Source organism: Cnephaeus nilssonii, assembly GCF_951640355.1.
Source record: "Cnephaeus nilssonii genome assembly, chromosome: 21".
Lineage (NCBI taxonomy): Eukaryota > Metazoa > Chordata > Mammalia > Chiroptera > Vespertilionidae > Cnephaeus > Cnephaeus nilssonii.
In genome coordinates this window covers 24,697,513-24,839,642 of record NC_137092.1, presented here as the reverse complement: position 1 = coordinate 24,839,642, position 142,130 = coordinate 24,697,513, and the positions used below count along the sequence as shown (strand labels likewise).

General features: G+C 40.9%; 3 protein-coding genes across 9 annotated transcripts; 1 reads left to right on the top strand and 2 right to left on the bottom strand.

Annotated features, from left to right (window-relative positions):
- Positions 1-20,714: 20,714 nt before the first annotated feature.
- On the top strand, positions 20,715-40,196 carry SHCBP1L (SHC binding and spindle associated 1 like). Its single transcript, XM_079761797.1, has 10 exons — positions 20,715-21,330; positions 22,991-23,140; positions 25,852-26,066; positions 27,028-27,114; positions 27,416-27,634; positions 30,865-30,970; positions 33,255-33,408; positions 34,525-34,775; positions 35,592-35,714; positions 36,972-40,196. The coding sequence occupies exons 1-10, from the start codon at positions 20,890-20,892 to the stop codon at positions 37,218-37,220; spliced, it is 1,995 nt and encodes a 664-aa protein (XP_079617923.1). The 5' UTR covers positions 20,715-20,889; the 3' UTR covers positions 37,221-40,196.
- Positions 40,197-42,338: 2,142 nt separating this feature from the next.
- On the bottom strand, positions 42,339-86,317 carry DHX9 (DExH-box helicase 9). 3 transcript variants are annotated; one of them, XM_079761795.1, is made up of 28 exons: positions 86,178-86,317; positions 83,330-83,462; positions 82,540-82,680; positions 73,652-73,766; positions 72,620-72,729; positions 71,847-71,995; positions 69,577-69,623; positions 67,738-67,874; positions 67,288-67,377; positions 67,036-67,197; positions 66,817-66,894; positions 66,039-66,230; positions 61,471-61,612; positions 60,961-61,043; positions 59,575-59,731; positions 57,333-57,433; positions 55,893-56,106; positions 55,372-55,466; positions 55,082-55,155; positions 53,846-53,998; positions 50,168-50,328; positions 49,201-49,312; positions 48,452-48,613; positions 48,217-48,344; positions 46,116-46,345; positions 45,583-45,698; positions 45,018-45,218; positions 42,339-42,905 (listed from the first exon to the last, which is right to left on the bottom strand). In XM_079761795.1, exons 2-28 carry the CDS (start codon positions 83,438-83,440, stop codon positions 42,527-42,529), a joined length of 3,840 nt encoding a protein of 1,279 aa, XP_079617921.1. In that variant the 5' UTR covers positions 83,441-83,462; positions 86,178-86,317; the 3' UTR covers positions 42,339-42,526. The 3 variants fall into 3 exon arrangements, with proteins under 3 accessions (XP_079617921.1, XP_079617922.1, XP_079617920.1); XM_079761794.1 differs by having other exon boundaries at positions 42,340-42,905; positions 72,620-72,732; XM_079761796.1 differs by lacking the exons at positions 71,847-71,995; positions 72,620-72,729; positions 73,652-73,766; ... (1 more) ...; positions 83,330-83,462; positions 86,178-86,317 and adding an exon at positions 70,479-70,608.
- Positions 86,318-89,532: 3,215 nt separating this feature from the next.
- NPL (N-acetylneuraminate pyruvate lyase) lies at positions 89,533-119,750 on the bottom strand. Of its 5 annotated transcripts, none has more exons than XM_079761435.1 (12): positions 119,632-119,750; positions 114,479-114,553; positions 105,781-105,854; positions 103,624-103,711; positions 101,603-101,660; positions 101,204-101,279; positions 99,348-99,440; positions 98,450-98,598; positions 98,280-98,326; positions 95,972-96,056; positions 92,895-92,934; positions 89,533-90,145 (listed from the first exon to the last, which is right to left on the bottom strand). In XM_079761435.1, exons 2-12 carry the CDS (start codon positions 114,544-114,546, stop codon positions 89,961-89,963), a joined length of 963 nt encoding a protein of 320 aa, XP_079617561.1. In that variant the 5' UTR covers positions 114,547-114,553; positions 119,632-119,750; the 3' UTR covers positions 89,533-89,960. The 5 variants fall into 5 exon arrangements, with proteins under 5 accessions (XP_079617561.1, XP_079617559.1, XP_079617560.1 ...); XM_079761433.1 differs by lacking the exon at positions 119,632-119,750 and adding an exon at positions 119,354-119,488; XM_079761434.1 differs by lacking the exon at positions 119,632-119,750 and adding an exon at positions 119,354-119,417 and having other exon boundaries at positions 114,479-114,550.
- Between the last annotated feature and the right edge of the window lie 22,380 nt (positions 119,751-142,130).

Sequence of the window (142,130 nt, the reverse complement as noted above, 5' to 3'; positions counted from 1 at the left end):
CCCTGTTGGCGGGGCGTGCAGGAGGCAGCAGATCGATGATTTTCTCTCATCAGTGATGTTTCTATGGCTCTCTCCCCCTCCCTTCCTCTCTGAAATGAATAAAAAATATTTTTAAAAGAAAAAGAAAAAATAACACTTTAAATTACTGTTATGGACTGAATGTTTGGTGCCCCTCCCCATAAATATCCCTATGTGTTGAAACCCTGAATCCCAATGTGACAGTACTGGGAGATTGGACTTTTGGGAGATAATTAGGGTTAGATGAGGTCATGATGGTGGGGCCCTGGTCTGATGGGATTAGTGCCCTTATGAGATACCAGAGAGCAAGCATATGCTCGCTCGCTCGCTCTCTCTCCCTCCCTCCCTCCCTCCCTCCCTCCCTCCCTCTCTCTCTCTCTCTCTCTTCCTTCCTCTCCCTCTCTCTCAGCCATGTGAGGACACAGCAAGAAGCTGGTTGTCTGCAAGGACAGGAAGAGCTCTTACCAAATTGGCAAACACCAGATCTTGGACTCCGGAACATAGAGAAAATAAATTTCTGTTGTTTAAAGCACCCAGTCTATGACATCGGTGCAGGCAGCCTGAGCTGTTAAACTACCTTCACTTTGTGTCAGTTGCCACAGAGTAGATACAAAGTGAGCCTGCTGTATCTCAGAAATGATGACTCTGTGTGTACTGAAGATGGGTCTGCTTTTTTTTTTTTTTTCTTAATTGGCTGTGGAACTCCCAAATAGGAACACATTATAACTTAATATGCCCAAGTTTGTCACAATCTAATATTCACTGTCCTCTAAAATATACCAATAAAAGGAACTCTTTCGTTACTCAGCAAAGCTCATGTAGTCACAAGATGCCAAAATCTTGTCTGCTTGTAGCTCTAAGGTATGTTCCAGCTTTTATGATGTTAGATATTTAAAATTTAATTTCAGAATGAATTTTCTTCGCTTAACATATGTAATATCCTAACATTTTCATGGAAGATATAAGAACTAAGATTTACAGTATTTTCCCCTCATTTGTGTATAGGACCATGCCTCATTGTGTGCATAGGATTGTTTTAAGGAACAGGAGAGCTTTGCATTATTCTGAAACACTGGGGTATTTCTTACTCTGGAACTTCCGTCTTAAGACAGCTCATTATTAAAATATCATGTAAATGTCAGGTGAGTGTGTGAAAGAACCATTGTCATCAGCTGCCCTCCTGATCAGTCTTACCCCCTTATCTGAGATGTATAATTACACAGACGCTGGATCTACGGAACAGCCAGGGAGAGTCCCTCAGCACACGCAGAGTCAGGGCGATGGTCAGTGACCCCCGGAGAATGAATTCACACGTGCACCTGTTTTCATTCCCACCAGAGGTGTCTTTTATAGTCCTGCTCAAGGGTTTTGGTTTTGGTTTTGTTTTAAATATTGGTACCAATGAGAGATGGAAGGGAAGTTGTAAAGATAAATTAGATCTTAATATTAACTAATTTCTAATGAATAAATGCAGTTTATCTTAGGAATCGAAAGTTTTCAATAAATTTGAAAGGACCTTCGGGAAACTGAATTTTCTTCTCCATTGACTGGTTTTAAGGTATCTTATATTTAACATGGGACCACCAAACATAATTGACTCAGTTGGAAAGAATGCATCTTGGAATGGAGCCCAAGGAAACTAAGACAATAAGCACCAGATACCTTGTATCTCTGACCCAAGCCCTAGATGGCAGCCCTAAAGTTCATTTCCACCCTGAGGCAGAGCCAGGAATCCATTCCAGTGACCTATGTGCTGAGCATTTCTCACGTCCACCACGCAGACTAACCCTTCAGTCTCTATTAGTTATTAAGTGATCCTCTTATGTAGGACACAATGCTAGGCACCGGGAGGGTAAGTGCAGGCAAAAGTTTCAAAACAGAGCTCAAGGTTTGATTCTAAGTTTGTTTATAATCAGTCAAGAGGAAAGAGTACATAAGTGTAAAAATTATTCAAGCACATTTACAAAATAACACAAATTTTTAAAGGTTATGCGGCTCAAATACATAAGTGCATAAGAATTAATATGCAAAGAGTCTCCTTCCCCCCAAAAAAGGTGAATAAATGAACCACAGATTAGAATTTTAAACGCCGAAAGGGCTATAGGCTGGCCTAAGAAGAGAAGGTACTAGAAGTTAAAATCCGGACTGATGAAACGTTTCAGACCATATTGAAATTCATATTTGCTTGAGTGTACATGAGTAGTTGGCTTTTTTAATCTATCCAAGAAACACCCATTGTGTATCTACTATGTTCCAAGTGAATTCATTCATTCATTCAACACATTTTTTACTGCCTGTTGTGTGTCAGAAGCTAGAACTATAGCAGTGAATAGGCAAGGCAGAACACACTTTCAAAGTGAACACACTTGAAATCCAAGGGGAGGTGTAATATTGTGATTTATAAGATATATATATATATATATATATATACACACACACATACACACATCAGTCATATATATTTGGTCTTCATCCGCAGTCCCTGGCTCACAGCTCCTAAAACCTTTGGAATTTCCTAAGTGTTGACAGCAATAAAGGTGTCTTTTATTATGTGAATGAGGTGGCTGGAAAGCACCTAGCATGCATGCGGACTGGTGGACAGTGGAACCAACCATGTGATTAGCGGGTTGGAACATTCAGTCCCTCCATCCCCACCCCTGGAGGGGGGAGAGGCTCTGGAGAGGAAGTGCAGTCACCAGTGGTCAGCAACGCAATGATCACACCTCTGCAGTGAAGCCTCTGAAAGGACAGGGTTAGAAGAGCTGCTGGGCTGCAGGACACGTGGAGGTGCTGGGAGTGTGGTGTGCTTGGGGAGGGCATGGAAGTGCGAGCTACTCCAGCACATGAATAAAACCTGAGGAGGGGGCGTGGGAACCTCTGATTTATAGCCAGTTGGTCAGAAGTACAGGAAACAACTGGTGCTTCTGACTGGTGTCTGAAGTTCCAGAAGGGGCTGTGGGAACTTCCAATATGTAACAGGTTGGTCAGACGGGTAACAGACTGGCCTTGCCACTAACATCTGAAGTAGGAGGCAGTCCTTGAGGACTGAGCCTTCAACCTGTGGAATTTGATGCTGCTTCTGGGTACACAGTGTCAGAATTGAGTTGAATTCTTGATGTCCAAAAATGGTTTGTTAGTGTGAGGAACCCCTATTATGTTGGAAATTGTGTCTCAAAACACCCAAAAGAGGAGGGCAAAACTTAAAAAAATAATAATTATAATAAAGTAAGATGGCATATGACATAAGAAATACAAATGTGGCCGAAACCAGTTTAGCTCAATGGATAGAGCGTCGGTCTGCGGACTGAAAGGTCCCAGGTTCGATTCCGGTCAAGGGCATGTACATTGGCTGCGGGCACATCCCTAGTAGGGGGTGTGCAGGAGGCAGCTGGTCGATGATTCTCTCTCATTGATGTTTCTAGCTCTCTATCCCTCTCCCTTCCTCTCTGTAAAAAATCAATAAAATATATTTAAAAAAAAAGAAATACAAATGTGATTGGAAGTTATTGATGGGAATATTAAAAAGTAACAAAGTTATGTAAGCCTGGAAGTAATATGATCGTATTTGCGAATTTTAAAACATCTTTCTCTTATTGCAGATGAAAAATGAATGGCAAAGGAGCAATGGAAGAGGGTCACTTAGGAAGCTGGTGCCTATCGTCCCATCAAGAGACAGATAATAATGGAGAAGAGGGTGGAGAAACATGGCAAACTGAAGACATATTTGGAGGCGGACAAGTACCTTCTAGGTATTTCTTAACAAGATGAGGAAGACTAAGAAAAATACTTCCTGATTCTGGATTGAGTGACTGGGTTAATGGTGATGTCATTTCCTGAGAGAGGAAACACTGGAAGCTGAACATTGTTGGGGGGTAAAGTTTGAAGATGCTGAGTTCAATTTCCAACAAGTTCGGTTTGGGTTATATAGCACTCGTTAAATGAAAAATAAAGCATGGTGTCTGACCCAAGGGTTCACAGTATAGGAGAAAAATAATGAGCTTGTTATCAAAATTCAGCATAATAAAAGGCTAAATAGAGATATACAGAATGTTTAACTAGTCGGGATAGGTGAAGTTATAATGTGGTGGTGAATAAACACCAAACAAAGCGACTTAGCCAACAAAAGTTTACATTGTGCTTATACACTAAGTGGCCAGATTATTATGATCTCTGAACGCATAATAATCTGGCCACTCAGTGTGTGTGTGTGTGTGTGTGTGTGTGTGTGTGTGTGTATTAGAGACCCGATGCATGAATTTGCGCTTGGGTGGGATCCGGCCAGCCTAGACAAGGGGAGGGGACATGGGCGGTTGGCCGGCCTGCCTGCTGGTCGAACTCCTGGTCGAGGGGACAATTTGCACATTAGCCTTTTATTATATAGGATATACACTGAGTGGCCAGATTACTATGCGTTCAGAGATCATAATAATCTGGCCACTCAGTGTATGAAGTCTGATGCAGGTTCAAGGACTTTCCAGAGCATCTACCTCCATGTGGTATGCCCAGGCCATTGCTATCTTGTGGTGTTGCCATCTCCATGACTGCCAACAGCAGAAGAAAGAGTTGGATGGTCATGCACCAACTCCTAAGTGTTTTGGATCAGAACTGGCACATCTCACTTGCACTCGAAGTCACAGGGCCTTACCTCATTAGAAGGGAGTTGGGAAATGTGGGCATCCAAAGGCTATTCAGTGAGGAGCAAGAGTTTCTGCCACAGACATGAAATGAGAGCGATTAATGACATGGGAGAGTCAGGAACTCGTTCAGAGGGAGGCCACATCTATGCTGGATCTGAAGGAAGTCTAGGAGTTGACCTTGAGATGAATCCAGAGGAAGGATTCTGCAGCCTGAGGGAGCATCATGTGCTAGGACACAAACATGAAGGAGCTCGAGATGCCGGAGGTGTCTGGGAAACCGCAAGAAGAAACTTGTAATTAAAATAGAGGGTTTCAGGGAAGTAGAAGAAAACAGGGTAAGTTATAAAAATTGGGGAAGGCATGAATATTCTAAGGAGGTTGTATTCTGACCTGTAGGCCACTGGTGTTTAGACAAATAAGTTTATCAGCTTGGTGAGGAAAAACGACTAGAAAGAGAAGAGACTGAAGGTAGGAAAAACATCTAGGAGACGGTCATATAGTCCACGAGAGAGGTGAAGAGGCTCAACCTTGGAAGATGCAAAAGAGATGTATCCACTGAGATAAAGTGGGCGGGGCTTGGAAAGTGACCTGGGATAGTGAGGGAGGAGGAGCTGTGGAGAATGAATTTGAGGTTTTTAACCTGCTCTGTTCAATAGACAGTGAAACCATGAACAGATGTAGGGAAAACAGTCATCGGAACACACGTAAGAGTAAAACTAACTGTTTCTACATGTAGAAATTCAAGACTCTAGAATCATCCTTTGTCAGAGTTTGTTCGCCAACAACTAATCTATACACATTTATAATAATCTATAATAATAAAAGTGTAATATGCTAATTAGACTGGACGTCCTTCCGGACAACCTTCCAGACGAAGCTGAGGCTTCGAGGGAAGCCCGGGTCCTGGGTGCCTGCTGGCAGCCGGTGCCAGAGGGAAGCCGGTGCCGGCAGCCAGTGGAAGGAAGGCCTACTCTTGCACGAATTTCGTGCATTGGGCCTCTAATGTTGTAATAATATTTTCCTTTTAAAAAAGTCCTAGTCTATGGAAACACGGAAGGAGTAGATTTTGTTTTTAGCTAAAACCACCCCCTTTCTTTGGGTCTTAGTCCAGTTTCTACTGCCTCCGGGATCCGATGTGCCTGGAGCATGGAAGCATCTGGAACAGCACACTTCCTCACTCAAGCCAAAACAAGTTCACTCATCTGTTGCTTATCTCATATCCGCCCTCTAGATCTCATGGGAGGATATAGCCCTTACTTCTAAAATAATGTGCAGAAAACAAAAATAGTGTGGAAAGCAGTTTTTGAACATGATCTCCGTAATTGCTTTTCAAAATAACTTACACAAAGTTAATGTAAGTTAATGTTTGTGTTTTAAATATTGCTTGGTTTTGATAAAGTTTGTTATGATTTTTTTTTTTTTTGTATTCTTGTGGGCATTCGTTTAACTTAGGGGGAATCATTTTTTTGTAATAAGAAAAGAAAGTCTTAGATTCTGTTGTTTCCTCTACTGACTGACTTAATAACTTGTGGTAAGCCACTTGACCTTTTGACAATTAAGCCCTTGACTGTGAAACAGGATAATACTGTAATATTTAACTCTCCTATGAGAGTATGATTGTGATTTATTCAATTAAAGGCTTTGAAACACTGTTGTGCCCTTGGGTGAAATTTATTTATAAATACTAAGTATGAATAATTACTGCTATTTGTTTTTAATATAATCATTTATTTAGTCCTTATATTTAGTGGTTCTCCATTTTATGTTAGGTGCCAAAGATAAAAAAGATAAATAATATATGGCTCCTACCTTCAAGGAATTCTTCATTTTACTAGGTAAGACAAATAATAAGATCCAAGTTAACACAAAGAAGTACAATTTCATGAATGGTCAAGTGAAACACTAAAGTAAAAAAAAAAAGTGAAACAGAAAAAAACACACACAAACAATAGAAAAGTTATCTGAGATAGCTGTTCCAAAAAATTTCAATAATCTTGATTGACTCTTTTTTCAACGAATAATAAGTTATAATCATTTTTAAAGCTTCCCTCTTGATAGCAAGGTGTTTGAAGCAAGTCATATTTTTCAGCTTAGTATCTTATTTACCCCAAAGAATTGGTTAAGAGAGTTGGCCTGGATGTGAACCACCGGATTTAATTACTGATGTGTGACCTTGAGCAAGCTTCTAAGCCCCTTAATGCCTCAGTTTCCTCATCTGTAAAATGGGAGTAATAATAGCAACATTTTATAGAGTAGCTGAGAACCAAACAAGCTATGCATGCAAAGTACTTAAAAGTGATTGGCACTCATTAAACATTAAGTGCTAGCTATTATTATATTATCATTATTATTCATTAGCCACACCTCTTAGCACAGTTTTGTATGCAGTAGATACATACTCTTTGAATTAAATTAGCAGACACTTAGGCATAGTCCAGAATCAGATAAAAAGATCTATTCAACTGTCACTGTTGTTGACAAAGACAAGTATAAAATGGGTAAAGATTTCATCTCATGCCTGGCCAGCATGGCTCAGAGGTTGAGCATCGACCTATGAACCAGGAGGTCATGGTTCAAGTCCCTGTCAGAGCACATGCCTGGGTTGCAGGCTCATTCCCCAGTGTGGGGCGTGCAGGAGGCAGTCTATCATGATTCTCTCTCATCATTTATGTTTCTATCACTCTCTCCCTTTCCTTTCCTCTTTGAAATACAAAAGAATGTATATATATATATATATATATATATATATATATATATATATATATATAAAGATTTCATCTCATAAAGAAATAAGGAATACGTGAATAATTGCTAAGAGATAAAAACTAAGTGCGGGCCATGAAAAAGTTTTGCAGAACAAGAGAAAGGAAACAGTATCTTTAACGTGTCATGGGAGCAGAGACAACCACTTAATGCCTAGCATGTAATACATTCTCCATAAATATTTGTTGACTGATAATCCAATTGGGTGGGGGTGTGGGAGTGGGTAAAACCTAATTCTGAAAAATCAACTAGAGCACTATTCAGAGGGAAATTTCTATTTTTTTACCTCTTCCATAAAACGCAAGACGACATATCCTTTATGAAACAGAATCAGAAAACCATAATGAGGAAAGGATGGGACATCGGTAGACCAAACACCAGTGATGAAACACTTAAATTACCACTTGCAATGACAGTGAAGGAAACGTCTACTAAAAGCAGGGTCTTAGCAGATGTCATATCTGCTGCAATACATCTTAGGTGGGAGGGAGGGGGGGTGTACAGGAGTTAAATCTGTCAGACGGTGAGGCTGCTTCTAAGTGCTAATTGATATTGTCTCAACTGTGGCCATGAGTATGTGCGGGGATGAATTCTAAGGCTGTAAGATCAGGAGGCAGGAACATAACTTTAGGTTGGGCTGGATTTATCAATTGGCATGGATCCATGAGAGACTGTGTATTCAGTGAGCTAATCCAAGCAGCTGAGAATAGCTTTAACAGTGTTTCTATTCTGAGTTAAGTGGAGATAACAGAAATTCTTTAGTATTAGATGAAACAGTGATTCTCAACCCCGTTAGACAAAAACGCCCCCCTTTTATGATAATTTTTGGTACTATACCCTTTATTCTCAAATTAAATTCATAGTCAGTATAACCGACAGATGCATATTTTAATCAACATAATGCCCTAACTGTCACATAAAGCAATAAAAGGGAAGTACTATTATTTCAGCGTGCGAATGCTTAGGCACAGCCCTGCTGGAAGACACAGCGAAGTAACCACGTCTGGAGCCAGATGTGGAAGTCCCTGGTCTTGCGCAAGCATTCTGTTAACGGTGCTGAATGATATGCAGAATGAATTTCTTACTATGCGTGATGGTCAGCAATGTGGAGAAAAGCTTCCCTCCAGAACCTGTGCCCACGGATCTCTCCAGGCCCACATTTCGTGCCACTCTCCCCTGGTCCTGATGCGTCAGTCACACGGGCCTTCTGTGGGTCCTTTCATAACTGCCAGACCCTTGCCTTGTGGGGCCTTTGCTCGTGCAATGCCCTGCCAGCGCTGTTCCTCCTACCAGGTCCCCCATAGATGGCTTCTTCCGTGTTTTGGGTCTCCAGTTAAAAGTCTCCAACTCAGAGGGGACTTCTGCGGCCATCCTATTGAATTAGCTCCCCACTGTTATTTTCTCCTCGCTATCCCATTTCCTTCAAAACACAAGTCACAATGCTTAACACAATATTTTAAAAAGATGGTGAAGGTCTGTCTCTACTACTAGAATATAAGGTCCCTGGGGACAGGGGCTTTTTCAGTCTTTGTTGTACCCCCACATCCTGTAAACTCCACCCCGTATTGTTAGTCAAGTCTTGACAGTTGTGAATTAAAACCCCTATCATGTCCTCAGTTTTGTCAAAGTGAATAATTTATAATTACTTGGAAAATACTCATGAGCCTTGACAGATGCCGAAAGAGTTCTGTGCATATTGTAGCAGTGGAGGTGAACTTCCGTAATAAATTCCTGTCTGACCCCATCTATCTTGTTACTCTGCTTCCCTAGTGGAGGATGTTTGGCGGTGGCTGCCGGACCGCCATTAAATCGTTGTTTAAAATTCCATCTAACTTTTTAGCTTGGCCACACAGCACTGATCAAAGGTTGTCTTGAGGAAATGAAGCAATCCCTTTTTCTTGGCTTGGAATCCACCTGAACAGCCACCAAGAGTCTTTGTTTGGCTGAGTGAGTCCAACATTATGAATGAATAGCCCCTTTACCAGCAAACAATAGCCTAGAGCTGGGCACTAACTGGTTGAGAGGTGTTCATCTCCTAGCGGGTAATTATTTCCAGAAATCTAGCAACTGCTAGAATGATTCCATTCCCACTGTGTCCTAGAAACTTAACCAACTTAAAAAAATGTTTTTGAAAACATGCTGTAGTTTTCTGCTGAAAACTTTTCCATTTCAAAAGTCATGGTTTCATATTGAAATTGTGACGTTATAAATTTTTTTTCTTGACATTATTATGGAATCTATAGATTAGAATCTAAGAGACTGATTTCATGCATAGGTTTAATTCACTTTCAACTCTTCCAACACGAGGAGCTGATACCGTACCCTGATCAAACGTGCAGTTTGCCATGAAAACCTTTACCCCTGCACCTGAGGAGTTATGAAGATCCTAAACAGAGTCACAGCCGTGACCTGCAAATGTTTACTGCAGGAAGTTAAACATCAGACCTGCAGCGGGGGTTAATCAACAGTCGATTTCTAATAGTTCGCTGACAAAGGCAGCCTTATTCCACGTGTTCCTGAGAGCCCCGGGAGTTAGTTCCTGTGACCTCACAGGGAAAACAACAAGCGTGCTTTGCCTCCATGGCCTGAGAAGCCAGGGGGTCCTTCCAAACCAAAAGTCAACTTCAGAATGAGAAAAACAGCCTTTCAACTGATTGTCCTCCAAATTGTACTGTTGCAGGTAAAGTAAACGGGGGCTCCTCCCCACGCCTCCTTGTGAATTGGAACACTTCATGCTGAGTCAGCTGTGCTTGGTAACACACCACCACGCTGCCGTCTAGCTCCATTGTTTGCGGGAATTTACTTTCCGGCTAGAAAGAACTTCCAAAGAGTGTTCATTCTCTCTCCGTCTCTCTTAGGCCCTTGACCTTTGTCCACAGTGCTCCAGCCCTGTATGGTGGGACTTAGGTTGAGTTTTGAATGCTAACAAGGCATGATTAGATTTATCTAAAAAAAAAAAAAAAATACCATTTGAAGATACTATCCATGTCTTACTGTGTCTTGGATTCATCCCAGTCCACTTTTACACAAGATTTCTAAACAAACTGATCTAATGTTCAAGACGTCCTGAGACCTCGGATTTTAAAAAGAAAAAAAGAAAAAAAGACAACAAAAAACCCAGAAGCTCCTTCATTTCTTGCTACTGTTTGGGTATCAGCCTCTTCACTCCTTTGCTGTCTGAATCTGTCAACTTTCAGATTACTCAGCTGGCCTTCCGTGTCTCTTCTGGCGACACCTTAGCCTTTAACACTGAGGTGTGCGGTTCCCTATGTTATATCACATGACATTAGGCATGCAGCCTTCAAGAAGGGGTTTCCTGATTGGTAACATCTCACGATGACATTTCCATCTGCATTTATCTAATTACACATTTTGATTTAAAATTTTTAAACATAAAAATTGCTTCTGTGAGAACTAAGTTGAATGCTTTGGAAACACTTAATAAGACCGAAGAACTTCAAATTGCTTAGGTGTCAAATTAGACGTGGGTTAAGCACTAAGTATGACAGGCACAAAAAGCTCTGATCAAACATCTCAAGCATAGCAGAGTGGCCAGCTTGCCACAGAGTTAATGCTATGGGTATCAGCTAGGTCAGTTAGGTGGAGGGCCTTAAAAGAGAGTCCACTTTAATGTTGACTTAAGCCATTTTTATGATATTCCCTATTTTTAAAATATGTCATAGGTGATAGATCCTCCCTTCCCCCAACTGATGGCTGGAGTATGATGTAAACTCCACCAGCAGCACGGACATTCCTGAGCACCTAACAAGGCACCTTATATGGACTGTACATTGAACCACCAATCAGCACCTGCCAAATACCCTAAGGCCCCGATTCCTAAGTCCCTAGGTCCCTAATCATGTGCCTTACATGAAACCACCAATCAGCGTGTGCTGAGTGCCCTAAGCCCCGTCCCTTCTTTTTCCTCCCCTCAAAAGGCGCCTTCACCCCCAGAACGTGTGCTCTTTCTCCTTTGGAAGGTAGCCCGGCAGGGGTCTTCTCCTCCAATAAAGCCTGTGTCCTGGTCTCCTGGTCTCCGGCCCTCTGTTTCATCTTTCAATAGGTGTGATGAACTGTGTCAGAGAAATGCAATTGAACACATGAAGAGAGACTGATGAATGACTTAGCGCCGGCTTCTGGCTGAGCGGAGCTGGGGGCAGCTCCTGTGTTGAGCGTCAGGTCAGTGCGTGTCATAATGACCGGTCATTCTGCTGTTCTCTTGATTTGCATATTAGGGTTTTATTATATAGGATATTTCTTATTACAATTCACAGGACAGCTCACAGAATTCATGGGAGGACTGGAGAAAACAGGCTTGAGGCTACACTTCCAGGAACGAAACTGAAAACCTTGGTGCAAAACTGGTCTGATGAGGAACCTACTGCTGGGGCCCTGCTCTCCCCACCTGGGAGGACACACCATGGCCCTCTGCCAGGGACTGACTTCACAGTGTTCCCACTGGGTGAGAACTCAACCTTAGGACCAGAGTCGTCCTCTCTGCCCTTGTCTTCAATTGTTTTGTAGCAGGGTGTCCCCACCCACCCCAATCATTCTACCCTAAACCATTCCATTCTTTTTCTAGCCCATGAGCTACCTTCTGATTGTAAGTTCTTTAGAAAGATACTTGTTAAAAAATATATATATATATATTTTATTGATTTTACAGAGAGGAAGGGAGAGGGACAAAATCAGAAACATTGACCAGCTGCCTCCTGTATGCCCCCTACTGGGGATCGAGCTTGCAACCTTAACCAGAATTGAACCTGGGCCCCTTCAGTCCACCGGCCAACGCTCTATCCACTGAGCCAAACTGGTTAGGGCAGAAAGAGACTAACTCTTCAAGGCTATGAGATAAAATGCATTGCATTTGTAAGTCTATTGGAACCTGCTTTGAACTGGCCTTGCCTGGAGTTTTCTAATCCCCCATTACTACATTCATCCTCCAGCTACCTAAAGATGGCTTTTATTATCTAAACAGGCAAAAGCCAGCTAAAAGTATTCAGTAATTCAAGTTTTTCAGCATTTATGAGGTACAGACATGACTTGCATGCCTCTATCCTTACTCCCTCTCCGAGATCAAAGAGCCGGGCATGGAGAAAGGGTGTTTAAGTCAGGCAGTTACATATCTAAAATGTAGCTCATTTCCCTGTCCCTTAGTGTTTGGTATGTTCCCTCCAGCGACAGATTCACAGAAAAAAAGAGGGTGAGTGACTCTCCCTGGAACAGTGCTTGTCCACACAGCTCCCTTGGGGCCTGAGTCCGCGGGCCAGCCAGATCTGGCAGATGGCCCAGGTGGCCCAGGGCTCCAGCTCCTCCGGCCAGAGTGATGCCTGCAGTGGGTGTGTCCTCCAAACCTGCAGCTAATAAGTTGCCATGAAATGTGTGTTCACCAGCAAAACATACTCTGGCTTAGATTTTTAATTCATTTGCAAAGAATCCAAGGTAAGTATTCCAAAAGAAATAGGATTTGGAATTCTCCTAGTGAGAGGGAACAAAGGTGTTACTGTTAGAACGCTGGTGTGACTCTGCGTATAAGTCCGTGCTCCGTAAATTTGGCTTCCGGGACTCAAAACCACAATAGGAAACTCACTTGTTCTACTGAATACTTGCCTCTTTGCTTCACTAATATATACAATATAAACGACCCGTCACTGATTATGTTTTTAAAAGCACAGGGGTTTATTGGCCCATATAATTGAAGAGCCCAGAAGTGGTCCGAGGCTTCAGGCATAGTTGCTTCAGGCATCAGGGCTCTGCCTCTCTCTCTTTCTGTCCTTATGTGTGCTGGCTTTGTACCTATGCTGGCTTCCTTTGTGGTACCAAGAAGGCTCCTAGCAGAAGGGCTACTTGTTGGAAAATCATCTGGTGATTTCACTATAGGTTTAGTGACTTGTTTTACTTGCCTTGAGAATCTAGCAAAGGCAGAGTCTTTGACAACAGGTTCTTCACCGAACTTCCGGTGCTGGACAATGCGTAAGGGTGAGGTCACCATCGGGGACATGGATGTCCTCAGTGTCCAAGCCCATGGGCTCCCTTCAAGGTACACAGCTCTGCTGGTCACACGACAGTGGAGCGCCCAAGCCTTTGCTTATTTGGCGGCCCTGCCACTCAGGGCTAAGCCTTCCTGCATTACCATATGGCCATTTTTGTCAGGGTCCTTCATTATTGGTTATTTTTAAGGGATTTGAAGTGTGAAGCAATGGATATGGTAAAATATTCAGACCTATTTCTACAGACAAAGAGGAACCCTAAACAATAATGTGAAGACTCTGAAATCAATAAAAAATATTTTAAAATTTTTCTAATGTATCAGTCTCTATTTATTATTATATTTAAAAAATGCGGGGTCATTCTAGTTCTAGTGTAATTGTTAAGTGAATGACCTGATTTGTATGACTGCCTGAAATAGCTCTAATGACATTTCCTCTGGGGTATATATAGCCTGTGTTTTTTAGCGTGTGATTGCCTATAGCAGTGGTTTTCAACCTTCCTAATGCCACGACCCTTTAATTCAGTTCCTCATGTTGTGGTGACCCCCAACCATAAAATTATTTTCGTTGCTACTTCATAACTGTAATTTTGCTACTGTTATGAATCGTAATGTAAATATTGGTGTTTTCCAACGGTCTTAGGCGACCCTGAGAGCCGCTGCTGTAGAGCCTAAGACCATCGGAAAACACAGATATTTACATTACGATTCATAACTGTAATTTTGCTACTGTTAATGAATCGTAATGTAAATATCTGTGTTTTCCGATGCTCTTAGCAGTGGCTCTCAACCTGTGGGTCGCAAGCCACAGGTTGAGAACCGCTAGCAGGGTCGCCTAAGACCGTTGGAAAACACAGATATTTACATTACGATTCATTAACAGTAGCAAAATTACAGTTATGAAGTAGCAACGAAAATAGTTTTATGGTTGGGGGTCACCACAACATGAGGAACTGTATTAAAGGGTCGCGGCATTAGAAAGGTTGAGAACCACTGGCCTATAGTGTGTGGACTGTATGGGTAGGTGCGTTGGGGGGTAGCAATACTTACATCAGACAAAATAGACTTAAAAAAAGGCTATTGTAAAAGACAAAGAAGTATATTACATCATGATAAAGTGATTCATTCAACAAGAGACTATAACCCTTGTAAACATTTATGTACCCAACTGAGGAGCACCTAAATATATAAAGCAAATACCGATGGACATAAAGGGAGAGATAGACAGTAATGCAGACATAGGAGGGGACTTCAACACCCCATTGACACCAGTGGATTGACCTTCTGGACAGAAAATCAACAAGGAAACACAGCCATAAATGACACATTAGACCAGATGGATTTAATTTATATTTTCAGAGCATTTCACCCCAAGCAGCAGAATATGCATTCTTTTCAAGTACACAGAGAATATTTTCCAGGATAGACCACACATTAGGCCACAAAACAAGTCTCAATAAATGTAAGAAGACTGAAATCATATCAAGCATTGTCTCTGACCACAATGGTGTGAAACTAGAAATCAATTATAAGGGGGGGGGAAAAAAAAAACCCTTGAAAAACACACAAACACATGGAGGCCTCATAATATGTTACTAAACAATGAATGGGTTAACAATGAGATGAAGAAATCAAAAGAGAACTGAGACAAATAAAAATGAACACACAACAACCCAAAATCTATGAGATACAGCAAAAGCTGTTCTAAGAGGGAAATTCATACCATTACAGGCCTACCTCAAGAAACAAGAAAAGGCCCTACCCAGTTTGGCTTAGTGGATAGAGCGTTGGCCTGCGGACTGAAAGGTCCCAGGTTCGATTCCGGTCAAAGGCATGTACCTTGGTTTCAGGCACATCCCCAGTAGGAGGTGTGCAGGAGGCAGCTGATTGATGTTTCTAACTCTCTATTCCTCTCTGTAAAAAATCAATAAAATATATTAAAAACAAAAGAAACAAGAAAAGTCTCAAGTAAACAATCTGATTGTACACCTAAAGGAACTAGGGGGAAAAAAAACAATGAACAAAGCCCAAAGTGGAGAAAAAATGAAATAATAAAGATCAGGGTGGAAATAAACAAAGTCTAAGAAAATACAAACGATCAATGAAACCAAGAGCTGGTTCTTTGAAAAGCAAAACAATATTGATAAACCTTTAACACAACTCATCAAGGAAAAAGAGAGAGGACCCAAATTAGTAAAATCAGAAGTGAAAGAGGAGAAGTAACAACTGACACCACAGAAATACAAAGGATTATAAGAAAGTAATACAAACCATTATACGCCAACAAATTAGACAATCTGGATGAAATGGATAAATTCCTAGAAACATACAATCTTCCAAGACTAAATCAAGAAGACACAGAAAATCTGAACAGATACCATTTAGAATAAACAAAACTGATGCAGAAAACAAAAACAAAAATAAAACTCCCGACAAACAGATACCTGGACTGGATGGCTTCATAGGTGAACTTTACCAAACATTCAATGAACCAACACTTATTCTCAAACTATTCCAAAAATTCAAGATGAGGGAATACTCCCAAGCTCATTTTATGAGGCCAGCATTATTTTAATTCCAAAACCAGATAAAGACACCACAAAGAAAATAGGCCACTATCTCTGATGAACATAAATGCAAAAATCCTCAACAAAATACTAGCAAACTGAATTCAGCAATACATTAAAAATACACCATGATCAAGTGGGATTTATTACTGGGATTCAAGGTTGGTACAATATCCGCAAATCAATTAATATGACACACCACATAAACAAAACAAAGAATAAAAATCATACAATCATATCAGTAGGCACAGAAAAAGCATTTGATAAAATCCAGTTCCTTGTTATGATAAAAACTCTCAGCTAAGAGGGAATAGAGGAAACATACCTCAACATCATAAAGGCCATATAATGGCAAACATCATGTGAAGTACAGCATAGAAAATATGGTCAATAATATTGTAATAACTGTGGATGGTGCCAGGTGGGTACTGGAAATATCAAGGGGATCACTTTGTAAAGCATATCATTGTCTAACGACTATGATGTACTCCTGGAACTAAAACAAGATAATATTGAATGTAAACTATAACTGAAAAATGGAATTAAAAAAAATTTAAATAGCCCTAACTGGTTTGGCTCAGTGGATAGAGCATCGGCCTGTGGACTCAAGGGTTCCAGGTTCGATTCCGGTCAAGGGCATGTACCTTGGTTGTGGGCACATTCCCAGTAGGGAGTGTGCAGGAGGCAGCTGATTGATGTTTCTCTCTCATCAATGTTTCTGGCTCTCTGTCCTTCTCCCTTCCTCCCTATAAAAAAAATCAATAAAATGTATTAAAAATAAATAAATAAATAAATAAATAAATAAATAAATATGTTTGCTGTACTATTAGATGTACTCTTCCACATGTAGGCTAATTAGCTATTGTCATCTTAGTGTCCTTTCCTGCCGAGATTGAAGTGTATGACTTCTGATAGTTATTAAGGTATGTGTGTGGGCCATTAGCTTTTTACCACCAAAGCTCTAGTCATTGGTTTTAGGCTGTGCCTTGTCCAGACCCTGTATTGCCTCTTGTTTGTAGAATCTGTGTGCCCTGAAACATGTCTAGTGAGTCATGTAAAATGAAATTAAAACCCCATGTCTACCTCAAAAACTGCTAAAAACAAAAACAAAACACAAAACAAGTACCAAGGAGTTAGTCCACACGGTCCAAGTTTGAGGATTTAGCAGAACATCATTTTGAGGTTAAAGAGGTGTAAGACCTTAGAGAAATGTGTCTGAACTTGTCCTTTAGCGAACGCTGTCTGCTTCTGAGTCAGAGGCTGGGGCTGGCAGGACTACAGGAATGCTTCAGGCTCCACCCAGCCCTTTGGGGATGGGGGCCCTTAAACAGCCCAAAAGCTCTCCAGTGCCCTCTTCTGGTAAAACGAGGGGGTACATGCTTCCAAGAGAGCTGGTTCCCCATGCACCCACCATTCATAGTATTTGTTTCAAAGTTAACATCAAAATGTTAAGGAAGAGGGAAAGATTAGTGTCCTAAGAAAGAAAAACTAAAGTATTAGGGAGTAAGTTGCTGATTTGAGTGTCTATTAATATTTATTTGTTCAACTGAGAAAAACCAAAAGGGAAAACAAACACAACTTCTTGGGATGACACCTCTACCAATAAAAATAAAATATAACAATAAAACAATATAACAATAATATATTATAACAATAAAAACCGAATCTCCACCATGCAAAACTTCTAGTATCCCCAAATCCCCAGATGCACTCATTTAATGTTTTTTGACCAATGTGAGCCTTATTTAAATGCTTATCATGTAGGGAAATACGAAAAAAATGTTAGTAGTATTAAGGACTACTCTGTATTTACCTGTGTTCCTTATATCTGAACTGCCCTTTGGGAATGACTGATTGATGGGAAAAACTTTCCTTCCCTTGCAGCTGTCAAAGACTAAGATTTTCCTCTTCACCTCCTTTAGTTCTTTACTCAAATGTCACCTACCCTCCAAAACTCTTCCATCCCTACTCACCCCTTCCCATATATTTTTTTAAATTCATGTGTTGAATTCTTTTTTTTTAAATATATATTTTATTGATTTTTCACAGAGAGGAAGGGAGAGGGACAGAGAGCCAGAAACATCGATGAGAAAGAAACATCGACCAGCTGCCTCCTGCACAACCCCCACTGGGGATGTGCCCGCAACCAAGGTACATGCCCTTGACCGGAATCGAACCTGGGACCCTTCAATCCACAGGCCGATGCTCTATCCACTGAGCCAAACCGGTTTTGGCCCTTCCCATATTTTTTATCATTTTCCTTAGCACCTATCACCATCTAATGTGCTATAAATTTTACTTTTTCAAATTGAGGTGTAATTCATATACCATAAAATTCACCCATTTACAGCATACGATTCAATGGTTTTTAGTTTATTCTCAGAATCGTACAACCATCACTACAGTCAATTGTAGTACATTCTCATCACCCCAGACAGACCTCCTGGGCCCATTAGTAGTCAGTCCACATTTCCCCTCCAATCATTTTCCTAGGCAATCACTAATCTACTTCCTGTCTCTTTAGATTTGACAGTTTTGGACATTTCATGTTAGGTGGGCTTCTGTGACTGATTTCATTCATTTAGCATGTTTTCAAGTTTCTTCCATGTTGTAGCATGTATCAGTACATTTTTAATGGCCATTTAATATTCCATTGTATGAATATACCACATTTCCTTTTCCTTTTTATCAGCTGATGGGCATTTGGATTCTTTCCACTTCTTGGCTATTATAAATAATGCTGCTATAAACATTCAGATGTAAGTTTTTGTGTCTCTTGGGAATTTCACTTTTTAAAAACACATTTACCTGGTATTGTCTGTCTCCCAACCAGAATGCAATCTCAGAGCTTTTTGTGTATTTTGCTACATCCCCAGCCCCTAACACCAGGTCAGCACAAAGCAGGTGCTCAATACATTTTCTGTACTTTGGAAACCTGAATCTTTTGCTGCATGGAATCCCTCAGTTCCTCTTAATTCTGGTCCCAACTTTTCACCTAAAGTCAGATTAGTCATCACCAGGACTAATGGTGATGAGAATAAAATAACAGGAGGAAAGAGAGGTGAATCTCCAGCTCTCTGCTTAAGCATCACTTCTTTTGGAAAGAATGGGACTCTCCCCCCGCTCCCATGTGGATTAAATATATATATGTGTGTGTGTATATATATATATATATATATATATATATATATATATATATAAACATTTTTTATCATGGTCTTTACTAAACACAATAATCTATTGACCATCTGCACCCTTCACTAGGATTATGAAGACAGGAATTTTGTCTTTTATTTTTATAACTTTGGTATCTATGGATTGCCCAGCACATAGCAGATTCCTAACAATTGTTTGCTTTGGGAGGCAGGGGATGGGAGGGGAGTTGTTTTTGAACTTTTGACTAGGACAAGTGGTAGCTATTATTCTGAACCTAAAAATAAAAACCCCACCACGATTTATTTAAAAAAGAAACATTTTGAAGAAATGCTGGAGTAATAGATTTTACTTTTGGTGAGTGAAATATATAGTGAGGTATCACTTTAAACAAAACCCAGAACTCCCGACAAGAGGAAAAACCTTTAGAGTCAAAACATGATGAATGTTGTAATTATTCCCTGAACTCGAGTAACACAATAGTAATGCTAATATTTTCCTAAAAATAAACTCCAAGTTTAACACAGTGTCCTTCCACATGAGCGGGGAGGAAGGCAGGTGTTTTCCCAAGGCTGTGGGAACTGTGAGCCCCAGGGCAACGCTTCCCAGCTAGACAGTAAACAAAAGTTATTCCAATTGGCTCAATGTGAGAATAAAATAACAGAAATCAGTGGTCTCTGTTCTTCTCCAAAATATATTATCGTGAGCAGACTCTTATTGTGAAAGTGTTCATGGTTTGCACACATTAAATTACTCTTTAGCTGGAAATTTGCCTCCGGTTTAACAGTTACATAATATAATCTTTGTGTGTGTGTGAGAGAGAATTTTGAGCAGCACAACAGACACATGAAAATAGACTAACCTATCCTTCTTGGCAGAAAGTGGCTGCCTTGCTTAAAATGTAAAGAAAAATTTATTTTGGGAACCGTGTGAAGAGTTTTGGGGAAACTCTAGGTCGCTGGATTTATCACTAGGGTTTCCTCTAGTAATAACTAGAGGTCTCCATGCACTATGGCCTCCGAGTGTAAACAACTTTTCTTTCAGGTGTGTGGAGTTTCAGGTGGCGCACACATTTGTTAGGTCATGATGACCGGGAGGGTGACTCACAATCACCCAGAAAAGGTAAGAAGACCCTAAGAAATCCTACCTTGGGGTGAGAATTCTGTCACTGGGTGATTCCAAGGAGAGAGGGGTGGGGGCACCGCTCAGAACCGCGCTCTAGAACGCCGCAGGCCTCAGCCCCGCCCCCGCCACAACGCCCCGCCCATAGTCCCGCCCTCCAGCTCTTATAGAACTGTTCCCTCACGCCCCGCCCCTTCACAAAGCCCCGCCCATAACCCGCCCTTCGACACCTATAGGACGGCCCCACACGCCCCGCCTATAGTCCCGCCCTCCAGCTCTTATTGAACGGTTCCCTCACGCCCCGCCCCTTCACAAAGCCCCGCCCATAACCCGCCCTTCGACACCTATAGGACGGCCCCACACGCCCCGCCCCTTATCCCCGCCCTTCCCCCAAAGCCCCGCCCTCCGACACCTATAGAGCGGTCCCCTCACACCCCGCCCCGCCCCCAGGCACTGCCCCTCCACGCCCCTCCCCACAACATCCCTCTCCACTCCAGCACCCCATCCTCAACTCGCGTCGCCGGGACCCCCTCGAGCCCCCGCGCTCGTTGCGGGCTCGGAGGGCGCAGCTCGCCCATTGGCCAGCGCGGCGCAGGCGGGAAAGGTGGCCAACGGCTCCAGCTGGCCCTCGGGTGCAGGTATGGCGTCGGAGTCCAGGACTTCGGTGCCTGAGGACTCGGACCAAACCGTGAACCCCGGCGGGCGCGGCGAGGAGGTTGTCACCGCGCTCAGCCGGGACTTGGCGGCGGCGGAGACCCTGAAGAGCAGCGCGTCCCCGGTGCGATCGGTGGTGGCCTCCTCTCGCCCAGTGAAGGGGAAAGCGGGCCGGGAGGCGGCCCGGCGGCGGCTGCAGCTGCTGCCCGTGTCTCAGGCCGAGGACCCGGGAGAGGTGGCCGCGGAGGAGGAGGAAGAGCCCCTTCCGTCCGTGCCCGAGGAGGAGGAGGAGGAGGCGGCTGCGGCGGCGGAGGAGGAGAGGGCGGAGGCGCAGCCCTTGCCGCCAGTCTGCGTGTCCCCCATGCGGGGCATGTGGCGGGAGGAGAAGGTGGCGCTCTTTTGCGACGAGGTGCTGCGGGGTTGTAAGGTGAGGAAGAGGAGAAAACGGGCCAGAACCCAGCGCAGGACCCTTGGAGGCGGGTTAGCAAGGGAAGTGGGGTCCAGCTCCCAGGGTGGTGGGGTCCAGAGGGCACAAAGAAAACTTGCATTTCAAAAAAGTCAAATTTACTCAGCATTTATAGGGTTTATACCTTATTAGGTGTGCCCGGGCCCTAACCTAAAGGAGTAACTATTAGATTTACGGCAAACTGAAAATTCATCAGTTAAGGAGACAGCTCTGGTAGTGTTTTTTCTTTCTTTTTTCCTAGAGCTTCTAAAAAATGAAGATAAGACTTTATCAATGTCCAGGTATACATCTTGGTTTATTCATTTAATCATTTGTGCACAAACATAAGGATAAGATTCCATTTGGTAGCCTTGAAATTTACACTACACTACAATACTAAAAATGTTTACAGCCTAAGAATGGTTCCCACATGTCGGTTGAGGGTGTGGAAAGATGTTTTGTATAGAATATACACATATGGTACCTGAGAATACTGAATAGAGCAAATATTGTATGTTTCTGCTTGTTAAGCAGAAGAACTTATGTACCAAGATATTTATTGCAGTGATATTTATAAAAATTAAAAATTAGAAACTGCCTTGGCCAGTATGGCTCGGTTGGTTGAGTGTTGTCCCATCGAGGTCGCCAATTCCATTCCCTGTCAGGGCACATGCCTGGGTGTCTGGCTCAATCCCCAGTAGAGGGTGTGCAGGAAGCAGCAGATCCATCTCTCCCTCTCCTTTCCTCTCTAAAATTATATATATAATTTTAAATTATATAAAATTACATATATATAAACTAATTTCCAACTAGGGGGTCAGTAAAGAACTTGTAGCTTCATATGTAATGGAAAACTATGCACATGTAAAAAGTATCTTTTCAAGAACTATAGATATGCTTATGCTATAATGTTAAGTAAAATAAGTCAGGAGAGAAAACGCTGATTCATCTGTATGACGAATATATGCATAGAAAAAAGACTGAAAGGAAATACATTAAATTATCAACAATGGTTATATTCTGGCTGCCAAGATTAGGGGTGATATTTTCTGTATTTTTCAAATTTCTCTGTATCTTGATATTTTATAATTTGAAAAAAATTTTATTTTTAAAAACACTTATAAAACTAGTACAGTATTAATGATCAACTTTAATATTGAGTATTGGAGAAGGGTTATGTTTCTTAAAGGCATTGAAAAACATTAAAAAAAAACCAAAACATTTATATAAATTATTGTCATTAATTAAACATGGTCAAATGACTGAGTTTCATTTTAGCTTAAATTATCATCCTTGAAATAGCTGAATTTAATTTAAAAAATCAAATGGGAAAATATTTATTGAATGTTTAATATACTCATTTGCTATACAGAATTGAGTGCTATTTTAAATTTTTACGAACTGAATATATTTTATATAATTGTCATTACATCATTAAAATTCAGAAAAAAATAACTTTTTACATATAATTATTGTGTTTATATTTTCCATTAAATGTAGATTCAGTTAAAATCTATTATTTCCCAGGTTTTTCATTATTTAAGAGTATATTGATTCTGTTTAAAATAGAAATCAGTAAAAATATATATAAATCTTACATATATATAATTTTACTTAAATATGTACTTTTTTCTTTTGCTAGGCAGAAGATGCTGATGAGGCTATGAGTAACTACCTATCAGAAAAATTAAAGTTGAAAGACAAATGGCTTGGAGTCTGGAAGACTAACCCTGAGTTATTCTTTCTGAAATATGAAGAAGCTTCTATCCCTTTTGTTGGTATACTAGTTGAGGTAAATAATTTTGACCTGATCTTTGTTCTTTTGAGTGAAAATATGATCTTATTAACTTGGAGCTTTGAAATATAAACAGAATTTGGCAAAAATTTACTTATATTTTAAATTTCTAAGCAAATTAGTGTTAAAAGAAGAAGGAATGTTAGCACCATTTACTTATAAACAGTTATCATTAAATATAATCTAATTTACAATACTAGACAGTATTTAGCCTAGTTTTAACTGCTCAAATAATGTAAAAATAATAAATAACCTATTTCTTAAAAATTAGTAATTTAGCCTTTAACAAATTTGGGGCTTTTTCCATCATTTCCCTTCTTCATTTATCTCAATAATGATATTTAGTTAGATTAGGAAAGAAAAAAAATTGGTCAGAAAACTACCATTATAATTTGAAATTTTTTCTTATGAAAAGTACCTTTTAATATAATACATCAACTTTCAAGCCTTCATCTGATAATATTTTGCTTTTCTATGCCTATAGGTTAAATATTGTGGCATATTTGATGTCATATATTTGATTCCCTTAAAGGTCAATTATCCCTGTATGGAAATTAACATTTACAATCACAAATGGTACTCCTGCCTCAGATTAGATATTTCAAATCTGTAGTTTTAATCATGAGAAAAACTGTGTTTGCAACTCACAGCATTGCATACTACCTGAAAACAATGCTGTTCCATGGAAAAGTAAGTTACTGGTTTTTTACAGATAAAGAACACGATCTTTTCAAACAGAGACTACCCTGGCCAAGTTGTGTCAAGGCAGACTAACCGCACCACCAGAGTGCTGTGAGGAACTTTCCCTCCCCGCCCCCCCTCCGCAATGTCAGTGTAGACCACATGGGAAACCTGGACTGCCACCTTGCCAGGAAGGAGAGACTCCGGTCATCCCTGCCAAGGCGGTGTCAGAAAAGGTCTAGTGGAGAATCAGGACTTTCACCCCCCTACTCCCAGTGCTGTCAGGGGAGGCATCGGGGGAGCAGTGATGAGGTGCTCCTCTCTTTCCCAGCCAGAGTGCTGGTACCAGTGGAGGCCTAATGGGGAACCTGAACTCCCACCTCTGAACAGCAGTAACAAAGAACACCCCTTCCCCACCCCAACTGAAGAATCTGGACTTCCATCCCCACTAGGCAGTACCAAAGTGGCAACCCCCTTTTTGTGCCAGGTTTGATGTCAGAAGAGGACTGATGAAAGATTTAAATAAGATCAAGAATCTAATAGCATAGTACTCAAAACGTCCAGGTTTCAATAGAAAATCATTTGTCATCACTTCTAAGAACCAGGGAGATCTTTACTGGAATAAACAATAAGCACGTTCGTGATGATTGCAGATGTTAGAATTTTCTGAAAAGGATTTTAAAGCAGCCATCAAAGTATGCGTCAGTGAGCAATTCTGAATGCACATGAAACAAATGAAATAACCATCTCAGCAAAGAAACAAAGTCTCTGCAAATAAATGAAAGTCACCCTGACTGCTTTTCGAATACAGGCAGTAAGGCATATTCCTTCAGGCATGAAAACTAGAAGATTTTTCTATGAATCAGATCAAAAGAAAAGACCTAAAGATATGGATTTATGGAGTTCCCATGGAAAGAGTCTGGGTAGAACGAAAGAGTAGAAAAAAAGATATTTTCAATTATGTGAGATCTCAAAAGTTATGTCCAATGTACCCCTCAGGAAGTTAATGGATGTTCAGTCAAGGAAATAAATGAAGAAACATGAAGACATCCGATCCAAAATACAGAGAGGCCAACCTGAGAGAGAAGCAAAGGGAATTCCCAGGATGATAGCGAAGAGAGAACAGCTATGTAAGTAGCAGGCCTGAGAGCCAGTTCAGATTGGAACTGGTAGAAGAACTCTGGAAAGGAGTGCTTCAAGAAAATGAAACTGCTATTTCATTTCAAACATAACCTGTTATTTTGAACATATTGAAAGGAGATGTATACAACTCAGGGAATTTGGGGTTAAATTAATGAAAGGCTCACAGAAAACAGCAAAAAACAAAAACAAAACCTACTATTGACTCCTAAGAAACCAAGTTTGTTCAGGAAAGGAAAATGAATCAGCTTACACTGTATGGATCACCTGTGAATGGCATTTTGAATACTAAGCTTTAACAACATTGGTAGCTGGAGGACCAGGAGAGTGTGGGTATATGTGATGGGGATGGGGGAAAATGAAAGAGACTACTAAGCCCAGTCAGCATGGCTCAGTGGTTAAGTGTCGACCTATGAACCAGGAGGTTACGGTTCGATTTCTGGTCAGGGCACATGCTTGGGTTGCAGACTTGATGCCCAGGGGGTGTGCAGGAGGCAGCAGATCAATGATTCTCTCTCATCATTGATGTTTCTTTCTCTCCCTCTTCCTGCTCTGAAATCAATAAAAATATATATTTTTTTAAAAAAGACGATTAAATTGTTATCTTTTATAGTCAGGGGTCAATATATAATGCCAAAAACTGAAACAAAACAAACTGTGAGTGGCAATATAAGGATATTATTTTTTTAAAAAAAGAGGTAAATGTCAAAATAATCAGCTAAAAAATTACAAGTGTTTGTCTCTGAGGAATAAGAATTAGAGGGTGGTGGGAGATTATAAAGAAATTATATTTTTTATAACCTAGTACAGCCATTTGATTTTAAAATATATGATGTATAATACTGATTTAAGAAATCAAAACTAAAATTTTAAAATATTTATTTTAGGCAACTTGTACACCACGCCAGAGCTCCTCATCTTGTTTCAGAGTGACTGTTTCTGTTGCTGAGCCTTTTTCTTCTAATATTGCAAATATTCCAAGGAATTTGGTTAATGAGGTTTTAGAAGAACTAGAGCATAGTGTGCCTCTCTTGGAAGTATACCCTGTTGAAGGACAAGATTCCGATATACATGACATTGCTTTGGCCTTGGAAGTTGTAAGGTATTAGAGCATTTTACTTCTTAAAGTTAAAATTATCATAGCCAACATTTTAGTTTAATATGTAAATTTTGTTCATACAAGCACTTTATGAATATTTATTGATTGAATTTTACTCACTTAATTCAATTTATTTTTAATGAACATATTTTATGTTGTGTACATCTCCTTTCTTAGTTAAAATATTCTCTTTTGAAGTATATGCGGGCAATAAACATTTGCTATTTTCAACTTTGCATTTTACAAAAATTGAATTAAAGAATTCTAGCAATAAGTTATAAGTTCTGTTCATATTTAAACATCTTAAATATATCAGATTTCATTTTTTCACATTTAAGGGCATTACAAATACTCGATGTCATTCACATTATGATTGCTTCTTACAATCTGGTACAATTTGAGAGAAGCCATCCATAAACTTACTATAGATGAGGGCATGTTTCTGTTTTTCTCATGCTTTCCTGCTTTCAATATACAAATTTGATATCTTAAGTATTACTTTTTTGGTGAATAAAATAATAACCCAAATCTATGAAATCTGAAACCTGAAATTTATAATTCCACTTCAAGGAACATTATCTTATCTGTAGTAACCTAAAATAGAATCCAGATAATCAAATTTTTAAAGTTTACCTTTAATAGTAGTTCATTGAAAGGTCCTTTAAAAGTATTTTTCTGCTCTGGCAGTGTGGCTCATTTGGTTGGAGCATCCTCCTGTATACCCAAGGGTGTCTGGTTCAATTCCCTATCAGGGCACATACCTAATACACCAATTGATCTCTCTCTCTCTCTCGCCCCCTTCCTCTCTCTAAAATCAATAAAAAGCATGTCCTTGAGTGAGGAAAAAAAAATTTTTTTTCTTAACAGTTAAAATTCATGTAAAGAATTTTTATATCAGAATGCCTTTTTAATTCTAAATGTGGTACTCACTGTTTTTGATCACTTTCATCTTAATTTATCTTAGGTTTTTTTATGATTTTCTTTGGAGAGACTGGGATGATGAAGAACGTTGTGACAATTATACTGCTTTGATTGAAGAAAGAATTAATTTGTAAGTATACTTAAAAACTTGTTCAGGCCCTAGCTGGCTTGACTCAGTGAATAGAACATCGGCCTGTGGACTGAAGGGTCCAGGGTTTGATTCCAGTCAAGGGCATATGCCTGGGTTGTGGGCTTGATCCCCAGAAGGGGGCAAGCAGGAGGCAGCTGATCAATGATTCTCATCATTGATGTTTCTGTCTCTCCCTCTCCCTTTCTCTCTGAAATCAATAAAAATATTAAAAACAAACCCACACAAACTTGCTCAGCACATTATATAAGATAAGCATTGAAATTATATTGATACTTTTCAGGTGGTGTGATATACAAGATGGAACAATACCTGGTCCTATCGCACAACGTTTCAAAAAAACTTTGGAGAAATATAAAAATAAGCGTGTCGAGCTCATCGAGTATCAGAACAATATTAAAGAGGATCCCTCTGCAGCAGAGGCTGTTGAATGCTGGAAAAAATACTACGAGATAGTAATGCTCTGTGAATTATTGAAAATGTGGGAAGATTTACGCCTCCGGTAATACTTTGCTCTATTTTATTTTATTCTATTTTATTATGTTTTTATTTATTTCAGAGAGAGGAAGGGAGAGGGAAAGAGAGAACCATCAATGATGACATAGAATCACTCTGTCATCCTATATACTCCCTACTGGGGAGCGAGCCCGAAACCTGAGCATGTGCCCTGACCAGTAATCAAACCCGATCTCCTGGTTCATGCGTCGATGCTCAACCACTGAGCCACACTGGCCAGGCAGTTTGCTGTATTTTAAATGGAAACAATTTGGCTGCCTCATAATTTCTGCTTTTATAACCAACGTATGTTGATAAGTTGTTTTTGATGATAAATAAAAAAAATGTAGATTTAATCAGCATCATTCTCCTCTAGAATACTTCCAAATGTGTTTAAATATTTTTACATTGTTATGCAGCAAAATATATTTCTATCTTTTCTTTGTTTTTAAAAGAGGGGAAACAGGGATTCTTGCTCATAGTCCCCAAATTAATAGAAAATCTTGGAGTCAAAGAACTTATATTTCATACAAAATTGTTAAACCACTTTTTGTGTGTTCTACCTTTATTCATTCTTTGCCTTAGGAATTCTGAGCCACATTTTACTTATCCAACTGTGAACTGTGAGCCTAAATCTTTCCTTTTGTATTTTCTCTCAAATTTGACCTGTTTTATAATCACTAAGAATCCCATTCCAGTGCTTATTTTTGATGTTTCCTTGTTATTGGGATTCCTGTGTAACAAAACTTTGGGGATCCTTTGTGTGATTCCTGTGTAACAAAACCTTGGGGTTACTTTGGGAAATCAATATGGATATGATTTTTGAAATCCACTGATCTAGAAATGCAGCTTTAACAAAAGTTGAATTTGAATACAAGTTATCATCACTAGACTTGAGATTCCAAGGGCATAGGGCAACACAGAGTTCTCTCATCTGAAAATTATAATCACAGAGAATCTAATTCTCTGAGTGATGGAGTGAGTTAATCAAACTCTTCCATAGATAACAATTATAAAATCTGGACAAAATTTATTAAAAGTATTCAACTATTTTAAGGCACTATGAAATGACCAAAAGCAGGCAGCAAGCAGAAAAGTTTATCCTTGAAATGTATTTATCCTTGGAATGGGTAAAAAATTGAAATTTGTGGCTTTTGGTCTGAGGGTAATCACTAATTCTCATAGCTCTGGCAGCAAAAAATGCAGTGTGTTTGAAAGTGACAGGACAGAGTTGAGGGCTAGCAGAGCACCTGGAAACTCAGGTGGGGTATCCAGAAAATAAGAGGTACAAAAGGGGATCCACAAATTGAGCATAAACTCTGCCATTTCAAATTCTTGGTTGACCTCTAAACTATGCTAGCATTGGTGAGACAGAGAAATGCTAAAAAAGGAACCTGGAAATTGAGAAAACTAAGCAGAGATGCCAGCTGCTGCGTACCTCAAAGGAGAAAGTTTGCATTCTGGGACCAGGCAAGTTAAAACTGCCTCACGTAGAATACAAGACTAACAATCCTCAGAAAAACAACACAATCCAGAGTTACTTAAATATATTATCCCAAATCTCTAGTTCAACCAAAATTAATAGACATGCAATGAAACCAGAATATTAGCTCATACTCGGGAGAAAAAAGACAGTTAATAGAAACTGATTTTTAGGGGGCCCAGATGTTGGATTTATCAAAGACTTCAAAACAGTTATTATAAATATGTTAGAAGAATTAAAGGGAAACATGATTATAGAATGAGAGGAAAATATGGTGTTAATAAGTACATGGAAAATCTCAACAAGAGGGAAACAGTGTTAAGAGAACCAAGGATCTCCAGATTCAGCTCGGACATGTTACCAATGCTCACAACAAGAAAAAGGATTTTACACAAGTTAACTCACAGTGAACCATAGGCCTACATGGAAAACAAGACTATAAGACTTTTAGAATAAAACAGGCAGAAACCTAGGTGACCTTGGGTTTGGCAATATGTTTTTAGATACAACACTGAGTATGACAGGAATGTTCTATATCTTGATTATTGTGATTGAGTTAAATGTGTGTATACACCTATGAAACCTCATGAAATGATTCATTTAAAATGAGTGTCTGTTGTGTAATTATTCCCTAATAAATTCAATTAAAAATCACTGATATATCCATTTGTTGTTAAAACTAGGATTGTATTACATATGTCCTGAGTATAGGATGCTTTACTCTTTGAGCAACTAGTAATCGGGTATATGGTGCAAAAATGTATGAGTAGTTCTCTTTCTCAATATCTAAACCACTTAAGTAGGTATAAAAATGTTGACTGGGTTTGATTTTGAAATGTTAAATGAAACTTTTGCTTTAAAGGATATTGCTAATATGTTGGAATTCAAATTTTAGTAACTTGCATGGCAAATTCTTAGAACCAGTTTCCTGAAAATTTAAGCTTCACAAAAATATTTGATAGGCAATAAACCTGAAAAATACTGGTACTAAAGCTGCATCCCATTTAGCATCAAGCAACAAAGTGCTACAGAAAACCCAAACATTTACACCTAATGAGATTAATGGCAAATCGACATCTGTTGGAAAAGGAGGGTCCCTTCGGCTGACAGGAATGATAAAAGTTACATTCAAATTTTTTTTCTTTCTCTTGATGACACATAAATGAAATTAAGAGATAGAACACAGGAACTGTAAAGAAAAGGAGAAAGGAAAAAGAACAAAAGTAATTAGAAGTGCTGAGTAGCAAATAATATAAAAACTAAGAGAAAAGCTAGAATTATTCTTCTGAGAGGCAAGAGCCAACTATTTCTATGGAGACCCTATCCTCTGAAATAAAACAAGCTGTTAATTGAACATAGTATCTGAAATTAAACACATCCTACAGCATTCTTATGCCTCAGTATCACAGGCATAACCCACCTCTGCTCTGTGCAGTGGGTTATGATAGCACAATCAGGAAGTGTTTATTTGTATTGAGAAATTGAGGGGAGTGAGCTATTAACTGTAGTGGGTTGCATGCAGATTTCAGATACAAACCATTAAAATGAAAAGATTTGAGTTCAAGGGTTTAAACACTCAGTTATCTAATGAATATTTTAATCATTATTCTCAAGTTGCTCATTGCTCTCAAGGAGCTTAAAATTACTGAAACCTTTTTCTCCAAGATGCTTAGTGCCAAGTTTTTATTTTCTAAGCAAGTGTAGGTTGAATCTTTTTTCATTGTTAATTTAATCATAAATGTTTTTAACTCTAGAGTCCATGGACCTTTTTTTCCAAGAATTCTGAGGCGTAGGAAAGGAAAAAGAGATTTTGGAAAGACTATAACACATATTGTAGCAAAAGTGATGACTACTGACATGGTAAGAAATACACTTCATTCTTACTTGTTCATTTAAGTTTAGCTGTGTATAATCAGAAAAGCAGCACTTTGAAGGTAGGGTTCTTGCCTGACTCAGGAATGCTGTATTTCCCCCATTACATCCAGCTTAGTGAGTGGCATATAGTAAGTACTAAATGAAACAATGTCAACAATTATTTGCCGAGTACTAACCTTTGTTGTCAGGCACTATGCTAGTAGTATAGAAAGGATGGGAAACAAATATGAGAAAGCCTGCATGTGAGGAAGATACAACATTGAACCAGACCCACACATCACACATTGTATAAGTTTGAATGTGGTGGAGATATGAACAAGTAGGCAATTACAACAAATAATGATACATGCTATGATACAGGATGCATATAGGATGAGCACATAAGCCTGAATTAGCAAGTCTGGCAATGCTGGCTGGGAGAAATAACTCAGTTGAAACCTAAATAAAGGAAGACTATAAATTTAAGCAGCCCAAGAGGGGAAAATGTTGTAAGTCTAAAAGTAAATATTTCCATCTCAACCTCAGTAGCATTTCATAGCTCTCTCCTGGAAACATTCTTGTTTGTTGTCTTGTTACTATACTTCCCTGGTTCTCCTTTCTAGATGCTTCCCTCTCCTCCTGTCTGTCCTTTAAATGCCTGGTACTTTTGCTGCATGATATTATCCCTAAGTGATTTAGCTTATCTCTATCTGATCAGTTATATATACTGATAACTGGAAATGTGTCCACTGCCCATTGCTCATCACCACTCTATCTCAAAAGTACTTCAACTCAACTAGCCACAATTAAATACATGACCGTCTTCATTGACTTTATATTCTAGAGTTCCCTGTTCCAGTACCTACCCAGTTGCTAGTTATAATTTTCTGAGTTATCCTATCCCTCTTCACCTCCATGTATCTATCCACTTTGGTGTATACAACATTCTTTCACAGAGTTGCTGCACATCCTCAACCCTCAACGTAAACATCATGTCCAGCCTTTCGCAGCCTTCCAGAGTACATTGAACAGCTGTGTACTATCACAGCACCCTGCCCTTCCCCTTACTGGCACTTTCCCTTATCACTACTGTTGAATACTTTTTGTTGGTATCTATTGAATGTCTGTCTCTTACTAGAATATGAGCTTCTTGAGAGCAAAGGGTATATATTTACCACACATCCCCCACCTCACATCATGCTTGGCATATGGTGCCCAACTGTTTTGGTTAAATAAATGAGTGCATGTCTGACAGAGTACAGTGTGTATGAGAAACAGAGAAGTGATTAAGTAAAAATGAGGCCATCACCCTGGCCAGTGTCCTCAGTGGTCAGAGCATAGGCCTGCACCCTGAAGGATTATGAAATCTATTCCCAGTTAAGGGCATGTACCTGGGTTGCAGACTCAATCCCAGGCCCTGGTCTGGACATGTGTGGGAGGCAACCAGTCAATGTGACTCTCTCACATTGATGTTTCTTTCTCTTTCTCTCTAGCCCCTGCCTCCCTTTCACTCTTTCTAAAATCAAATGGAAAAAAATATTGCAGATTAACCAAAAATTTCGATTTTAAATTTAAAAAAAATGAGGCCATTATGGTGAGTCCTAACCTACTCCTATAAGATATATGAATGATATTGCCATTTCTATTGGAAAAATAGGTATTTTCTGAGTATATTTCCAGCTTCCAAATTTTAAATGTCCTCACTCTAAAAGGTGCTAATAATGAAGCCCTCTACCCTTTCCTACCCCAAGTAAAAATTCCTAGTACTTTTTTTAGTCCTGTGATTTAATATGTAATATTTTGTGGATTTATCAAAATTATAGGGTCAGTTCGAGTTAGAAAACAAATTATATTGGAAAGGTATCTGGTATCATAAAGATCTGGATCTAAAGCTTAGATTTTACTGCTCACTAACTCTACCAGTATGTCCTTGGGCAAACCATTTAAACTGAGTTTCCACTTCCTGAACCTTTTAAAGCGACAATAGTTCACTTCAAAGAACTATTGTGAAGTTTAGGAGGTAACAGGTAAAATTCAAAATATGACTTCTAACACACACTATTTAGTATCTGTAAAATTAGTGGTCATAAAGAAAATCTAATTTTATCACTCCTTTAAATGATGGACTAATACTTTGAGCATTTAACAAACATAATAAATAATAATTCAAGTACTTCCTATACAAGAAAAGTCTTGGGAAAAGCACATTACCAGTAAGTTAACTGATTAAAATGACCTCTCTCAATTTAACCTGTTGTTGAAGGTGTGCTGCTTTATTTCTTCTTTTCAGGTAAAGGACTTATCTTCAGACACATTTCTGCAACAGCATGATGATTTGGATTTGGCTTTGGATAGTTGTTATAGTGGAGATACAGTAGTTATTTTCCCAGGAGAATATCAAGCTGTCAATCTTGCTTTATTGACTGATGACATCATTATAAAGGGTTAGCAGGGCATCCTTTGCATTTTTATAGCAATGTGTACTAGGCAAATTGTATATTGCAAGCATGGTTAATGAAATTATTAGGAATTAGAACACGGATTTCACAAAAATCCCTTATGTGCCTTTTTACAACTAAGATTTTTCTCACCTGTCATGTGTATATTGCCTGTACAGGTGACCTTGTCTGGACATACTGTACCAGAGCAAATCAATGAGATTGCTTTTTCCCCATGCTAATGAAAACCTATTGACAGTATTTTCTATTAGGACCATCTATATTTTTATTAAACTTTCATCTCTCCTCTGCACTTCATATCACTTTTGTGGGAAAGCCCAAATGTAAGGCTATATTAAAGCATATTCAGCATTTTCTTTAAAAGGTTAATTCACATGCAAACTTATTAAAATAGTAGAAAAGCAGAGCATACTAACTTTTCCTTAAGGGTCTGAATAAGTAACTTCATTCTGCCCTTTTATATTGAAGCATGCATATTCCCACTGTCTGGCCAAAAAAAAAGAACAGGTGACTTAAAAGTTGCCTACCTACATAAAATTTTCACTAGATTTTGATGACTGTAATGAGTAGTATTTTGCTGAAAACTACTACTGGATAATAAAGATCATATTTGTAATTTTAAAAATTTGTAGCCTTCTTAAAGATCCAACCCTTATTTTTGGATTGATGTTTAAATTTAAATTGCTTTGACTACTCCAGAGCAAAATTATGGATATGGTTAATCTTATAACCTAATTCAAGAGTCTCTGCCAGTCCTTTTTAATATAATTTATTATAGTTTTAAAAATAGGTTATGGTAAGATACTTTTTGAGGCTTAAACATTTTGTATGTAGAGGATTACTGTTATATAATTTAGTAGTGGAATGAGTATGTTAAAGAAATATCATAGGTATAGATTGATTTTAAACCCAGAATCTAGCATCAAAATGACAAAAGATTACATTATAGGTAAGTATCTAATTTTAATAACTGAATAATCACATATATCATTTATTACAAATATGTGAAAATCTTGGTAATAGCAAGTATTATTGAGTTACAAAGGGCTTTTGACTTTGGGACTACTAATTTAATAATGTCTCTTTGTTCCAATGATTCAGGAGTTGGAAAGAGAGAGGAAATTATGATTACTTCTGAACCTTCTCATGACAGTTTTGTGGTATCCAAAGCTGCTAATGTGAAACTAATGCACCTATCTTTGATACAACAAGGGACAGTGGATGGCATTGTGGTGGTGGAGTCTGGTCACATGACTCTGGAGAACTGTGTATTAAAATGTGAAGGAACAGGAGTGTGTGTTCTTACAGGGGCTTCTTTGACAATTAAGGACAGTGAAATAATCGGTGCCCAGGTATTTCATTTTAAAACTGTTGCTTTCTATGACTATAGATATAACTTTGAATGAGCTTATTATGCAAAGAAAGGGTAACAGTTACTTCATCTTTGAATTATTAAGCTTAGAAGCTGATGAAAATAAACAAAATGAGGACCAATACAAGAGTGTCATAGTATACTTAAGAAAAGTGAACTGCCTAGTCCAAAGTAATGAATTATTACTTTGTGTTGTGTGATTTTTTTAAAATGTAGGAATCAGTGGCTACAAAATAGATTATGAATCAGTTATCTGATAGTTTATTTAAAAAATAATAGTACTCATAAGCTATTAGACATTGCTGTAAGGTATGTGGTTAGTTGTAACTGCTTGAGTCTTCAAGTAACAATCACAAAGATCATTAAATGACTAGAAAACTTAATGAGAAACAAGATTAAAGGAAGCAGAAATCTAAGAGGACTTTTCCATTAAAATGAGTCAATAGACTTTAGCAGCATTATGAGGGATTTAGTAGAGTATATTTAAGTAAATTTTTACAATGGAAAAGAATTGCTTAAAGAAACTTTTGACTCCGTCTAGAGACTTCATTTGAGTGGGAGAGAACCGTAATAGACTACGACTTCAATTCTTTCTAGGCCTAAGATTTTCTTAGCATAGATAGCAGTTTTTTCCATTTTAATAACATATACACAATAAATTGTTGCTTGCACTATTGTGTATTTTCATGTAATTGTGTGTTTAAATTGCTAATATGGGATTACAATTTTGAAATCTAAAGGAAATTTTGGAGAGAAATGTGTTTTACTGACTGTTGTATTTGCTTTGCATTGACAGGGTGCTGGTGTTGAACTGTATCCTGGCAGCACAGCCATTCTGGAAAGGAATGAAATTCATCACTGTAATAACTTCAGAACCAATGACAGTTCAAAAAGCATCTTAGGTGGTGTTAATATGAAGGTATTCTTATATTCCTTAATATAGAATTGTTATGAGAATGATAATTAGAAAGATACATTATTTTTAGGCTTAAGATTTAGTCTAAATATTATTGATTTGGAAAAGAATATATAGTTAATTAAGATATGGCTTAAATGATGGCTGATAGGAAACAATTTTAGTCTTATGATTTAATAATTTTAACTTCAATTTTAGCAAGTAACTTCAAATATGATAAAGTATGTAAGTTTGCTCTTATAAAAATGTTTTAAATCCTTCAGTGAGCGGATGCATAATACATTTAGGAAAGTAAAGCAGCCCTAGCCGGTTTGGCTCAGTGGATAGAGCGTCGGCTTGCGGACTGAAGGGTCCCAGGTTCGATTCCAGCCAAGGGCACATGCCTAGGTTGCAGGCTTGATCCCCAATAGGGGGCGTGCAGGAGGCAGCCGATCAATGATTCTCATCATTGATGTTTCTATCTCTCTATCCCTCTCCCTTCCTCTCTGAAGTCAATAAATATATATTTTTTTTTAAAAAAGGAAAGTAAAGCAAGAGAATAATAAATAATATTAAGAAATATTTTTGCCGAAACCGGTTTGGCTCAGTGGATAGAGCATCGGCCTGCGGACTGAAGGGTCCCAGGTTCGATTCCAGTCAAGGGCATGTACCTTGTTTGCGGGCACATCCCCAGTAGGGGGTGTGCAAGAGGCAGCTGATCGATGTTTCTCTCTCATCAATGTTTCTAGCTCTCTATCCCTCTCTCTTCCTCTCTGTAAAAAATCAATAAAATATATTAAAAAAATATTTTATCTTTCAAACTTTGTAAAATAAAACATTAATGGCAATAATTTATAAGTGAAATACCTTCCCATTCCTATAAATTCTACCTTTCTAGAGCCCTCTCTAGACTTGTGTAGCTAATGAAGTTTTTCCATAGAAATCTAGTTAACGTATCAATTGAAATTTTCATGTTTATCATTTTTTAAATCATTTATTTTCATATCTATCTTATTAAAAGCTTGTAACCCCATCTAGAATCATTTATCTTTACCAATAACTGATAAAAAATAAGTTAAAAACCTCATTTAATATTTCCTCATTAAACATTTTTGTAGTTAATATTACATTAACCCAGTGAGGAAAATAAATTGTTCAAAACTGAGATTCTGTTGTCTAAAGGAAATGTGTACACCCAAGAATAAATTCTAGAGTTTATGACACGTTCATTATTCATATTTATAGAAATTGAAAAACTAGTTTCTTTGAATACTTTCACAGGTTCTTCCTGCACCCAAATTGAAGATGACTAATAATCATATTTACAACAACAATGGCTATGGAGTAAGCATTCTTCCACCAACTGAACAGTTTTTTATTGTAGCAGAAACTTGCAACAAAGGGGCTGCTTCAGGAGACAAAAAAGATGAAAATAGGCTCTCCAAAGTAATGCAAAATCTGAATCTGGAAATGAATGATAATAAAATGGAAGCAAACTTAAAGGGGGATATCAGAATAGCCACAAGTTAAAGCACTGGGTTTATGTTCAAGTTTTATATTTCAGAGAGTTTAATAAATCTCATCTCCCACAGAAATGGTAATTCCAATTAAATTCAACTTATTTAATTAAAAACATTTAAACATGTTAATGTTTTCATTGAATGACTCATTGTAAGATTTTTTTTTTTTAGTCTGGCTGTAGTGGTTCAGGGGTTGAGCATTGACCTATGAACCAGGAGGTTATAGTTCAATTCCCAGTCAGGGCATATGCCAGGGTTGCGGGCAATCCCCAGTATGGGCAGAAGGCAGCCAATTGATGATTCTCTCTCATCACTGATGTTTCTATCTTGCTCCCTCCCTCTTTGAAGTAAATTTAAAAAATATATTTAAGAAAAAGGTATATGGTACCACCATCACTGCTAATTCCAAAAGCAAATGTAGTTTTAAATGTTGCTTTTAATACTTTGTCCAGTAAGAAGCATTGTGTTCTATGTGGAGAATATGTTAATTTTACAGTTAATTCCTGATTCATTCCCAGTTATGTTAGTAACTGGAATAAAATAAGATAGCCCCACTGAATCAGGAATAGGTTCAACTGCAGGAAACTAATTCAAAATGAGAGGTAAACACTATAATGATGTATTTCTCCCTCACATTCAGTAAGTCCAGAGGGATTAGTACAGGGTTAGGAGATACTCCATTTGGCTACTTAGCATAGGGCAGTAGGTATTTAAAGTTTCTTCTATTTTGTTTTACCATCATATGGTGTTTCCATTCAAAAGCACATGGTCCAACATAGCAATGGTTGCCCAAGCCATTATGCCAAAATTCCAGCTAAGCAGAAGGGATAGTGCCTAATAAAGCTGCATACATAGTTCCAACTGCATTCTTCTCTGGATAGAATCTAATATGGCTATACCTAACTGCAAATGAAGGTAGGAAATCTTTGTGTTCTCCAAAAAGGGGGGGGGGGGGTCATTTCTAAGAAGTCTTTTCTACAAAGCAAAACATACTGACTTTAGGATATAAAAGGAAATAAGCACTCAGGCTCAAATACTTAAATGTTTCCTTCCTCAATTTGCTTTTCACTTTGTGTTATCTGTAACCTCCTAGCAAGTGACCCTGAGTTGCCACAGAGACTCTCTTGAGGCCGCGTTGAATAAGGCAGTTGTTGTTCAGTGTTTCGTTGAATAGTCTTTTTTTAAAAAACAAAGTCCTGTTAGCTGGGTGCCATGTAATTCCAGGGATTGCCCATGGAGTTCCTAAACAATCTTTCAATAATGAATATGCTGAGAGTGGGGATCTTCCTTTCCAGGCCTCTTCCTCCACCTCCGTTTTTGGCTTTAGGAAGAGTAGGTCATAGAAAAAAAAAAAAAAACAGGATCTTTTGAGCAAGAGCAGAAAGCAATAGCCTTGTGTGAGCAAACTTGTCACTCATTGGTCATCTGCCTCCTTCCAGTTTCTGCCAACTAATCTTTTCCCAGTCCCACTTTGGAAGTTTTTCCTCTTCTCACATTCCTAAGGCATGCAAAAGCCTAAGATTTTCTAAATTTGATCTTTCATAAATATTTTCTCTCCTTCCTTGACCTTCCCACTACTACTTTTTCCCTCCATTGTAACAAATTACCACAAATTTAGACAGTCAAGCAACACTCATTAACAGTTCCTTAGATTGAGGTCTGACATGGGTCCCGCTGGGCTAAAATCAGTGTTTTGGGGCCGTGTGCCTTTCTGGATGCTCTAAAGGAGAGTGTTTTCTTGCTCATTTGGGGGTTGGTAGAACTCACTTCCCTGCAGTTTTAGGATTGAAATGTTCCCGACAGTTGTCAGCCAAGGGCTGTTCCCAGCCTCCAGTGGGCAACTGCATCCCTTGGATCATGGCCTCCTCCATCTTCAAAGCAGCAACAATGGACTGCATCCCTTTCATGTTTTGAACTTCACCTGCCTCTTCAGTCTCATCTCCCCACCCACTCCTATCTCCCTCTTCCACTTTTAAGAACTTACATGAACCTGGATAATCCAGGATAATTTTCCCAAACTCAAGTTCCTTAATTTTAATCACATCTGTAACATCCCTTGTGAAACCTAAGATGTGGACATCTTGGGTGGTGGTGGTATTATTCTGCCTACCACCTACTTTCACCAATTTTCCAGGTTAAGGTAAGAAAAATCCTAATTCTACTCCTCAAATGGGATTTAAGAAGTTTCCTCCACCAGGACCAGATATCCAATGCATATCTTTTGTACATTTAAAAGAAGTTCTAATTTAGTACCTCAAGGGGAGATGGTTCCGTATTTCTGCTGTCCTTCTCATGTGTGCACACATCTGGCTTTCCCACTATAAATTTCTTAGAATACAGGTACTGGGTCTTAGTAACCATTACTTCCTATGTTGTACTGTGCATTGCCAACTAGTAACTGTCAAATAGTTTTAACAGAATGCACTAATGGGTCTCTGCCTATGCAAAAGACTGAAATGAGATTTATGATCCAGGACTTGAAAGGACATTTCATTACAGTTGCTGGGGATGGAAATGCTAGGATTCTAGAGATGAAGATGACAGATCGAGATTAGGAGTGGCCTTGGTGTGGATGGAATGGTAGTACCTTTTGTAGGGGACGGGGCAGTGGAATGGAGATCTCCTTCATTGCCTTGCCAGCAGCAGCGAGGGCACAGCCTCATTTGAAGTGAAGAATGGAAGCCAAAATGCTAGAACCTCTTTTCAGTTTATGAAATAGAAGCAGTTATTGGTCCTCAGCAGCACAAGGTACAAGAGATGCTATGATTAGCGGAGCAAGTTGAGACACACAAGTCGGGAATTGCATGTATATTATCTTATAAATTTAATGGTTATAACCAGAAAGCAAAAAATTTGTGAACAGAGGTCTTTTTCTGAAGTATTAAAGTGGAAAATGAAAAACCTATTTTAAACTTTCAGTGATTTAACCAAATCAGGCACTACAGGTTCCAAGACTATGAACTACCTTAAATTTTAATTAAAAAATTTTGTTCCATGCCTTTGTGGAGTGTCCATAGCTTCCATCATTTTCTCAGGGGTGCCTCGTAGCTCACAAAAGCTTAAGACATGTTTTCACAACATGTACAAAGGGCAGGAGCTTTCATTGATAAGGCCTTAAGTGCAGTGTGGCTGGTGGGTGGAACGGAGTGTAGAGTAGGAGTAGGGGTAAAGTGTTTAGCCCTGACCCTGAAGGAACCCGTGATGTAAGGCAGGAACAGGAGGGGTGATAATAGATTTGTACGGGATGTTTACTCCAGCTGAGTGTGGAGAATGCACTGCAGACAGGACTGCAGGCAGCAAAGATCAGTTAAGAGGGTGTTGCATCATTGTACACCCAAATTAATATCCAGAATAGAATAGTCTGTTGCTTTATAAAAGCGCGGATGAAAGGTGTTTTGGAAGTAAAAGTGATTTCCGGCAATTATGTAGTTGAAACTTGTGATAAAAAAAAAAAAAAAAAAGTTGCCCTAATCAGTTTGGCTCAGTGGATAGAGCGTCGGCCTGCAGACTGAAGGGTCCCAGGTTCGATTCCGGTCAAGGACATGTACCTTGGTTGCGGGCACATCCCCAGTAGGGGGTGTGCAGGAGATAGCTGATCGATGTTTCTCTCTCACCAATGTTTCTAACTCTCTATCCCTCTCTCCCTTCCTCTCTGTAAAAAAAAAAAATATATATATATATATATTTTTTTTTAGAAAAACCACAAAACAGTAACAGTTGAACAGGGAACAGAACAGAAGGGCATAGAGTGAGTTAGAGAGTGTTCTTCAGTTTGGAAGTACAGCTGACCCTGAACAACACAGGTTTGAACTGCAATGGTCTACATATACACAATTTTGCAATAGTCAGCCATCTGTATCTCCAGGTTTCACATTAACAAATTCAACCCAACCACTATCGAAAACAGTATTTCTAGGGATGCAGACAGCTGACTGAATGCATTCTATGCCATTTTGTTTAAGGGACTTGGGCATCTTCAGATTTTGGTATCTGCAGGGGCAGGAAGTCATAGAACCAATTCCCTGTGGATACTGAGGGACAACTGAAGTTTTTGGAATCAAAAGTTGTGAATTTCAGACTGCGTGATGGGTTGGTGCCCCTGACTCCTGTGCTGTTCAAGGGTCAGCTATATGGACTTTTTTTCTTTTAATTTCAGTGGAATTTCTAAGCAGAAATGTATAATCAGTAAGCAGCTGCTTATACCACTACTATAGATAGTAGTAGTCTGCTCAGAAAGGAAATCTGAGTTGGAGATTCAGATTTGAATCTACAAACAGATTGGAGCCATTGGCTTATCAACAGTAACTACTGAAGGTTGTGGTGGATTCTGAAAAGAACATGAAAGCAAAATAACTGGCCCAACATCACCCACATGTCAGAAAGCAGCATAGTTCTGTTTAATCCAAAGCATTTGTAATCTCTACTGTACTCTATTTCTCAAATGAGGAATATGTAAAAATCTTTGGAACTGTCAAGTGTTACAAATGTATAAACATCTCTAATAAAATAAACTAGCTTAAAAATATCCTTTGAACTACATATATGTTAATATAGACAGAGTTAACTGTCTGGTATATAAACTTCATGCATTGGTGAAACTTATCTTTATTCTTTGCCTAAATATAAACTTTATTCAAAGAGTTTTGTGCATTTTAAATTCTAATTAAAATTATTTCTTAATTTTTACACTGGAAACTAACTTAGAAAAGATAATGCTGACCTTTGGCCTTAGATTTTTTAAAAAATGAAACTTGGGAAAAAGCCAAAATGCTCAGGCATAGGTAAGTAGTCTTACTCAGATGCAGAGGTCTATGTGAATAGTGTACTGGCCAGTATTTGTTGCAAGAGAAACAACTCCACTCCAAGGCTAATTATTCTACTACAAATGATAATATCACTTGATGTACTTTTGAAACAGTACAGTTTGTCCTCTAATGTTTTAAACTAACAGATATAACTGGCATTGTAAAGTTATTCTGTGTAAGATCAATAATTACATTGCCTGTATTTGGTGTAATATTTTATTTTCTATTGTATTAAACTAAAGCCAAGAAAATATCAAGTTAATTTTAAGGCAAATCTTTACTCCTTAAAGAAAAAAATACAAACCGGTACTTTTATAATAGATTGTTATATTTTACATAATATAAACAAAATCACTAATGTGTCTATATGCTTGGTTTCCTTAAACTACAATGAACCACAGAATAGGTGAAAAATGGGTTTACTTATTAACAGCAAATAAACAACTTGGGAAAATAGGTAGCATGCATTTTTTGTTTACTGTCTATGCATAGGCCCCAACATAACCAAGCTTTAATAGCCACCACCCCCTCTTCTTTGCCCGAAGTAGCCACCCCCATAACCCCCTCTGCCCCCTCCTCTTTGGAATCCCCCAGATCCTCGGAAGCCCCCTCCACCACCATAGTCTCCTCCTGCACCGCCTCTAAAGCCCCCTCGGGAACCTCCTCTATAGCCTCCCCCTCCACCGTAGCCTCCCCCTCCACCATAGCCTCCCCCTCCACCATAGCCTCCCCGATAGGAGTTGGAGCCACCACCATAGCCACTGCCATAGCCTCCACCTCTGTAGCCTCCGGTGCCATAGCCTCCACCGCCATAACTAGAGCCTCCCCTTCTATAGCCACTTCCATTGTCATATCGGGCCATCTTGGGAGGACGTGGACCATCTCCATACCTACGAAAAGCACAAAGTCACCACTTTAGCAAAGGATCCTTAATACTTCTCAACTAGTCACAAAATATAAACATTAGGCATATTTGAAAATGTAACACATGAAGGGAATAAAACAAACTGCACAAGTACAAACTGAAATGAAATACATATGCTACTCCAAAACTGATACAGGAGGAGGCATCAACTGTAACCATCTGTTTTTCTAAAGCTCTTTCTAGTTCATTCTCAAAGATCTTCCATTTTGGCAGTGTAGCCTTACAACTTCAAAGACAGTTCATTTTCACTCAGTTCAACTATATAGGATTCTAATGAAGCAATAATATGTTAGGAAGAGGTTCCTGGAGTTGGGAATAAATTATTTGATCTTTATCAACCAAATATTTTCCTGCATTAACTCTGAAATATGTTTTTGAAAATGTCTGGGTAATCTGTTTACGCCTAAATGTTTCATGTGGCAAACAAAGAAAACAAGGGGTAATGGAAAATTGCAGAAATCCTGTCTCGCCAACAACACCCCAAACAGCTATTTCTCTCATGCAGCTTTGAGACTAGCACTACCAATTCAGCAGTGGGCCAAGTCAGGATGTGGCCAGGATCTGCCGTCATGCCCTAGCTGCACTGCGATCTCCCCGTTTCAATCCATCACCAATTCCTATTGATTTTTTTGCACAGCTGTCTAATCTATTCTCCCATTTCAACCCTATTATAATTCAGGGCTCCATCATATCAATACATCCTAAACTCGGTCTTACATTTATCACCTCCTTTCTAGTTTCTGGACATTTGTCCTTCACAGAGCAGATTATCTGTGAAGCACCCTTGATCACCACCCCTTCCTGCCAAAAGTAATCATTCCTCTTCTATACATCGATAACTGCATTTGTATCTGCATATGACACTTTCCCAGATTTATTTTTGAAGAGTCTCCTCAATAATTCTTCTATACATGTGACCTGCTGGGAGGACCAAAGTATAAATGACCCTTGAAGAATGTGGGGGTAAGGGGTATTGACCCCCAACACAGTCAAAGCACATGTAACTTTAAAATCCCCCCTTCAAACTTCAGTTGTCCCTCAGTATGAGTGGGGGATTTGTTTCAGAACCAACCCCCCTCCACAAAAAGAGATACCCAAATCTGCAGATGCTCAAGTCCCTTATATAAAACGGCACAGAACAATGAATACAGTTAGCCATTTGCATCTGCGGATTCTCAACTGTAGAGAGGAAATACTGTTTTCGATTGTGGCTGGTTGAATCCTTAGATATGAAACCCAGGGATCTGGAAGGCTATGTACGTATTTTTTAAAATCTGTGTATGAGTGGGACTCCTGTGGGATCGGGCCTAAACCAGCAGTCAAGACATCCCCCAAGGGGTCCCCGATTAGAGAGTGTGCAGGCTGGGCTGAGGAAACTCCCACCTCCACCCTTGTGCACAAATTTTGTGCACTGGGCCACTAGTAGCTTATAACTAGAAAACATTTCATTTTATAAAATTTTAGTTTGTGTATTACTGTTAAGATTTTGTGGTGTGAATGTGGTACTGTAGTTATGTTCTTAAAAGATATATGGAGTATACTGGTGTAAAATGTCATAATGCCTGCAACTTAATCACAAATGATTACGTAAGCTCAAGAAGTAATACATACACAAAAGCAAGTGTCACAGAATTCTAACCATTAGTGATCCTAAATTAAGAGACTATATGGGTGTTCACTATACTATTCTTTTCTGTAGACCTCAGCTGTTTTCAAATAAAAAGCTGTGGGCAAAGAAATATTTAAAAGGTGAAAAGGAAATTAAACATTTAAAAGAAATCCCACACTTCTTTAAGATACCATGTTCTTCTATTTCCATACGATAAACCCTGATGCTTTTCATTTGAAGCAGGAGCTATTTAACCCAGCACCATCATTTTTTTCTTTGGAGATGGCAAAACAATACTGTGGAAAGAAGACTGACTAGGTTCTGTCACTTTATCATGTGAGCCACCATGGACTCTACAAAGAAGGCATACCTTGTTGGATTGTGCTTCACAGATACTGTGGGGCTTTTAGGCCAGTGCAAGATTACTGTCCTCTGCTTAGTTCACAGAGAAGTTACTGTGGCACTCACCGTGGTCCGCCAATCATAAGGTTGATACCAGCAGCTGAGGGCCTCGAGATCTGGCGGATCGTGTTCAGCATACGTTCATTTACAGGGTCTAGCTGGCTGATGATACTGGGCTGCTTGGTCACCTCGACAACCAGAGCCTCCATGGCTGCCCGGAGAGCAGTGATACAGGCAGCAGCTTCATGAGATATTTGCAGCCTGATCCTAAAGTAGAGAAAAATGATGAAAAATTAGAGGGGGGGTACATAAGAAAAGACTATTATCTCTCTCAATTTCACACACAGCAATTGATGAAATAAATTTAACTTCTTACCAAGTACCAATACTTTCAATTACTGTAATGTTACCCCCACACCTCTCCCCCATCAATTTAAGCAAACACAGGTAAGTATAAGCCATACTATCAAGATAGAAAGGGAATGAAGAGAATGACAAAGTTATAAAGAACCTTTGGTGCCACCAAGTTTTGCCATTACTTGTTTTACAATTAAGTTAGATCAGCAACTAATTTTATCACATCTCACAATTCTCAAAACTGACTTTGGAGTTGATATTTAAAAATCCATACCAGTCATCTACAAGCACAATCTGCCCATCAGACTGGACTTTCTTGGAGGCAAAGAGCAGCAGCTGCAGGGGGGTGACTAAGGTCATGCCTTTAGCAGAGATAGCCCGGGTTCGAATCTGCAGATCAAGAAAGAGACAAGAAGTAAGAGTTGACATGCCAACTGCCAATCAACTGCTATGTAATGATAATGGACAATGCTTTAAAAATTAAAACTCCTGTTCCCACGGCACATTAACCTTTTGCACTCGGATGTCGAGTGTGACTCGACACGGTTAACATCGGTAGCAGTAATTCAAAATTACTCTTTGAATATATCAATAATTTGAAATATAAAAAATCCAAATAAATAAGTTTGTATGAAAAGAAACTCGTTTTTTATTCTACTGCCGCGCTTTGTAAAATCTGGGGTATTTAAAAAATTAAATCCCGAGTAGAATAAAGGAATCGAGAAAAAAGCAAGCGAGTGCAAAGGGTTAATAAGTAAAGACAATTTGAATTTTAAACCTAAACTTTTCTAACTAATCTTTTCTTACCTTTTCACCAAATACAAAGAAGGGAGATGGGTACTTCACGTCTTGGCTGCTAAAAGGACAATTAACAGATGACTTGTGGATAAGTGCATTACGCCCTTCAGTGGTGAGAATCTTTCTTTTTTCCTTATGATAGCACACGTTGGGGTACACGCCAAAAGCCAGAAGAGAGATAACAACATCTAAGTTATTATCTGGTCCAGTGTTAGTAAACACTTGTGTCAACAAACAGTCTGTTAAGAGGAATAGAGTAAAAAAAAAAAAAAAAAAAAAAATCAGATATTTGGCTAAACCTTACATTGCATATAAACTATTTAAGAGCATTATGAGAAATGACTCTTCAACCCTTTTTTCAAACAACCTGCCTAACTTCTCTTCTCGGCACTCTTACACCCAAATTAAGTTCAAGAAAAAATTCTGCTGAGAATCCACATTAAGAAAACTAAAACGTCTTATGTGTCTTATATACTCAACCATAAGATAAGGTTGGGATGATTACTTACACACACACACACACACACACAAAACAATTCTCTACTCTCCGAATAAGAGACTGGCAGGATCAGTCAAAGGATTCCTTCTGATGGTCTTAAATAGATGTTTCTTCTGGACAGACAAGTGACGATCCAAGGGAACCCACTGGAATGAGGATATTCCCCACTCCAGACTATACTCTGAGGACTTCACCATCATCTGAAGGGCCCACAGCACAGTTTGTTCTAGAAAAACCTGATTTCTGGTCTTAAAAACCTCCTAACTGAATGAACTTGAACAAGTAGATGAAACTTCTGTGCCATTTCTTCACTGATAAAATGGGGTAATAATATCTACATACAAGACCATTATGGAAGATTCTATCATATAAAAAATGCTCTTTCCCTTTCCTTTGATTTCAATTTAAAAAAATTACAAATTTAGTCACCTTACAGCAGAAGAGAACTACTTTGGTTAGTTTAGATCATATCCTTTTAAAATTTGCCATCTTTCCCACCAGGTTCTACCAGGTCCTACTTTTGGTTTATGTTCCAGTTCTCAATGATTTAAGAAATAATTCTGGCTATTAATCTAGCTGGGGAGCCGAAACCAGTTTGGCTCAGTGGATAGAGCGTCGGCCTGCAGACTCAAGGGTCCCAGGTTCGATTCCGGTCAAGGGCATGTACCTTGGTTGCGGGCACATCCCCAGTATGGGGTGTGCAAGAGGCAGCTGATCAATGTTTCTCTCTCATGGATGTTTCTAACTCTCTATCCCTCTCCCTTCCTCTCTGTAAAAAAATCAATAAAATATATTAAAAAAAATAATCTAGCTGGGGGAGAAAAGTACAACAGCTCAACTTCATATCAAGAGAAGATAGCTGGATTACTTTTTATACATCACATCACAAAGTCCTCTGTAAGTGTCTACACACTAAAAACCTTAATTAAAACCACTTAAAATGTAACATGGTAGAGTTTACTTCATGTCTAAGAATAAAGACATGGACACATTGATGAATCACTTCATAAGCCACTATTTGAGGTTATTCAGCACACCACTCATTCTCAGAATACTGAAAGCTAGACCAGTGTTCTTCACAAAATGATTTAAAATTCCCCAAAGCATTACAATTTTTCAAGCATCTATTGTTTACATTATTATTTGAGCATCCCAACCTTTTGCTTCTTTTTTAAAATGACAGAACTGCCCTGGCCGTTTGGCTCAGTGGATAGAGCCCACGGACTAAAAGGTTCCGGGTTCAATTCCGGTCAAGAGCACGTATCTAGGTTGCAGGCTTCATCCCAACCCTAGTCAGGGCACGTGTGGGAGGCAATCACTCGATGTGTCTCTCTCACATAGATGTTTCTCTCTCTCCCCATCCCTCGCACTTTCTAAAAAAAAAAAAAAAAAAATTAGTGGAAAAATATCCTTGGGTGAGGATTAACAACAATAAAATAATATAAAAGTAAAATGACTGAACTAATGTGAAAAACCGATTCCCACCATAGTTCAAAGAATAGCTGGAACACAGAAAGCACAGGGTCAAAGTCAGAAGCTGAGACAGACTGCACTGATAGTGTGCACTACACAAATTCCTCCAGATGTGTCTTAAGACTATAAGAGTCTTACCTTCTGGAAATCCAGAATTGATTAGAATCTCTTTGAGCTGAACTTTGGCTTCCCAGGTCATTCTTAGTGTAGCCATATTGAGTCTTTTGTGCTCACAAAAACGTATCTCTGCTTCTTCTCCACCCATTCTAAAATAAGTATAAGAGTCATTTTTAAAGCCCAGGGAATTAGATACAGATTAGAAACTAGAGACAGTTCACCCAAACCTTACAACTATCCTCTTTCAAATCCATACCTAGCATCATCCCAAGCTTGGAATACCGATAAAAGGGCCACATGATCAGAAAATCTGGTTCCAGCAAAATTTCGATGGACATAGCCCAGTCGCTTTCCTTCACTGATGAAAGGCTCAGGAAAGCAGGTGGCAGCAGAGATGGTACAGATAGCATCTCCCACACTGAAACAGAGACGGGAAAAGTCAGTCTCATTCTTGTTCCAGCACCTTGGACAGGATACTGTGGGTCAGCGTCTTGACTGGTTATGACACTGCTTTATTAGCACTGAAATTGGCTTAACAAAGAACTTTACAGCTGCTCCCTCCCGAAGCAGAACAGGAAAGAATAATGAGTTCTGATATTAATGGATGCATATTTATCATAAATTATGACTAAGTAGTTAGTGTGTAGTTTTCCTTTCCCATTCTCTCTTACCCATTTTACCAAATCTCTTAATCTTCAATACTTCTGATAAAACATACCCTTTTACCTAATGCTATTTCTCTTTCAGGGACAATTATAGTTAACCAACCTCCCGAGCTGTACCTTCTAAGAAACCAGAGCTCTTTCCCCAGCGAGTTGTGTCCAGATGTCCATCTACTATTTGTTCTCATTTCATACTTCTTTCAGTGTCTAAAGTATGCCACTTGCCCACTTATAAATGTTCAGTTTTTCTTCTATCTGAGCCCATCCTGTTTTTAAGGGGAGGGGAATAAGATTTTGAAACTATCCTACCATTTAACTATCAGCAATAAAACAAAGCACTTACTAGAAAATACACCCCATTATCATCATTTTGCCAAAACGAGGCTCAATGGGGAGTTTAGCCAGGATTCGGCCCAGAGGAGTCAACTCATCATTGACATCTAATGCATCAAGCTCTGTGGGAAGATATTTCTTTGTGAGCAGAAACAGTAACGAACACCCTTTAACCTAGACAAAGATGAAACATTTCTTTATAGATTAAGATTAAGAAAGTGCACTTGAGTTTTTATCACTTGTCAAGCCAGCTGCCAGCACCAGCCAACAACTTTCTTCACTCAAAAATCCTGAAGCACCTACTATGAAGATGTACTAGAATTAGGCCTTGTAGGTGGTAAAACTGAATACAGTCCATTAGAAGTCTATAAATATACTAATAAATACTAAAAGTACCTATGTGCCAAAGTCTGATATCATCTATTGATAATTCTGAGAAAAATATCTTGAGAACAAGTCTGAGGTTTACACACATAAGTACTAGACTCAGCTCCAATACCCTCCCCCCCCCCCCACTATACTACAACAGCTTCAATCAGAAGTGTGATTAGAAAAAGTAGGTTTTGTAAAAGATGTACATAAAATATTGAGTATCATGAGTTATTGATGTTTTGATTGTTAAATATTGGTTAAGAGGTGACATCTTGGGGGCATATATGGGAGGGGGGTGTGGGGAGGGCAATGGTAAGATATGTACACATATAATACCTTAATAAAAAAATTGAAAAAAAAAAAAAAAAAAAAAAGAGGTGACATCTTGCCTTTTCTCCATTTTCCCCCAAAATAAGACATTAGCTGTTTTACCTCAGGTTACTCATTGTTAATCCTGATAATACTAAGCACATAAGACAACACTGGAAGCCTTAGCATCAGTCCTGTGGACTGTATTTTCTTTTTGATTCATTGTTAAGTGTTACTTGCGAGAACAAAACAGGTGATATAATTCACATGTGCCAGGTAGGTCTATTTATAGGTACCTCTAAGAGTGTGCTCTGCTTCAATCACAGCATCCAAAGGTGGAGGCTCAATTGCCTTGGCCAAGAATTGGCCAATTCCTCCCAGACGCAGAAGTTTTATGCTCAAAGCAATTTCATGTAATGGTGTCCGGAACATCTCTGGTGTCATGTGGGTTTCGAGTCTAAGAGAAAACAAACATAAAATAACCATTCTCCTTTGCATATACATACATTTATATAATAAAATCTTTGCAGGTAATCAGGAATATGGAACTGCACTTCCCTCATCCTTTTACAATTATCAAAGAATGTTTTATATTTACTGCAAAAAACTGTCTCGGGACAAGACTCTCTAAACTGGTTGAGGAGGGACTTATGACTATGACTATACTTACAGAGTCTGATAGCTTTTTCAGCTGGGAGTTAAGGAGAATGAAAAAATTATCCCAAACTGCTAATGTTGTTACCCCCACCTATGGCATCTTAGTTCCCGCCTGCTGGCAAATGGGCTAAAAATAGTAGCAAGACCTTTTGTGATGATGTGGACTAATACTGACATTTTCTCACAACCTCTTCCTCGTCCATATGATTTTAGTACTACTGAAAAGATCTTACAGATCATCTTAACCTTTAAAATTTAAATAATAAGTTATTATTACAAACTAATACTAATAACAATAGCTAACATCTACTGAGAGCTTACTATGTGCCAAGCACTGTTCTCAGTATTTTACTTTATTAACTAATTTTATACTTGAACAAATCTTATGGGCTAGGTAGTATACTATCTTTCTTTAACAACTGAGGAAACAGACACAAAACGGTCAAGTAACTTTATTTTATAAAGAGACCTAAAGAGAATAAATGCTTAAGTTCATGAAACATATTAGGCACAAATATGTTAAAATCCAGGTCTCTATACTTCTAATCCAGGCTTATTCCCTATGAACTGTTCATGATGAAGATCAATGGGAACCATTACAGATGATTCCAATAGTACTGGCAAAACAGCTTAAAATAAGTTCACACAAATGCCTATATAGCATATTCATTCCTCATCCTACAGAGAAAAGAATAAAAATTCCTCATTGTAGGTCTCTATTCATGCATTACTAATTAATAGTTGCTTTACTCTAAGATGTTATGAGTACAGTATTTGTTTCATTTCAAGGGATAATCTAACCTTTTAAAAGAACTTATCATCCAAATATCACAGGCAGTCTCCTGAGTTAACTTCTGATGCTAAAATAAACCCACATTCATAATTACTGGAAAGCCATATGGTACCAGTATAAAGGCAAACTAAAGCCTCTCTAGTTTTTCTTCAGTGCAATATGTACATCTGGTCACCTAAATTTATCTGTCTCATAATATTTTACTATCATAAATATACACACACAAATCCCCTGGTTACAGCTAATACACACCACATGGATCTCCAGAAATATACATCTAAATACATGTCTTAACACATTGCACACCAGTACTTTTATTGATAGCTTTACCCAGTGGCCAGATAAGTTTCTACTGAATAAGTACAAAAAACGTTTTACAAAGCATCATACATTAAAAAGATATTAGCTTGGAAGAACATGTAATAACTTCAAAATGCAATGGGTATTTAATTTTAAGGTGTGCCTTTAACTTTTATGTAAAACACTGTGTAATATGAAAACATGAGAATGCTTGTGATCTGCGCGCAATGTGTTAAGTCTGTAATTCAGAGCTATAAGGATGTTTTTAACTAATAGGTACCATCCACAAACATTCCCTAAAAGGCCATCTATATCTATCTATCTATCCTATCTAATGAAAGAGTACTATGCAAATTAACCATCACTCCACTACACCCACAAGCCACGCCCACAAAGCCAATCAGGAGTGAATATGCAAATAAACCCAACCAAGATGGCTACAGCCACAGAGAACAGGAGGGGAGGATTGGGTTTCCCAGGCAATGGAGGAAGCCAAGCTTTCCGCCTGCCCTTGCTGGCCTAGGCCTCCACTCAAGGCTACAAAGTTTCAATTATAGAAGGTAAACAAATCCAAACAGAAATGGCGGCAGCCACGGAGCTAGAAAGAGCGGGAGGCTAGGGTTGCCCCAGCAATGGAGGAAGCCAAGCTTTCCGCACACCCTGGCTGGCCCAGGCCTCCGTTTAAGGCTACAAAGTTTCAAATTATAGAAGATACATAAACCCCTACAGAAATGGCTGCTGCCATGGAGCAAGCAGGCTTGGCTCCGCCCCAGGCTACAAAGTTTCAATTGTAGAAGATAAACAAACCCCAGATACCAGGGCCTCTGCTTGGGTCGCCAGGGGGCGTGGCCAGCCTGCAAACCACCACAGGCCCCTCGCCCAGGCTGCCCCACGCCCCAAGGGAACCCCCACCCTGATCCAGGACATCCTTCAGGGAAAACCAGCTGGCCCCCACCCGTGCACCAGGCCTCTATCCTATCTAATAAGAGTAATATGCAGATTGACCATCACTCCAACACACAAGATTGCTGCCCCCATGTGGTCAAAGATCCTGCCCCCATGTGGACACAAGATGGCCACCACAAGATGGCCAGCAGGGGAGGGCAGTTGGGGGGAACCAGGCCTTCAGGAGAGGGCAGTTAGGGGTCACCAGGACAGCAGAGGAGGAAAGTTGGGGGTGACCGGGCCTGCAGGGAAGGGCAGTCGGGGGGGACCCAGGCCTGCAGTGGAGAACAGTTGGGGGTATCGGACCTAAATGGGCAGTTGGACATCCCTCAAGGGGTCCCAGATTGGAGACGGTGCAGGCTGGGCTGAGGGACACACACCCCCCACACAAATTTCGTGCACCGGGCCTCTAGTATATGTATAATAGGCTAAGCAATTGGCCGGCTGGCAGATAGGTATGACATGCACTGGCCACCAGGGAGCAGAAGCTCAACACAGGAGCTGCCTACGGACAGCAACTTTGCAGAGTGCCCTCTCCCTGTCCAGGACCCCTCGGGCGATATGAGAGCAGCTTTTGTCCTGATTCTAGCAGGCCAAGCCTCGCAAGGGACCCCACTCATCCTGTAGACTCCCTTTGAGCTGCAGTGCTGCCCTAGGTGCAGCTGGCGGGTGAGGGACCAAGGAGGGGGTGTCCAGCCCCGTCTTGCCCAGTCCTGCACCACTGGCCCACTAGTGTACTATAAATGGAAATGTCCAAGGTATAAACAGACTTGGACTTCAGCCCTGGAGCAGTCAGCTAAACTTTTTTAAGCTTTGGTTTCTTTATCTAAATAATGGCCTCTATTTCTTAGATGAGGAGATCATGAAACAGGTGATGTGCTAACAGTGAAGAAAAAAAAAAAAAAAGAGAAATAATCTATAAATACAAAATATTACTTTAACATTTTCCAGAAAGTTAATCACTCTATAAATAGCAATAATTCCAAAGTAATAAAGCTATGCAGAACCAAAATAATGTCCATATATTCTCCTTTTAAATGCTTATAAGTAAGCCAGTATCTAACATGCAACCACTGACAATTTGTGATTTCTTTCATTCTTACTGCAATCTTGTCATCCAAGCTAAGTTTCCTCCAATATAGTTAACTGGAGGCATTTATGCACTGATTTCATTAAATTCATGGCAGAGAGAGAGAGAAAAAGGGGGGTGGGGAGAGTAAGAAAGAGGTATATAAAGGGTTAAAAACAACATCCATCTTTATTCTATAATTGGTCTCACCTCTCAAAACGAGCTCGGCTACAGAGGTGAAAGCAGAAGCCCGGGCGTACTCGGCCAGCTCGTCCTTTCCGTTGCTCCAGGTTTGTTTTGGATGCCCACACTGTCGCGTAGTTTGTCATATTGTTGTGAGCAGTGAACAGCTTCACCTTCTGCCTACATAGCACAGAGTAGTTAATTCTAGGACTCATGTGAACTACCAATTCGTAACTATTATTATTCTAAGTGGGGGATGAGTTCCAGATGGTCACACCTACATGTGATGTCTATTTGTGAACAGTACCAGTAAGAATTTGACTGCATCTCCTGTCAACTTACTAAAAGGCAATGTAACACATATGTGCCACTACCAGCTAGATGATCTTGGCTAAATGACTAACCTATACTGTGCCTCATTTTCCTCATCTGAAAATGACTGTAATACCATCACCTATCTCATAGGGTTTTTATATATAAATATTAAGTGAATTAATAAATGTAAAGCATTTAAGTAGATCTGTTATATAAATGTAAGTGGACAATTAGATGATCTACACTATCATTGATCTAAAGGACATGTGCTAAACTGGAATATGGGGCACTTCTCATGACCTCACCAGCAGTGTCCTTCTAAATCCTTTACAACCCTGAACCATTCAATGTTACAAATAGGTGGCTAGCACTAAATGATTGGGATGGCACAGAGGAGCTGCATACTATTCACCAATCCTTAAACTGGGCATTTGCAAATCTTTTTCTATTGTCAGGTAGGTGAAAAGACTATATAGAAAAGACTTGGGCACAAGCTGGCCAGATATAACCAAACTTTTGACTTTTTTGTCTTGTGTTTCAATTACCATAAGTACTTAATCTATACACAATGCCACCCTATGTATCTCTCAGACTCATTTCATACTAAATATGAACTCTTTAATTCTAAAATGAGTGTCCTACAGGTAGTATATTTGTCATGTGCTAAATACTGACTGTCTTTATACACAAAACAGATGTTCATTTTCCTGGAAGTTGCCAACAAAACATCCACAGATAAGAGCAGTGGAATCAGTCAGAAATTAAGAGTGCTAAGCATTGTTACTTCCTCCCATAACTGATTTGTGATGATCAAAAACAAGAGACATTATTAATTAGTTTACTGCCCAGTATATATAAATGCACAGTGATTTGATGGTATAAGAACACAGGAACTTAAACTACATTCTAAAGATTTATTCCAGGCAAATAGGTTCCTTGTGAACTTACTTGCAGGAGTCAATGACATAAACAACATCATTTATAGTAATGCTTGTCTCAGCAATATTTGTGGACAAAATAACCTGTAAAGAAATGACATAAAGAAAAATTACACTTCAGGAATTTGATCACTTAGCCATTGACTAGTTAATGAAAAGCTTACTAAACTTGGAGAGAATATCCCCTTTTCCCTCAATTTAGACAGATTAGTTTTTTTTTAATAGCTCTTTGAAGACTGGTAACATTTGTTTAATATCTATGACATTCACAACCCCGTAACTGTAATGTTCATTGTTTACCTTAGTTACGCCAACTGGTACTGGGTCAAATACTTTGCGCTGTTCTTCTCGAGGAATCTGAGAATGTAGAGGCAGAATCTGATACCTATGGCTTCCTATAACAATACAGAAAGGTTAAGGTTTAAAAATAGGAGCCTAGTTTAAAACTGCTATCCATTATGCACATCTATACTAACAAAGGAATATGCAAATTGTCTGGGAAGCCATCACAGTAACGTCCAACAGTAGGCTGCGTGGGGCGACTAGGCTGGCGGAGAGGGATGGGGCAGTTAGGGGCAATCAGGCTGGGGATCGGGCCTAAATTGACAGTAGGACATCCCCCGAAGGGGCCCGGATTGGAGAAGGTGCAGGCTGGGCTGAGGGGACTCTCCCCTCTCCCCCAGTGCACGAATTTCATGCACTAGGCCTCTAGTTGTTACATAAAAATGGACACACTAAATTTTGTTTATACATAGTGGTTAGTGCACAAGCAGAAAGATTCACTTTCACTCTCATATATGCAAGAATTCAAAGACTCATACCAAAATGTGCATTCATTTCCAAATGTTTCTGCATAGTATAAATTAAATTCCAGCCAGGCAGAAAGACCAACACAGCTCCAGGAACATTGAGGGTCTCAATGTACTTAAGTAGAGCTTCAATGAGCTCAAAAGAAGTTTCCTTTTCATTCAGTTGAGCCATGCTCATCCTTGTTTCTGGACCATATTCATCACCACAGATCAGGTTGCAATTTGCCTGCAAAAGGAGGAGACATATTTGGGACTATCTTGATTACCACAGCTCATGAGATTAAGTCTCCTATGTCTGCTCTTAATATTCAAATGACACCTGATCTCATTAATTCTAGCTGATTAGTCCTTTCTGGCATACAAAAGAAATTTAATTTCCAAAAGAGCAGAACCTGTGGCATATTGATTTACGTACTAACCAATATTTCCCACAGAAAACTATAAACTGACCATGATGTCTGTCTGAGTTGATGGCATTCCAAAAAGGTTCTAAAATACAAATACAAACTTAACATTTGACTCTGAACTTCTTATGGCTCCTCCTACTGAGCATATTTCTTTCTTATGATTAACTATAAACTCTTGGTTTTTCTAAAATATTTTCCCTACTGATTAATGAACTGCTCACGATTCTCTTAAACAATTACCATATAACTATTGTTTTAAAAACATACTATTTAAAAATTGATTTCAGAGAGGAAGGGAGAGGTAGAGGTAGAGAGAGAGAAACATCAATGATGAGAGAGCATCATTAATTGGCTGCCTCCTGCAAGCCCCACACTGGGGATTGAACCTGCAACTCAGGCATGTGCCCTGATTGGGAATCAAACCGTGACCTCCTGGTTCATAAGTGGATGCTCAACCACTGAGCCATGCTGGTTGGGCCCATGTATACAATGCTTCCCTGTATAATTCCCAGGTTCACTGCATACCAAATAGAAAGTTCTTTAATTTTTAAATGAGTGTCCTGCAGGCAGGGATTTGATCACTTTCATCTATTTCTGAAATAAAGTGGTCAGTCTTTTCTAAGAAGTCTACCTTAGAATCAATGACAAACCTCCAATAACAAGGACGTTGTTACAACATATTTTTGTTTACCTTGGTTACTGGGTCACTTGGACATCTGGTGAAAATGAAGATTCTGACTCAGCAGATCTGGGGTGGGGCACAAGATTATGCCTTTCTACTAGTTAGTGACCCATGTGCTGTGACCTTAAAACATATTACTGTTTTTCTTTTTGACCTTTTTACCAGAGATTATTTAACTCATGATATGAAAAGAGCTTGTCACTCACATGAACCTTTTTGGAATGCCATCAATTCAGACAGACATCATGGTCAGTTTATAAAGTTTTCTGTAATGCTAACTTAACTGCGAATATTTACTAAAATCCATTCTCCTCTCTATAACAACAATCTTCCCATAATGAAGTCTCCATGAAATTCACTTACATCCTCCTCCTCACCACAATCATCATCCTTATCCTTCTTCTTCTTGTCCTTTGGTGGAGGAATAAAATGGGTCATCTGAATACAGTCTTCCAAAAAATATTCTGCCAGAAACAATCCAGTCAGGTGAGTATCATCAACTTTCAGAATGGACAAGTCTTTAAAAGTCATTTTCAAATTCATAATTCAAAATTACCTAATATCCATCAACCTGATTCTTCCCAACTGCCAAGAAATTCCAGTGGCCAATAACCTCTTTTCCCAATCTAACTCAGTGTTCCCACTTCTTGAACCTTGAAGGAGAGTCAGGTATCTTATACATGTTCCCACAAAGCCAGCCATGATATCTATATACAATGTCCCACCAAACATTCATAGAATGCCTACTATGTACATGCACTATGTTATACACTCCCTTGGAGTGAGAGTTATATATAAAAAGAAATATCAATACAGTAACATTCCATAGTCCAGGATGTACACATAAATGGGTTCCTTTTAGTTAATACTCTGAAGAAGGACCTTAAAGAAAAGGTCGGAACATCTGCTGATCAATTATCTCCTGAAGTTCTAGGATGGGCCCAGAAGTGTCTCATAATCTAAACATTTGTCCCCTAAGCTCTAAAAGCCCAAAGTGCCATTCTCATCACATATCCAAGGCACATGCCTTACCCCGATGATGTTCAACTTGATCACCTGAGATAGTGTTTGCCAAGTTACTACACTGCAAAGTTACACCTGCTTCCCCCTTTCCATACTCCTCTTTGGAAACAAGTCTTTAAGCACAGCACTTACAGGACAGGGAGTTAATTCTCACTTTTTTGAGCGAGTATCTACATACATTTTTTGAATTCTTCTGTATCAGAGATTTGTCTTTACCTTTTTTCTCATTTACCTACCCTCCACAGATTCATGAATATTTATTTTATACTTATATAATCCACTACTATATTTTTTTGTTCCAATTAGTGCAAGCTTTGGTCATTGAGAGCTCTCTCAGTTAGCTCCTAAGTCCCTTGGTCTTCATCACTGTGGGGTGTTTTTGTTCCTCATTTTCTGGTACTACAAAATATCCCAGGCTCATCTCAGATATCCCCTGCCTTAACCTTAGACTCAGCCATTTCTCTAAGGACTGGTTCTTTAACTGGAAAATGCTACTAGAAATACCATCTGGATGGTGGCATGTCCCTTGATAGTGATCATTGCTTCTAGGACTGATCAGCAGACAAAGCTAGAAAATACATGTATGGATATTAGCCCATGTACTAATTCATTGTACTTATTTCTGTATCTACCCACTTGTACGGATACAAATACATGCAACCATTTGTTCCTATACAAATGTATCTATACACTAGTTCTTCCTGATGTCCCCAAATGTAACCCATGGCTCCCTTCCCTCCTACCTATAACCTCTCACTCCAACAGTAAAACCTGGCTCCTACCATCTGCCACCCATGTATTTTTTCAATCTCAATATACTTTCAAAGCAGTTTTAGTTCTCTTGTGAGATACAACTACACTGGCTTTTACCTCAGAGCTACTCTTATTTTAAAATTTCAAAAAATAGCTCCCTGAAATATCCATTCATTATTTCATACTTACACTGCAAACTATTTAGCTTATTTTCATGCCCTCAATTAGACTGCCCCATAATACATTCTTTTTTAACCCAAGCTATTAAAAATGGTGATGACAAAACCTTTTAAAGTAAAAAATTATTGTACTTTTAACTATCAGAATCTTAACTATCAGAAATACTTTACCTTGAAATATTCACTTTAATGTCATTTCCAAAGTCTGCCTGATCTGGCTCTAAGCAAAAATTATCTTGTTAATTTGAACCTGGCTGCTTAAACTTTTAACAGTATTTCCCATGACCATCATATTGATTTACCCGATTGTAATAATTTTAAAAGTTAAGTTTGGCTACTACATATGCACACTCTGCATGTAGTGAATGAAAACTTGTTCTTGCTCCTCAGACTGTACTCACTCCTGCTTAACTAAAACCCCAAGAATGCTATGATGCACTTGATACTCTAATTTGCCTGGATTTTAAATGTCCTTTACCCCAACGGTTGGTTGCCAACTGGTGGTCCGAGAGGTCTGAAAGTTTGGCGACCGCTGCTTTAACCTACAAACGAAATTTTCTTCATCTCCAGAATTAAGAAATTGGTCAATCATGCTCCTGAGGAGCACAAAAGATATTCACCCTCATCCTCACCCCCTACACAATATTTACCTTGAACAGGAAAAGTCCTCCCATAAACTTCAATGATGGGGCAATTGAAGAAATATTCACAGAACATGCTGGTATCAATAGTAGCAGACATGAGAACAATTCGAACTTCAGGATAAGCCTGAACCACATCTCGCAGCACCACCAAAAGGAAGTCAGTCTATTCAAACACACACAAACAAAACAAAATTGCACTAAAAAGTCAGTGTTAATGAGATACACCAAAGAGATTGCAGTTACCTAGGAGGCTTAAATAAAGGGTTACAGTGGGGTGCAATTAAAAACAGTATTTTAAAAGAACAGTCACAGGTTAATAGCTATGGGATTTAAAACGAGTGCTCTTCAGGTAGGGGAGAAAAAAATGAGAGCAAAGAATTCATTTCAAATTTTTCAGTGAAATTTATATTTGTAGGCACACCAACTTTAACTAGAAAAAAGGGAAACCTATCGTAAGTCAAAAATCAGTTATTTAGCCCGGCTGGTATGGCTCAGTGATTGAGTGTCAACTTATAAATGCAGAAGGTCAAGGTTCTATTCTCAGTCAAGGCATATGCCTGGGTTTCGGGCTGGATTCCCAGTGTGGGGCATGCAGGAGGCAGCCAATCAATGATTCTCCATCATCACCACCACCATCATCTCTCTCACTCTCCCCTTTACTCTCTGAAATCAATAAAAAAATATAATTAAACAAAATCAGTTATCCAATCACATGTAAAGTAAATCTTAAAAATGTTGAAAAGGTCCTAGCTGATTCATTCAAACAAAATAAGGGCCAAGACACTTAATCATGTAAAGTATCCATTGAACATGAAATCTAGAACTTTGACAAAACTTCTCTCTAGCTGCGTGGTCTCTCACCCATCACTTTGCCTCCCCAAGTACAAAAAACCATCATCAAAATCTTTTTTATTTCTTTTCATATATACAGCTTTCACCTCATCTATAAATATTTTATAGACAGCTATATAATACTCTTAACTTTATGAGAATATGTATTTTATATAATCTTTGGGATTTCCTCTCACATACCATATCACTGCGAAGATTCATCCACGTTACTACAGTTATTCTTTCTAATGACTTTAATATCCCAATATGTGAATATACCAACTGATTCACCAGTAGGTATCTGATGGTACATACTGCAGGTATCTGGGTTGTTTCCAGAATTTTACTATTGTGAACATTTGCTACTGTGAACGTTCAAAGAAAAAAAAAAAAGGGTTTAATGGCCTTACTAGAAAAAGATGTTCAACATCTTAGTGAACAAGTTCATGATTTTGGTAGATGATGTAAATAGTGGGAAAAGAAAAAGCAAAGCAGACATTTTGATTTCTTTTTATTCAGAATATTAGCATTGTTACCTTATCATAATGTTCAGCCACTTACATTTATGTCTCTTTCATGTATTTCATCTACAATTACATGACTGATTCCTCTAATGCCTGCTTCTAATTTTCTCAGGAGCACACCTTGGGGGAAAAAATGACAGCAACAAATGGAGATGAGTTTCTATGTTGATTAAAGTAGGGAGGATAGAAAAGTTCAAAGAATCAAGTTTCTAGACAATTATGCTTCAACTCTATAACCCCAGCATTATTTAAAAAAAGAAACAATCACCTGCATATTTAAAATTATTTAAAAAGTGATAAACTCTGAATTAAGAGATATAATTCTAGTAACCTAAGCTGATTTCATTTTTTCCAAGCTACAATGTCCAGCAGATGTATCATGCTGTCCATAAAGGAAAAAAACTGCTCAAAGTTCTATTTAAACAATAATTTTGAGAATGACCCTTGATTTATGGTTTCCAGCCATTCTGTGCTATTACCAAGCTTTCTTCAAAAATAACACAATGTAAACCCCAAATGAAAGACCAAAATTCAACACATTACTGACCTACAGTACAAAACATTATACTGGCATGAGGGCGTGGAAGTATAGATTCAAATCGCACACTGTAGCCACAGCTTTTTCCAGGCTCTTCTCCTCTCTCATATGCAACGCGCTCTGCCACAGACACGGCACTGATTCTCCTAGGCTGAGACCAAAAATAAAAGTGATTTAAAAAAACAGCAAAATCAGTTACACCTGTTTATTGGGATTACTGAGTTATCATAGTCAATCTGTCCCACTGCCAGCTCAGTAATCAACAGAAACTATAATAGTAATCATTATCTTAAAGGAAGTTCCAAAATTTATTTTTTTAATTCAGGACACAAAAAAATTAACTTAATTCAATGTCAGATACTGAAATATCCTGTTTTTCATCTTGTATATAAAGTGATTCCAAGATTTTTATATAAAAAACAATTTATTCACCACTGGCCTAAACTGTTAAAGATATTCAGAGTGATTTTCTAGCAGGGAAGGGGATAACACACACACAACTAGGGAGCTTCCCTGTAACTGCCAACCATAGCGAAGGCATTTTTAAAAATTTAATTAGGATGGTTATTAGGAAGGTGAACAATCTCCTTTGCCATATTCCACTGTGGCCACCTTTCATTCATCTATTAACGCATAAAGGAAGCATTTGTTACATTCTGCATCAGGTGCCACATGGAATGAAATCACTCCTGTTTCTGATGAGCTTATGTAGTGGAGCAACAGTATATATTACTGCTTCCAGCAATAAATATGCTGAATCTTAAGGGGAATGCTATTTATTGGTTGTTTTTAGTGTTGGACCTTGGTTTTTCTGAAAACTTTTCTGAAGTGTTCCATATCTTTTAAGTATACAAAACAGTATTTACTTGGTGGGTAGTATGTTTGAAAGGTATAGCTATGTAGGTACATAAAGATTTATCAAGACTGAATGTTTCCAAGATGCCTTGAATTTGTCAAAAAATTCCTGATGACAGGTTATATTTTAGTTCCTTGCTTGAGAAAATTTTCTGAGTTTCTTATCTAGTTAAGTACCTATATTAAGATATCGCAGATTATCACTATTTAGAAAATCAGAGGCTAAATCTTAATTAAAAAAACAACACAACTTCACTAGAACTACCCTTTGAATTAGTACAAAACATGATTTATTAATTTCTATGTCCCTCTCATAAAAGAATCCGTTGGTGTATGGAGCTCGTACAAATACAGGTTTAATTGTACAATCACTTGCTTCATATTTATCCCAGGAAAAGACAAGTGATTAAAAGATGCCTTCTTGAACATAACTGTGTTGAATTTTCATGAGCTTATATTCTATCTGGTTTATGTGCCTTGACTTGCTGAACTATGCTAGCTTTTACTGACCTGACCAGTACCCTGCACTTCACCAACCCTGAATAAAAGCATTCCATGAAGAACTGAGCTCTGTATTTGTCCATCAAAGGAAGACTTCTGCTATACTCATGACAGGAAATGTGAAAAAGGTGTTCTACTAAAGGTACAAAATAGTTTTCTGGGTCCTTTTAAGAAGTTCATTGCAGTCTATAAGTAACAGGTAAATGCTCCATGCTACTGTTAATCCTTTCCTCTACTTCTGTCTTTCCTACAATTTTCAGCATTTCTCCTAAATAAATAGCTGCCTTCTAGAACTTAAAACTCAGTAGGATATTTGACTCTGGAGATGTATTCATATGCTATTGGGTATGCAGAGGTTGCCTTTATCGCCTTAGGGCTACTTTCATGTCTACAAGCTTTGCCGATTCCAGCCTTCTAAATGAATCCAGGCAGGAGACGGCATATTTCCCATATAGTATATACTGTAGTTAACTCTACTGCCCCCAAACACAACTGTCTTCAGAGACTCAAGAAAGCCATCCATTCCATTAATTTGTGTTACAAATTAATGCAAGAGGCGCTTAAAAAAACAACAACCACACACACACAATCCAGGCACGTGCCCTGACCAGGAATCAAACTGTGACCTCCTGGTTCATAGGTTGACACTCAACCACTGAGCCACACCAGCCAGGCAAGAGGTGCTCTTTAGAACCATCTTCAGAAGCCCAATCAGTTAAATCAACTTGAGTATGAACAGAAAACATCAATATTAAGATGACTATTCAAACAGCAAATGACCCTGCAATCTCCTTCCCATATTTTATATACTTGACTTAACTTCCCACTTCAACAGCCCGGACTTTCAGACAAACATAAAACCATTTAAAACACACACTAAAGAGAGAAGCACTTTTTCATTCATAATTGATATGCTTAGAGATCAGTGCGATTTTTCCTGAGGGAAGTATAGCAAAGTGCATGTCTAAGAATTTATTTCAATGAAACAAGTATATAAAGATTACAAGTACATTTACCTCAGCGTATGTAGTATGCCAAAATATTAGAAATAATCTTTAAAAAAATCTCCATCTCTTAATAGTAATGTAAGGGCATATGCATAAAATGGGGGCATTATGAAGTCATTAAAAATTATACTGTTGCTCTGAAACCACATTGTGTTCTTATATAATGGAGCAGGTTAGGATGGTGTACAAGGTGTGTATGAAACAGCCTAAAAGGATGCAGACCAACAGTAAAAATGATTACTTCTGGATGGCGGTATCCTGAGTGGGTTTTGCTTTCTTTAAAATTTACTCTATTTTCTAGCCCCAACTGGTTTGGCTCAGTGGATAGTGTCAGCCTGTGGACTGAAGGATTCTCAGGTTTGATTCCAGTCAAGGGCACATGCCTGGGTTGCGTGCAGGAGGCAACCGATGAATGATTCTCTCTGTCATCATGGATGTTTTTCTCTCTCTCCCTCTCCTTTCCTCTCTGAAATCAATTAAAAAAAAATTTACTTATTTTCTAATTTTTTCCCAATGGCTACATATTCCTTTTATAGTCAGAAAAAGGCAACTAAAAATAATCTTCTAATTCTCATTATAAATATTCACAAGATAAGCATTTTGTGTAAAATTCTGCTTAATGTAAAGAACTACTAGTGACTATTGAAACACTTCTCAAACTGTATACCACCTCATAGCCTAATAAGTTTACTCTTATTATCCCTTGAATTTATCTTTTCCCTTGATCTTCAGTGTTCAACAATTGTTTTACATGCTGTCCCACAGTAAATAAACACAAGACAAGGAGCACCAAACATCATCTATACCTGCAGAACTACCTTTCCCCCTGTGGCTTAGCTGCTTCTCACTTAACTGCTCTATAGTATATTGAAATACTCTATATTCTATAAATAAATATAAAGAACCAAGACTATGGAGACCTCTAGAATAGTTATAATTAACATCTGTGTAACATAACAGTAAATACTATGGTTGTATATACTATTTCATTTGTGTTTCACAACAAGACTGATAATTTTTTTCATTCTAATTAAAAAACAACTGAGTTCAATTATTTTGCCTAAATTCATACAAATGACTTTAGCTGTAACACATTTTATTTATTCCCAATCTAATCCTTTCTCCAATTATTCTGCCTTATGTTGTATTTAGATGATCTAATATATTAAAAATAACAAAATAACCAATTTAAGTGAAACTAGTTAGAAAGTAGTGGTGATGAAAGCAAGAAATAATGTTGTCATTCCAACAGAATACTTCCATTAATCTCTAGGATATAAGCTTTTCTTTACATTTTCATTGCACATGACTGCTGATCTCATTTCCTCTAAAGAATCTTATTCCTCTTGCCTGGGGTCCAGCCTTAGTAGTAGGTAGTTTCTAAGTGGTTACTTCACAGTTTATCTGTGTTCACTTTAACCAAAATAGCTAATATTTACTGAGGACTCACTGAATTCCCTTTGTGCCAGACACTTGGTAACACTTTCCATACCATTGGCATTTGAACTGTTCTTTTGCAGGATTCTAGGATCCACCTCTTTGATGTACCCCTCTTCACATTTATCCCAAACTGCAATAACTTCTCTTAAGAGTTGTCTAACTGAAGGAGCACAGGTTCCAGAACGCCACATCATTTCTCATCTGGTTATTTAAATACACGGTGATAGAACAGGGCTGCAATAAAATGATTTCTACAGCACCAGATATCATAAACATATCTGGTTCTATTTTTGGAGTTTATTCTATATGAGACAGCTATATCCTGAAATGATGGCTTAAATCAAGCACTTGGTAAATTATTAACCATTTTCTGTTTTACTAGCTTGCCTGCTCTTATTCTAACTGGTTTTCACTGTAAATTATTTGATGGTAAGGTAGAGAAGACCAAGATTTGGTGTGAACTTGAGGAGAAAGTACTCTCAGTATTGATTCTAGGCCCAAAGACTCCCTTCAGCCCAGACAAAAACAATCTCCTACATAGCACAGTTTAGCTTATCAGTGAAGGATACTGGATACCAGAACAAGGCTTTAGTTCTTTTTGTGTTGTTGTTTTTGTTTAATTTTAAAGGGCCTGATGCTCTACCACTTTCAGATCCCTATCTTGCTACAAAGGGGAATTGATCAAAGAATTAGAAATAGTCTGGCCTCTAGGCATTTCCACCATCCATCTAATTCACACCAGACACACACTTAGTAAGCCGGCTGGCTACTTACCTGAGTTACTACAATATTACATTCTGCTGCGCGGTCATTCTGGATAAAGTCATCAAGAATAAACTGGGGAACCTGTGTGGTTTTCCCACATCCAGTAGCTCCTCGGATAATGACAACTGAATTTTGACTAATTGCTTCCAGAATTTCACCTTCAAATTTCTTCACAGGCAGTAACTCTCTCTCTTGCAAGATCTGCGTTTAGAAAAGTTACACCTCAAATTTCTACCCACATGTATAGTAAAAGCAACTGTCCTATTGCTAAATAAATAAAAGAATAAAAATTGCCACCTCTATAAAAACGTATTCCTTTCCACTGGCTTAGTACTCAACATCAATGTTTCTCTCTCCCTCTCTGAAATCAATAAAAATATATTTTAAAAAAGAATGTATATATTTCTATCTCTAATAGAACTGCCCCTTCTCACTAGATTTCTGAAGAATCTACATAGTGGCCTTGCTCACACCCTTTTTTCCTCCTTTCTCCCTGAACATTCCATATACATTCTCTTTCTTCTAACATTTTTAATGTTTTATTAGGAAAATACTGAAAATAACCGTAATAGTTATTACCCCAAATCTCTCCACTTGCAATTAACTACAAATCCCAGCCCCTTAACTCACAACTACTACCCTCCACAGTATCGTAGATGAGCCATTTGGTAAACATCTTTGATGTACTTTCCTAGAAAGGGTAAAAAATATTATTTACTGTCCTTTTGCCCACACCTAGAATGTTCTGAAGCTCTGGCCACATGTCTATTATACTTCATAGACTTACAGCTTGCAAATCATGATCTTGGTCCAACTGGTACATTAATTCACTCTTAAGGTCCTTGCTTATTTGTTCTGGAGTAGCCTGTAAAATGGGAGAGCAACAGTCAAAAGCACATAATTCACCATCAAACAGAATCCACTGGACACTTTAATGAAATATACTCAAAAGTAAAAAAAAAAGTAAAATACAAGAGTCTGATCTCAAGAATAACAATGCACTCACGTAAGCCAGGGGTCCCTCATCAATGTTGCTGCTAGTCCAGGGATTCCAGTTGGACTGAGGAGGTGACCAAGGAACCACTCCCATTTGGTTTTGTCGCTGAGATGGCTCAAAATGAGCCAATTTGCCAAGGTTGAGAACAGCGGGCACAGAAGGATCATCAGGCTATTAAAAAAGGGAAAGCAAAAAAATACCAGGTGCTTATCTGACTAGAGAATTTCTTGACAAAGGTGAACTAAAGAGCTGCATACTTACTGGAGGTATGATTTCAAGATTTAGCTCTTGAACGATGTTTTGTAGCTGATGCTCTAAGTCTTGAGAGATGTTAACTTTATAAGGCTCCACCTACAGAAAAAGGATGACCATGAAAATCACATTACATCACATACAATCACTACTTAGTAGATCTACTGTAGCAGGGATCAGAGCATGTGGCCAACGCTAGGTCTAAAATATTCCTACAGCCAACAATAAGTCAGTTCTCTCCCGTGAAAGAATTTCTTCAATGATTACTGCCCACTGGGAACACAAGCAACCCACCTGGCATAGATGACTAGTAGGGCCATTTCCATTTCTTAACTATAAATTAAACTTGACTGAAATCCTAAACAGTCAAGTTTAATTTATAGTTAAAGTTTAATTTATCCTAAACAGCAGCTAAATATTTCACAATATCTCTCTAGGCTACTAAGTCTAAAGACTCACTGTCTCTCCTTCTTTCTTCTTTGTAAGTCCAGAGTAAGCTTCAACCACTCCAAGATGGTAGAGTTGTCTGACAAGTGACAGGGCACAGGACTGTGCTGCCAATTTTTTATTTGATCCATGTTCACGTGCAAAAATCCCTATAAATTAAGGTCATGATTACCAAAGACAGAAGAATAACTCAACTACGTAAAGAAACATATTGTTTCATAAGCAAAAAAACAACAACAAAACAAACCCCACCCTAAAATACAGAGTAAGCAATGGGTTCTAAGTTCTTTTTCATTTTAACTGCTAACCAAAAGCAATTCTATAATAGCTTATCAATTGAGTGACCAACCACCTTTGACTATAGGCTACACTAAGACAAAAACAAATCATCACTATAAAAGCAATAACCTATTTCAATAAAACGTGTCATTATTAATATTATATGACATTAAAAAGGGGAAGGAAACATAGCTTAACGTAGTAAAAGCAAAGGGTCAACAAAGCAAAATATAAAATGAAAATGAATTCAAAGTGGTTAGCAATCTTCTCCTAGTCAGATAACATTTTAGGCTTTGCAAACCTCATGATCTCTGTCATAACTATTCAAATCTGCCTTTAAAGTGGGAAGCCATCCATAGACAATACTTAACTAGGGTTTGACAAACTACAGGCTCAGGAACTAATAGTCACGTTTTTAGAACTGTACAAATACAACAAAAATAAGTGTGTGATATATGTGACCTGCAAAACTTAAATATTATGATCTGGCCCTATATGGAAGTGTGCCATCCCCTGACACAAACAGATGAGTAACACTGTGTTCCAAATACAACTTTCTTAAAGAAAATGCTAGTATAAGGTTTCCCCTCCTTCGGTATCATTCAGCTTTAGGAGAGATGACAAAGTAACAAGGGGCACAGGCCCTTCCTGTCTAATTAGCCAACTTGGTCAAATTAATTCTGATGGTTGTCAGATGAATGGGCTTACAGATGTCAGACTGCCTTAACTTCTCTTCCCTTAACATCCCAATCACTCAAAATAACTTATTTTTGAAGTCTGAGATAAAAAAATTCAACATCTCCTAATGATTTATTCACAGACTCCATTCTATCAGGAAAGTCCTTCATATATGCAATTTGAAACACGAATGTCAGCTGCAGAACTCTCAAGTTGGAAAAAATCTTTGGCCATTTCTCTCAATCCCCAGATAAAGTAAATTGAGTCCCAGAGACATAAGGTGTGATATTTGAAGTCATAAAATCTGTCAGTAACAAAGCCAGGTACATAGGGCTAGTCCCTTAGCCTTCAAACACAACACACTGCCCATTTTAAACTTACTAAACATAAAGAATACAGGCATCATACCTTTACCTTTTTACTTTCTTTATGAATAACCCCCATCTAGTCTTGTTTCTCAGGATTACTTTCTCACCTTTCCTTCTTGACTCTATGACTAATAAATGCTACACATCTGTCTTCTAATCCTGTCATCCAATTTATACTTTTCTAAATTTCACCTAGCTAGTTTTACCTAAACAAAAAGAACATTTTTGTGTAGAAATTTTTTAAAAAAGTTTTAAAATTCTTTGACACTTGCAAACTCCTAAGTAGCCTACCATCTCTCACCCTTTCAATTTTAACACTAGCCTAATTCCCCCCCCCCCCCCCCACACACACCTGCACCTTGGGAAACTGGGTCCTCTCATATAATCACTAATATCCTAAAACACCCTAGATGCTGCCTTATATCATGTATTCTTTCAATTAATAAAACCCACATATTTGTAGCTCAAGACTCTACTGTGAAAAACTATTCCTATACGTAAGATTCAGCTTATCAGTAACACTTACTTCTGCCCAGCACCTTGATATAAATGGTCATTTCTGCAATAAAGCTCCTGTAACGACATATACAAACAAGGTTAGGAATTTCACTATTAGAAATGACTCAATCCAGGACTCCTAAATCAGGCAGGCTTTTCCAACTGCTTAAGCAAATCACAGCCAAAAAACAAAAGAAAACAAACTAACAACAACAACAAAAAAAAAACATTGTAAAACACTTGCTTCTGTTCAATCCTAGAACAAATAGAGTATATAAACTTCAAATAACATACAACATGGCACAAGACTGGTATAATCAAAGCTGATAAGCCAATTTTTCATGAAAAGAAAATGTTAGGGTTTTAGATTCTATATTTACTTACTCTTACTCCAAAGGTTGTACTCTGAATAGCTAGAAAACATTCAATGAAAAGGAATTTTCCACTTAGCTTGGGGCCAAGAAACCAAAGCTCTTTAAATTATAGCTATGATTAAGATTCCTTTCATGGGCTACCCACTAATGACTTCAATCTGTTAAAATAATCTAAATATAGGTATGCATGCACACAGCACATGGACACACAAACACTGCATGTATCAGTGGCTCCTGAGGCAGGGGTCTGGTATCTGTCTACAGGTGACAACAGCCCTTAATAACAAAAAAATTTTTTTAGCATATTTATATTACATTTACTTAAATCAGATCCTGGAGAACAAAGAACTTTTGAAAATTATAGCTAAAATTGCTGGCAGATTCTAGGGAATGGTTTAGGTTTCAACAAGGGAAAAACTGCCCTTTGAAAACTATGGTTTCTGATCCTTTCACTGCTCAGGTACACTCTAACCTTGACTTTGTGCTATGAATAAAAGGTTAAGTGAGGATTAAGAAAAAGATGTTAGACTCCTTCCTATACATCTTGTGAACTGACCTTCAGGCACAGCTGGTTCAGGGGTCAAAGGCCACTGACTTTCAGGGGAACAACATCCACCCTTTCATTAATGACACCGATGCCAGTATGTTTCTCAGCCAGGCTTAAAGTCAATCTCATTCTCCTCCACCTAGGGGGAACAGCGACACCAGAAATCAGTTTACAATCGTTTCCCATGTGATTGCTTAGTTCAGCCTAAGCAGCAGCACATGTGTGTGTATGAACACAGACCTCTGGTGTTGCTGTCTGTTATGCCTTTAAATAAAGGACATACAAGGAGCAATGCTGTCCCAGCTTCCCCGACTGTCTTTTTGCCTCCCTAATCTTCATATCCTGAATTCTTCAATTCTTAGTATCACAAGTCAGAGATAAGATAGTGACATAAAAAATGTTTACAAAGTATTGCCAGCACAATTAAGTCATCTAACTCTTCTGAAAGTCACCAAGTGCTGCTAAGCCCAATCAGTTCAGAAGGACAAAATATTAAAGAAAAATTATTAACAAATGCATATTTCCTTTACAACCTCTGAGGGTTTTAAAGTCTGACATCAGAATTAAGTATTTGAGAATTCAGGATTGAACAAAACAGTGGGGTGCAGAGGTAACAATGCTCTAAAAATCACTTTGACCACAGTGTCAAAGTTTTATTTTAGTAGAAATTATTTTAGGGTTGCTAGATGCACCCAAGGGAGAAAGAATGCTTTTGATTTTCAAAAAAAATACTTTTAATGTATTTTGAGTAATTTATTTCTTATAAAGAACAGCAAATTAATCATCCAGGTTTTCATTATGACCTTCCCTCCCTTCCAATAAAATACAGTTCCCCCTGAAGAGTCTAATCCATATGAGCCTTCCTGGGAGTAATAATTACTACACCCTGGAATGCTCTCAGGAAGAACAGCAAGCGGGCTGAGAAACATACTGTCACTGTTACAAGGACCCCCCCCTTTACGTTCAGTTTTATCAAGTTGACAGGCTACAAGGAAGCTAATTCACATACAAAGACTGAGGCTAAACCCTTAAAACTTCCAATAGGAATCTTCAGAGCTAGCAAGTTGCAAAGCAGAACGAAAGGAAATCTAGATCAAGGTGCAATACAATATACCTGAGACTCTAAAACTTAAGTGTCCAATTTGACTCATTAAATAAATAATCATTGTAACTGCCTCTAACAGAGAATAAACTTGAGGCCTCTGGCTGATAGCACCAGCTGAGACGATCATTTTTGCCTTTCAAACTCAAATGAGAACCTTGTAAGTCTAGCAATATAAACAGCAGAATGTCTTACACAGCTGTATAAATCTAGACCAATGAATATCCAAAACAACCTTGACTTTCTACACAAGGAAAAGAGTGAAACAAGCAAACCTGTTGTGATCAGGGCCCACTTGGGTGTACTTATATTCTCCTTGGATCTTTTCTTTTTGGAAGTATTGGTTCAGCCGAGCCTTAGCATTTTCCAAGGTCCAATTTCCATGAAGCCCAGCATTTAAATCCACTTCTTCTGATTCTAGAGTCTGTTGAATCAATGAAAATTAAATTTGGCTGCACTGATTTTATTTATGAATATTTAAGATAGAGAAATTTATAACAATAACTTCTTTGTACCATCTTTCATAATGCAAAAGCTGCTTTTTAAAAACTGCTTTTAATAGTTTCTATTCCTACTCAAAATTGAGCCAGAATTCGTCTGTTCTGCATCTGATGGCCCTATTAGCTAACTAATACATTAGCTATTAACATATTGTACTTAAGTTGTTCCTAAGAAACCTTTGACAATTCTTTTGTATGTGCTAGTTTTACCACTTTAAATATATTAAGTAGGAAGATAAGTTGTTTTATCAAGGCATTTTTACAACAACAGCTCATAAAATGTACCAAGTGAGGTAACTACGTTTCCTATAAAGCAGGTGAGATCTTTTATTACAACCAAGAAAAATAATGTTTTATTTCACAGGCAATTCTAGTAACCAGATTTAATGTGTAGTTTAGATTTTTGGTGTCATGGGTGATCAAGATGTCTCAAATAACCACTGAAAACAATCACCTAATTATTAAGTTGCGAATATCTTAAACCTTGCTATGAACTAAGTCTCACTCACAGTCCTAGAGATGTTAACACAGGGGGATGACAGTCTTACCGCTTGTACTTCCTGTTCTTCCTTTGAGTAATAATCCTTGCAGTTGGATCCTCGATCCCAGGTGGACCCAGGAACACCATAGCCAGAGGCCCCAATTTCAGAATTATTTTCTACTAAGGAAAGAAAATGATTGTGTGTTTTTTTTGATGAATCAAACTGCAGGAAGATCCTAAATATTTTAAAGACTATTTCTAATTTAGATTTGACACTCCATAATTAGAAATGCAAATTTCTATTATTTGGAAATGGGCTTGAAATCTCCATGACTTACTTGAAAAGTGTTATGTGACTACAGGATAGGACTAAATTGCTAATTCCAAGGCTGGTATGCAGGGCTAAGCTAGCAGTAATGGTCAGAAGTGGTTGACAATTGAGCATGCATTAGCAGTGTAGCACTGTTTGTCAAGGTGCTACATATCAAATAACTGATTAAATGATAAAACTATTTCTTTGCCAAGTATGACTAGGGAAGGAAGCTATCTGCTAGTGCTGGAGATAAAAAATGAGAAGCTGAAAAGGGTAAGTGATGAATCCTGATGAAAAAGCAGAGTAACTAAAAAGAGTACTGACTAATCACATGCTTTAAAATAATTACCCCACCCAATAATCTTAAATACCACTGTTATTCTCATTTCACAAATACTGGATATGAGACTTAAGTAATTTGACCAAATACATTAGTTCATTTACTTTACAGTGGACATACCAATGAAAGTTTAAGTAATATAGGGAATTCAGCAATGGCTTGGATCCATAGGTAAACAAATAATGTTCTAGCCTGTGCAAAAATCCATCCAGAGATTAGAAATAAGTAAATACTAATTATAGCGAGGGATTTAAGCTGTATCATGCTTTATAAAAAAAAATTAAATGAGCTGGTGGTATTTGCAAACTTATGAAGGCTTTGGGATCGCTCATAACATTAAGAGTTTATTAGAGTTATTTCTTTCTATCCAAGTGAAAAACAGAGATGACCAAGCAAGATAGTGTATAACTTGCTCTCAGTCATGCGAACACACTCAAGTTCCCTACCTGCCAAGAGAGCCAGATGTGGGGGAAGAGGTCCTCCCATGGTTGCTGGCAAACCTTCGCCAGTATCTGCTGTAGTGTCAGGTGTATCGGTCGGTGGGGGGACAGGGGGTGCCACCTGCAAGTGAAAAAGTCAAGACAGTATAAGCAATTTCGCCTTCACAGGGACTAGTAAATTCTTTTCTACTTAAAGCCCACATGCTGCCCCCTCCTCTTCCCATATTAACCTCTTTGCTTTCAGTAACCATAAAACTATCAAGTTCTCATTTCAGGTAGAAAAGGCAAGAGTAGTATAGATTACTCATAATTCTCCATCTGGGAATTTTATAATATAACATGTACATAAATATAATTTTCCCATAAAAAGTGAGATCAGTTTATGCTGTATTGTTAACTTACTTCTTCTTTCATTTACTACCTTTCTAAGTACAATCAACATTCAAGAAGTATCTGTTAGGAGCCTTCTACATGGTAACACTGTTTTGGGTACTGAGATAAAACAATGCACAAAAGGCACATGTTCTGTACTAATAGAGCTATATTCAATAGCTATATTCTTATAGAGCTAAACAAGAAATAAATACATAATATGTCAAGTGTGATAGAGAAAAATGAAGCAGAAAATAAAGACTGTGAGAGATCACTATTTAAATAAAGTGAACAGGGAAAAGCTGCACTCATAGGTGACATTTGAGAAGAGATACAAAGCAAGTGAAGAGCCAAGCAAAAAGGAACTGGGAGAAGAGATTTCCAGAGAAGAAACATCAAGGTTTAAGACAAATTCAAAATATTTTACATACATTTTCTACTTCTTTAAATATTGATCTACATGAATTTTAAGAACTTATTACTCTGTTGTATGGATATACTACACAAAGAAAAAGTAGCAATGATTTGAAATTTCTGATGAAAAGACCAAAGCAGGACTGCATTTGAACACCAAGAAGACAAAAATCATGACTACAGAAGAAATATACAACTTTTAACATAGACAATAATAAAGACATTGTAATTGGTAAAGATTTTCTTACCTTAGTTCAGTCATCAATTCAAATGGAGACTGCAACCAAGAAATCAAGGGAGAGCTGACTCAGAAGGGCAGCAATGGAAGATTTAGAAAAGATCATCAAGAGCAAAAATGTGTCAACAGAGACCAAGGCGAAAATTGTTCACACCCATATTATTTCCAATTACTATGTATGGATGTGAAAGTCGAACAGTGAAGAAGGCTGACAGGAAAATAACTGAATAGTTTCAAATATAGTGTAAGATGAACAAGTATATCCTAGAGCAAATTAAGCCTGAAATATCACTGGAGGCAAAAATGGAAAAAAACGGAAGCTGTCCTACACTTTGGGCACATCATGAGAAGGCGGGGTTCTTTGGAAAAGACAATACTACTGGGAAAAATAGAAGGCAGTATGAAAAGAGGAAGACCAAATATGAGATGAATTGACTCCATAAAAGAAGCTATAGGCACAAATCTATAGGAGCTAAGCAAAGCTGTTAAAAACAGAACATTATGGATGTCATTCATAGCATGTTGCCAGGAGTCTCAAGCCAACTCAACAGCTCATCGCGCACGCGCACTCACACACACACTCTATATAACTCAAGCAATACCATGTTGATAATTTGTAACTTCAAAACCAAGAGAAAACAAATACTGAAAATCACTATTAAAAAATTATAAAGCCCGGCTGGCATGGCTCAGTAGTTGAGTATCAACCTGTGAACCAGGAAGTCTCAGTTCGATTCCTGGTCAGGGCACATGCCCGGGTTGCGGGCTCGATCCCCAGTTGGGGGGCATGCAGGAGGCAGCCAATCAATGATTCTCATCATTGATGTTTCTATCGCTCTCTCCCTCTCTGCAATCAATAAAAAATATTTTTAAAAATTATAAAACATTGCCTTAAACTCTCTGTACTTAGGCTTATTTAAGAAAAATTCATAAAAGTTAAAAGACACCAACATTTTAAAAACACCACAGTGCTCTGCAGAAAGGTTGCTGAATTCCATACTCACCCAGCACTACATATGATAATCTATTTTCCCACATTCTCTCCAATTCTTGGAATTATAGGTACATTTTACATCTTTACCAATATCAGTTTTGGTATTTGTTCTAACAATCTATTACTTTAACTTAGTTTCTTTGCCCAATGTTCTACCTGGATATTCACTGTTATCATTGATTTCCAAGAATTTAACATTTCAGTGCTATTCACTCTGTCATATAAGTTCCAAAAAATTTGTCCTTTCCCTTTTAACTTTATTAATACTGCTCACTGTCTAAAAAAAGTATTTTGTTAGTATATTTTCTATAGTCAAATCTAGTTTCTGCCTTTTAGATTCTCCACGAAATGGCCTTTCCTATCCTGCGAACTACTATCTACCATTTCTTGTACAATAATAAAAGCATTTGAAGTTCCTTTGAATAAACAACTACCTATCTGCCCTCCAAAGTCTTGACAGACATTGTTATTTAAACAGTCTGTCACTATAATTTTAAATTTTCATTTAGAACCAAGTGTTCAAATTTCCAAATATTTAGTAGGATTTTTTGGGTCCCTTTCTAACATTACCATTTTAGTTTTGCCAATACATATTAGCATTTTTAATGCTAAGTGGGCTGGTTCAATATGAACTCATGTTTGTCTTTTCTACTTTCTTCTTGAAGTTTATTCTGATATTATTATGTCTACTCCCGTTTTATTTGTACTTCATTTGTCTTATAAAGCTTTATTCATTATTTTCAATCTTTCTGATGAAAAGATTCTATTATTTTATACAGAAAAGATGCTGGAACTGCAAGACCAGTGTAGCTAGAAAACAGGAAGTGAGGAAGAAAATAAAAAATGCATAGTCAAAGCATTCAATAGAAAAGATCTGAGCATGTTAAAATGCTACAATGAAAAGACAATAGGGTCTTGTTTCTGGTGTGGCCAAACAAGCTCCTGCAGGTAACATGAACTCCAGCAGGAAAAAATACCTAAGACTCCCACAACTATATGAAGGCACTAAAAGTGAACAAAAGCTAGCAGACTCTGGAGGGGACTTAAAATGAGAGAAATCAACGGATGGCGAAAGTGTAACTTCTATTTATTTTATAGACTTTTAGTCCGAGGAAAGATTGTGAGAGGCAAATAAAACTCCAATAGAAAATCTGGTCTTTCTGGCCAGAAGTATCAGATGGTAAGAGTTTAGGGAACGAAACTGCTAGAAAGTGAGGAGGGAATCCTGTAAAGTAAAGAGGGAGGAACCTTAAATTTTGTCCATGAACCCTGTTCCAAATTTCTAACCCTTGAACTACATACACATACACTGGGCAGATTCCAATCTGCCCAGCAAAGGATTGGAAAACTGAGGTAAGATTTGAGCTGTTAGTCCAAAGGCAGTGTTTGCAGAGAAAGAGTCCAATCAACTTACCTGCTTGATAACACAGTAAAAGCAATACTCTCTGGAGGAACATTATTTAAGATCTCCACAATATAATATTCACAATGCTCGACTATAATACAAAGTTACTTGACATAAAAAAAGGAAAAGGTGATCTGATCTCAAGAGAAAATGTAATGAATAGATCCAAACCTGGAGGTGACTCAGATGTTAGAATTAGCAGTCAAGGACTTAAAAAGCAGCTATTACAACTATGCTCAATGACATAAAGGAAATTCACATTTATATATTATGAAGAGCTATAATCCTATCTAATAATAGACAAACATGCAAATTGACCATACCTCCGACACACCCACAAGCCACGCCCACAAGCCACGCCCACCATACAATCAGAGCGAGCATGCAAATTAACCCAAACCAAGATGGCTAAAGCCACAGAGAGCAAGGTTTCCTAGGTAACAGAGGAAGCCAAGCTTTCCGCCTGCCCTGGCCAGGCCTAAGCCTCCACTCAAGCTACAAAGTTTCCATTGTAGAAGGTAAACAAATTCAAACAAATGGCGGCAGAATGGAGCTTGAGAGAGCAGGCCAGGGTTGCCGCCGGCAACAGGGGAAGCAAAGCTTTCTGCACACCCTGGCCGGGCCCACCCGCTTAAGGCTTGGCTCCACTCCAGGCTACAAAGTTACAATTGTAGAAGGAAAATAAATTCCAGATACCAGGGCCTCGGCTTGGGTTGCCAGGGGGCGTGGCCGGCCTGCAAACCACCACAGGCCCCTCGCTCAGGCCGCCCCACGCCCCAAGGGAACCCCCACCTGATCCGGGACGCCCTTCAGGGCAAACCAGCTGGCCCCCACCCCTGTACCAGGCCTCTATCCTATCTAATAAAAGAGTAATATACAGATTGATCATCACTGCAACACACAATATAGCTGCCCCCATGTGGTCAAAGATCCTGCCCCCATGTGGACACAAAATGGCCACCACAAGATGGCCAGCAGGAGAGGGCAGTTGGGAGGCACCCGGCCTGCAAGGGAGGGCAGTTGAGAGGGACCAAGCCTGCAAGGGAGGGCAGTTGGAGGTGATCAACCCTGCAGGAGAGGGCAGTTAAGGGTGACCAGGCCAGCAGAGGAGGGAAGTTGGGGGCAAACAGGCTGGCAACAGAGTGGTTAGGGGGTGATCAGGTTGGCAGGCAGAAGTGGTTAGGGGCAATCAGGAAGGCAGGCAGGCAAGCAGTTGGGAGCCAGCAGTCCTGGATTGTGAGAGGGATGTCTGACTGCCTGTTTAGGGATCCGACTGCCCACCGGGATCGGGCCTAAACGGGCAGTCGGACATCCCTCAAGGGGTCCCATATTGGAGAGGGTACAGGCTGGGCTGAGGGACAATCCCCCTCCGTGCACAAATTTCGTGCACCGGGCTTCTAGTAATCCTACCTAATAAAAGAATATGCAAATTAACCATAACTCCACTACACCAAGCCACGCCCACCAGCCAATCAGAGCGAGTATGCAAATAAATCCAATCAAGATGGCTACAGCCAGAGAGAGCAGAAGGGAGGCTTGGGTTTCCCAGGCAATGGAGGAAGCAAAGTTTTCCGCACACCCTGACCAGCCCAGACCTCCACTTAAGGCTACAAAGTTTCAATTATAGAAGGTACATAAACCCCAACAGAAATGGCTGCTGGCCACGGAGCAAGCAGCAGTCTTGGCTCCGCTCCAGGCTACAAAGTTTCAACTGTAGAAGGTAAATAAATTCCAGATACCAGGGCCTCCGCTTGGGTTGCCAGGGAGCATGGCTGGCCTGCAAACCACCACAGGCCCCTTGCCCAGGCCGTCCCACGCCCCAAGGGAACCCCACCCTGATCCGGGACACCCTTCAGGGCAAACCAGCCGGCCCCCACCTGTGCACCAGGCCTCTATCCTATCTAATAAGAGTAATATGCAGATTGACCATCACTCCAACACACAATATGGCTGCCCCCATGTGGACACAAGATGGCCAGCAGGGAAGGGCAGTTGGGAGGCACCAGGCCTGCAAGGGAGGGTAGTTGGGGGTGACCAGGCTGGCAGAGGAGGGAAGTTGGGGGCAAACAGGCTGGCAGGGGAGCAGTTAGACATCAATCAGGCTGGCATGGGAGTGGTTAGGGGATGATCAGGCTGGCAGGCAGAAGCGGTTAGGGGCAATCAGGAAGGCAGGCAGGCGAGCAGTTGGGAGCTAGCAGTCCCGGTGGGATCGGGCCTAAATGGGCAGTCGGACATCCCTCGAGGGGTCCCAGGTTGGAGGGTGCAGGCTGGACAACCCCCTCTGCCCCCCGTGCACGAATTTCGTGCACCGGGCCTCTAGTAAAAGCATAATATGCAAATCAACCAAACAGCAGAACGACCATCCAGATGACCACGCTATGCACTGGCACCAGGCCAGCCTAGGCAGGTGCCATCAATGGAAGGGCTCTATGAAGGAGGCCCAGGCTATATCTATTCTATATATACTAGAGGCCAGGTGCACAAAATTCATGCAGGGGAGCCCGGCCTGCACCCTCCCCAATCTGGGACCCCTCTAAGGTTGTCCGACTGCTAGTTTAGGCCCGACACCTGTGGAATCGGGCCTAAACCGGCAGTCGGACATCCCTCTCGCTATTAGGACCACTGGCTCCTAACCGCTCACCTGCCTGCCTGCCTGCTCGCCCCTAACTACTCTGCCTGCCAGCCTAATCACCCCCTAACCAGTCTCCTGCCAGCCTGATTGCCCCTAAACACCTCTGCCTCGGCCCTGCCACCATGGCTTTGTCTGGAAGGCCTCCAGGTCTAATTAGCATATTACCCTTTTAATAGAATAGAGGCCCGGTGCACGAAATTCATGCACAGGGGTGTGTGTCCCTCAGCCCAGCCTGCACCCTCTCCAATTTGGGACCCCTCAAGGGATGTCTGACTGCCCGTTTAGGCCTGATTGATTGGGCCTAAGTGGGCAGCCCGACATCCCTCTCACAATCCAGGACTGCTGGCTCCCAACTACTCGTCTGCCTCCCTGCTTGCCCCTAACTGCTTTGGCCTACCAGCATGATTGTCCCTAACTGCCCTCGCTTGCAGGCCTGGTCCCTCCCAACTTCTCTCCCCTGATGGCCATCTTGTGTGTTGGAGTGGTCAATTTGCATATTACTCTTTTATTAGATAGGCTAAAAGGCTAATATGCTAAGTATCCAACTGGTCACTATGATATGCACTGACCACTAGGGGGCAGACGCTCAACCCAGGAGTTGCCGAGCTGCAGTGACTTGTCAGCGGTGGTTTTCAGGTGATGCACCCCAAAACCAGAGAGGACGGAGCCTGATTCCTCAAGGGGCCGCACAATTCCACCCACCTTATGCTGTGGGTTATGTTGTTGCTGGGGCACTGTCGGCCCCGAATCTGGTTTACTGCACACTTGTGTTTGCCTTCCACACCCTGTACAACAACAACTTTGCAGAGTAGCCTCTCATATTCCAGGACACCTGGGGGGATGTTGGAGAGCTGGTTTCGGCCCAATCCCTGCCAGGCCAAGGGACCCCACCTGCCGGAGGGACCCCGCTTACTCCGCAGATGCTGGGGAAGGACTGCAGGAGGTTGGTTCCAGGGTGTGTCCAGCCCTTCTTATCCAGTCCTGCCCTGCCGGCCACCTTCTAATTAATTTCCTTTCAATGTGCATGAATCCATGTACTGGGTCACTAATATGCTTATAATGAATGAAAAAGTAGGAAATGCCACCAAACTGGTGGGCGAGGAGAGTTAAAAATTCTAGAAGTGAAAAATACAATATCTGAAATAAAAAATCCACTGGATGGACTTACCAGCAAAATAGAGATGACAAAGGAAAAAAAGCGGTGAATTTTAAGATAGTCATTTGAAATCATCCAATCTGAGTAACAGAGAGAAAGTAGGGGGGAAAAAGAAGACAGCTTCTGGACCCTTGGGATAACATCAAAAGTTTAAACATACATGTGAACACAGGAATCTCAGAAAGAGAAGAGAAAAAAATGAGGCAGAAGAAATAATAACCAAAAGTTTCTAAATTTGCTGAAAGACAAATTTAAAGATTCATGAATCTCAGCAAGCCCCAAGCAGTATAATTAAACAATAACCAAAAAACCATAACTAGTCATATCATAATCAAACTCTAGAAACCAAACATAAAGAAAAAAAAAATGAAAGCAACCAAAGAAGACAACACAATGACTGGTTTTAGTTGAAGTCCTATTAGAAAAAATGGAGGTAAGAGAATGAAAAATTATTTTTAAAGTACTGGAAAATGGAAACAGGCACCCCAAAATCCTACTACTCAAAGAAGGTAAAAGAAAAACATTTTCACATTAAAAAAATATTAAAGAGAATTTGCTGTTGGCAAGACAAGCAAGAGAAAGAGGCTAAGAGATATAGAATAGGTCAGACCGTGTGGAGCAAATGCTAATAGTTTCAAATATTTGAAAGAGGTACAACATTGTTTTCATAGCCAGAAATAACGTCAAGATCACCATGCCCAATACCTTCATTTTACAAATGGGCAAAACAATGTAATTAAAAATCCTATGATTATCTACAATATACTAGAAAGTCTCTTTTCTGAGTCAAAAACAATGGAAGAAAATAAAACATGTATCTTTACAAGCCAGAACACAAAAATTCAGTGAAAATAAATTGTTAAAATTTATATAGATATGATTTCTAAAAGTTTTATAAAACTGAATTTTTCATTTTAAAGGGATCTACTTAAATCATAATGTGAACCTTTTTATAGTCAGACTTTGTTTAATTAAGAGAAATAGTTTATTTCTTAAAAACAGTACTAGAGAGGGGTCTTTGCTGTGTCCTTACATGTAACTAAAATAATCATGGTATCAAAACCACAATGATATTCCATTACATGAAATGCTATTTCTTTCTGTTATATAACAAAGTGTTAATGGGACCCAACATTGTGTCTTAAAATGTTACTGATTTTTATATTTTGTTTAACGTGTTATCTTTGGAAATACACAGAACACAACAGGCTCTGGAAAAATCAGTCTACTAATTAATGAAATATATAAAACGGTATTTCCCGCCAAAGCCGGTTTGGCTCAGTGGATAGAGCGTCGGCTTGTGGACTCAAGGGTCCGAGGTTCGATTCCAGTCAAGGGCATGTACCTTGGTTGCGAGCACATCCCCAGTGGGGGGTGTGCAGGAGGCAGCTGATCGATGTTTCTCTCTCATCGATGTTTCTAACTCTCTATCCCTCTCCCTTCCTCTCTGTTAAAAATCAATAAAATATATTAAAAAACAAACAAACAAAAAACACGGTATTTCCCAAGCCCACAAGTCAGGTACATAATAATGAAATAAAACCTTAAGGAACTCATCCCAGTACTCATAGAAAATCCAATGCATTTGAAAACAACATTGAAAAATTGTCACTCTAAGTCTCCATACACATTGGGTTAGCATCATAACCTACATCCTCAAGTGCTTGGCCCCTAAGTACTTACCGCAATAGCTGGGACTTCTTCACTCTTTACTTCGTTTATTCGAACCAAATAGTTAACAAAGTCTCTGGCAGCATTGCTCTGTGCATCTTTTTTATTAGTGGAATTGCCCATGCCAATGTAATTATATCCTTCCACTCGAACCTTTAACAGTGAAGAAAACAATTTATTAAGAGACTGGCCTAAGTGTAATTATGGGACTTAAAAAAAAATCGTAATTCAACAATCCATTAAGGGATAACAGTTGACTACTGGAGATAATACTCCATAAACACACTGAAAATAACACATCTACCATAAGAGAATATGGACTGGCTGCCTTATGAAAAAGCTTGAAGCATGTTGTCCAGTGATAAACTAATCCAAAAACAATAATATTAAATTATGTGACTCAGGAATTCTCCTCTCATGCAACAGAATGCTCCACATTAAAATGCAATTTTATAAGACCCAAGAACAAGCCCTCCATTTATTTTAAGCACTTAGATCTAAAGCAACGAAGAATTGCTTTACTTTTTACAGGAGTTGGCAAAACAGCGAACAACTGCCTAATCTGTGTTACTGGTACCGTAGAAGCTGAAGAAGATATGTGTTCTAATTAGAATAATTTATCTAGCATATTGTTTTAAAAATAATATTCATCTGAAAATGATTTCTAAAGATATAGAATAGCAGGCAAGCCACAATCAAGAACATTATCCAAGGTGTAACACATTACCATTTCCAAATAGAAAACAATGTTCTTTTAACACCAAAATAACCTCAAAAATCATATCAATATATTCTTTAGTACCTCACACATGAATTTCTGCCTGTTTTTGTTCCCCACTGCTCTTATTTCATAGGTTGGGGCCATCTTCCTTTTGCCACACCAGGCATACAGAAAGTTTTTAACATCACCCATGATGCAGGTGTTGTCTTCAGACCTAAAAAAACAAAAGTCAGTTAAAAAGTATCAGCATGGTAGGCCCCACAAACTCAGAGACTGGAAGTAACCACATAGGATGGTCATAAAAATGCCTAACTAACAGTGAGCCATGGTGGGTAGTCGTCCTAGAGGCCAGTGAGTTCCTTGTCATAGGTCAATATTTCAACTAAAGTGAGCTTGTCTACTGTCTTTTTGGATCTAAGATTGCACACCTTTGAAACTTCTCCGACCCCTTAGGGCACAACCTATTGCAGAACCCCTCATTGTTATATTGCTCCCGAATACCATCTCTATGTTAATTATTAACTACCCTGTACCCCCAAATGTAAGAGAATGTTTGTTTTACTTTTAGCCAATCCCAGAGATTTCCCCAGTTTGCTTCCCCCCACCCTTAATCTACCACCAATGAATTTCATGTCACTCTCCTCACGCCTCTTCCTCTGATTTAATGTCTAAACTATAAGACTGCCATTCTCCAAAGCACTCCGTTGAGATTTTGCTCAAATAAACTCATAAAAATCCTCTACCCGTCTGGACCTTTCCATCTTTTCTCCCACCACTATTGTGCACCTGGCGGACTGCAATGTCATCCTGAATGATTCCCTTTTCCACTCTGGCCACCCTGAAATCCATGTTTCTTTTAAATCCTTCTCACCACAATGAGGTACCATCTCACACCTATCAGAATGACTATCATCAACAAATCAACAAACGACAAGTGCTGGCAAACATGCAGAGAAAAAGGAACCCTCTTGCACTGCTGGTGGGAATGCAGACTGATGCAGCCACTGTGGAAGACAGTATGGAGTTTCCTCAAAAAGTTGAGAATGGAACTCCCATTTGACCCAGTAATCCCACTTCTAGGACTATATCCCAAGAAACCAGAAACACCAATCAGAAAGGATATATGCACCCCTATGTTCATAGCAGCACAATTTAGAATAGCTAAGATTTGGAGGCAGCCTAAGTGCCCATCAGCAGATGAGTGGATTAAACAACTGTGGTACATCTACACAATGGAATCCTACGCCACTATAAAAAAGGAGGAACGTTTATCATTTGCAACAGCATGGATAGAACTGGAGAGCATTATGCTAAGTGAAATAAGCCAGTCGGAGAAAGAGAAATATCACATGATCTCACTCATATGTGGGATATAATGATCATCATAATTTGATGAACAAAAATAGACCCGGGACAAATGGCAGGGGAGGGGGGTGGTTAGAGAGCAATCAAAGGACTTGTATGCATGCATATTAGCATAACCAATGGACACAGACATTGGGTCGGTGGGGGCTTGCCTGGGGTGGGAATGGTGGTGGGGTCAATTGGGGAAAGAGACACATATAAAACTTTAGACAATAAAATAAACAAATAAATCTTTCTCACCACACCAGCAGTCACAGGACCTTTTCATTTTCTTCCTAATCTCTGCCCTTGAGCGCTCACTAATCGCCGCTACCTCTGCAGTTCTGCTTTTCCTTGTCCTCAAGGCTAATGAGCCATGTCCCTCAGCTCAAAGATCTCCCTCCTCCCAAAGGCCTTCCCTGTCCACCCTATGCAGTTCTCTCTCCCTTTCCACTATTTAATTTCTCACGTTGAAAGGGGGCAGAAATAGAATGTTGGGGAACCAGCTAGTATTGTAAGAAATATTAATCATGCTGTTAACCATGACTGTTTTATTCTGATGAAAGGCACATTCTACCCAGGCTGGAGCAGACCTGGAGATGCAGCCCTTCCGCCCCATTTGGAGCTGCCTGTTATCATGGAAAGATTAACGACTATGCTGCAGAAATCAGAATCGCCAGCCCTTTGAAGGTCGGTCCCCCAGCGCTTTTTGCATACCTGCAGGCCTTTGCAAACCTCCAGTCAGCTTACCAGTTAATCGCCCATCCGGCATTCCCCTTGCCTTGGCTATTTCCCCCTGTAACTCCAGCCCTTGCATATCACTTAAGCCCTTGGCAGATACCTAGTCCTTTCGCGTACCTGTAAACGACTCTTTTGCCTACCTTTCCTTTGTAGTTCTACGTATATAAGCAGCTGGCTTATGGGGGGCTGCAGAGCAGATTTTTGTGGCTCTCCCATACTGCCGGCAATATTGGAATAAATGCTCGTGTATGATTTAACCCTGTCTCTGCTTAATTGGCTCGGGTAGTGACAGGCAGCAGGGACCCCACGTTTGCCCGGTTACACAAGGTCTTTTTACCGAAACCAGCAGACGTTTATCTCCCCTCCCGCCCCACCCCCCAATCCCCACCGCCACCTCGGTGAGGGGACGGACCGTGCCTAACTAGTTTACGGCTCCATTCACGGGGCCTGCGGGACTGCGCCCAGTGTTGGCAGCACAAAGGAATGACGGAAAGGCCTTGGGTGTGTGTGGCGTCAGGAAGGCTCGCCCCCAGACAACGGTCCCCCTTCCGATGGGCCGGACAACGCCCAGGCGCGGCCGGGGAAGGAAGTGGGATTTATTATGGCTGCTAGGGAGGCAGGACCGGGATGAGTGGCCAAAAGGCCGGGGGCTAAGACGCACCCAGGGCTGCGCAAGCGCGGCGGGGCGAGTAGCGCGCACCCCGCAATCCCGGCACGCGGTGCGGCGGCTCGCCCTTCCCCCACCCGCCACCGCGGCCCGCGCTTCGCAACAAAGCCCGGCTGCAGAGCGGTGGGGGCCCCACGCCGCCCGCCACAACGGGTGGCAACGACGCCTTTCCCCTACCGGCCTCCGCTGCCTGGTGCCCGAGAGCACAGCCCTCTCAGGACGGTCCGCGGTCCCGGCCTCTCTGAGAGACACCCAGCGAACGAACCGCAACTCGCACAGAGGCGCCGGCGAAATGGCTCCTGCGGCGACGACGGGGGGCGTGGCCAGTGCGTTTACGCAGGCGCAGAAAGCGAGCTCGGCGCCGCGCGGAAGAGGCGGGGCCTGAGCATCCCGTCGCCTAGGAGATCGGGCTGCGCCTCTAGGGGTCGCTTCCGGTAGTGTGCAGGCCGCTTTTGAACGTTTTGGGGAGTCGGGGTCCTTACCATTTTGATGCAGCAAAATGTTTCGCCGTTTTTGCCACAGGGACCTCTCGTAGATGAGGTGCCCTTCGAAGACTGAACTGGAAGTCTTAGGTGCTAACTTTGTAGGGTTGTTGTGATGATTAAGTGAGACGGGACCTGAAAGACGTTTAGCTCAGTATTTTGCAGGTAATAGGTGTTTCAAGAAGTGTTGTTATTGTTGCGATTCAGACACTGTAACGCGAACGTCTCCTGTAAAAGAAATAAGCTCAGTGAAGGCAGGGACCCTGCTTGGCTAGCTCAGGCCCCTCGCCGCAGTGCTTGACACACTGCATTGTTAAGAGCTCAGTAAAAACGAGTTTAATAAATAGATAACATCCTTCAAGATGGTTCTGGCTTGCAGTGGAGATCCTTTTGTCTCCAGAATCTTTGGAATACTTTGATCTCCTGAACTACTACTGTAGTAGTCACTGTTAAATTTTGAACTCTAGTGCTTCCTAGGAGGGCAAGAAAATACGAAATATTTCAAGTAAGGGTTGTTCCAGAGAATCCTGACTAATGGATTTATCTGGGCCCATTAAACTAGACACCCTATTTTCCACCTCTTTCATTACTTTTTTTTTCTTAACTCTCCTAGCTCATAGTGATCAATCCCTTTAAAACTCTGTTTCTCTTACAATCGGAATAACAATTTAGTATTTATTCATTCTTTTATATTCTCCATGTATTTGTTCTCTTCAATTAAGGGTAACATCATCCTTCAGGAAAAGGCATTATTTTTTCTTTCTTTGTACCTTTCAGGGTGTTTACAGCTTCAAGTGCCTGATGTGTATGATAAGGGAAACTCAACTATCATAAATGGATTGCAAGTGTTTTGAATTAGATGCGGAACACAGCAACATATTAAGTATAAACAAAATTTTCAGAGGTGGAACTTAGGCTTCCAAGGATTATGGAAAATTCTATTATTGAGTTGGTTCTTAATTTAGCCCCTAACCACTTCTGCTTGCCAGCCTGATCACCCCCTAACCACTGCCCTGCCAGCCTGATCGACACCTAACTGCTCCCCTGCCGGCCCGATTGCCCCCAACTGCCTTCCCCTGCCGGCCTGGTCGCCCGCAACTGCCCTCCCCTGTAGGGCTTGTCCCCCCGCAACTGGCCTCCCCTGCAGGCCTGGTCCCCCCCAACTGCCCTCCCCTGCAGGCATGGTCCCCCCCAACTGTCCTCGCCTGCCAGCCTGGTCACCCCTAACTGCCCTCCCCTGCGTGCCTGGTGGCCCCTAACTGCCCTCCTCTGAAGGCCTGGTCCCCCCACAACTGCCATCCCTCCCCTGCAGGCCTGGTCGCCCGCAACTGCCCTCCCCTGTAGGGCTTGTCCCCCCCCCAACTGCCCTCCCCTGCAGGCATGGTCCCCCCCAACTGTCCTCGCCTGCCAGCCTGGTCACCCCTAACTGCCCTCCCCTGCGTGCCTGGTGGCCCCTAACTGCCCTCCTCTGAAGGCCTGGTCCCCCCACAACTGCCATCCCTCCCCTGCAGGCCTGGTTGCCCCCAACTGCCCTACCCTGCTGGCCTGATTTCCCACAACTGCCCTCCCGTCCGTCATCCTGTGTCAGCCATACTGTGACCACATGGGGGCGGCCATCTTGTGCAAGGGTGTGATGGGCAATTTGCATATTACCTATTAAATAGGATTCTTTTCTTATGGCTTGCTGTGCATATGTTATTATTTTGCCAACTATTAAAAGGTTTAGCAGTAATGTTATGTTCTCAGTTGTATAAAGAACATACACTGAATTAAATAGCTACAAAAACTAAATAATAACAACTTCCACTTCATTGTGCTTATATGTCCGGCATGATTCTATTCATTCTTTTTTATAAGCAAGCATGACAGTGGAGGTCATTCACGGATATTACTTTTCTGTATCCACTGTACCAGTTCCTATTGAAACATTTATCTACAAGCCCTGTGACTTCCTGTACAGAAACTTACTCGTTTATTGGATTTTGTAACTTGCTTTGCTCTACTTTTACAGTTATCTTTGTTTTCTCTGCCTTTATTTTATAGAAATTACTTTAACACTAGTTTACACTTTGGCTTGCTTCTTACTTTTGTGGTCATTGAAACACCCTATTCACATTGGCTGTTATGGTTCCCGTATTAAGGAGTGGGGCTTTATCTCCCCATGCAGGTATAGATTTGAGCATTTTGCTGATACTCATACATTTCTATAAGGATATAGGATTTCTTTTTTTTTTTAATTATCATACATGAAATTTAATATTGTACAATATTATATCTAATGTACAGTGTATATGCTACTTTCATTAACTGTCCCAATAAGGAACTTGACAGTTGTTTTTTTCCTTTTTGAAGTATGAGCTCCAGAGCAGAGCAGGTATTGCATTCCATTGTCATGTCTCTTTAGTCTCTTTTGCACCTAGAACAATTTCCCAGTCTTTTAAATTTTTTATCTTTATATGCCTTTGACATTTTTAAAGAATCCAAGCCAGTTGTTTTGCAATTATTGATCAATTTTGATTTGTCTGATTGTTTCCTCATGATTATTCTTGGTGGATAGTGTCCTTCCCAGCGCATCAGTAAGAGAGCTCATATTTCAAAAATTATGTTTTTAAATGTCTTTTTTTTTTCATTTAATTACTTTATTGATTAAGGTATCCCATATTTGTCATCAACCCCACCCCCCAGGATATAGGATTTCTTAATTTTCCTCAGGGGAGGAAGGGGAAGTTTGTGGTGGCCAGAGCACAATTCTTTGGTTCTTTGAAACTTTGAGCTCTAATAAGTTCTCATTTAGCAACATGTGGAGACCTGAATTCTTTTTGGAAGGCCTTTCCTTGGTTATATGAAAACTATCCTAACGGGCCTTTCCATTATAGAAACTGAAGCAAGTTCTCACCTAACCCAATCTTTTGGGGGGAACACCCGTGACATCACAATTAATCTGAAAGCAGGTGTTCTAGAGTCATGCTGAGCAGCCAAGGAAGCTGGGGTGTTAATAGCTGTGTATTTGTTAAGTCATGTTGTAATTTGGCATTCAAGGTAGCTTAGCGTTTTCCTAGATTCCAAATGAATATTTATTAACATGAAAGTACATTACAAGTGGTTTCAAATTAGAAAACTTGAAGATATGATTGAGAACCAGAAATCAAGATAATGGGAGCTCCCAAAGGCAGAGGGAATTAATTACAATTTCCCTCTTAATTCCATTTCATCCATAGAAGCGGAAATTTCTCCATGAAAAAATTTGTGCAATATTGAATGACTCAGGGCTCATGGCTCCTTTTGGAGTTTTTGTCCCTTCACAAAAATAAAACTTTTTAAAGATCATAGTAGGTACTTAAATGCTTGATTTGATGGGAGATTTCATTTGCCGGGAAAGAACGTAGTTCAAGCTCGTCCATAAAGTCCTTGAGAAATGAATGCACTATTCAAGGTGGATTATATCCCAATGTACACATCCTGACTTGATAGAGCGGCATTAGCTAGAGGTTTCCAAGTTTCCATTCTTTAAATCCGTCAAAGAAAGGAAACCCAGACTCTTCAGTTTAGCTTCTGCATTATCAATAAACTCCTTGGAGGCTCTCTGCAGTGGGAGCCGGGGTGGGCCCATTGGAATCCCAGACACCAGAGTCATGATGGCTTTGGTCTGTGACACTCCAAAACCTATACAGAAAAAATAAAGGAGGCAATGTGACCGGGACTGTCCACTCGACCACAAACACCCCCAAGAAGAGATCACATTCTTACAGTGACTGCTACGACAGCATAGGGTGAGCTAAAAGATGGGAACGTTTCTAGTCAACGCGGCAGACTGAGAAGACAGGGAGTCCCTCTTCCTGCCTCAAATACATAGGAATGCTGGGGGAAAATGCTTTAAACAAATTGACAAGCTATAAAACTAAAGGAAGTAAGACTCAAAGTTAACCTCGAAAGCAACAAGGAGGCACCAAAGTTATCAGAACTAAAAGAGGTCAGAGTAGTGAAGAGCTGAAAGCTGAATGGTCCATGAGAATAATCTGACTCGGGTATAGTGTTGTTGATCAAATGATAGAGGACCTCATTGCTAGGACAGAATTTAGTTCAAGCATGTCTAAGAAGTCCCTGAGAAATGCACTATTTAAGGTAGTTTGTGACTCCATGCTGCTGTTCTGGGCTGGTGTTATAAAGCTGGGGCAGGAGAACAAGAGGAAGCCTTGGGTCTGTGCATAGCAAAGAGCTGGACTCAAATTCCCTGCGTAAAACTGGTAGCCAGCCTTCTATGAAAAGCAAGAGAAAAAAAACCTGGCCCACGGACTTAGGGATGGAGGCGCAGCTCTTGACTTCCGCCTGGGCTGTGGATGGAAAATGATCACCTGAAATAAGTCCCACGCCCGTGCCATACATGGATGATAGATCCATATTTGCATTATGCACTTGATGTAGGAACCAGACTAAGAAATAACCTAAAGACTGGTTAGAGTGGTGAAATTACGTGTCCCAGCAGAGGCTTGATGGGACACCACACAACTTGAAGCACAGTGGGTTGTCCAGAAAACAAGAGTCTCTGAAGATGCATTCAGTTAAAAATGACAGAGAACAGGAGGAAAAAGAAGCTGCATGAAAGCCAGCAAATGCACAATTAGCAAATTTCACATCCTGCAAACTGATACAAAATTCTGAAAGAGACTTCACAGAGGTAAAAGAAAGAAGTAGAAGCCATGGGCTAAGAAAGGGGCATAGAAATAAAGAATAGGAACACTTGAAAACAACAACAGCCTAAAAGAAATGCTGGAAATGAAAAATATATAATCAGAGAAACTAAACATAGCTAAAGATAGAATTAGTGATTTTGAAGGTAGATCTCAGGAAATAACCCAGAATAGAGAAAAAGATACTTGTTTTCTTAACTGGCTATTGCTTTTGGATCCATGGTATAAGAAATAACTTCCTTTTGCTAAATTAACTTAGTTACAGTAACAATTCGGCATTGGGAAGGAAAATACTAGAATGACTAAATAAATAGCATATAGTTTGATGAGTGCAAAATGACCCATGTTTATTATGAATGGTGGGAATAGGGAGCTACCTTCATGATAGGACTACATGTTTATTACGATAAGTTTCTCTGACTAAAGCATGAAAACTCAACTCCAACTCCCAAGAAAGTCTGAAATGAGCTTTTTTAAGATATGTTCTTTTAGAACATAAAATCTTCAACAACAAAAAAGCACAATAAAACTACCTTCAAGAGTCCCCTTTTAAAATGCAAATATTCTGGAAAAGTTAATCCTTCAAGCTAAAATCTTTTGTAAGATTTTGTAAGATTTTACAAAACATTTCAAGCTAAAATGTTTTGTAAAATTGTTACAGTATCACTGCTAGAATGCAAAATAATCATATATACAAGTAAACTTTTAGTTCTTTTTAAAAGTCAATAATTCAATATCTACTTCAATGCACTTTAGGAACATATAACTATCATACCAAACCCACAATTTTGTAAAAAAGTATTGCTTAGGGCAGGGAATAACAATAGGTCATTCATAGTACTGGTGGCACACAAATATGACAAAAATGAAAGTGGTAAAGCAAATGGGAAACACTGTCTTTGAAGGATTAAGAGAGCTAGCTGAAAACCCAGTGAGAATGAGGGAAATAACACATTCTAGGTGCTTCGGGGTCAGGAGGGGTTGCAAGGGTGAGTCAGAAAGGCTCTGAAAGGGAGGTGTGGGAGTTTTGCCAAGAATAAGCCTAAACTTTTCTTGGACTTGACCTAGGTTCTCAGGAAGGGCCAGTCTCTTGCAGAAGTGGAGTGAATGGTGGCATTTGTCATGTATCATAGGATAAGATGTAGGATACTCTGGAAAGGTTTCTTTACTCAAATTCACTATATTTCCCTCAGATTTTTCATTGTCATATTATCCAATCCTCCATCCATTTAAGCTGAGTTGTGTTTATAAACTCTTTTTAAGTTGCAGATACTCTCGGGAGAGCTGTCAGTCATTCACAATGTAGTAAGATCTATATTCAGACTGCCTTCCTCCAAGCACTTAGGCTGAAGTCAGCGACAGTGTGGTAGTGGAATTTTAATGAGCACAGGCAAGTAAAGGGAGTGCTGATGGTGCAGGGGAGAAGGAATAGAAAATGGTGTGTGTGTGTGTGTGTGCGCGCGTGTGTGTGTGTGTAGAGCAGGGAAGTGAACAAAGTGCTAAAGAGGAGGAGAGAGATTTGAGGAGGATGCCCACGCCTTCCAACGAGGTTTACTTCACCATTTTATCAGGTAGGCCCTGAAGGTTGGTATTAGCATTAAAAAGTATTTTTGTTGAACCCTCAAGAGAATGTGATCAAAATGCATCATATCGCTTTTTCTGAAACCCTCAGAGAAAGCCCATTTCCTTTAGAGTCCCCAGGAGCAGACAAGCAGGAAACTTACCTAGTTTGACCACAAAGTTGATAAATCTCTGAATACAAAACTGGAAAGGAACAAACAAATCTATAGTCAGTATTACTGAACCGTGATAACAATTTAAAGAACTTAGAGGTCAAGTTACAGAAACCCCAAACCAAAAAGTCCAGATACCTTAGTTTCCTAAGGTCTGTCAGAGTGGATAAAACCAGCCAAGTGAGGATGGCTGAGATCCATCCAGGATATGGTAGGATCTCTTCATACATTTAAGCTTTGTAAAATGGACCCATACAGATAGGAAGCTCCAATGATAGAATTGCGCAACAGAGAGTTAAAGTAGGGAAGACAGCCTTTTAACCCATCAAACTCACGTAGGTAAACTTATCAGATAGAGCAGTTGTTTCCAAACTGGGGGTACACTAACCTCTGGGGTGTATCTTTCCAAGATACCCAAGGGGCAACTGGCCAAGGCAAAGATTTACGGAAATCGGTTTCTAGATCCTCAACTTCTCTAAGTGCTAATTTCTAAAATGGGTCAGAATAAGAATTCACACACAATGGAGGTGTGGGCTGTCCTTTTATATTTCCCCTTTCGCAGTCCTTTTTCTCCCACCTTTGAAAAAACAAAGACATACCTCCCACATCACTTCCCTGGGACACTTCTGGGAAGCAAATCAAAATGCTGGTATAGGCATCGATAAAGAAAGTGATTCCTCTAACTAATGGATAACAAGTCCTCTATAAAAGTCAGAGGTTTCCAGTTTCTGCTTCCAACACTGCTTTCAGTGTTGCTGTGGTCAGCTGACAGAACTGAGTGGCACTGTGATAACATGTCTTTCCATTCTTATCTAGCAATTTACATGAACAAGGTTTCAGAATAAGTAACAATAGTTACTTATTCTCTAAAAACAAAACCCAGAAATAGTACTGATGCTGAACTTGAACTCATCTTAGCAGAAAGTAAGATTCATCCAGGATTTCATGAACTAATTCATAAAAATAAAAAAGACTCCCATCTATCTCACCAAGAGATGCATTTTCAGTAACATTTTACTTTTATGCTGTTTCCATCAATTGTATACTAGTAATAAAAAATTCAGCGCAGAATACAATTTTGATATCCAGAGCCTCCCCCTCACACCGAACTATAGAGCACATCACATTCTCAAGTCTGCACGTTGCTGCTTTTTTCACTTAACGTATCATGGAGATCTTTCCAAATCTGTACATATAAAACGACCTCATCCTTTGAAAGCGCTGTATGTATTTTGATGGTGTAACTCAAACATAATGTATTTAACTATTTCCTTATAGATGGGTATTTGGGAAGTTTCCACTTTATTGCAGTTGTAAATAATGCTGGAAGGAATATCTTTGTACACATGTCATTTCTCTTGAGAAAATATAACAAATGGAATTTAAGTTCATGAGAATGGCTAAGGTTAGCCCTGATTTGTTACTTGCCTGCCTCTTCACTCGACTGCAAACTCCTTTAGGGCAGAGACAAGCTTTATTGAAATTAAGCACTGGACTTGGCCCTTGGCATACGTGTAGATGAGGGAGTGAGACCCACTTGCCTTCCATAAGAAGAAACAGAGAATGCGGTAAACTGATTTCCTTGCCAATGCTGTTTTGAGTAGGATGGTTTATTTGAGTGGGACCGAAGCCGGGGAGGGGGAGGGGGGAGGAGGAAGAAACTGGATCAGCCAGAAAAAAGGAACTTCTAAGGGTCCATATCTCAGCTGGTTCAGAGCTTACTCCATCCTGTGCTTTCCCTGTCTTTCAGCTCGGAAAAGGTTAGAATGTTCAGAAGTAACTCATTCCGGGAAACGAAGGAAAAAGAAAACCATGAATGCAAAAGGATGGCAGAGTCCACATAATTCAGACTTACTGTAATTTAAATCAAAGCCTTGCCAATATTTAATTTAGTTGCATAACTTCCGAAGTCCCTACCCTGTTCCTGCTCTCAACTTCACCTGGTCTGGGGCTAAACAAAGATAAATATTTAAATGAGCTATTGAAACTTGAAGTAGGAAGTAGATTTGGCTGGCTCCGTGCTCAGGACAGACCACCTGCTCTGATCTTGCCTTTCTTCTTTTTTTTTTAAATATACTTTATTGATTTTTTACAGAGAGGAAGGGAGAGAGATAGTTAGAAACATCGATGAGAGAGAAACATCGATCAGCTGCCTCTTGCACACTCCCTACTGGGGATGTGCCTGCAACCAAGGTACATGCCCTTGACCGGAATCGAACCTGGGACCTTTCAGTCCGCAGGCTGACGCTCTATCCACTGAGCCAAACTGGTTTCGGCTTGCTTATGCCTTTCATTCCCACTTAGTCTCTTGGGATAGTCCTCTCCGTCCCTTTCATTAGCCTGAAAATCCCTGTGCCTCTTGGCCTCCAAAAGTCTTTCTCTTGTGCCTACTCTATTTCTTTCCAGCTCATTCCATTTACTGAAGTACACTGCTGAGACCGGTTCCACCCAGCAAGGCTCGGTGTTCCCCGGACAGGTAGGCCGTCCTCCGTGTGACATTCATGGCAGCCACATGTCCCCTGGGCTCCTCCCCATCACACAGGAGCCCCTGCTGCTTTCCTTTCCCTGCTTCAAAGCCAGTGGCTCCTGTTTCCTGCCTGGTGAATGTTTTCCATTCTCAGCACCTTTCCAAGCTGAAGAGGACTGACCTGCTCTGACTTTGAATTAAGTCTCCCCGTTTAAGGTCACCAGCTTCACAGCTTCTGATGACTGCAGCTGTGACGTCCTCAAGGGGATGGCATGTGGTCCTTTCCCCAGAAATCTATTGCTATTCTTTTGTAGCCACAAAAATATCTTGGACATAGAGTAAAAATAAGGCCATTTCTAGGAGGAACTGAGAGGAGGCATTCCTGCATGGGGCCTGTCCTGGTTAGACAGGTGGGGGAGCATGAACCATGGGGACAGGTTTGATTTTCATCAAGAAAAAAGTAAGGAACAGAAGGAAAGGAAAGAGAGAGGCAGGGAGGCAATTTTAACGAGGGCAGGTATGGCAGGATGAGAGGGACTAGGAATTCTCAAGTGGGAAAGAACAAAGGCTGTGGTCTGGGTGAAGTGAAGAAATAGTTAACCTGATAATTCAGGGCTGAAGTGAGGTCCTTCCGTTCATAAGCCTCCAACATCTGGTTTGTCTTTTGTCCCAGGTAGTTATAGGTACTGAAAAAAAACAGCACATACTGTAGAACCAATAACCCCGCACAAAAGGTCCAGATCTTCAAACCCCACTGCTGCTTGCAAGGCACAAGTATACTGAGCTTCCAGAAAGTCTATTTTTAGGCCCTAACCTATTAGAGGGTCAGGTGTCTTCAGTTCTAAGTTTTCCAGCAGCACTAAGCTGTGCCAAGAGGAGGCAGAGAACACTCAAAACGAATGAAGAAAAGTGGAAAAGGATAAAATTAGAAAAAAGGAAAAAAAAAAGAAAGAAAGATGGAGGTGTGTTTAGTAAGGAACCACTGAGGCCCAGGGCACACACAGAGGCGCAGGGCCAGATAAGAGCTGTAGGTAAAATGAGAGTCCTAAAAGCCTTCTGCCGAGGAAGTGGATGAAGGAGGCAGCACAGTAAAAAAGGGGCAAATCCCAACGTATTACCTAAATCTCTTGACAACTTATATATTTAGAGACCAGATTCTAGAAAATGACAATAATAAAATGAGAGGCCACTTATTAAGTGCCTATGGTATTTTAGGTGCTTGACATAAATCATGTCTCCCCTCTAAGCCCTGCAAGGTAGGCCTGGTTTCTATGTCACGGTGATGAAACTATGGCTCAAGAAGCGCTACAGAGTTATCAGTTATCACAAGGTTTCCATCACTTCAGGCTGCCTGTTATAATCCAACAACAACAAAAGTTATTTGATCTGATAAAATGGTCTTGTGGACTTAGAAAAAAAACACCAAACAGCTCTAACTAGCAATAAAGATAAATTACTAACATCTATAACCAGAAAGATAGGTTATAAAAATTTATAACTAGAATGTTCCCCTTTTGTTAACAAAGTCTTGTATAGTCAGTCAGTATCAGAAAATGTGCTGGTCTTGATGTACCAAGAATAGAATGTCCTTCATGTGTGTAGACACTAGAGTCAACATCAAGGAATTCCAAGAACTTGAAGTTCCTATTATCGTCCGGTAATAAAGTACAAAAAATAAAATATCATAGCTGAGAAAAGTCACTTGTAGGTACGAAACACTCCTAAGTCCCAATATATACCAGGATGTCTGAGGAGGTTCAGAATAGTACATTCAAATCCCAGGGGTCTTAGGTGTGTCCTCAGACAGAGAGGAACGTGATTCTAATGAAGAAGACGTGAAGTCTAACCAAATGTACTCTCTACTTATAAGTTATGTTGACAGAATTAAAATGTCTAATATCAAGGCCAAAAAACAAGAGTCAAAAGAGTCACAATTTCCAGGGGAAAACCGTTCCACGGTCAGCAGATGCAGGCATTCGGGTTTCCTTGGTAGAAATGGCCCTACAGGGATGGCCATACAGGCCATCCTGGCTTGTTCACAAGCCAGTAAGACTATCTAACTCAATTACTCCTCGTCAAAGCCATGCTCACCAAGACACATTGTGAATATTACTTTGCTTCCCCTGTACTTTTCCTGCAGGGAAGGCACTTTCAGTTAGTGCAAATATTTCCATCCATCTGCTTGCAGACACATTTCTAAAGAATTAGTTTTAACACGTGCAGTTAACTGATCGTATTGCCTGCCTTCCCTGAGTAGGCATGGGGCCACACGATTCTACTTTCCTGCTGCAGCTTAGATAGGACCTTAGGCGGACCCTGGACTATCTAGTGATATCCTGAGATGCCATATTTGGGCAGCCACGATTGACCACGTGTGTGTGGAAGCACAGAAAACCCATTTGGAGAGAAAGGGAGGGGGAAATAAGGAGTTTTGCAGGGAGACGCAGAGGGGAGTGTCTCCAGAGGACTGCAGATGGAGAACGAGCCGCCCTGGCTGTTGAGAGCTTTGTAGTTCTGGGTTCTCATGTTCTTAGACCCGGCTATACTCTCTCCTCTTGAGTTTTATATAATTTCCTAGTATTTTCTAATAACACCTTAGTTTGCATAAGATAGTTCGAATGGGTTTCTGTTCTGTGTAACCAAATCATTTCTGACCAAGAAATGCTGTGCACGCTCTCAGCTCCTGTGCCTGACCTCTCACTGCCACAGAGGCTTCTAATAACGATGGAGTTGCTCAGTCCTATTTAATTCCCTCTCACTGAAGGATTGTGGGGGAGAAAGGCAACTTCTATAGAAAAGGTGTACGTGCAAGAAGTATTACTACTTAGGGGATGAATGCCTCTATGGGGGGACTTGACATTTATACATCTGTACGTGGATAACCACTGGGGAAAATCGGTTCTGCTTACCTGCCCACTGCTCCCGTTGCTCCCATCACCAGAGCACTCAGCAGTTGCTAATCAGAAACAGACAAAGAGTATTTATTTTTATGAAAAAGAGAAGATGCTACTGTATAAGCAGCTCCATAAATTGTTTTGGAGGGAAACTAACCTGTGAGATATGCCAAAGGGTGCCTTACCTCATCCACCCCGAAAAGGAAAGCGAACTGTCGCTGGCGATTCTGATCAACACACTGTCCGAAGTCTAAGAGATCCGTGTCGCTAAATTTCAGCCCTTGGAAGGTGGGGATCTTCTCCTGGATCCCATCCAACAGCTCCTCGGCACGAACTGCTCAAAACAGTGAATGCCTCATGAATCTTCACGCCTCCAGTAAATATCAAATAACATCCCATGTAGCCCTTCCCTCAATCTACATTGAGTTTCCAGGAGCTTTGCTCAGCCTTAATTGACCACAGGTTGTACATGGCCCCCTGCCCTTGCCTAGCAGGTCCTAAGTATTTGTCAAATTATAGCTCCAAGTCTCCCGTTCCTTGAAGACTATCAGTGGATATTTAGAGAGCACAACTATTTTTATGTTTAAGAAAGAAAGAAATGGAATTCAAAAAATATTCTAAAACATTTCATTTAATTGTAACAGTCTTCTTACTGGACAAGTATAGTAATAATCAAAGAAAGCTAGAAGAAAAGCAAGAAAAGGTCAGAGTACCTTCCTATGTGCCAGGCACTGAGAATACAGTAGGATACAAGGTAGACAGTCCTGTCCTAGTGGGGCTTCCGGCTGTGTTCCTGTATAAGAAGGAGGGGTGTGTGTGTGACAGACACAAGGTGTCTGCTGGGAGTGCCCAGGGGCCAACTCCTCTCTCATACTTAACTTCCATTATCAGGTGGTATCAATGATTGAAAAGGGCTGACTTCATTTTTTATAAGAGTGACTTATTTTGGAGCAATTGGAACTGTCTAGTCAACAGCGTTATGCTTTTATAACATGGGGCGGGTGGGAAGGAGTGAGGTTCTTAGTGAAATAGGGTAAGATGTGAGAGCGGGGAGAGAGCAATATGGAAAGAAGCAGCACTTACTCTTTACCCCTGTCAAGGCAGGGATGTGATAGTAATAGAATGGTAGTGCCGGGGCAGCAGCAGCCACCTCCTTTAGGAAAGCAATGAGGTCATCTGAAAGAAAGCAGGAAGAGTCAGGATGTGAACATGTGTAAAACACTGGCTTTCCCTGGTAGATGGACCAGCTCATGAAATGCAGCCATCCTTTTCAGAAGCCGGAAATTCTTGGCCCCTCTTACCAACCCTGAGATTGCTTACTGCAATGTCTTCGCAACTCACTTCATTGGAAGTTGTATTTTCCTTTCTGTGGAAAGGCCAAAATAAGATACTCACTTTCCTACTATTTTAAAGTACTGTTAAAATACTTGTATGGACCAGCCAGTGTAGCTCAGTGGTTGAGCGTCTACCTATGACCTGGGAGATCATGGTTGGATTCCAGGTCAGGGCACATGCCCGGGTTGTGGGCTCGATCCCAGTAGGGGGTGTGCAGGAAGTAGCCAATCAATGATTCTCTTCATTGATGTATCTATCTTTCTCTCCTTCTCCCTTCCTCTCTGAAATAAATAAAAATGTATTTTTTTAAAAACCAAACAGTGGTGTGAACCTTCCCACCTATTAACAGCAGCTCATAAAATACTCTTACAAAAATGAGAATCCCATCAGGTAGGACTCTGGTCCTCTTACCCTGGAGGGGCTAAGTGTGGTCAGTGAACAACAAAGACTTTGCATTAGGATCAGAATGAGAAAGTTGTAACTGAGGAAATTCCACAACAAAAGGATAAGCAACATCTGCTCAAAGAGGGAGTTATAAGAGTAGCTGCACATCCCACAATAATTCAACCAGAGTTTGGTACTTTTTCCTTCTGGGGAGAAGTCCAGGTATATCAGAAGAGAGCTCACTTAGTTTACTTAGGAACTGGGACCTTACATCATCCAATGTGAGCTTCAACTGCAATACTGCTGCAGATAATAAATAAATCCAGCAGAACTGCTTTCCATACCACTTGAGAATGTGAGAGAAGCTTATATTCTCCACCTGAATACTGTAATGATGTATTATCTATGCTGAATATTTCGGACAGAAGTGTTCTTTTTCTCTTGTCTCCTTTGAGAAAAATTTCATGTAAAAAAATTTAAAGCCATGTGGAAAAAAACAACTTTACAAATTGTTCACTTTAAATTCCCAAAATAGCAGTATTTAAATTACTTTATATTAACAACATTAATAGGTGATATTTCATGATAATTTCAACCCATTATACATTTAGTATGGATTTATTTAATCATGCATGCAAATAACATCTTGTCTGTTTCTAATCTTTTTAAAATTTGTATTTCTTTTTTTTTCTGATCAAAAGGATTAAAAAGACTCAGGGTACTTGGAAACCACAAATGGTTTTTAATTGAGGAAAACCATTGTAGAAGAGGAAAAACAATACCTTGATATTTTGGAAGGCACTAGATGAGTCTGAGAAATTTCTTTTCAAAATTCATCACTCTCTCAACCCTGTATAGAACATGTAGTCTCAAAATGCTCAGTACTCATATTCCTCTTTTTTTTTTTTTAGAATAATGGTCCCAAACTTTGCCATGGAACTCTGACACTCTGCACAACTCATACAACAAGGAGTGGACACCTGATCTAAACATAGTCACCTATAGGTTAACCTGAACTGGTGGATAACCCAATCAGATTATTTGGCAAAAGAGCTGAAATCCTTTAATGAAGACTTTTCCTTTTAAAGATCCCGGGAGGCCCAACTATTCTGGAGAACTGCAGTACCATTACAATGTCATGCATCTAGTCTATAAAACTTTACTTTCATGAGTTAAATATAACCATTGAGATGAAGGCAAGAAGAAGCAGACCTAATTACCTTTGTCCTGTGGCTTGAGAAAGAAAGGTGCAATGACAGCGATGCCATCAGCCCCTATTTCTGCTGCATGTTTGGCCTTTAAGAGAAGAAAGAAGACCCTTATAGATCTGGTCACAATTTTGATGTGAATAGGTGTGAGGGTTTCCCCACACCACAAGCAATCCTCTGACACTAGCTGGGTATCCTATGATTCAACTCAACTCTGACACTCTCTACCTGATTCCAGATGTTGAGGGCTCAGTCCTATAGCCCCCTACCTCCACTTCAGATTCTAGTCACCATCCCAGGTTATCACCTGTGCTTTTGACTCACTGGCTATAGATTGGAAGTTCTAACTACCCAATCCTTGGGTTGATTAATTTGCTAGAGTGGCTCTCCCAGATGGACCTACATACATACCAGTTCTTGGGACTCCTTCAAGCTCAGGGCTCCTACATGAATTACCACTTGATCCAACCTGCAAAAGAGAAGGCACAGTTGTGTTAGGAACAAAAATAGAATATTGGGGACTAACTATAGTTATAAGAAATATTAATCATGCTCTATTAACCATGATTGCCTTGTTCTGATTAAGGAAAGGACATTCTAACCTGGGAGTTGCACGCCCCCGGGACTTGGGAGTCAACCTTGGATCTGGGAGTCAACCTTGGAATGTGGTCCATTCTCATTCAAGAACTGCCTAATATCATAGAAAGATTAACAACCCTGTTGCCCTAACAATGGAGTCCCTCCTCAGCCCACATTGCCTACTTCCCCATGTAATCTTTGTCCTACCCAATATAAGCAGCTGGCTTCTGGGGGGCTGCAGAGCAGATTTTTTGTGGATGACCTGCTGCTTTCCTATCCTGCTGACAGTATTGGAATAAATGCTCATGTATAATTCAACCTTGTCTCTGTTTAATTGGTTCAAGTAGTGACAGGCAGCCTGGACCCATCGGTTGTTTGGTTTCAGTTGCATCATCTGAAGTTTATCACAACATAGAGGGGTTGCACTATTTTGGTTTGTGCTGGTTTTAGCAGTTAGCCAATAAATGATTAACTTCAATCTCATGCCTATCAAATTCTGTAGTGGCCTATTTATAATTAATCTAACAGGCTTTAAAAAAAGAATGTCCAGAGAATAAAATTTAAGGTTCAACTGAGAAGAGTTTTGAAACCAATAACTGATTAATCAATACTTGAGTACTTTTTTTTGACAAAGCATTGTTTTAGATGTGGTATTTGATGGTGATTATATACATAAAGATGGGTGTAAAACTTAAGATTTTTTTTTGTGTGTGTGTGGGAGATAGAAATAGAGGTTCCTTAAAGAGTACAATCAGGAACCAGCCATATGAGAAATGAATTCACTGTAAAAAGCTTTTTCCGATCTTGTAAGTCCCTAGAATTTGGCCCTAAGAGGTTTTCTCTGAGACTCCAATGTTCATCTTTAGAAGTGCTCCATGTGGCCCCAGGGGAAGAGGCCACAGAGACTGGTCTCAGGATAGAAATTAACAAAATCCCACAGTGAATCCAGGTGTCCCAGCGTCTCCTGAGGGACTCTGAATGAGACAGACCCCATCCTCATGGGATGGAGACACTGCATTTCCATTTAGGCCCAATCACTGCGTCCTGCACTGATTCCTGAGTTGTTCTGTCTTGGGTTAAAATGGGATGTGATATGATCGGGTTTGCATTGTTAAAAGGTAATGAGACTTTTGAAAGGAGAAAAGAAGCTGACTGACCTGTTTGACTCTTACCTGTAACTTTATTGCATGACCTCCTTGTCCCTGTTAACTGGCTTAAGTTAAAGCAATCATCCATTTCCTGCTCCCCTCCACCCTGGTGCTAGATGCTGCTAGAGAAAACCACTGTATGGCTTGAATACAAACTTGTCATTTCCGATTCAGGAGAAGGAGGCTCCAAAAGGCCTGCTGGTTGACCTGCCTTACTTGCCTTTCCAATTTCCCTGCAGTGGCTACTCCAAATCTTCACTATTCTCCTGAAGCTCTAAATTCCACCCAACTCCTTGTTCTGGGCAGATGTCTTCACTTCCTAGAAGCATGAATTTCTCAGTAGAAGAGCCAGAAGCCCAGCGGAGTCAGTCACCAGCACTTTCCCCCATTCCCCCCTAGTCCAGGGCCAGGTAACCCAAGAGGAGGGCTTGTAGATAGATGAGAGGCAGGTTCCAGTTTCCGGGTGGGATCTCTGAGAGCCAGGCATGTCCTGAAGCCTGGCTGCCCTTCCATACAAAGAAGGGCACCCTCTCTGCCTGGGTTCCTCATGCATGTGCTAGGATCCTCGGGTTCCTGTTCACTGTCCCACAAGCTGACCTTGAGCCTGACTTGTGACTGGAAGACAGGGAGGCTGTGTCATCGAGGAAGAGCCGCTGGCGATACAGCTCTGACAGATGAGTGTTTTTATGGGGTGGATCCACTCACTTGTTCCTCCCTTTTGTCACCCACTCCTCTGCGACCCGGCGGCGCTCCGAGATGCTCAGAGACAGGCCTTCTCCCGTGGTGCCATTCACTGTTGCAAATAAAGAGGCAGTCAGTGGGACCAACCAATACTTTACACTCATCCAACATCAACAATGGGGGTGTGGGTAGGGGGCAGGGTCAGAAATCCCTGCTTAGGAGAGAGGAATAGGGAGAAACAGCAGAGGATCCACTCAGGGAGGGACAATGCCATTTTCTATTTTCACCTCAGACTCAGTCTTTTTTCCTCCTCCACCTTGTCGAAAGTAGCAGGAAGGTGAATTCTGACTTACAATTACAAATTTGTCATTGCTATCAGGGATAGAGAGCAAAGACAAGGATAACTGCCCGTATTTTAGGCAAATCTCCAGCATGCCACCCAGTTCGATATTTGGGCTTGAATGGCAGGGCAGTCAACACCTTCCAGTCCTGGGATGTCAGGTCATGACCGCTGTCTGCAGTTTGGCATGGGAGCACTCTAGGACAACTTACTTTTTAAAATATATTTGTATTGATTTCAAAGAGGAAGGGAGAGGTAGAAAGAGATAGAAACATCAATGATGACAGAGAATCATTGATCAGCTGCCTCCTGCATGCCCCATACTGGGGATAGAGCCCGAAACCTGGGCATATGCCCTGACCGGGAATCAAACTGTGACCTTCTGGTTCTTAGGTTGATGCTCAACCACTGAGCCGTATCAGCCGGGCTAGGACAACTTAGTTTTTTATAATTATTCAAAAGAAAGCACCAGGATGTTACTATTTCCTGTAGCAAACACTCTTCTATATTCACTTCTCACAACAGCCCTGCCAATTGCAAATAATTCTTCCCATTTACAGATGAAAATGTGAGGCTCTGAATCACTAACTAACTAATCCAAGTTGGAATCCAGATCTCTGTGATTCCAAAACTTTCCCTTCTAGCAAAGTCATCTCTTAATGGGTCACAGAAAGGATGCAAATGGCACAGGATCCATCACTGCGCCTAACGCATATGGCAGCACGGTGGCTCTCCAAACACCAGCACTCAGCTGGGACAGAGGAGGGTGGGAGGCCAGGGGAAGTTGGGGAGTGTTGTTATCACTCTCTTGGGGTTTGAGACACTTCAAGCATGCTCCCTAGAGCCTTCTGAGGAGGAAGAATCTGTCTTCCCCACTATGGCTTCCAGCTGGAGGGGGACCCTGAGTGGTTCTGTCATCAGGTTTTGGTTGTGACGTGTGGCCTGACCACCTTTTCACAGACGTTTAACCTGCTCTGATTATGACCATGGTGCCTCCAATTTTGAAAGGGACCCTGTTGGTAGAGCAGCAGCTCGGGGCCAAGGTGTAGTGTTCTATCCAAGGGGCTGAGGCCCAGAACACAACACAAGGGGCAGGGTAGTCACAGGTGAGTATACTAGTAGTTGTCAGGCTTAAAATGTTGAGGGTCTGATTTTTCTAATTTCTACCATATGAATAAATGAGGGTAACGGCTAGACCTGTAATTCCTTTATGTGCTGCAGTTAGTCTTTCTTACACGTACAATAGGAAAGGTCTGTGTGAAGAGGGAATAAAGCCCATTCTTAAGAAAGAGAAGCTTGGGCCTAGCCAGATGGCTCAGCTGGTTAGAGCGTCGTCCCAGTACTCCAATGTGGGGGTTTCGGTCCCTGCAGGGCATGTACAAAAATCAACCAATGAACGCACAAATAAGTGGAACAACAAACATTAATGTCTCTCTCCCTCTTTCTCCTTTTCTCTTTCTCCCTAAAATCAATAAATAAAAAATTTTTTAAAAAGAGAGCGAAAGAGAAACCTGTGTTTTGTTATTCCACTATCACTTCTTGACAGACTAGGCTTGGGCAACCTAAATAATATACCTGAACCACTGATTTTCTTCCAATGGGGGTAAAAACAATACCTTTTCTGTTGTGAAGGCATACCTCTAAATTAGATAATCTTTAGAGTTGCTTTTTAGGCCTAAAATTGATGAGTCTACAAATTCACAAATTTGACATAGCTTAGCCAGGCTCACTCATAACCTATGACACAATGACACTGTGACCTCCTGGCTACTTCCTAAGGACTGAGCTAGAGTTATGGACTGAGCTAGAGTTATGTAGAGAAATCTCTAAAGATGACTTACCAAAAATATTCTTCACTCCCTGTTTTTCCACAAGATAATCCACGTACTGACCAATGACTGAAAGGTTGATTTCTCTAAAAGACACAAGAAAAAAAATAGGAAAAAAATGTATATTTAGTCTTTTTTAGAATATTATTCAATCAGTTCCCCAAGTCTGTCACCTTCTCTCTGTTGGTAATAGTTTTTATTTGTTTTTTAAAAATATTTTTTTATTGATTTCAGAGAGGAAGTGGGGGGGGGGGGGAGAGAGAGAAACATCAATGATGAGAGAGAATCATTGATCAGCTGCCTGCTGCACACTCCCCATTGGGGATCTAGCCTGCAACCCAGGCAGGCATATGCCCTGACCGGGAATCAAACCATCACCTCCTGGTTCATATCGACGCTCAACCACTGAGCCATGCCGGCCAGACTGTTCTTAATAGTTTTTAAAATCCTCCTAGTTGCCCTAACCGGTTTGGCTCAGTGGATAGAGCGTTGGACTGCAGACTAAAATCCTCCTAGTCAATTGTGAAATTCCTAGCCTCCTCTGAATAATTCCTGTTTTCTTGTTTGTTTTGTTTTCTTCTGTCTGGTGGTTTCTCTACTAAGCCACATTTTCCTCACTTAAGTGAGCAAAACACTATTAATCAACAAAGATTTTTTAATTATTAAAAAATCATCACAAGTAATCAAAAAGAGCCAAAACCGGTTTGGCTCAGTGGATAGAGCATCGGCCTGTGGACTGAAAGGTCCCAGGTTCGATTCCGGTCAAGAGCATGTACCTTGATTGCGGGCACATCCCCGGTAGGGGGTGTGCAGGAGGCAGCTGGTCGATGTTTCTCTCTCATCGATGTTTCTAGCTTTCTATTCCTCTCCCTTCCTCTCTGTAAAAAATCAATAAAATATATTTTAAAAAAAACAACAACAAAAAAAATACAAGTAATCAAAAAGAAGTTACTGAATCATCGTTTGTTCTTTTTGGGAAGAGTGATGTTTGGGGGCATGGTTAAATGAGGACATTTTCTAGGTGGTGAGAAGCAATCATTTCTTAGGCTTACAAAATAGGAAAATTCAATCTTACTAAATTTAAGAATTTTAGCACTTAATAGTTGTGACAACAAACGACAGCATAACTCCACATGTATTTGCTAGTTTGAAGTCGAAGAGGATTACCAGCTGGAAAGGAACTTTGCCTCTCACAGTGCGGTCAGTGGAACAGCAGCACCTGAGGGAGTCTTAGAAATGCAGAGTCCCAGGCCCCGCCCAGTCCTACCCAGTCAGAATCTGCATTGTAACAAGATCCCATGTCATCTGCATGCGCTCTGCAGAGTACAGACCTTGGAAGCTGGTGCTTAAGGCAGTAAGAGCTCTTCTCCTCAAAATCATATTGATTATGAAATCTAGAAACTGACTCAAGCACAAGCCATATAAAACCACCTGTTCTCAATCAAAATAGAGGCGGGGCAGATGGTGGCCAGAGAGCAAAAATACAAAGGAGAACGAACTGTGGGGCAAGTCTGTGTTAAATGCTGTGAAAATGTGAATAAGGTTAAAATTAAATTAGGATTCTCTGGCCCCACTGACAAAAATGCAAATGGCGCCCTAACCGGTTTGGCTTAGTCGGCCTGTGGACTGAAAGGTCCCAGGTTCGATTCCGGTCAAGGGCATGTACCTTGGTTGCGGGCACATCCCCAATAGAGGGTGTGCAGGAGGCAGCTGATCAATGTTTCTCTCTCATCGATATTTTAACTATCCCTCTCCCTTCCTCTCTGTATAAAAAATCAATAAAATATATTTTAAAAAATGCAAATGGCAGCCAACTAGTACTTTGTGTTCAAAACAAACAAAAAAAAATCTGATGCATAGAGAAAACAAATCAAAGGGTATTGTCAAATGGAATGGGAACAAGAGAGACCAAAACAAGGAATTCACAGACAATCACTGCCCACAACATGCAAATGACAGCCAGCCCACTGCTTGCCCTTGGGAGCAGGTGTGCCTCCAAGGGGAGCAGACTCCCTCCACAACGGCTAATGTACAGGTATCCCGACCTCAACCCTCCCTGCCCCACCTGCTTAAATGCCAAATCCTGGCCTCTCAGATTTGCTAAGCAGGGAAGCTCCCTGAATGCATGACAGGAATGAATTTAGGTTGCTCTTACTGAAAGGTAAGATGGGTGTGTTATCCGCCTAGACTGTCCATCTCAGGACCCACATTTAGGTCAGCTTAACCTGTTCAACTTCTTGAAACCGCTCTGCGCCTTGGGCATTTCTGACCACTTAGAACCATGTCTTTACAATATCCCAGCTCCTAGCTGCTCCCATCAGCTCTTCCCCACTTGGGATAAGCTCTGAGACGCCGGAACAGTCAGTAGGGGCTTTGTTTGTGTGACACGAACTCTGCTTTTGACCAGTGATGTCCTTCTACTCGTGCAAACAGCCACAGAACAGCTCCAGCAGAGCCAGAGGACTTCTGAATCACAGAGCCAAAACTGGGAACCACCTGGCGGGGCGATAGCCTGTGTTGGAGTTACGGGTTCAAACACGGTGGCTCCTGTACCCTTTCACCGAGGTGTTACCACCTCCCCAGCCCCACCACTCACTCAAAGACTCTGACGGAGGCACCGTCTTTTTCACCAAGGAGAAGCGAGAGCTCTGGCCCAGGCCCGCTAGGCACTGTGCCTTCTTTCGCTTTAATCTAATACCTTCTCATTTGGGAAAGGAAGCTGGAGAGCTTGTTTACCTTCTCAGGAATCCTTACAGGGAGAAACCGACTTACTCCATCTGTTAGTGTGTGTGTGTCTCCCCAAAGTGGACTCCGAAACCCAGCAGAGATCTCCACTACCACCGGGGCCTTGAACGGCCAGGCCAGCACAAATGCTTGGCACTGTTTCAGGCTCCAGTGAAATGCTCACGCATGACTGCTGTTATTGCTCCGCAGTGACGAAAACCAGAACTACCCCACACCCTCAGCCAAGTCCACAGTCTCTTTTATTATAAACATGAGTTATTTATGCTGCAGCAAGAACTTCCTGACGGTGCCTTTTATACCTTGCAACCCCTGGTCTGCACCAGGCACAGCACAGATGCTCAACATCTACACGTGTCTCCCTCCACCTCCCCCACTCTTTTAGGCCTGGATGGTTGACAGACTACAGCAATTTCACTCAGGTTAGGGCTGCCAATGGGTGACAGATGATGTAACCCTCCAAGAAAGTTTGCTGCTTCTGATAAAATGCTTCTAGCCTACAGGAGTGATCCTAATGGTGGGATTTCTGGGGCAGTGGCCGAGTCACCCAACATGTTCTGAGACTTATGGCCTTTTGGAACTTTTAAATCCCCTTAAAGAGGTCAGAGGTTGAAAAGGGATGGCCCCCAAATGAGTTTTGTTGACTTTCACGGTGTTAAAAAAAATGATTTTATTTGAAAAGTCAGAAGATCTAACAAGGCCAGGCCTACATTTCCATACAGCACCAATGGCTGGGGAGCGCAGTGGCTGCCTGCATGGAGGCATAGAGCCCCCATTCACCGCAGGGACTTCAGGTCCCTGTCTGACTGCAGATGCAAGTCCGAGGCCCTCGGCAGGATGCCGTGGCCACAGTCGCAAGAGAGCCCGGTGAAATCACCCCGAGCTGCTACCATATTTGTCACAAGGGCACCGGAATCACAGGGCTAGGGAGGTAACAGGATGATAATTCTCTCTGGGGAGTTGACTCCCTTCCCTGCTTTCCCACCTACTCTACCTCCCCACGGTATCTGGGTTCATGTCCATGGCTGCAGGCACTGTGTCAGTTACCAAGAAGTCACTAGAGAGAAGGAAACAGAATGAATTCTTCTTCTCCTCACTAGCTGTCTGGGGCTCGGTGCTCATGGAGGTGAGAGGGGGCACCAGCCAGGTCACTTGAAAAAGCTGGACCGGCTTTTTACTGCACCTTCTCTTCCTCCAGGAGCCCCAAGAACACAGCTCACCAGTAGTCTCAGGGGAGACTGGCCCGGAACCAACCCCATGCTTCCTGGAGTCATTCTTAGTCTTCACTCCAATTTAATATCTTAATTTCAGTTCCCATGGGTTCAGATGCTTTGCCTTAGGTCCATGATTATATTTTAAATAAAAGTATTTAACTTTTTGTCTTCTTACAGAAGCTATATCATGTATTTTAGAAAATACACACAATAAGAAAGGAAAAAACAAGCCACTCAGGATCTCTCTGGAGATGATTATTACTCTTATTAGTTTGATAGTTTTCTGTTCACCAATACACAACATAGTATTTTCTTAAGTGAATATAGGCATATTATGCAGTATTGTAATATTTTTTCACAGCATTTCCAGATTGACTATTTCCCCACCTCTTCAGATACTCTGTTAACTATACTGGCTACACAGCATTTCGTTGTATAAATAGACATAATTAATTTAGCTAATGCTCTATTCTTAGACATTTCATTTACTTACAAACTCTGTAAGAGGAGATACCTTTAATCACATTATTTCTAACCACAAATCGAGGCTCTGAGTGGTGAACTAGGAAACCACATGTAGACTGTACCGATCTCTTCTCTTACAGTATAAGGATAATAGAGTTTTCCGAAGTGTCTTTTCAGAGAAAAATCCCTGTTACTGTGTATTTCCTCTCCTGGCACACAATACACAGGAAAGACGCTGTGTAAACAGAATCAAGAGGACAGGCAGGCTCTTTTCCCAATGGGCATGATCTGGCATGCACATCGGGAGATCTGACATTCCCAGTTTTTTTGCCTTTCACCTATATTTTTCAGCGTTTGAAATTATGTGTGCTTTTGGCAAAATAACTACTTGATTACTTCGAAGCTCCTTCAGCAGAGATGTGGGCAGGGATTATGTCAGCCGCACCGTGCCAGGGCGTGTTCTGGGCATATGGGTCACAGTCTCCCAAACAGGTAAAAAGACGGCCATCTGTACAACTCCGACGCCAGCAGGCCAGGCCCTTTCTGACTGGGGTAATGGGTTTTGTTTTACTAGAGAATGTGGTGAAGATTCCCACGGTGAAGTCAAGGGCATTCGAGGGAGAAAACACAACTTTTTCCTTGACATTGTAGCCAATCTGAAAGGGACTTTCTGTTCTAATGACTGTGCTTGCCTGGAGGAAAAAGTGACTTCTTGAAGCAACGAAGGAAAGCAAAAGTCTTTTACTCCAGTGTAGAAATACGAGTAGACAGGGGTTGGGCTGGGTAGAGACTTTCCTTTCCGGCTATGTGGCTGGGGGCAAGATCTTTGGGATCTTGGTTTCATTCAACGTAAAAATAGGGATGGTAGCTGTCACAGACTTGTTGTGAAGATTAAATTGGAACACGTACATTAAAATGCCCAGCATGATTGACACACGGTGTTTAGCCAATCAGTGTTAGCTCCCTTCCCTCTGTTTCCTTGACCATCAGCATTAATCATCCCTGTAGTATATTCACTCAGGAAAGACCAAAATTCACTACACACTGTGCTAGATGCTGAAGATTCCAAGATAAATAAGATACATGCTCCATCCTTCTGTACTGCCTGGTACTCGAGAAATGCCTATTGAATACGGTGAAGTCACTCAGAGCCTCCTGGAAGAGACAGGCATATAACAAACAGTTTACTGTAATACTTACTATAAAGAAGTAATTCTGATGGAAAATGGTGTGCACAGACAGGGTGCTGTGGGATCACAGGGGAGAGATCTTCTTTTTAGGGAAAATGGGGAAGAATCGCCAAAGGATGGTTTTGACAGATGGAAAGAAGTGTTCAGGTGGAGCAGAGAAAGGAGAGGATGCGGTAGAAAGAGGCAGAGGGAACAGAATGTGGAAAGGCACAGAGGAAGGAAGGGTAAGAAGAGTTTGGGGGAAATGGAAGTGTAGCAGGATGGGTAGACTGTACAGGACTTCCTCTGTCATCCCAGAGGGTCTAGGCTTTCACCTTTCACCTTAGCTCATTCAGATCCTATGCAGTAGGATCTGCAATTCTGCATTTCTAGCAAGTTCCTATGTGATGTTAAGAGAACATGGTCCACGGATCATAAAATGAGTTGCAAGGCTTAGATTCAACAGAGATTCTTAAAGAGGAGAGTAACATGATTGCATTGGTTTCCGAGGAAGCTCACTGGGCTATGTATGGTGTGGAGGAGAAACCGGAGTTGCAGTTCTTTTTTTCATTCTTACTTAGTGGGGATCACCAAGATATCCCCGAGGACAGAGCATCAGAGGACTGCAGACTCCCAGAATTAGAATGGCCCTTCAAGATAATGTGTTTGGACTTCCTCTCTTTACAGAATATGAAAGGGAACTTTTAAAAGGTGACAGGACGGCCCCAGGGTCAAACAGCTAGCCGGTGGCAAAGCTGGAGGTTAACAACTCAGACAATCTATTGAACATGTTCTTTTTGCCCATTTCCCCAGTTAAAGACATCAAATTATATTCAGAGAGTTGATTAGGTAATGAGAATGCCTTAGAATCATGAAGAAAAAGGAGGCAGGGGAATAAACAGTTCTTGTTCAGCCAAGAATCATGGAGGCCATGGTATACAGTACGAGCCACGTAGGAAAACCCCACAATGGCAGGTCACCAGGCAGAATGTCCAGTGAGATTCCACGTGACCCTTCTTTTTGTCCCATCTCTTGGAAACATGTCGGGAGTGCAGATTCCCTTGTAGGCAAGTAAGTTAATATCCAGCTGCTCCTGGTGGGTGCTCCAAACCTGCTTTGTATGTATGGGAATGTTTGGACGGAGCAGGTGGTGGGAGAAAAGGGAACCAACATAGCTTATGTGCCTACTATGCGCTATGTACATTTTATTTTTTAAATGTGTTTTTATTGATTTCAGAGAGACGAAGGGAGAGGTTGAGAGGGAAAGAAACATCAATGTGAGAGGGAATCATCAATTGGCTGCCCCCTGCATGCCCCCCACTGGGGATTGAGCCTGCAACCCGGACATGTACCTTGACCTGAGATGGAACTGTGACCTCCTGGTTCATGGCTTGATGCTCAACCACTGACCCACACCGGCTGGGCTGCTATATACATTTTTAATGTACTAATTTAATTCTAAAGTTTCTTAAAAAAATACATTCTTATTTTGACTTGAATTGATGAAAAAAGAGGAAATAGTGACGTGGAGGCAGGAGGGCCAGAAGTATTTGAGAAATGGAGGAGGAACCAGCAGAGCCAAGTTAGTAATCTCCTATACATGGGGCCTGCTGCCACAGGAAAACAGCAGAACGAGAGGAAGAACACACTGACGCTCTCAATGGGTCCCCGATGAATAAATGAGTCTGTTTTAGAAAGTCACTTCTAAGCTAACGGGTCTGATTAAAAAGATTAAAGTAGCAGAGACGAGATGTAGTGTTTTGAGTTTGCGAACAGGAAATAAATTCTGCCTGCTCATGCAATCACATGTCCTCTGTTTTATCTGTCCAGCAAGTGGCTGACACAATGAGAAGGAGCTGACTTCAGTCTTTCTTAGAACTTGTGGAAAGGGAGAAGTAAGAGGAAAAAAACAACACACCAAAAACCAATGCTACTAACCACTGAGTAATCTAAATGGCGTCTCAGCAAGAGTTTTATTTAGACCTAGCCAAGATGTGAATTTTCATGAATCTGAGAAGCTGGAATTCTTGAATTCACAATAATCTAAAAGGAAAACTGTAATATGGACAACTTTGATAACAATAAAAGTCAAAGAAATTTCATCTACTTTAAAGGGGTAGGGTTAATGTTTACAAATTCAGCAACAGAAGACCAAAAATAAGTAAGAGCCTTATTTAAAGGTATCTTAAATTCATCTTCCTTTTACCCCCGGTCTTATGCCACAAAAGCAGTTCAAACTTATGGATCTAAGTGCATACTGATCCTATGCTAAGCACTCTTCTGTGGATAATCTCACGTAGCACACATAACTCCATGATCATTTATATCTTGTAGAGGAAGAAAGAAGAAGCCTAAAGAAACCGGAATTCTGATGGTTTTGGCAGACTGACTTCTGTAAAATGTCAAAAACATTTAGATCCAAGAGGTGGATGAATCTCCTTTTCCTCAGTGGCAACGTCCCAGGGAGAAGTTATATTTCACGTATGGACATGTACGGCACATGACCATTATCTGACAATCTAAGAAAAATAGTATGGATGGCCATACTCTTCATGTGGAAGCCAAAATATTTGCTTGGCCAATGATTTCTCAGCAATCATCTGTTGCTCCCTCCCACTCCTGCAGGCTCCCCAACATGTAACCGATGTTGAAATGAGACTGCAGACATGCCTAAGGGATCCCTCTTACAGCTACCTTCTCCACTTTCATCCCGTCTATGAACAGCCTGAGGTGGAATCATGCAGATGTCTAGAGGCAGGATCTAGAGGAGCCAGGTCAAGGTTTGAGGTCAAATCCTGCTAAAATGGAAGTCTCATCCAATTCCACTGGCCTTCTTTGAGAAGGCTGTGATAAAATCCAAGGAGAATTTGCATTGTGGAGTTACAGACCCTGGGAGAAAGGAGAGCTGCTTTATCTTTTCTCTCTTTCTGCACTGTTTGAGATATTGAGACCTCGTCTCTGACTTGGGGCCAGAGACAGTGCAGGTGGACATCTGACGGAAGTTGCCACTTGGCAATGGTGCCACAGAAGTGCACAGACTAAGCGACTGTTATACAGAGAACATCAGTCCATTTTGGTGGAGTGAGAACAGATCCCTTTAAGGTCCCAAATGGTAGTTACCCATGCTCGGTCATCGGCGTGATGGTTGCAGCAACCAGACCTTGAAGGTTCTTCTTCCGGGAGGCCATTGAGCTGCTGAAAAAAAAACACACAACAAACAGAATTACTCTCTTCTTCAAGGAATGTCAATTAATGATAAAACTCCTGGGCAAAGTCCGTTCACCATTTAGAACTGTGAAAAAATGCTTACAAGTATGCAAACACAGAAAGCAAGTTTGAGAATGTAGAATTTCAGGGCTTAATTCTAAAGGAGAGGAAACTAATTTTTTAAAAGTCAGCAGAACAGAGTGGCCTGGCAACATACCGTTGAAAAGGCCTCCGACTTGATCTAGATCAGCGGTCACCAACCTTTCGGACCTCATGGACCACCAGTGGTCCACGGACCACCGGTTGGCAACCGCTGCTCCAAAGGTTTCCTTAAACCAGCGGTTGCCAACCTTTCAGACCTCACGGACCATCAGTGGTCTGTGGACCACCGGTTGGCGACCGCTGGTAAGGGAATAATGATAGTACTTGATGGTTGAGACAATGTCAAACCTCTAAGAGCAGGGGTAAAAAATAAGAGATCAAAGAAAGAACATGAACCTAACTCAGGGAGCTCAAATAAATAAAGAATTACTATAATTTAAGTTGAAATGTGGTCAGGCGAACAGGGACATTCTTTTTTTTTTTTTTTCAATTTTTTATTAAGGTATTATATGTGTACATATCTTACCATTGCCCTCCCCACACCCCACTCCCATATATGCCCCCACCCCCCAGAGTTTTGCATCCATTGGTTATGCTTATATGCATGCATACAAGTCCTTCGGTTGATCTCTTATCTCCCCCACCTCTCCCTAACCTTCCCCTTGTAATTTGACAGTCTGTTTGATGCTTTACTGTCTCTGTATCTATCTTTTTGTTCAAGTTTATAATGTTCTTTATTATCCATAAATGAGTGAGATCATGTGGTATTTTTCTTTCATTGACTGACTTATTTCACTTAACATAATGTTCTCCAATTCCTCCCAGGTTGCTGCAAATGATGAGAATTCCTTCTTTTTTATGGCAGCATAGTATTCCATTGTGTAGATGTACCACAGTTTTCTGATCCAGTCATCTGCTGACGGGCACCTAGGCTGTTTCCAAATCTTAGCTATGGTGAATTGTGCTGCTATGAACATAGGGGTGCATATATCCTTTCTAATTGGTGTTTCTAGTTTCTTCGGATATATTCCCAGGAGTGGGATTACTGGGTCAAATGGGAGTTCCATTTTCAGTTTTTTGAGGAAACTCCATACTGTTCTCCACAGTGGCTGCACCAGTCTGCAATCCCACCAGCAGTGCACGAGGGTTCCTTTTTCTCCGCATCCTCGCCAACACTTGTCGTTTGTTGATTTGTTGATGATAGCCATTCTGACAGGTGTGAGATGGTACCGCATTGTTGTTTTGATTTGCATCTCTCGGATAATTAGTGACGTTGAGCATGTTTTCATGTGTCTCTTGGCCTTCCTTCTGTCTTCTTTTGAAAAGATTCTATTTAGGTCTGTTGCCCATTTTTTTATTGGATCATTTATCTTCCTTTTATTAAGTTGTATAAGCTGCCTGTAGATGTTGGAGATTAAACCTTTATCAGTGATGCCATTTGCAAATATGTTCTCCCATGCAGTGGGCCTTCTTGTTGTTTTGTTGATGGTTTCTTTTGCTGTGAAAAAGCTTTTTATTTTGATGTAGTCCCATTTGTTAATTTTCTCTTTAGCTTCCATTGCCCTAGGGGCAGTGTCAGTGAAGAATTTCTTTTGGCATATGTCTGACATTTTGCTGCCTGTGGATTGCTCTAGTATTTTTATGGTTTCCCGTCTTATGTTTAAGTCCTGTATCCATTTTGAGTTTATTTTTGTGTATGGCGTAAGTTGGTGATCAAGCTTCATTTTTTTGCATGTATCTGTCCAATTTTCCCAACACCATTTATTGAAGAGACTGTCTTTATTCCATTGTATGTTCATGCCTCCTTTGTCAAATATTAATTGAGCATAGTGGTTTGGGTCAATATCTGGATTCTCTATTCTGTTCCATTGATCTATATGTCTGTTCTTGTGCCAGTACCAGGCTGTTTTGAGAACAGTGGCATTCTTATCTCTTTAGCTTCATTCTGTTAAACTAAGAATCAGCTCTTATAGTTTGAAGGCTTCGGTGTAATCTCTGTAGCTTATCTTCGGATTTACCTAACTATCCTTGCAGATTCTAATCTTGACCATTTGGTCCTGTTTTCCTACTTCTGGTAAACCACATCACAAGTGTTTATTCACCTCTCCCCCTCTAGACCACGCTCCCCAGGACCAGGAATACATTTCATTTGCTTTGCCTTTCCTTCTCTGAGTGTTCTGCAGACACCTGTGTCCAATGAAAAATGGATGACTTTCTGGTTGATTGAATGAAGTGTTCAGGTTGTAGCTGAATGATGACTTCTAAGAGTGTCAGACACATAGTAAGTACAAGTTCAGCCTCCTCCATGAAGCCTTGTCTGATGGCTATAGGACATTAGCAAGTACTATCATTATTCCCTTACCAGCTCTTTCCTGTCATCCCAGCTCTACAGGTACCTCCTCCCCAGCCCTAGCTAATTCAGGGGCTAAGTCATTTCAATTTTGTTATCTTCTTTCCTGCATTCCTTCCCTCTCCCCTTCCGGCCCCTCTCATAACTTGCCCTTTGTTACCTATTATCTACACCAATGGGTGCAACCCAGGTCTGAGAGGCCCATGGGGGCTCAAGAAAGTTCAAGTGATAAGAGTCCCAAGAGCTGGGTTCAGCACGGAAAGTCTCCTCAATCCAACAGTACTAGGCTGTTCACACTAGACTTCCAGGTTCTTGGGCAATACACACACACACACACACACACACACCCCTGATTGGTTAAAACTTTCAAAGCATGCGGGAATGGGATGAGAGTTGGGAACCACTGTCCTACCCCCACTCTCTTTATCTTCTTTCAATCCACACAGGCTGCTAGATTAACCTCCCAGTAGTATGGACATTTCTGACCTTGCCTTTGCCAATAACTTTCCACCCTGGCTTTCAAGAAATAAATACCAAACTCCCTGGCCTGGGTCTCTGTAAAGATCTAGCCCAGCTGGTCCCTATTGCTACCTACCTTCTCTTGTCTGGCCTGCTTGCCTTTCTCCCGTGGTTCTCCTACCTGGAATGCCATTATCTCCCACTTCAGCCCCTTCAGCCTAGTCAACTTTTTAAAAGCTAGGGGACATTCCCTGACTCCCCTAAGATGAAAGTAATTTCACACCCCTTAGAATTTCCCCCAAACGAAGGCTTTTTATTAAAAGCCTTACGTCAGCGTTATTCGCAGGGTAGTTTGGGCTTCTCTTCTAAACGGTAAGCCACCTGGGAGCAGAGTTTGCTGACTTTGTGAACTGTGAAACTCCTACAGGAAGGGATGGGGCTGTGGACAAAAAGGGGCCATGTGCTAACCTGACTAGCTCAGGGTGGCCTTGCAAACTCAGAGACCCAAAGTTGGTCTGAAATTTAAACTTTTAAAACTAAAAAGCAGTTTATGGTGGGTAGTCATGTCATAGGCTGGCATCTTCCCTGACAAAGGTCAATCTTTCCTTTAATGGGGCCTATTGTCTTTTTGCATCTATGATAGCATATCACTGGAATGTCAAAGTCATTTTCCTTTTTCCAGACCCCTCAAACCACAGGTAATGCTCTTGGGAGACCACAAATCCCCATATTGTGATTGTTAATTGTTGACTGTTAACCACCTAAGTAAAAGAAGTGTGTGTCTATCATTTTACTTTTTATCCAATCCCAGAGGTCTCCCCACTTTGCTTTCTCCCACCTCCCTAATCTATCACCAATGGATTTTGTGTAACCCACTTATGTCTCCTCTTTAGAATGTAATGTATAAAACAAAGTGCAAAACTGCCATTCTCCAGAGCATTATCTCAATCCGTTGAGATTCTGCTTCCTGGCAATTGTCAACAGTTTGGCTCAAATAAACTCACAAAAAGTCTTCACAGGTTTGAATGTTTCTTACCTTAGTAGGTAAAAGATCATAGCAGCTGTAACTGGAGAAGCATGGATATTTTGTCAATTTGAGTTTTAAATAAACTTGGTAATGTTATGCTTGGAAATTCTTTATAGCTTGTATCCAAAGCAAATGGTTAGGATGTTCACCAGCTGAAGGTTTAATGTGAATCTAGAATATTATTACTCAAAACACTGGGGAGGGAATATTACTTTTGGAATCCTATGCCTCTATCCACAGACAAGAATTCTTAGTGCAAATAATTCAGGTTACCTTAGTCAAATTCTCTGAAAAGGGCAAAGTTAAAAAAAAAAAAAAAAGGAATAAAGGAAGAAGGGGGGAAGAAAAGAAAGAAAAACAGTAAGAGAGAAAGAAAGGAAGGGAGGAAGGAAGGGAGGGAGGGAGGGAGGGAGGGAGGGAAGGCAACTCTGGGTAAGAAGAATGACTTGACAGATAAATACTTGGGAGAGGAAGAAACAGAAATAGAGAAACAAAACAAAACTAAAACCAAAACACAGAAATACGACCCACGTCCCATAAAATGAAGAGATTGTATCAAATTCAATCTCTCAACTCTCTTCTGCTCAACCGCTGATGCTGGTCATTTTGACAAAAGGATCTGGAAGGAATCCAGGGGTCCCTCGCCCCCATCTCCTGACTGGCTTCAGGCCGGAGGGTGTCGCCTTCCCCGTTCCTCTGGCCCCGCTTCCCAGCCTACCCGCCTTCTCCTTTCCCTGGGGCCCGCACCTTCTCGCCCGCCCTGGACCCCTTCCCTGCGCCCTTCTCCTCGCATCCCGGGTGGCCTCCCCGTCCCCGCCCGTCCATCCGCGCCCGCGCGCGCCCCGCTCACCCGAGACGCCGGGCCCGCCTCCCTCGCCGTGGCCGCCGCCGCCGCTCCGCGCAGAGCCGCCGCCACGCGCCGCTCTTTATCCCCGCGGGCCGCCCGCCCCGCGCCGCGCCGCCCCGCGCCCGCCACGCCCAGGGACCCTGGGGGCTGTAGTTCAGCGACTCTTCCTGCAGAGCGCGCAGGGCGGAGGGACACGCCGAGTCACGCGGAGTCGCGTACAGTCGCGCACAGTCGCGCGTCCCGCACCCCGAGAGTGGGGTTTGCGCTTCCCGGGGTCTCACCTGAGCCGGTGGGCTGAGCGGCCACCTGCGCGGCGCAGGCTCCCCGAGGGCGGCACGCAGCCCGCTGGCACCTCCGGCCGCCGCGCAGCGCGGGTCGCCCGTGCGCCTCCCGCCGGCGGACGCCTCGGGCGCCTCTCCTCCTGACATTCCTCTCCCCGCGCCCTGCAGCTTCAGGTATTTGGAGGTTGTGGGCTTGGAACCTCAGGTCTCTGTCCCAACCCCGCACACTCTCCCGGGGAAAAGAGAGGTGAGCTGATATCAAAATGGGCTAGGTACTAATGCAGCAGCTTTTCTGGCTTATTCTTGAGAACAATTAGGAAGAGTTTTGAAAGGGAAAAATCTTTTTAACCAAAATATCTCCGCTTGCAGGAATAGCACGTTTATTTTCTAACATCATGTCCTGTGCTGATAAATCAGCAACACCGCCATAAGCAGGTCCTCTGCTTTCCCGCTGATGTGAGGTAACCTCCGTTTTCCAAACAAAGCAAGGGCTGATGCTTATTATTTCCCTTAGAGAAAAGAAATCCACCCCCCTAAGGCTTTCTAGTTTACAAAGTGCTTTTAAATCCATAATAATCATTATTTTATTACACAAAGCACCAGTAATTAATTCACCAACTCACAAAACAATCCTATGTGGTGGGCGTTATTTTTTATTACTTATTTATTTAAAAAAAATTTTTGAATTGATTTCAGAGAGGAAGAGAGAGGGAGAGAGAGACAGAAACATCAGCGATGAGAGAGAACCATTGCCTGGCTGCCTCCTGCACGGACCCTGGAGCCTGCAACCTAGGCATGTACCCTGACTGGGAATGGAACTGTGACCTCCTGGTTCATAGGTCGATGCCCAAAAGGGCTGGGCACAGGCATTATTTCTTAAATTCACATTTTAAAGATGAAGAGAAGCACCATCCTACTTTACAGATTAGAAACAGAGGTTTAAAGGGCTTAAGTGATTTGCCAAAGGCCATAGAGCCACTGAGTGGTTGAGTTGTGATTTGATTTGTTTTCAGATAGTCTGTGAGCTGATATTTTAACCACTACTCTATGTTATCCTTCAATGAAGGAAGGAGGGAAGGAAGGAAGTGTCCTAGTTATATCTATCTGTTTTGTAATGTTAACAAGAACATTGTATCCTAATGGGACAATGTTTGCAAATTTTTCAGTCATACTTTTATTATATACAAAATTAAGTATTTCAATACCCGAAGGTATGGGTCATTGAGCTTAACATCATCAACCAAATAAACCAATATTCTAAATGTTTAAACTCTTGTTTAGTATGTCAATACTAGAGGCCCGGTGCACAAATTTGTGCATGGGTGGGGTCCGGCCAGCCCGCCCCAATCACAGCCGATTGGGCATGCTGGCCAGGGGGAGGGGACACTGAAGGTTGGCTGGCCGGCCCCACCCCAGATTGGGGTGCGAGGGCTGATCAGGGGTGAAGCTGGCTGGGGGGAGGGGCTGCAGGCGGTTGGCCAGCCGGCCCCCTGGTCGAACTCCCGGTTGAACTCCTGGTAGAGGGGACAATTTGCATATTAGCCTTTTATTATATAGGATGGCAGTCAAAGCAATACCTTATAATAATGTGTTAGGTTACTAAGAAGCAGATGCTAAAATGGGATTTGATGTGCAGGAGACTTACTTGGGGAGGGAGAGCCTTCAGGTTGTCATGCAGGGCTGACACCTGTGGAAGGAGTGAGGGTGCCCATCTTCCTGGGACAGAGGTTCCACCCTGCACCATGGATGAGGAGGTTTGAAGGAAGACACATCAGAGAATCCACTCTCTGGCCTTAAGAAACCCACAGCCTCTACTGTGAATTGTGGGAAAGACATTTATCTTTAAAAAGATGGTAAGTGCAGCAATAGACCTCTGCAAAGATTTTAAGAAACATGGAGGGGAGACTAATCTGGGCTGAGAGGTGACTCTGTGTAAGTGTGTATGTGTGTGTGTGTGTACACGATGAGGCAGGAAACCATTTCAGAAATTCTTCCTGGGGGAGGTGACAACTGAGCTAAGTCAGACAAGAGTAGGGCCTAGAAGAAGGGAGAAGCAACAAAAGGCTGAGTACTAGCTTCAGCCCTCTAACACTTTGCTGGTAAGCGACAAGGGCTCAGTGACATTTTTTATATTGTCCAGTATTTTATCATCATCACCACTTAACTTTTTATGCTTTTACTAGAGGCCTGGTGCATGAAAATTCATGCACTGGAGGGGGGGGTCCCTCAGCCTGGCCTGCCCCCTCTCACAGTCCGGGAGCCCTCAGGGGCGGGAGGCGACCTGGCAATCAGGGAAGGTAATGCCCCATCACACCTCTGCTGCTGCCACTCCTGGCAGTGCAAGCCTCAGCCTGCCCTGGGTGGCTGGGCAGCCGATATCCGAGGCTTGCCTGTGCCTCGGGCTGGCACTGGGTGGCTGGGGGGCTGAGGGGACTTGGGGACTCTGGAGGCAGGCTCGGAGTGGCTGGGCCCACGGCCTTGCGGCGAGCCTGCCGCCTCGGCGGGGTTGAGGGTGCCACCATCTTTGAGGGCAGGGCATTCAATTAGCATATTCCCTCCTTATTGGCTGTGGGTGCTACCATCTTTGAGGGCGGGACAGTCAATTAGCATATTCCTTCCCTATTGGCTGTGGGCGCCACCATCTTTGCAATGGCATGAGGGTCAATTAGCATATTCCCTCTTTATCAGATAGGATTTCTTGACCTCTAACTCCACTGGGAGGTAATCAAGGCTGGCAGCATGTCCTGCTTCTTTGTTTTCCCACAGTCCAGAGCGCAGTGCAGGGAGGGTGGGATTGGAGACGTTTGCTCCCTTCAACTCTCTTGTTTTGTAAAAAATAAATAAATAAATATTTATTTTGTTATATATTTATTTATTCCACATCATCTTTTTCTCCCCACCACAATTCAAGCTTGAAAGCCAGCGATGAAGAGGAAATAGCTTGGGGATATAGAGTTTAGTTCTCCCCATTAGTTTGTAAGTTTCCTGAAGTCAGTATGTGTCTGTTCTGTTCCCTGGGACCCACATAGTGCCTGTTACATGGCAGGCACTCAAGAAATAGTTGAATCAGTATCAAATGCAGAACGAATGTTGGTAACAGAGAACAGAATGCTAGCTCTGTGGCCTGAACATAGACTTTAGCTCTGAGGGGAGGTTGGTGCCTCCTTGTTGACGGGTGCTGATGCAATAGTAGGGGCCCCTGTGGCCAGGAGGATTGGTGTCAGCACAGAGAAGGGGAAGCTAGGGAGCTCGGCAGGCACAGGAGCTGGAGGAAGAGGACTGTGGTGCCTCTTAGAGGACAAGAAGGGAGGAATTCTGGGTGTGGACTAAACCTGGACATTGTTGCCTCCTTGCTGACTTGGAGACCCTCTTTCTGAATTGTACCTCTGGACTGATGTGCCAATGGGCTAAGCACATTCATTTGTCATTTTCTAATCATTGGAAAATTTGGGCCTAGTATGACTACTAGAAAGAGAGAATTGTGAAGGTGCCATTGGTGGAAAACAGAAGAGCAAGTTAATACTAATTTTGCTTGGCAGGGTCTCTTTGACAATAATTTAAGTAATGACAGAGGCAAAACTCCTTTTGAAAGAGGTTCACCATGTATTAGCTATTGGCTACATGAACGCTAGGCCTTCCGGAAACACACAGGTGAGTCTATTCTACTGTGACAATACACGAAAGGTTCCCTAAGGATCTCAAAGAGAAATGTGCAATGTCCTGTAAAAGCATCCCCAAACTCTAGCTGCTTACGTTATGAATAAGGTAAAAACTCACCACTAGGTGACAGTCTATCCGCAGAAATTGCTTTCTCTTTTAATGACTCTCAAACTGAAAGTTTCTGGGAACATCAGTAAAAATAAAAATATTAGGTAATCTTTTCCTGATTCCACTTCCCTGTCCTCCTTTCCCCCCAAATCTGTGCAGTTGACATCCTCAATTTTAACATTCTTCTTTAATCTGTCTCTTAATATTAAAATAATGAAAAAGTGATGTTTAGAAACACAGAAATTAGACATGGAAAATTAAGTGCCCCTCACTCCCCACCCTCCCACCCCCAATACTTTTTTTTGGGTTTTGAACATAAATATGGCTATAAAAAGAGTATGCTCAGTGGTCTTAACTTTTTGATATGTAGAGGACACTTAAAAATCTGGTTCAAGTTTAATTTAGTATTTTCTCCATCATGAATATAACTCTGCTTCCTTTTAGCATTTGAGGTAAAAAATGGGGTGATTGGGAGAAATATGTTTTTAATCTCTTTTATGAAGAACTTTTATTTTATGTTCCTTTTGAATGAAGGGAAAACTCCCTGGAAAGAATTCGATAAATGCAATTTGAAATTTAATTTGCTTTCACCCAAGGCTGGTTAGCTTCTGGGTAACAGCTGAATTAGGGTGCTAATAGTCTGGGCACAGGAAGGCTCAGGCTCCTCCTGTCAATTGGCCGAAGGGGGCCCAGATGGCTTCTGGAGGGGCACGTGGGGAGAACTGGTTGGTTTTGTTTCTCCTTGTTCCTCCTGCTCAAACCACCAGGGCCTTGTTATCCTGGAGTAGCTCACCCAGATTCCACCTTTCGGCGTCATTTCCACTGTCCCATTGATCAAGTTCTGGGCCCACTGGCCTGTAATTATCCCAACATTTTACTGTGCTCCCCTTCTCAGCTTGGGTGTTTCAGCTGTAGCCAAATTATGTTAGCTCCGAGAGAAAAAATCGGCAATCTATATTTGGCCATGCACTTAAAGGTGGACCAAGTAGGTTAAAAACAAAAACAAAACTAAGTACGTAACAGTATTTGTTCAATTCTTCCATTTGTATTAACAGGAAAAAAGAAAAAAAAGAAAAAAGAGGCCTGTGTAGGAGTGCACCTGGAAATGCATAGATAGTTTCCGGAAGGAAAACAGTGATGTTCAGAATATTAAACAGCTGGCTTAGCGTTGGCTGACAGGGGTGCTGGCCTTGAGCCGGAGGGATGCAGGAGATCCTCTAACATCTAAGCTTTAACCTTTAATGATGGATTGAAATTTTCAGGGGGAGGGGCAGCACTCCAGGGGCTTAACGCAATGGCTGTTTACCAACCTATAGGGACATATTTGCATACTTTAACAACTTCCGCGTTGACATTACTGAGCCAGCAGCTACCAGTCATTTCTCCTGGGAAAGGGGATTGAGAGCCTGAGGGAGTTATTATTGTTCAGTGTGCCCTCTAGTACTGTTTGAAATGTGTTTTGTTTGTTTGAATTCCATGTAACCATGTGCTGGGAGACTGAATTTCATTCTGTTCAGCTCAGGTGGTATGTCTGATTTTTAGAATTTGGTTCTGGACAGTTCTGCCTCATCATGAGTCATCTGACTCCAGTCTGTCTGAAACTCCTCCACCAGAGCTTTGCTTAAACTCCTCTACTCATGGGGAAGGAGCAGCCTGGCTCACCTCCCTCTCCCCATCACTCCGTATCCACCCACCCCCAGTCCCAACATGGGTCTCTGAATCTCCTTTTGTTACCTTGGACCTCTGGTCTCTCCACCTACCAGAGCTCAGTCCCATTACTGACTGGTATAGACATCACTCTGCTTAATCTCGTGGCCATAAAATAAGTGCTTTTGTGTGTTCACACACTTTGGGTCTGTACGGTAGAAGCTGGGTTGCCTTGAGTTTTATCTGGGCCTCAGCACTAATGGTATTGGTCATTATCTGAGTGGCACTGACTCACATTGCATTGGCTTGTGCCTCCAACTGCCTAGTACACAACCACCCCGCCCACCAAGTCTCCCCCAGCTTTTCAAAGGAGGTCTGGTGGTACCACCAATGTGGTCCCTCCTATCCTTTCCTGTTCTACTTTGAGCTCCTTGCTGGTATCCCCTGCCATGAAGCCACTGGGGGGCAGTGTCTCATCTCAGCCGCGGTCAGACACTCAGCCAAGCTTGCTCTCCTCCTCTGGGGCCTAAAGACCTGGAGAGAGCCCCTTCTCTTCTACTTTCCCATATTTTTTTCACCCAAATCCCAAAGCAGTGCCTCAATGAGCCCCTTCCCACTCTATCTGCAGGATCTTCCTCTATAGGCTCAGGTGTGAGTCTAGGGAGTTAAGGCAGGGACAAGACAGGCGTGTTTTCTTTCCCATCTCCCTTTCCTCACCCCAAGGTTACCCCTTCCCATCATCCTTTCCACCCCAAGGCTGCCATGAAATTGCTTCCAGCAGTCACCTCCCTCTACTGTAATCAGGTCAACTGCTCCCTTAGATCGGTCACACTCTTAGTGGTGGGCACAGCTGGGCTCAGGCTAGCACCCTGGCCACACATTCTATTCACACTTACCTCCCTGCGTGGCAATTATCTGTTGACATGTCTGCTTCCCCATTAGACTGTGGGTTCCTCCAGCATGAGTTCCTAACTGCGTTTTCATCTACGTATCTCCAGCACCTTGTCCCTGCCTGTAACATGGCAGACCTTGATCAATCCTTTTGAAAGAATCATCGAACACAGTCATTCAGCATAGGTATACAAAAGGAGACCGCCCATCTTTACCAAAAGGATACTCAAGGACACACACAGAGGGAGGGAAGCTTTTCTTAAAGGCTGTTCTCCGCTCTACAAAGGAGCCATTCAACGCTGTCTGAACCCCGTGATCTTCAGGGGTGGGGAAGATGCAGGGTTAGAGCAGAACTTCCAGGAGAGGCTTAAACTGATCTTGTTTTGAGAGAATAACATGCTGAACAACTATTTGACTAGTTACATTTTATTGTGTACCTGCCAATTGAAAAAACAAAGACAGAAACACGAAAACCAAAACAGTATGACAAAACACATTGATCAGAAGGGGAACAAGCAGATGACACGGGGACAGAACATTGCACTTGTTTCATCCCAAATTCAGAGAAATATGGTGAACTCAGTGTTCAGTTCACCTAAATGTTTATAGCAGAGGGAAAGTGACAGTGGGGTGTGGATTTGTTCATGCTGGGTATCAATATTTCTTCTCTTATTATTCACTGGAAGTAAGTCTGATGTCATGGGATAGACCATTAGCAGTAAACAACTCTTCAACCAAGAAAGATAAATTGTGTAGCTACCTGACTTTATTCTCGGAGAAGTAATCCCATGAATCACAGCTGAGGCAGATACTCCTCAGCTAGTGGGAGACAGAGGTACTAATTATGTTTATTATGATGATAATAGTACTCAACACTTACTTCAAGGCATGGTATTTGCAGAATTGGAAAAAATAAGAATACTCTAGCAGGCTTACGGACACTCACTGGCAATATCACAGATGATTATAGTCCTTGGAATAATTTCAGAGAAGAGGAACGAGAGTTTCATTTAAGAGAGAGAGAGAGAGAGAGAGAGAGAGAGAGAGAGAGAGGTATTGGTTAAACAATTTATTGAAGATCACACAGCTCTTTAATTCCAAAACCTGATCTCTTTCCTCTACATGGCAGTGCCTGCCCAAGTGGACAATGTCATAATGTAAAATCTTTATGTGAAAAACATGATTTTCATGTGATTTAAAAACCAGTATTGTCTGATCACATGTTTTGGGTTATTTGTTCTACATACACAGAGAAACGTAGGTAGAGGGAGACTAAATGACTTGCTAAGTCATAAATCAGGTTGGGCTGAAGGATAGTGGCTGGAATGACCAACTGTCATATTACCCAACACCGTATCTATTTCCTACTCCAGGTTCTAGATAACTCAGCCTACTTAGAGCCCATTAGAATGTCAATCAACCAGTCTCCCAACCCACCCACCGACCAATAACTGGCCAGTGTTTGTTGAAGACCCACTTTGTTGTTCCTGGAGCAGTGTTTGGTGCTGTGGGAAATGCCAAAGCAGGACCAGACACGGTCCCTGCCACCTTGGCGCTTGTGATCTAGGTGGCAAGACAAGACAAAAATACATGACATAGTTACAGAATCTGACAGAATGTAATAAAGTGCTAAATTGTGTGGTACAGACAATTAGAGAACAAGACAGTATATAATAAAGTGCTAATTGTGTGGTACAGACAATAAGTATAATAGGAGTTCAGTGAAGGGATGGGTGAGTGTGGGCTGCAGTCTTCGGGGAAGGCTTCTCAGCATGTCAGGCTGCCGTATTTGTGCAGTGCATGATGGGAAACTGAATATGAAATAGAGGACAGATTAAGAGCAGAGTCACTGTGCTGCACTGTGGTATCTCTTCTCCATCTGGATGAGGACAGAAAGAGAAAGAATTCTTTGAGAGGTGGAATTCTCCATTTAAAACAAAAATCAAATAGGGAAATACCTTATTTATTTTTCTTATTTTCTTTCTTTATTGTGTTACTGAAAATTTCCACAGGAACTTAGAATCATATTTGAAATTGAGTAATGTTTTACATGTACTAGGAGAGTTCAGTGTTTAAAGAAATCATGTTGTAAATCCTTTTCATTAATGAAGAACACTTTTGCATGATAGATAATTACTGACTAGTTTATCTTTATACAAGATCCTTAAAGCAAGTAAATAGACTGGTGAGACTAATAAAGATTTTGCGAAGTAATTTGGCAATGTGTACCTTGGATATTGAATATGTGCATATTATTCAGACCAAAGGTAAGTTTTACTTCTGGGAATTTATCCCAAGGTTATAATCACGGCTGACTGCAAGAATAATTTTTCTACAAGGATAATTGTAGATATCACATAGTCCCCAAACAGAGGATGGATGAAACAAATTAACACATACTTATAAATTGGGATCTATAGTCACTAAAATGCTACCAGAGAAAAATATTTAATATGGTGGGAAATATTTACTATATACAGATGAATGAAGAAAGCAAATTCTAAAACTTGTAAAGCATGATTCCATTTCTGTTAAAAGTATGTTTTGTGCAGAGAAACGTACCTGAGTGGTGAAGATAGATGCGATTTCTACTTCTTTATGTTTGTGTGTAATTTCCAAGTGTTTTCCAGGCTACATGGTTAACGCTAATAAAACATGTATTAGAACCCTATGGTTCTTTGATTTAATTTGTTTTCAAAGTTTGGGTAGTCATACTTTGTCATCCAATGAGTTTTCATAAAATGGGGCAGACCTATTTTAGAGAGATTCCTGCAGACCTATGGGGTGGAGGTGGAGGCAGTTAGAGCCAAAGATTTCACACAACTAAGAAGTCCTGGGACAAGAGTCAAGCGCCAGGAGTATGATTCTATTTCCTTCATTTTTTTAGAAGAATATATATATATATATATATATATATATATATATATATATATATGTTTTTTTTTTAGAGAGAGAGGAAGGGAGAAGGAGAGAAAGAAACATTGATGTGAGAACAAAACATCAGTTGACTGCCTCCTGCATGCCCCCTACTGGGGATGGAGCCCCCAAACCAGGCATGTGCCCTGACCAGGAATTGAACAGGCAACCTTTCGGTATGAGGGTGCTGCCCAATCAACAGAGCCACATGGGCCAGGGCTCCATTTCCTTTGAATTAGAAATAATTCCTATTTAGCAGAATGTATATCTTATTTTTGTGAACTCACATCAAGGTAGGAGATGTTTGGGAGGTATGCACACTCAGAGGCTTACAAATCATGAGTTTTTTAGCAGTAGAGCCTATGAGAGGGGGTGGAAAGCCCATGGCATGAATCACTTTTGAAGACTTCTGGGATGCTAAAAAAAAGACATAATATATATATATATATATATATATATATATATATATATATATATATATATAGAGAGAGAGAGAGAGAGAGAGAGAGAGAGAGAGAGTTTTTAAAATGTGGTGTATTTTATTTTTATTTATTTTTTAAAGATATATTTTATTGATTTTCTACAGAGAGGAAATGAGAGGGACAGAGAGTCAGAAACATGGATGAGAGAGAAACATTGATCAGTTGCCTCCTGCACACCCCCCACTGGGGATGTGCCTGCAACCAAGGTACATGCCCTTGACCGGAACCGAACCTGGGACCCTTCAGTCCACAGGCCAACGCTCTATCCACTGAGCCAAACCAGTTACAGCATAAAAATGTGGTGTATTTTAAATGCTTATCTTGAAATTAATAGCTTTAACACAGAGAATATAAAAACAGATGGTAAAACTTCATTTGGAGATTATGTCCAAAGCCCTGCCTGGAAACCACGTGGGGGATGTGGAATTACTGAAAAAAAAAAAAAAAAATCGGAAAATATCTGGAAAGGGTTTTGGAATTTTTGGCCTGCAGCAATTTTCCATGTCTAAAGTGAAAACAAAATACTCGTTTTCTATTCCGAGAACTTTATTTAGCACTATTTTGAAAGGGGCCTTTCTTTGAAACATTTCAATACAAAAGCACATTATTTTCTCATCCTATGACTCGGTGTCTTCCGTTTTCTAGGTTTTGACTAATCTAAGGTCTTAAAATATACATGTTTGAAGCCCTTTTCGTTAATAATTTTCTATTTTTACCTCGCCCTCTAGCTTCTCATCTTTCAATTGGCCCAGTGAAAATAAAATGCAGCAAAGGGAGACTTTTTCTTCCTTCCCTGTGCCCCCAAAATGCAGAGGAAAAATCTCTGGGTAGTCAGGTTCTTTGGAAGTCAAATCTTAGCTAAAACTGGGACATGTCTGCCTCTCTTTGAAAAATCCATCCCTTCCCATCCAAAAAAGAAAACTTCCTTTTGCTGAGATGGACAGCATCCCTGAAGTGTAAGTCCTGAGGACTTGTCCCTGCATATTCCCTCGTCTTCCCTGTTCACGTGGGTGAATTAACCCTCTGTGCTCCGCTGCAGGGGAGGACTCACCTGGAGGGTGAGGGGCATAGAGAAAGTAATGGGAGGATTTCTGACACATGGCAGACAGCTGTCATGGACAAGCCTTCCCTCCCACTGCTGTCGCATGGAAAGGCTAGATGAAATGTGGCAGCAATTAAAAATATTTATATACAACCAGTCTTGAAAAGAGTAAAGGAAACAGTCTAGTTCGGAAAAGGAACTCGGAGCCAGTGTGATAACGAGCTAATGTTGCTGGACCTGCGTGTAGGTGCTAGAATCTGGGGGCTGTGGTGTTGAGGCCCGGGTAGGAAATGTGGCCTCAGGCCAAGTTTAGGAACCGCACTGTGACTAGGGCTGTCAGACTTATCAAATAAAAGCACAGGATGCCCAGTTAAATTTGAATTACAGATAAACAACGAATCACTGTTTTTTATGTAAGTATATCCCAAAAGATGAATGGGATATACTTATACTAAAAAAAAAAAAAATGTTTATCTAAAATTCAAATTTAACTGGGTATCTTGTATTTTGTCTAACCCTAACTGTGAAAGAGTTCTGTCAATACATGTTGGGGCTCACCCATGAAGTAGGGGGCAAGAGAAAATATTGATAACTATTATGGGGAAGCAGGAAGGAAAGTTGGGGTTGGTCTGGGGCTATAGGTGGGAAATGTGTGTCCCCCATGACTTACCGTGAGTAAATGTAAGATTCAGATTTATGCAGGCTAAGGATTATAGAAACCTCAACCTGAGAAATTACCATAAAAGCCGGTTCAGGACCTTTGAACCCTCAGAAATTCTCCAGAAACAAACCAACTGCTTTGTGGGGGTATTCCTACAAATTTAAGCATACAGGTATCTAATGGGATGACCAGCCCTTCTGAAGATGACGTCTGAATAAAAAATTACAAGTCAAATGAGGAAATGAATCACCCTGAAGGGGAAACCAAAGATAAACAGGAAAATCAGCAATCTGAGAACTGAGTTAACCTAAAAAAATCTGAAAGACATTATGAAATAAGGAACTTTTAAATGTCAGAGACATAAAGGAAAGCATAGAATGAAAGAACATTTTATTTTTTTAAAAAGAGCAGGTTTATGGAAAAAGAAACCAAATAGCAATTAAAAATAGACTTGTTGACCTTAGAAAGTCAAAGGGACATACTAACTAGCACATTAGGCATCTGAAGAGGACAAGCCACCTTGAAGACCAAAGACGATCATCTTGAATGCAGCACAGAGAAGAATGAGGTAGAAAATATAAACATGAATAGGATAAATGGAGGTTAGAATGAGAAGGTCATGTACACACACAGACACACACACACACACATTAAGGAAGGTGTAAGGAAAGGGGAGAGTACAGAGACAGACGTATAAGGTATAATTGTTAATATATAATAGAAGTTGCTTGAAAGATAAGATCCCAAAATATCTTGTCTAAACAAGATAGAGATTTCTTTCTCTCTCAAATAACAGTCCAGATGTCAAGAGCTTGGGCGGCTCTGTTATTTTCAATTTGTGGCTTCTATTTCAGGATCCCACATGGCTTCATGAGCTCTGGCCCTTGGGTCTGCATCTTGGGCCGTGTGGAGAGTTTGCAGGGAGTGGAAAAGGGACATGCATGCCTGTTTTCTTTAAAAGCACTATTCAGAAGATACACATATCATTTCTCATATCACAAAGCCACTAGGGAGGCAAAAAGTGGTTTTAGCTATGTTCCTAGAAAAAAAAAAAAAGGAGATAGTTCTATTCTCAAAGAAAGTAGGGGGAAATGGATATTGGAGGGCAACTAACTGTTTATCCCACAGTAGTGAGGCAATATTAGAGGAGATCATGAATGGCAGTCTTTTAGAACTGATGAAAGGCAAGGGTTCTAAGAATGAAAGTCAGGGCATATTCCAAGCAAGATAAATAAGAACAAACCTCACATTGGGTTGATATTGCAGATCATTAAAGTAAAATAAAATATTAAAAACTACTGGGGGGGGGGGGAAGCATGTTAATCACAAAAGAAGGACAATTAGATCAATAGCAAACTTCCCACCAGTCACAAAGATATTAGAAAACAATGAAATAGTATCTTCAAAGTGTTGATGAAAAATAATGTTCAGCCTAGAGATCTATATCTAACGCAACTATCATTCAAGAATAAGTGAACTAAGAAACCCAAAACACCAATCAGAAAGAATATATGCACCCCCCCCCCTATGATCATAGCAGCACAAATTATAATAACTAAGACCTGGAAACCGCCCAAGTGCCCATCAGCAGATGAATGGATAAAAAAGCTGTGGTACATTTACACCATGGAATACTATGCAGCAGTAAAAAAGAAGGATCTCTTACCCTTTGAGACAGCATGGAGGGACCTAGAGAATATTATGCTAAGCGAAATAAGCCAGTCAGAGAAAGACAAGTGTCACCTGATTTCACTCATATGTGGAATCTAGTGAACAAAATAAACTGAGGAACAAAATAGATCCAGAGATATAGAAGCATGGAACAGACTAGAATCTCAGAGGGAAGGTGGGGCTGGGTGGGTGGGAAGAGATCAACCAAAGAACTTTCTGGTTTGCAAGGTGGACTTTGGATTATGATAGCCCCAGTTCAAATCCTTGTTCTGTCATTGACTAACTTTGTGACCTTGAGCAGTTTAACCTCTTAAAGCCTCAGTTTTTAACAGCTGGGAAATAAAGAAAATGATTATATCAGCCAGAGTTTTTTTTATTAGCCAGAGTTTTCTAAGCAATAGAAGCTGAAAGTAGATGAAAAAAGCATTTTATTTAAAAAACTAGAGGCCCAGTTCACAGCATTTGTGCACTGGACGGCAGGGGTCCCTCAGTCTGGCCTGTGCCCTTTAGCAGTCTGGGAACTGTCGGGGGATGTCTGACTGATGGCTTAGGCCTGCTCCCCACGGGGAGCTGCAGTCAGACATCCTTAGAGCTGCTGCAGAGGCAGGAGAGGCTCTTGCCACCGCCACCACTGTGTTCGCTAGCTGTCAGCCCAGCTTGTGGCTGAGCGGCACTCCCCTTATGGGAGCACACTGACCACCAGGAGGCAGCTCCTGCATTTAGCGTCTGCCCCCTGGTGGTCAGTGTATGTCATAGCGACTGGTCGTTCCACTGTTCAGTCAATTTGCATATTACTCTTTTATTAGATAGGATATTGGGCGGATCACAGAACTGTTGAATGGACTGGAAAACTGGGCTTGAGGATATGCCTGGAGGAATGATGCCCCAATCCAAACCACAGATCTAATGGAAAACGGCTGCTGCTCCACAGATGCTACTTCTACATCAGAAAGACACCATTGCAGCCCCTGGGAAACAGCCACCACTGGTGCTGCCACCACAAAAAATGAGACACCTCTGCCTCCCCCTCAATATCAAAGATGCAAAGATGGAAGGTCCATGCAGAGCCTCCTTCCTCTTGTTGCTTATTTCTGAATCAAAAAATCTTATGGTGGCGTCCCTGACCGGCAGTAACTAATTCATGTGCCTGAATCCTAGCTGCAAGGGAGGCTGGAAATTTGCATCCTGACTCCTATGTTGGAGTGGTGATGACTCACAATTTGGATATTTCCCCAAATATAGGAAGGAGATTCAAAAGATGATAGGCTACCATGCATATGAATAGGATAGACAATAATAATAATAATACGTACTAACCAGAATTTGAATTCCCTCCTCTGTTTGGGGCATCCAGCATTTTGTGAGCCCTGTTAGGTGGAGTATCTTCATCCCATAGCAGATGCCACAAAAAGACCAGATACTGTTTTGCTTGAAATTTTGACCTGAGACTTAATGTATGAACATGAGATTTCAGCTCTTGGGCTGAGCTTTATGACAGTAAGGGTGAGGCAAAGAAGCAGTAGCTATTCTAAAGGCAGCAGTGTTGATGGTTATGACAGTCAGTGTCCAATACCCAGTAGCAATAATGACAATAGGGTGCAGAGCCCACAGCTCTCATTATTATGATGGACATCCTTTTCCTCATCTGAAAATGGGTGCACCTTTCTTTAGAGGGTGTGTGTAAGTATTAATTGAGAATTGCATATGAGAAAGGCCTCTGAGAACAACCAAGCTCCTTATACTAGTACATGCAAGGCATTATTCTCCTCTCCCATCACAAGCACCAGCCTGGGGAAGTAGCATAATGTTTGGAGTTCCAGAAGAAAAAGAACAATCGATTTAAACTTGAAGAGAATAGATAAAACATGTGAGAGGAAACAAAGACCATTCATTTGACCATTCTGTATTGAATGGTGACAAACGCAGCACTACATTAGCTTACTGGGATAAATGACAGATCATCTATTTTGACAAGTTGTCTATTCCATTATTATATTACCCTCAATGTGCAATTGAGATGTTTGAATTCTAGCTGTAATATGACATTTGGATATATTCATTTGAGGCTCCAAATAAAGCTGATTCAAAACTCCCTGGCATATTACAATTACTCTCAGTTAAAAAAACAAAAAAACCCAAGCCCAGTCAATGTTGCTCAGTGGTTGAGCATTGACCTAAGCACCGAGAGGTCACTAGTTTGATTCCCAGTCAGGACACATGCCCAGGTGGCAGGCCTGATTGCAGGAGGCAACTGATTGATGTTGATGTTTCTCTCTCATTGATGTTTCTATCTTCCCCCTCCTTTTCTTTCTCTCTCTAAAATCAATAAAACCATATTTAGCCCAGCTGGTGTGACTCAGTGGTTGAGTGTTGACCCAGGAACCAAGAGATCATGGGTTCAATTCCAGGTCAGGGCACATGCCCAGCTTGTGGGGTTGATCCCCAGTAGGGGACGTGCAGGAGGCAGCCGATCGATGATGTTTCTCTCTCATTGATGTTTCTATTTATCCCTCTCCTTCCCTCTCTCTCTCTAAAAATAAAAATAAAAATAAAAAATAAAAACATGTTAAAAAATAGATTAAAAAATATCTTTAAAAACCAAGGCACCTCATTGCCAGAACCTCATGTGGTGGGAATGTGCAGTTGATACACTAGGGTTTTTCTTTTTCTTTTTTTCTATCCTCATAGTGTTGCTTCTCGATAATGTTCTCCATCTAGTATTTATGTGTGTAGTTTCCTTTATGTAGCATTTGGAATAGAGAGCGATGGCTGGGGGAATCTTAGGTCCTTTGGGGTTCAGTGGAATGTGTGCTGGTAAGCCATCTTTTGGAGAGAAAAAATCCTAATTTATATAATTTGTCAATTGCCAGGGTTATGGAACATGGAGGTGGGAAGCGATGTGTAAAATCCGCTCTGGTCAGCTGGAGGCAGCCCGCTCCAGAAGCTCACCACTGTCAGTTTGCATCTTAAATGTTTGCTCCTAAGGTAAGAAAAGTCCACATAGCCATGAATCGCACGGTATGGTTTCATATATTTCAAAGCTACGGTAGCCAAAGAAAGGCAGATTTCTAACCAAAATTTTACCCCAAGAAAACTTCCATGCCCACTGTCCTGGTGAACTTCTTTAAAACGTGCTAATTTAAGTGAAAAGGAGGCAGAGACTTCTCTTTCAAACCAAGAGTGAAGAAGATAGAGAGGCCACTGTTCAGAGTGGGAGCCCTTTCTGTGAGTATTGAATAATTTCTTACATTTATAGGGTGCTCTGCAATTTTCATCATTTGATTTTCCATTTTCAAGAGGAGACAGTCAGCTCATCAAATGGAAGAATTAAGATTTGATTAATTTGCCCTGGCCGGTGTGGCTCAGTTGGTTGGAGCATTGTCCTATGAACAAAAAGGTTTCGGGTTTGATTCCCAGGCAGGGCACTTACCCGGGTTGTAGGGTCAATCCCTAGTAGGGGTGTGTGTGGGAGGCAACCAATCAATGTTTCTCTCTCTCTCTCTCTCTCTCTCTCTCTCTCTCTCTCTCTCTCTCCCTTCCTCTCTCTAAAACCAATTTAAAAAAACACACATATCTTTGGGTGAGGATTAAAATAAACAATTTTAATTAAAAAAAAAAAAAGAAGAAGACAAAGAGTTGATTAACTTGATTCCTAACCTGGTGCTTTCCCCCTGCTCCACGCTGCCTTCCCAAGGTGGCCAGAGCCTCCCCTGGTCCCTGGTTCCTCTCTCAAAATCCATCTCAGACAGGATGTTATCTTTTCATTGCCAGGAAGCTGCTTGTTTCATCATCTGCTTCTCACTTTTACAAGGGGAAGTTCCCTTGGCCTTCCGTGGACTTTCTATTTTTAATGTCTCCTTGGATCACATTCCTGCCAGGGCCCTTCTCCACTTGCAGACTGACTGTGACTAACCATTCAGAACTGTGACATGTTGCCTGTCCCAGCAATGCTGGAGGGGTGCAGTTCTGGAGAATCTGTCCAAGGAAACTTGAAGGCTCATCTCTAGAGATAACATGTGCTGGGCCCAGTCATTCTGTCGGCTCCGTGATAACATTAATGCACTCTGTTAATGGTGCTGATAATGAATTCTTATGATTCCGATGATTATTGCACAAACTCGGAGATAGTTCATAACCTTACCTCATTTGACTTTAGAAGCAGCCATAGCAACAGCAATTATTCAATGGCTTCATGCAAAGAAGAGAAAATACTGACTGATGGGAAGCTTGAAAAGCCTAAATAGCACTTAATTAATGCATTCATATGTTAAACAAATATTGATTGGGCTTCTGTCATGTTCATGGCTCTGTTGTAAGGCCCGAAGACTCTCAGGTTAAAATGATGATGTTTGCATCCCTTATATTTTTGCACTGTGGCAAGGCAGACACACACACACACCCCAGTGGTTGCAATTCAATGTGGTACTTACTACAGTAGAGACAAGTGCAAGCATTCTGCCCAGGGGAATGAAAGGACCTCCCCAAGGATTTAAGCTGCGGCTAGGATTTAGGACAATAAAGTAACTAATTATATAGTGCTTACTATGTTCCACGAACAATTCTAATATTAACCTATTCTAATATTAACCTATGTACTTTTTCCCCAAGCCCGACAAGGTTGGTACAATTATCATCTCCATAGAAACTTGAGTCACAGAGAAGTTAGGTAACTTGCCTTGTGTCAACTAGCTGGGGAAAATGTGGAGCTGGGATTTGAACCCATGAAGCTAACCTCTGTACTATGCCATTATGATTTGCTTGGGATTATGAGGGTGGGTGGGGACAGAATGGGGGGGTGTGGAGGAACATTCCAAGCCGAGAGAACAGCATTGGCAAAGGCCCAAGGATGTGGGAAAATATGACGTGTCTGTGATTTTTGCTTTGAATTTTGGTGGGAGAGCCGCATAGGGCCATTGATCATACATGCCTCATTTCTCTTTCATCACAGAAGTTTTTCTAGAGAATATTTGGAGAAGAATTTACCAACACCCTTCCTTAGAATTGTGAGTGTTTTACATGGCTGCTGTTCGACTAGTCACTTGTTGAGTTGGAAGCTGAGGGTTACTTTAAATACATCCCCAGTAGAAGGATACAAATTTCTTGATTTCTCATTATTCCTAAAATTGATGTATTCTAATGCTACTTGAGGCCAAAATTCCAAGATCGATTCCCACAGAAGGCAGTTAGTATCTCTGGAAGAAAATTCTTTGGCATAACCACCAAGTGTATTCCTGACCATGGCTGAAGTTTTGGCCAATGTTGGCTGTTGATCACCAAGCGACAGTGTACTCCCTGTGGTACCTCACCACCGCTTCAGGATATGTGACAGGTACCCAAATGTGTGTGCTTCAGAGGCAAGAACCAAGTGTGGCAGTATGTGGCCCAGAAAAGCACTTAAACGGAAGATAACCTGGCCAATTCCATATTTCTTGGGTAATTTTCTGCTCTTCATACCCCTGAGGATGGGTCATTTATTTGCTCATTCAGCATCTTCCAAGCTCTACTGTAATAAAAGCTAGTAATAACAGTTGACATCAATAGCGCTTACCCCGTGACAAGCAATGTGCTAAGCACCTTAAAATTATTAGTACATCCAATCCTCACAATAATCCCTTGAAGTAATAGTATTATTATCCCCAGATGAGAAAATGGAGGGATTTGGAAACTTGCTCCATATCACATAGCTGAATGAGCCGGCGGCCGATCTGATTTTCATCCCAGACAGTCTTAGTCCAGAACCCGCTGTGCCATGTCACCTCCTTCTGTCAGAGGCACTGTAATAGCATGGTTAGGGGTGCAAACCACAAACTAATCAAGTCAGAGTGTGACAGGCCTTTTGTCCACAGAAACACATGTCAGCTGATATGCATCGCTGGGATGCGTTCTTGGGGACAGCACCAGCATGATGCATAATGCCACCCCTTTCACGCCACCCTTCCACCCCAGAAAGCATGTTAGCATGCTCATGAATGACAGTGACATTATTATAGCAGTGACATTGAATCAGAACTAATTACGAAGGTGATAAATCCTTTGCACATTTTTGTACAAGACAGTGGATATAAATCTCAGGACACAAAGGTATGACTAGCCTTATGGGTAATCCAAGAGTCACCGTCGAAACTGTGGACACACTCAATAAACATTATTGGGAGAAATTAAAGAAATTCAGCAAGATGGGACCTTTATGTGGCACAGATTTTGCTAACATTTGCAAATACCTTCGTGTCCTCAGATTCTAGCTTAAAATTGGCTTCTTTCAAGGTTCACGGACTTATAAGATCCAAGTGTTATCTAGTGGCCTTTGCATATGAAATACGAGTTCTCTGTATCTCCCCCCAGAATATACAGTTGTAGCTGGGAGTTAGTTATAAATTTCCTCCTCCCTGGGGTTTAGATGGTGAGACTCAGAAAGCTTTCCTTAGAGCATTCAGCACATAGAAGGAATAGGAAGATGCATCAGGGCAATATTTCTGGAAGCCCGATAAACAGACCATGATTAAAATCAGCATGCAGTTATATTGGCTGAGAAGGACATGCCAGCTGCTTGTCAACCCCACAGATGATAGATGTCTTACTGCTGTCCCTACTGCTCTCCGGAATTTATCAGCAGAAAAGAAAAATGGGGGGAAGTTATAACTCCCAGAGATTTCGAAATTCTTTTGGCAACAGTGAGCAGTGAAGGCTTGGGTGTCAGTTATGAACGAATCCCTGGGCGTTTGTATGGTGGTAGGGAGGAGTGTCAGAACCTTGGCGCTGTAACCAAGAGCAGCAGGAGCATCTGGACCAGAGGTGCAAAGGGGGCAGATGAGGGGGTGAGAAGGCTCCAATGGCAGATCCATTGTTATTCCAACCTGAGAATTTTAACCAGTTGTTGTTAAGGGAAAACTCATCCTATATAATAAAACCCTAATATGCCAATCGACCAAACAACTGGTTGCTATGACATGCACTGGCCACCAGGGAGTAGGCGCTCAATGCAGGAGCTACCCCTTGATGGTCAGTGTGCTCCCACAGGGGGGCGCCACTCAGCCAGAAGCTGGGCTCACAGCTGGTGAGCACAGCGGGCAGGCAGGCGGTAAGGAGCGAGGGGTCCCGGACTGTGAGAGGGCGCAGGCAGGCTGAGGGACACAGCTGCTCTCCCCCCCCCCCCCGCCCCCGCCCTGTGCACGAATGTTGTGCACCGGGCCTCTAGTAGTTCATATTAGGGAAGCACAGTTCAGTGGCAGTCACTCGTCGTGGAGGAATAAATGGTTACTCCTGGTCCTGGAAAATCCTGCGTGGGTTCAGGAGTGAGGTGAGGAGTTTTGGTGTCGTGGAACTGGTGAAGGGCTCTGGGGGTGCGAGTTCAGGGGTAGCTGGCTATGGAGGCAGGAAAGATGGATTTGAATTCATCATCTTGGGTCCTGATGCTAATTTCCTTTCTCTTTCTCCCAGTAAGGCAACTAAGAATAAAAATGCTGGAACCTGCTGTTTTATTTTTCATTCAAGAAACTGATTAATGAGGGCTGCTGGGTTTAATCAATGGTTGTCTCTTTCAGCTTAGAAAACACTATTTTGGGGAGTGGAAAAATATTGGCAATCTCTCACCTTGTGGAGAGCTGCATTATTTTGCAGGTGGTTAAAGGAACAGACTTTGGCAGTGACGAAGCCTGGGTTAGGATACACGTTCCTCCACCTGGTTTTGGATACTTAATAGCTGTGACCTTGAATGGTGGCTTCACTTCCCCTGAGCCTTCGTCCCCACACCCAGGATGTGGTGCTAATGATAGTACTTGCCTCTTAAATTTGTTGTGAAAATTGAGGAAGAGCCCTGTATGTTGGATAAATGTTAACTCTCTCTGTTATCAACCTATCTCTTCTCTTTTTTGTCTTTTCAGAAGTAAGCAGAGGCTGTATTTGTTTATGGGTACTAGGGTTCTAAGCCCCTACTCCTGGTTCCATTTCCTGCTGTTTTCTGAACCTACTCATCATTGCTGAATCTGGAGAGTTTTCTTCATCCCTAGTCATTTCTGCTCATCCCTCTTTCTTGCCTTAGGAAGTAAAACATGAACTGATAACAAAGGGAAATTCGCTTTCATTTCCTGAAGAGACGCTGTGGAATAATAATTTGAATACTTATTATTTGCTGAGCGTGGTCCGTTTGAGGCCCCCTTCTGTAGTTTGTGCAGAGGTGCCATCTCTGATGTGAGACTAGGTAACCTAAGAGAGAAAGATATTCTAGATGCCCAAAGTCTGCTTTGTGCCCATGGACCAGGTGCACTAACCCCCAGCTATTGCGTTTGATTGTATGAGAACGTCATTCAAGCGTTGCACCATCTTTACCTCTTGTAGCCTGTTTCTCTGTATCGGGGAAACAGTGAAAAAATCAGCTAGGGTTCAATCCAGGAAGCAGATACTACTCCAGCTATTTTAAGTAGAAAGGGGATTAACAGAGGCGATTGGGTGCTTCCAAAATGGGTGGGAGAGTTAGGAGGAGTGGGCTCTAGGCTGGGCCTCCAGAATGAGTCCCAGAACTTTGTAAGAACTCACCCACAAGGGAAATGATGACCTCTGCCCCCATTATGGAGGAGCAGAGGCTGGGACCATTGACTTTCCTGACACAGTGGCATAATAGATCTGGAGGTCAGAAAGACAGCATTAAGAGTGGACACTGCTATTTCTCTCCAAATTGTCTAGACGGTGGAATGTGGAGTCTGGTGATCTCCATTACCCAGCCACCTCTCAACATCCATGAAGATGGAGACTGGACATTGCAATCACTAAAATCTCTGCTGGCAGAAAACCCCGCAAAGCAGCAGGAAGACAGCTCCCACCCCACTCCTCCCTCCAGACCTCTTGCGAGGACATCTAATTGGTGGGACGTAGTCATATCCAGTCTCCTAACTAGAACCTGGGGAAAGGTAGTGTTTTGCTTCCAGCCTCTGAAGCATTGAAGTAAAACATGAACTGATAACAAAGGGAAAATTGCTTTAATTTGCCCTTTGGAAATAGGTGGGAGGAGATTCTGAGCCACTATCAACGGGCTCCAGCACGCTGCCCTAGCTAGTCCCATTGTATGCCCATATTACGGTCTCCAATTCAACAACATGTACTCGGCAGAATCAAACCAGGTCCCTGAGGGAGAGAGGGATGTTAAGCATGGTGGGCAATTATATGGGACGCTCCCACAAGGAGTGAGCATCAGGTCTGGAGTGAGTGTGCGAGGGGAGACTCAGACCTTCTGTTTCCTCAGTGGGTCTCAGTTCCTGTGTGTCTCACGGTATGAGAATCTTGCCTCTTTCAGCCTGTACACTCTGATTGAGTAGAGCAATTAAAGAGCGATATCTTTGTTATGATCTGGACCCAGACTAGGGCCTAAGCCTTTGTGTTTATAAGATAACATGATACAAAAAACTTGTCATGATTTTTTGCCTTCCTG

Excerpts from the sequence above, each read along its gene's own strand:
- SHCBP1L (XM_079761797.1), top strand. The coding sequence starts at position 20,890 with ATGGCGTCGGAGTCCAGGACTTCGGTGCCTGAGGACTCGGACCAAACC. Across the intron at positions 30,971-33,254 it reads AAGTGATGACTACTGACATG|GTAAAGGACTTATCTTCAGA; the intron begins GTAAGAAATACA and ends TCTTCTTTTCAG. Across the intron at positions 34,776-35,591 it reads GTGAAATAATCGGTGCCCAG|GGTGCTGGTGTTGAACTGTA; the intron begins GTATTTCATTTT and ends TTGCATTGACAG.
- DHX9 (XM_079761794.1), bottom strand. The coding sequence starts at position 83,440 with ATGGGTGATGTTAAAAACTTTCTGTATGCCTGGTGTGGCAAAAGGAAG. Across the intron at positions 69,624-71,846 it reads GTGGGCCCTGATCACAACAG|GAGCTTTATTGCAGAAATGA; the intron begins GTTTGCTTGTTT and ends ATGTCGTTACAG. Across the intron at positions 55,467-55,892 it reads GGAAATGAATGCACATTTTG|GAAGCCATAGGTATCAGATT; the intron begins GTATGAGTCTTT and ends GTATTGTTATAG.
- NPL (XM_079761435.1), bottom strand. The coding sequence starts at position 114,546 with ATGGCCTCCCGGAAGAAGAACCTTCAAGGTCTGGTTGCTGCAACCATC. Across the intron at positions 99,441-101,203 it reads TCTCAAGCCACAGGACAAAG|ATGACCTCATTGCTTTCCTA; the intron begins GTAATTAGGTCT and ends GCTTTCTTTCAG. Across the intron at positions 98,327-98,449 it reads TCCTTTTCGGGGTGGATGAG|CAACTGCTGAGTGCTCTGGT; the intron begins GTAAGGCACCCT and ends GTTTCTGATTAG.